General features: G+C 40.7%; 3 protein-coding genes across 13 annotated transcripts; 2 read left to right on the top strand and 1 right to left on the bottom strand.

Moving 5' to 3' along the window:
- Positions 1–1,344: 1,344 nt before the first annotated feature.
- Positions 1,345–51,690, top strand: LOC124178837. Of its 2 annotated transcripts, XM_046562570.1 has the most exons (5): positions 1,345–2,114; positions 35,809–35,917; positions 43,858–44,043; positions 47,101–47,292; positions 48,136–48,201. In XM_046562570.1, the coding sequence occupies exons 2-4, from the start codon at positions 35,833–35,835 to the stop codon at positions 47,244–47,246; spliced, it is 417 nt and encodes a 138-aa protein (XP_046418526.1). In that variant the 5' UTR covers positions 1,345–2,114; positions 35,809–35,832; the 3' UTR covers positions 47,247–47,292; positions 48,136–48,201. The 2 variants fall into 2 exon arrangements, 1 of the variants encoding a protein (XP_046418526.1); XR_006869897.1 differs by lacking the exons at positions 1,345–2,114; positions 35,809–35,917 and having other exon boundaries at positions 43,910–44,043; positions 47,101–47,272; positions 48,136–51,690.
- A 209-nt stretch (positions 51,691–51,899) lies between these two features.
- Positions 51,900–53,702, bottom strand: LOC124178834 (surfeit locus protein 6 homolog). Of its 2 annotated transcripts, XM_046562566.1 has the most exons (4): positions 53,635–53,696; positions 53,064–53,379; positions 52,914–52,964; positions 51,900–52,726 (listed from the first exon to the last, which is right to left on the bottom strand). In XM_046562566.1, the coding sequence occupies exons 2-4, from the start codon at positions 53,197–53,199 to the stop codon at positions 52,005–52,007; spliced, it is 909 nt and encodes a 302-aa protein (XP_046418522.1). In that variant the 5' UTR covers positions 53,200–53,379; positions 53,635–53,696; the 3' UTR covers positions 51,900–52,004. The 2 variants fall into 2 exon arrangements, with proteins under 2 accessions (XP_046418522.1, XP_046418521.1); XM_046562565.1 differs by having other exon boundaries at positions 53,064–53,702.
- Positions 53,703–53,849: 147 nt separating this feature from the next.
- On the top strand, positions 53,850–114,857 carry LOC124178829 (homeobox protein extradenticle). Of its 9 annotated transcripts, none has more exons than XM_046562544.1 (9): positions 53,850–54,008; positions 55,850–56,254; positions 56,633–56,706; positions 92,740–92,993; positions 98,004–98,194; positions 98,433–98,568; positions 99,300–99,396; positions 100,310–100,497; positions 103,870–106,095. In XM_046562544.1, exons 2-9 carry the CDS (start codon positions 56,022–56,024, stop codon positions 103,996–103,998), a joined length of 1,302 nt encoding a protein of 433 aa, XP_046418500.1. In that variant the 5' UTR covers positions 53,850–54,008; positions 55,850–56,021; the 3' UTR covers positions 103,999–106,095. The 9 variants fall into 9 exon arrangements, with proteins under 9 accessions (XP_046418500.1, XP_046418499.1, XP_046418504.1 ...); XM_046562543.1 differs by lacking the exon at positions 53,850–54,008 and adding an exon at positions 54,479–55,050; XM_046562548.1 differs by lacking the exons at positions 53,850–54,008; positions 103,870–106,095 and adding an exon at positions 114,834–114,857 and having other exon boundaries at positions 54,479–56,254.
- The last annotated feature ends 1,070 nt before the right edge of the window (positions 114,858–115,927 follow it).

Raw genomic sequence — 115,927 nt, 5'->3', positions numbered from 1 at the left:
AATTCAGCTTGATATCGATTTGTCAAGAACTTCGGATGAACACTTGGCGGCAACTCTTTGAGAGAAAACTTATCCTCGTGATAGACTTTGAAAGAATCTGTTCTTGGACCCTAACAATAAGGCTAAGGCTCACTGCCGCGAAGCAGACTCAGCGTTCTTATACTTGCGAAATCCGGGAAGTGGGTGAATCGAGATGGACTGAAAAGATGGTATTTCGAAAGGTAAAAATTTTTTATGCGTATTTATTAACATTCAATTATCATTTTTTACCATTTATTTCACGGAGATTGAATTCTAGAGTTGTAACCCAATTTCGGTTGACAAAACGCTGGTATATTTTGAATTGGATAGAGTTGGATTTTCACCCTCCAAATGCGATTGAACGGAATGGTTTTTTTTTTTTTTAGCATTTCCATGTTTACCGGATGGGGAACAAATCCACTATAATGCAAGGGGATCAATCGCACCCTAGTTTTGATCAAAGTGAAAAAATACAGGGTTCGTCAGACTGCTGTGAATTGGATTCATTCGTCCCGTTTTTCAGAAAACGAAAAAGCGCTGAATGCGCATTTCACGTTTTAAATAATAATTTGATTCGGCGACGGAGAAGCAATAGCTTCATAAAATTTGTATCATCCGAAACGATTCCTCTACCATTACGATTCAATCCAAAATTTGAATAAGTTGCTGAAATGTGAAAATTCAATACACCTACAAAACTTTAAAATCGGATTGCTAGATAAAATTCAGTTCAAAAGTGCATAGCACTTTTACAACGCCTTGTACGTATGGAAAAGTTTCGAAAGCACATGTAGAAAAGTTCTGTGGCCACTACGTTTTCTTTTGCGTATTCGAATTGTACTTATGCGGAACTTAAACCGCGGAAGTTATACCGGGTGTATTATTAGGACAGGCGGCCGCATTTCAGAGGCCTTTACTGCAAGCGCAACGTCGCGACAGCGCTTTTTTTTACCACTTTTTTGCGGACGGAAGCAAAGTAAATAAAATAATAATATTTAAGGAAGTTATTAGGCATAAATTTAAGTATATTAAAGAAAATTATTATCAACAAATATTCAAAAATGGTAACACCAGAGCCATTCTGAAATGTTAGTATATCATTACCTTTTCTTCCATCCATAAAAATGGTGCATTTTTTAGGTTTTCACAGTGGTATTACCCCTTAACGTTGCCTACATCGGCAGCTCGTACTTCCGGAAGTACCGACGAATATTTAAGCCCGATAAGACGAACCGAGCTCGAATAGGCTGGACAAATGGCGCGTGCGCTTCGATACCTGGAAGCTCTTGGGCGAAGTTCAGTCGCGGAAACAACGCGGGCGTGCGAACACGTGTCGATGTCGGTCTCTGGACGATAGACACGAGGGCACCCGAAGCCGAGGTGCACGGGATGAATTGAGGGAAGTCGAGCCCGAAAAAACCGCGTCCACTATTAAACAAGTGTAGTAAAAATGGCCAGCTGACCGGAATGTTTTGCATACATTTGTTTAAATGTTAAATTATCACGAAGCTCGCGCTTTCACGAATAACCATTTCATAACTCTTATGTAGGAAACATGTGAATTCGCAGATTTGAAACCGGAAAACTGTTATAATTAATCGTAATAACCGTGATCTGCAGTTCGGTATTGAATTTGAAAAAACTTTAATTACTCAGTGAGAAATAGTGACGTTGTGAATAAAAGAAATAATTTTTATAGAGTCAGAGAAACAGCTGGAATCTTCACCGAAGCTGCACTAAATTCTGCCCCCCCCCCCCCCCTCCTGAAAAAACAGTCTTTTTTTTTGTTGTTCGTTTGTTTCTCGTATTTTATTTGAAGGGACAGGATTTTGTGTTCATGGATTAGTAAGAACCAAGTGATTCTTCGTTTAAAGTTGTACAGGACGAATTAATTACTGCCGATTGAAACTTGTGCCTAGTCCTTGGAAGTGCAGATTGGAAGATGGATGTTTTGAGCCTCAAGAGGAGTTGGATCGAGGACTGAAAGACCGGCTGGAAGTAATCTGTTCCAACGATTTTTTGTTCCTTCATTTTTCTTTCCAACTCTCCAACTTAATTTGTTAAACCACAATGTCAGCTTGATCGCCGTTTAGGTACGTAAATTCAAACCTTTTCACCTTGCGTGTTTATCGTCCCGCTATCTTGACACGTGCATGGGGTATATCAGGGTTAACTCAGCGCTGTACGCACCCACTTCACACTTACAAGTGCATTATTTCATCAACGTTTAATCACTGACTTGATCAGTTCAAGGATTATCATGAAAATCTGTTTAACCTTAAGATACTCGAGCCAAACGATTAAAGGATTAGTTATTATCCCTTGCCCGCGGGGCATTTGACGTTGAATGATTGAGTTCGTTTATCGACCAGGATCTTCCGATCAAGTAATAGTCTTAAATCCGTCTTACCTTTCTTAACTTTCTAGCGGTTTTAAAACCGGAGGTAATTTACCGAGATCATAAATCCTCGTTATTCACTCAAAACTGATTAAGCCTAGGACCCTACATTATCTGTACGAAAAAAATTACCAACACAGGTGTTACCCCAGAACTTTGTTTGTCGTAGAAGGTTTTTTTTTTCATTCAAAAGCTGAGAGACTGAAGAACAGAATAGTATATGAGAGAGAGTACCTAATATTAATTTTTCACCGTGAAAAATTCGATTGAACAAAGTAAGAAAAAATGATTTTAGATTTTAGGTCTTCACGTGTAAAGTCCTAGGGTTAATGCGCCAATGACGAGTGACCGATGTATTTTCACAAATTTTAGTTAATTACCTCGATGTGATTAACGTAGCCTTGAACAAAGAGGATTTATTAAAACAGCTTGCAGTTCTTTAAAATATTCGATTGAGTCAAACTGAGAATCGTGCAGCTGTGTAATAAGTTCTCTTCTATTGACACTTGATCATTTCAATCTGTGTTAACACCGTCATTCTTATCATTTCCACTGTGTCACCCGCCGAAATATCGGTTATTTAAAAAGAGCGTGTTACAGAAAACTTTTCTAATAAAATAACGTTATTAAAAAAATTCTTCGAACCATACGCGACTCCCTTTTAGAAGTTTATCCGTTCCGAAAGAAGTTTCTTTCGAACCAGAAAGGCGCATTCGTTGAAAGAGTTGAACTTTTTACGCCCGTGTCAATATCAGCTATATCAAACGACTGCTGCATGCCATGCCTGAACATGAACGTAATGCAAAAGAGCGATGAGGATCAATGTGCGTGAGCCACAGGGACCCGTAGATCCGTAATACTTGCTCAAATTGCAGACCAGCCGAGTATGTTCGACAATATAACCCGTATCAAACCGAAACAGTTTGCTGATTCATGTTCGCTGACGCGTTTCTCTCGCCGAATAGCCCGCGGTTTGGTGCTGCACACATTGCAGTGCTGGAGAATCCCGACGAGCTTGAATTATAGGTGACGAAGCTGCATTTGCACCTTTAACTTACGACGAACTCTGTTACTGGTTCGGTAGGTGAGGCAAGGGTGCAAAGGTCGAGTGCACTCAATTTTGTAAGTAGAATATGCACCTAGCGTTAGATGATAGTAATTTGGTTGTGCAGATACTGACACATCGTACAGAAGTTAATTATACCGGTGTAAGTCGCTATTTAAACTTTAATTAAGTTGTATACGTTCTCAATCTGGAGGCTCTATACTAATCCAGTCTAAATTCCGGGAATCTCTTGTTTGCGAGGAGTATTAAAATCCTACAGGTAATTCCCCCAGGGCTTAGCGTGTAGACTTTCAACTGGTTTAATTCGTTGAATCAATTTATTCAACGTACACTTATAATCGGTGTATTTTAACAAGATCACAAGGTCTGTTTCGTATCAGCGGGCTTAAGTACTTTCAATTCCTTAGTTCCAGTTCTCACCATAATCCAAACCACCCTCGCCAACTTTCCTGTAGTCGAACAAGTGACACAAGCTTCTAGAATCGAATGTACATTCAATTTTTATTGCTAACGCGAGTAAAAGCGATTATATTTTATTGTTCTCAGTAACTGCAATCAACTCATATAGAGGTAGCATTTTGTAAAGCAGCAATCGATTCTACGGCTACATGCGATCTAAAAGCAAAATAACGGTAATCATTTTCATCCGAAAATTGGCAACGGTCAATAGATGGTTAAATGGATCCTGATTAACATCGTGATTATCCTTGCTTTCGTTTATCAATGCAAATACCTCCGCAATATAATAACATTTACCGAATTTTGAATAAATTGCAGAGATGCCAGCGAATGTTACAGTGATTCACTGTGGTAATTTTTCAATTTTTGTTACATCCCTCACTCTAGTCTTGATTATATCGTCTTTGTCTCTAAGATTTCAGTTTGTTTCCCCCTAACCGCGATACATACTTCAATCCTAAAAGTTATCAACCGTCCGAAACAATTCGAATAATACTCAGCTCTCACTGTCATTCAAATGACATTCGATGATTCGGTTTCCTGATTTGATTATGCCGTCCGAAATGGCGAACTTAATCCAAACTCATCATCATGTTGACCTTCTATCCTCAGAAATTGAAACTATCTAGAAGTACGAGGGATTATTTATAGGCGTGCAGCTTTCGAGCTTGAGTTGAATTCCTTTACCAAGTTGATGCGGGCGCGGCAACAGCGAGCAAGTCTGAGCTCATATTACGAAAAACTTGACCGGTTCCAGACATTTTTTCACCGACAAGATAGAACAGAAAAAAAGGGGAAAACGAAAAAACGAAAAAACACTTTACATTTAAATAAGATGCGTTCCTACATTATACGCGTCCACCGGGCAAGAAATCCTCGGGTAACGCGGTCGATAATAGATCGTAACAAAGGTCCTGTGAAGGATGGATCGGGACGGGTAAAACATGCAGGACGCCGATTATCCGGGTGATGGATTCACGCCCGTGGCAAAGGCGTTGCGCGCTGCGGGCTGGACCAAAAATCCAAAACTCAAAGGGGCCTTGCCTCATTGTCAGTCGAGTGAATGATTGATCGAAGTGCGTGGCGGCGTTGGAAAGGCAAGAAACCGAACGAGTCTAACGCGTTAAATTAGGCGTTGCAAGTTCATTTGGCAAATGGGTATAAGACGGCGAAGAAGCGGATGTAGCGGAATGTCTGCACGGTTTAAAACGATTCGCGACCCTCGGTAGGTACGTATTGAAATTACTTCGCCTCTCTCCGCTGGGTGGAAAGCCTCTTCGCCACCGAATCATTTGGGTAATGAACTTCACTCCCAAGAGTTACACGAGTTGATTGCGGCCGTTTCTTATACCGCTAGAAAGTTTCGGCAGAAACTGTGAGCTTTGCTCATACAGGCCAACGGTTCATCTCCATAGACGGCAAGGATAGTTGCATAAGCTTCTGCGTTCCGAATTCTGTCTCCGTGATTCAGCGCAGTTCAACTTGCCAACGCGCATTAATACGAAATTAATTACGCAGAACTACGCACCGCCCCGAAAGTTTAATCAACCCGGATGATCTGAACTGATTGTCATTTCAAGGGTTGAGCGTTAGCGAACTTACAGGCTTTAGAAATTAGGACTTATTTTTTCATCTCCCTATTTTCATTCACCACTTCGTCAGAGTCTCTGGTTGGGAAAGCTTTTAGAACGTGTCAAAGTGCGATGAATGTTGATGTTTTTTCTCCGTATCCACGATACATAATTCATTTATACACACGTGCTTGCATGACGTCGCTAAATCGAGGTGAACAGATTTTTATACAACTATGATACTTGATGTGTAATCGGGAACCACAGAACTTTAGGAGTACGATCAATTTTTGTGCATTTATTTAGCAGGATACTAGTTGCAGTGTTGTTGATACCGAACGATAATATGACGATACGCGATCGTTTCTATCCGTCAACAAACCTGAACATTGGTGATTAAAAATCCAATTATTTATGGATTCTTGTACGCGAGCCGGAGATTATTTTCTCTATTTACACAATATGTAATATACAAGATTTCGATTACACTGCGAGCTCACAGTGCTGGTTACCTGTAAAGTGGGACTGAACGTTACGTTTACTGTTCAAACAACTAAGTCAACATTGTCGCGCTTATGCGTGGGAATATCGTGAGCTCTTGAAGCTGTTGGAAGGTCTGTACAAAAAAATGTGACCTCGAGGATTCGGGTGAATGGATTTGGAATAGACAATGACCTCGGCACTTCTTCGGATAAAAAGGAACCTGAGAGATAATAATTACTGGACCGTCAAAAAATCCACCAACGATATTCACCTCGCGCTGATAATCACAAGCTTGAAGTCCATTATACGATCACGGGTGCCGATAAATTGCGCCCTGTCGAAAGTTCAAATAAAATTCGCGATCGTCGAAACCGTTGAAAATTCACCCTCCAACGCACCAGGCGACACTTCGAATTCGCAGTGAATGCCTTTGCCTCAATTACATTCTATCAAACTCTGTCGTTAGGGGTTTTTCCTTTTTCTTTCTTCTTCTTCTTCTTCTTCGTCTCTCACCCCAGTCAGATCGGAGGAAGAAGGATTTCGTAATTACATCTTGTAAATCCTTGGCATCGAACTGTCGTAATTAATGAATTTCACGCGCAAAATCGAGGTTTTTAAATTTGATGGTCGAGTATACCGTATGATTTGTATTGAGGAGAGGGTTCGAGTGAGTTCCGGATAAAATCTTGGATTCTATCTGTCTCTCTGATTTGCGTACTTAGGAAGCCTCACGCACAGTCGACTGAAAACGTTCTTCGTTACCCGGCTAACAAATCTCTTTTTTCTATATCGATCTGGCGCAGTACGGTTTATGAAAAGTTGGGCACTCGGGGTTTGAGAGATCGCAGACCGATATAACTAAGCCCCGAGTTCGTGTGAGGTTGAGCCACAGTCAAACTGCGATACCGCCTATTATTTTAACAAAGGAGTTCAAGCTGGGTGACGTAACTTTTGAAAATTGACGAATCGTGGCTGCGCTTGACAGGGTATTTTCGTCTCTGAATACGTATAATGTATAAATGTAAATGAAATGCATGTATTTTTGTTTCGAATTTGAAGTGGATCTACGCCATCCGAGCCACCCGTCTCATCTGCGATACGAAGAGAGAGAAGTAGGTACGGGGATGTTGAAATATTCATGCAGTATGATTCACTTGATTCCCCCAACAAATATCCTGAGATATACATCTCGCATAAAGGTATACAAAATATACTTATGAATAAATAAATAGAATTAATGAAGTATCGTACCTCGGTTACAAATTTAGTGATCTCGCACATTCACGAGGTTTGTCGAGATATCACCTACCGTAAATAGCTGACTATCGTTCCGAAATTAGGGAATAATGTACGCCGACGAACGCGATCGATGGCAATTTGCATTTATCGAGTTTTTTATTTCCGTAAAAGCACGCATATCGCATTCAACTGATTGCGGAGCTTGAAATTGATTCTGGGAACGGTGGGCGTAAATACGTAGCGTTTACTCACATTTGCGTGCATACAGCTCTTTCCAGTCCGCACCCGGAGTGGCAGCAAAACGAAGCGAGTTGAAGAACGAAATATCCGGCGTGGCTGTAGTTTCCGGCAATTCTTTATACGATCAATGATTTACAAGGTAATGAGAGAATCGTAATACGAACCACCGTCATTCGATCTTCTCGACTTTGGACACTCGAGGGATATCTAAGGGGAAAAGTAAATGATAAGAAACGATAGATTTTCATTAAATGAGAGGGAGGTGCAGGATAAAATTTCTTGGAGATACGCCGAGCGGTGCTTCAATCAATTACGTACGTCGCAGTTCGGTATCCGTTAGTTCCACTTGAATGACACTCGCGAATCTAGTTATAAAACGAATCAACAATCGAATTCCGGTGCTGCTTCAATCGCAGGGAGACAAAGGCACGTGTGAATAGACTGGTAAGGGCGTAATTGAAAAACACACGTTACGACAAGTGAAGAAACTAGACCCTCGAAGTTCGCAGTGAATGTATGTGGCGAGTCGACGCCACCTTGTTTCAGCTGAAAGCTGCAGTGCTTATGCATCCCATCTGTGAAATTATCTGCAAGGGAGATACACGAGACGTAAGAAAGCAATCATCGAACTTTCGAGGTTAGGTTAAGTAGAGCGGAACAGGGGCTTTATGCTAAAGTCGAATTTAATAAAAATAGGAACGAGGGAAGAAACTGGGAAATTCTGTTGCCCGTTCCATTCATATAAGCGAAGAACAAGTCACGAAACCGAAAGATATTGAAAACGTTCTTGGACTTTACTACATCCAAACCCATTACGAAGATGCAGGAATCAATGGATACACGTATCTACAACTGGCAGCGGCACAAGTTTCGAGAAGATTATGCGAATGGGAAACGGTTTAGCTCTGAGTGAACAGATTACTTTGTCCTAGGTTCTAGCCGTGCCGTAAAACAACCAGAGAGCCATAATTTCCTAATGATATTAAATCGCACGAGATCATTCATCTTGACGCTTAAGTATGTGTAGCTTTCCGCACACCATTCCAGTGATCGTTCGTTACCGAGAGAAAAGTCAAAGACTCGTATCACGTGTCGTTTGATGTTTAGCTTATACCGTCTTAGAACATTCACGGTTTCAAGGGTTTCCATTGTCAAAAACCAGCACGGAACTTTGCCCCGCGGCAAATCTCAATACACAGACAAATCGTCAAAGCAGGAATTCAATTTAAGAGAATTCGGCGTAATTCAGTTTCCAGAAAGTAAAGACAACCTCTTTAAGATTGCCGGTCGGAATATTGATCACGTTGCTTCAGCCGGAAATTTTCTTTGTTCAACCATCGCAGTTACTCAAATTCAACCTGCTCCATCACACGTGTGCATGAAACATCCCTTTAATTAGGAATTTTGCATTACGGAAGATCGAGATCCTTCGTATTTTATATCTGGCTTTGTCATACCCTGAGGACACTGTTACTTCGTGCACCTTCGGTTAACGATCGTTCACCCACCAGCACGGTATAGTAATAATTTCTATGTAACGCTGTATGTTGTTACTTAAATGTACTCGACGGTTAAATGATAGAGCAAGATGCCACGCTGTTATCGGTTAAGTATACACATATATCCAACGGTAATGCAATATAAAAGACTTTCCTCAGAGTAAAAACCTCGTATTTTATTGTACTTCTATTGTTAAACGAGAGCCACCCTTATCCCCGAATCGAGTGCAAAATACGTACCGTAGTTTGCATAATAACGGAGGTAAAATAATACAGCCTGACTTCATCCACCCTCGAAAGGGATAACGCACGACTGGTAACGGGGTGGTCATTATCAAAGTCCTAACCGAGTTACTGGCCTCTCGGACACAAACCTATTCAGTTAACATTCCTTGTTAGGGCTTTGTTCGTTCCATCCACCCCGAAGTACTCGTAGTGTGTTTCTAAAATCCTTGCATATAATAACCGCGTGAGAATTAGTCTCGTCGGGTTTTCCCAGTAGCGTTTTTTTGATAACACATGCGGACAGCCTTCCAAGTTACACTGTAAAACTTGGCACGACGTCGAAGGTCGATACGTTATCTACGTCAGTTGAAACTTACCGTCTACGTCTCAGTGGTTGGAGAGTAAGACGATTACGATTGCGACAGTGAGTGTACCTTTTTCCTCCTCTAGAACGGTTACCCGCTGTGACAGTAGCACGAGTTGCCGTGTACAGTAAAATCAGACTTGAGAACGTTTACTCGTATAAAAAGAGTATGAATACTGCAAGAGGTAGGGTAAGTTTAAGCGTAGGTAGAGTGTGCCGGTGGCGTGTAGTGGTAGTAGAAGCATTTTGCAAGCGAGGGGTAGTCTACGACGGAGTACAACCTGTTAAGAGAAAGATAAGAGGTAGAAGTAACGTGCTGCCGAGCAAAACCAGTGTAAAATAATTTCCCCTCGCTCGGGAGTCTAACAGATGGTAAATTTCTCCTGACGGCACACGATAGTTATCTCGGCTTAGGATTTTAGCGCGATGAAAATCAAGATCTGTTGCTGTTCTCGTCGGCTACGTGATCGGCGATCGAGTTTGTGAACGTAAAATTTGTTTGACCAAGAACTTGGATTGATTACCGAAAGATCCGCCAATAAGGTGGGCTCAAATAGAAATTGATGCCCCCCTTCCACATTTAAGACACGTGTTCAATCGAGGATGTGTCTATGAGACTCGGTTGATCCTCGTTAATACAATTCACTAGGTAGGTCTGTACTCTTATCGCAATACTGCAGCATTGCTTCTAACGGCACTGTGCTATGAGTGATAAGACGTTGACAATATCGAGAGACAAGTGGATTAAACCGTGCACGAGACGCAGGAAGGTAGTGCAGGATCGAAAGATGGTTAAAGCGGAAGTTGGCTCGGTGGTTGAGAGGATGAAATAAGCTATGGGAACTGTCGTGTACCAGCAATACACCCTCGTCGCGGCAACGTGCTTACGGGGGCTCATTATTGGCGTGGCCGTATTATATTTAACGGTAGAATTTATGATCCAGGTATCCATAAAATTTCAGAACCAACGTCTAATTAGCGTCGCGTTTCGTATCGGAAACCCCGTCGTGTGATTATATACGTCGCGTCATTATATTGCAGTCACACTGCCGTGAATAAATCAAACACTCTTCGGTATCGAGATACAAAATGAAGACGATCAAGGTTAGAAGAAGTTTATTCGTTGTTCTTGAAAAGAAAGCGAATGAGAATATTTCATACCCTCTGCACTTGGCTCGCAAAGCGAAGCGTGAAGGCGTTTCAAAAAATATCTGCCTCTTACTGTTCGATAAAAAAAAAAAAAAAAAGCCTCTGCCAAACCTTATCATATCAAAGAAAGGAGCACTAAATTGAAACACAGTTTTAAAAATATTTTTGCTCGTGTTTCTCGGCGGCGTGTTTTTCTTCTCATATTTTCGTAAAAGTGGGTTTTTCGGTATCTCCGAGACTCGCGTGACCCATTTAATGCCGGTACAGTTCCGGCTGTGCTAAGATTAGGACAAAAGAAAGCAACGTCCAGGAGCTGGCGTAATACCGAAATTCTCCAAGATAATTTATCCCAGCACAACATCCCTAACCTCACTTCGTTACAGTTAGCGGGTCGACCGAATGAGATTGGAACGAAGAAGCATGGCGACGACGAAGCTTTCCTTGAGTACCGAATCCCCGTGGCACAAACAGAAAATTCGTCTACACCGTCGAGATACAATCCTTGCTATCGGCATGCTGGATCAGATCCACGTGAGTTCCGGGTGTATCGGTATTCCATCGAGAATCCATGCTATCTGAAAAACGGATGCCAGGATTCCGCATATCTGATCGTGGGCTATGCTTGATACGGTTACGAAAGAGAATCGCGTAACAGTGAAGCGACCAAGGAGGTGAGAAAAGAGTCCGCGATAAAGAATACCGAGAACGATATTTGGTGGGATTTCATCGTGCGACGTACATGAAACCAAACTGAAATTGAATTGTATATTACCGTTGATATTAGCTGTGAACAAGACTAACTGTAACACAAGTTTAGTCAGTGCGATCAGACTGTTTTAGCTTGCACGGAGCACGCCAATCAACACAGTGCATGTTTATGAAACAGAGGTAAATTTACTTCAGTATTCCCGTGCAGTTCCACCGCTCGGAGGGTAAATTTTAATAAATGGAATCGACGTAACGCGTGATCGAGTTTACGCGGTAAGAGGATCTCTCTAGGGGTGAAAAAGCACCTATCGGAACCGAAAAAAAGTTGTACTTCGTTAATGTTCGCTGGCTGCAAATTTCCAATTAGTCAGATTCGTGTTACCAGCAGTAAGATATCTTGGCTGATCTAATTGTCGCGGCCAATGGAAGCCGTCCTTGGTTTGTAATGTGGTTATTCGCCGCGAGTTTTCAATGCCGAATTATTCGCTGATGGCGCGTGGGGCGTAAATTTTACGATCTTCATTGGCTCGCGTAGCTCCGAAGACGTGGATAAGCTCCTTGTTTCACTCAGTCTCGGGTAGAATCACAGTGTGCGAACTCGAAGGGTGCTTGGACTTGAATTTTTCAAACATTTCGTTTTCCCTCGAGTGCGCGAAATGTCAGAAATATTACTTATGGATAATCCACGCGATTCTCAGTGCGTACGAGTGAGAAAGTGTAGGTACGCGAATGCAGCATGAAAACGAAAAATAACGGCTGTTGTTTGCCGGCATGAATCTGCAGCAGTGCCGAGTGACAGATAAGACAAATCGTTCTCTGATTTAAGAAAAATATTCTTCTAAAATAGCCGTTTCAGCGGGAAGGATGAATCGAAGCTCGATCTATCACCTTCGGCACAGATATCCGATAATCGCTCATACGATGAAATCTTGAAATCCATGCTCTTACAATCTGCTCCAGAAGATATCCATTCGCTTCGCACAGAGAAAAAAAACCTACTACTCGATCAAGATGCGCTACGGAATTTCAAAACAGACATTCTACAACCACATAGAATATTCTAGAAACAAAAATATACGCCCAACGAACATATCCGACTTGGAAATGAATGTCAGGCACCGAATGTAAGACGTCAAACGGTATCGGGATCAAGTAACAGGCTGAGACTCGTGTCAAGACCATGATTTTTCTCATTCATCTCGACGCTGCAATACCCCAATAATATTACATCGCATCCTGATGCAGCCGATAACCTATCGAACCCGATTGGAGCGTGATACAGGAACGAGATGACGTGTTGTGCGATCAAAATTCTGCCCACGGCGTATATTTCCGAAATGAGTTACCTACTCGGAAGATCGTCTACTTTACGGCTTCCCCGACGATCAGCTATTTCGAATGACGTTAGGCTTGAGCGTGACAGGGGAGTGAAAACCCGTTTGATATCCGGTCGCCAATAACACTTGGATAATCTACCGAGAGCATTACGTGCAAGTAAACGCCAATATCTGCTCCCGACATCAAAGGATGTAAACAATTACGCCTATCCCAATTGTAAGTACGAGAGGGAGAATATACCTAATTCCACGTGGAGACCCACGACGAAGTCAGTTATTTTCGCTTCCAGATACGCGCTGTGTAGTTTCAAGGAAAAGATGAAGCACTGCTCAAGAACTTCGCGCAACATTTCAACCCTCGAGGTAATCCCGTCGTCTGTGCAATATTTCCTTCGTTTTTTCTCAGCGCCAATAGTACTTTAAGCTTCCTTTGCTGCGCTTTGTTCCCATTAACCCTTTACGCTGCACACCTCTTGTGTATAAGACTGGAGTCGCTGGTGACCCTAGATCGAAAATCATTGCGTAGAAATGAATATGTGAATTCAAATAACTTGAAAAAATTCCGGGATACTCTTTAAGTACTACATTTCAAAGTGAATTAGTTATCTTTAGCAGAAAGAGATTTTGAACATGAAAAAAAATCCATAAAACAATAAAATGTCGGAAAATGGATCATTCTACTCAAAATATCATAACTCACTGAATTTTCAATACGTTGAACTGAAAATTGATTGAGTAATTCTCAAAACACGGATATTTAAGATAAAACATATAGAGGTAACGCGCCATGACAGAAAGATATTTATTCGAGTGAGTGAACTTGAATTTTTGTAAAAAAAATGAATCAACGATTTCACGATATTTCATTATTTATCTTGGATCAAATCTTATTATTTCGGATGTTTTTCATATAGAATTTACGATGAACATGCTACGGGGTTATTATGACCCAGGTGTGCAGCCTAAGGATTAATCTGATCGAATGAGAAAGAAACCTCAAACCCTGTAGCCCACACCGGCATTCGAAAATTGCACTTTGAATCAATAACGTGTAAACCGCAACAACGACGCACAGAAAACGCGATTTTTTTGCATCTGTACTGGTGGTTGAAAGCCAAGAATATATATATTATATCTTTGTTATCAAAATTCTGACTCTGTGCAGTAACGTATAATTCAATTCATTACTGAGCTCATATAACAAGGCCGAAATCTTTTTACGTACCGTTGTGTTATAACGAATTAATTTAATTCATGCACTATATTTTTCGTTTCTATATGCTGATGTCATTTGTGGCTGAAAAATTTTTCCTTCAATCGGTACTATACGAATGCTTCAATTCGTACTGTGCAGTCGCTAGAATATATACCTGGTACAGGTAATTCGCACAAGATAAAAGAAAAAAAATTATGACAGATTGCACCTTGTTTATATTCACACTTTTTTTCTCCAATCTCGACGTTTGCGATGAAAAATTTACAACTCTACCACCTCATTCCGTGTCAGGATTATCATGAGGTCAAACATACGCAACACGTGCACGGAAAAACCAAGTTGCAAGTCACAGCTCTACAATATTCTACAACCTTCACGCTGTCGGAACCCTCCTTCTGCGGCTTTCTTTTTTTGCCACGTTCTCAGTACCGTTAGGTATAAAAATGAATGGCAGATTCAGCACAGTCTAGAAGTGCCTTTCGACAGGAAGTTTGAGGGTTCGGCGGCTTTGCGGCGGAATAAAAATTATGATGATGATGACGTCGATAGCAATAATGATAATAATAATAATAATAATGATAATAAAAGAATCGTCGAATCGAGGATTTAATTTTTTGAATACGTCAGCACGGAGTCGAGGAGGCATATATACATATTATACTCGCACCGTTTCTCCCTTGATCTTGATGCTCCCCCCTTCAACCGGTCCAGAAATCCTGAATGGAATTTCAAATTCTTTTATTAAACTCTAGACTCGAACCCCTCGCTCGCTGCCCGAGACCGTGACTGCAATCCAGGTTCTCCGTATTGTCCCTTCTAAGCTAAACCTGACGATATCAATCAGCATTTTAGTAATTTTAGTAATCCGACGGAATTTTATCAAAACACCATTATTCACTGGAAATCGATGGCTGAAAGGTGCTTTTATATTATATTACGGACTGCGAATTGATGCGAACTGAAAATTATAGGTACAAAAAAACCCCTCGATTGAGCGCGGAATTAAATTTATTTTTTCAAGTTCAAATCTTACACTACACCGTTGAAGTAAAATAAGAAAATGTCAATATCGCGAAGTTCCGTTTCTGCGCATGGCGGCTGTATCGCCAAATGTGTGCATCGCATGAGAGAGTGAAATAAAGTGAAGCGGGAGGAACGGAGTAAAAAGTATAGAAAGAGGAATGCGAAATTGAAGATCGATCGTTGAAGATCAAGGGTTTGATTTATGCGAGGGAGCCGTAACAATTCGACGAAACGGAAACGATCAAGAATGAATAATTTATGGACCGATGAAAGTTAAACCCGAGCCGGCTTCCGGCAATTACGATATCGCTCGAAGAAGTGACGAATTTACACAAGTTCTTTTTGATCGTACCGACATCGTCCCGGACTCTCAACCCTGGATACGCGAAGCGAGTTGTTACGCGGCGGTTCTCGCAGGCGAAGGGAAAAATATTCAATGCCGATTACGCGGCCTTTGTTGAAAGGATACGTTCGTCGTTCCTTGGTAAGATTGAAATTTTCCATCGTGAACTTAACTTTGAAATCTGAATTGAATTTCGGCTCTAAATACGGGGAAATGCGCGCTGCAGTGCTTTATACACACAATGCGGAGGAGAAAACTAGGCCACCGAGTCCGTATGCCACCTATTTATAGACGTTTCTAGGAGATGTACACGAAACCGAAACTCTTTTACCTCATGCACACACGTCCGAATCGTACCGACGTCTCTGCGATTCTTCACCGCGAACATTTCGGAAATTCCCGTCTCATGAAAAAGCAGTGAAATTTGGTAAAACGTGCGGATTTACATAAGCGTGTAGAGTGATACTCGATGCCAAGTTCGAGGGATGAGATGTCTCTTCTTCATTTTTTCTCCCCCAACCGGCAAGGTTCGGATGATACAGGATCAAATTGTCTGCACGTACTTGCCGAAAAAACGCGACCGGAAAGCAAATTCAAGACCTTTTTTCTCTTGGGTGTTGATTCAGCAGTTTCGCTACGTGATATTTATTCCTCGATCTTGACACGATCAATCCGCGTTCCGAAGTCAGTGGAACGGAAATGTGTTCAAATCGGGTAGAGCCTACGTAATCGAATCGAGCTTTTCAAACTCGAACGAAAATTGTGTAACCACGGTGTACGAGACATCGGAAGCGTGAAATTTAACGAGCTCGCGGTAAAATTTCGATCGGGCAAAAAAATGTACGTCAATTCATACTTCGCTTTTGAAACGAGAAAATTTACATTGGCGTAAAAATAAAACTGACGAACAAAAAGAATCAACTTTCAGGTTTAATTTAGCTGCCCTACGCACCGTTGTACTCTCAATTGTAAGCTACACGCCGCGATTGATACTTCACGTGCAGACAAAATCTGAGAGTGAGTTCCTACCTGTTTTGCCATGAGTAGGTCAAGGGGCGGTCGATGACCATGTTCGGTATTCGTGCAAAGCTGCAGCGGCGAGCGCGCCGCATTGATTTCGACGCAACTTGCGATGATTTGACGAGAAAGTACAACAGACAAGGCTTTCACTCCGGGTCCTCGGTCTCTCCGGCATTGATCATTATCGCATTTTCCGAACGCTAACTTCCCTCGGCAGGTTCAAACGTAGCATTGAGTATTGTAGCACGAGAGTTCACCATTTCCTAACTCGTTAAGTGGGAGTGAAATTTCAAGCGTCGTTTGTCATTAAGGATTCGCAAGTGCGAAGCCCACATTCAACGCACTCGCATGCGTATCTCAGGCACAGATTTTGCGGATTAAATTTGCAGAGACAATGATTTTACCCTGGTGTTTATAGTGAGAGTCGATACCCTGCAGCGGGTCGTTTATACACACAACTGGTGTTTCGGGCCAAAATAAACTCATGAATTTCACTAAGAAAATGATATTTGCAAAGCCCTGTAGGACAACGAACCTGCAACCTTACAAACCCGCCTCAGTTACGCACTTTGCGACGAAAATTCTGAGGTGTTTAACATGCGCGTGTTAAAAATTCGCTGGCAGACGCAGGAGAAGAATTGAAAGTAAAAATATTCTCTTTCCCTACGCTGCAGCGATTCGAAAATTTGACGAACGAGTTTGTTAGCTGCGAAAACTAAGGTACACGCGGTGTGCAATGCAGCTGAAAAAGACTGACGGTACGAAAATCGCGATAAAAGATAAAGTTGTCAAACAAGACACGGTGGTGAAAGACTTAAGGTGACTGACCGCAGGTGAAGAAACGAAGACTGCGGTACGGAAAAAAAAGTGTACTGTCACAGCGAGTGCAGGTATCGATCGTAAGAAGCCGATAATCGTGACTAGATATCGCATTCTATTCATTGTCAGCAAGAGTGAAAGTCGAGGTAAGAGACGTCACGCAGCTCCAAGTCGACGGTGTTCCTGCACCCCCGGCGTCATATTCTCAAGGGGATGGCGAGGGTTTGTCAGCGTTTTCACCTCATGCTTGGATTCAAAATATACCGAGGTACACCGAGCGCCGTTGTTAGGCGTGCGACCCGAGCCCTTCAGATGTATAAACACGTCAAGGAGTCGGTGTGGGTGCAACGTAGGAAAGGCGGAAGGCGGTTCGCATCGTGTGACAAAGATAGACCGAAATAGGCCAACGTCCGATTACACGCTTGCACATCGAGCCTACCCCCGATGGCGACCCGGTTGACGTCCTGTCCCGTCGTCGTTACGGTCGATAGGAGTTGAAAATACAGGGCTGAAAAGTCTGGAGATGGGACTGCGAGGAAGGGAGGCGGAACGAAGGGAAAGTGGATGAAAGCTCCAAAGCACACGAACACACGAAGCACACGGGAGGCAGACGCCGTACCTTGAACCACGTTAGACCCCGTAAATTATGGTGGTAAGGAGCCAGCGGGCTAGCTTGAATTAATCATTCATTCGATCCCCTGGAGCAACGGCACCGCGGCAATATAAGTTATTAAAAACGGTGAAAAGTATGTATATGTCCCATATTTTCCCCCAGGCACGAAGCCCTCAGGCTGCTGGTTGTATCCCGCGTTGACAAATGGATGTATCGTGTATCTGTGAGGATAAAACACACGCTGGTTATATTGGAAAGGAAACAATCTTGTGCTCCATGTTTCGTGTCTCTCTCTCTCTCTCTCCTTTTGCCATTTCGGTTTTCATTTCTGATTTCATTTTCTCTTTTCCCAGCCCTCGACCTTACTCTGCCCACTCCAGACTACGTGTAGTAACCGTTCAAGTTGTCTTCCGGCGGTGGTCCGAGTTGTTCTTCCGTCGCAAGATTCGGCTGGCTCCGTTTTTCTTTCTTCTTCGAGGAAATTCTGTGCCCTGGTAACTCGTGACGATATTCCACCACTACGCAGCTACGTAGGTACGATACGGATCGCGAGATATCTCCAGATCCAGGCTAAAGGACGTTCTGAGGTCTCCCACAGATTTGTGGGTTCGACCTTTCCGCAAGCCGCGCGATCAACGAAGACTGTTCTTAATTGTCATTTCGCCGGCGCGGCGGCGGCAGCCGAACCATTCGAAAAGACGATTAACTATGGCGTTCTATTTTCTCCCCGGGTCGTTAAATGCAGCCGAGGTCCTAATTCCTTCGCGTCGCGTCGTAAGAATGACATCTGCAGTTTCCCGTTCCGCCAAGAACTGCAACCGCATTTTTTTCTTGGTGTACAACTTCCTGAGACTTTCTTGTACAATGTGTAAAATATACACGGAGATTAACGGCGAAACGAAGATTATAAATACTTGGAAGCGTTCACATCGAGGCGAATTTTGGTGACGCCATTTCGCGAGGCATTGCACGAGCTGGAATCAGATCAGTCCGAGTTTCACGATCCTCAATTTATACTGCGGAATAAAACTTTACTGTCTTCAACGTGATCTGTCGTCTCTTAAGGTTTAAGTATCACGACTGTAATCCTTGAATTCGCAATTGTAATCCGCGCGTATAATTTCGATTGGAAAAGGACTTGTTATACGGAAGACTGGTTGGTGGTCAGGTTCATCAGATTCTTCGAATCGTCGAAAGCCTCGAAGCGAAATTTTTTTGTAACAAAATTGCAGACAAAGTTCTTTTACATTCTCTGCGTAACATCGATCCCCGTTTATCCAGCCGAGGCCCCACTAGTTCTATCAAGAAATAGTACAAGTTTCATTACACGTACGTACGAGACCTCTCAAGAGAAAATTGAAACTCCCACGTACAGCATTGTGGGTCTTCGGAGCACCGCGAAACGTCGCGATGCGAGTTTCGACCTTCTGCATCAGCGGCAGACGGTTCCTCAAAGTAGAATCGCCGTCACGGCGTTGGTTTCCGGTCTCAGAGCTTAGACTTTAACCGGAAGTGTTTAGCCGCCTGATGGGCGAACAGCCGTAGCATTCAGCTTCTAATTTCCGACTGAACACAACGCGAAGGCTTATAGAAGGCTCACGTGTTTCTGGATAAAAGCTTTTTCAGCTCCGCAGTCGAGTGATTTTTATTTCTCGGGTTTTCGCTACGTCTTGATTCGGATTGGGCGGAATTTCGACGAAGGAGAAAAAAAATTATTTCAAGACCAGGGTATATGTATAGTGGGTTTAGTTCTTACGGCGGGAAGGAGCAGAACACTTGCATGTAATACAGTGGCGAGAAAGCTCGAAGTATGCGAGTTCGCATATGAGCCAGAGAAATACTGCGAGGGTGTTAAGAGCGTCGTAAAAATTCCTTTTACTACTTTGCAGATGCAAAATTTACTCCGCAGTATCTCAAACTTCTTAATGTACCTACATGCCTTGTAAAAGGTAGTAATTTGTAGTTCCGGTAGTCCGCGTTTCCGGTTTTGCGTTTAGTAATTTGATCTGCTGGCTGTAAACGTGCTTTTTAGGTATGATATCCATTTTCAACACCACTGCAAAGAGTCAGGTGCGTGAATATTCAACAGATTACGGGTAAAATTTTGATTACACGTCATGAACCGATCGGTATTCCACTCCATACCAACTGAACGCTGTGAATTTCTATAAAATGCACTGCCGCATGAAGTGTTTTGGAATTTCGATAAATTCGTCGATGAATCAAGTCTTCCATCCGAATTACGAAATCGTTAATTTGCCAATATATATAATTCGCAAATATCAGAGACGTTCATAGAATATTTGCGAAATAATTACTCGTAAACAGCTGCTTGGGAACGAACGAGAATTTGTAATGTATACTTTCCACCCAGCTTGCCCTTTGAACGACGTAATTTTCAGAGCCACCCTTGTACCATCATTATAAAATCACTAAGAAATAGACAGAAATAGACAACCGTTTCATAGAGGATCTGTCGGAAAATTACCAGAGTGTCTCATTTCGCTATGAGATCCCGGTAAATCTGTAGTGAGCCAGGATTACGCCAAACCAATACTCGTACAAGATTTTTACAACTCCGATCGCGTCACGTATTTCATGCATTATACGAAATCTAAATTCAGCCAAGGAACTAAAGGACTTACACGTAATTTCATCGAGACTACAATGGAAATCCATCAACGGTACTAAGATTCAAACAACGGTACGATCTAAAATGTCAAACGCGCCAGCTTGTTATACTTGAAAGAAAATTGATAAATTTCGGGAGATTCATAATTTTCACCCGAATGTCAGCTGAATGCGATGATTGTTACGAAGAGCGGTTAAAATAAAAAGAAGTAAAGAAAAATTGGCAGCGAAAGATTGCGAAAGGAATTCTAGGATATGCAGGTTACCGCAAAAGTTCACGGACCTAATTCCTTTCGCTTGATTCAGGTGTATAAAATTTTATCGCCAATTTATAACCAAAAGTACTCGGAGTTGGAAAAGTTTCACGGCATATATCTCGGCCAAATCGGCCGAGTGCATAAGCCTGCAAGTATCATCTAACGCGGTCAAGTGATTTCACCGGAATTCTGGAGGATATACGGACAATTGATTTCATATTATATATATAGGTCAGTTCTTGGCCCCGCGAGATGGGGAGGGAAAAAACAGGGAGCGAGGAATATAAAATTTCAACCCGCCAACCGGAAGACAAATCGTTAACCTAAGCTTGTAAAGAGAGCTGACTGTGTATCGTGATTCATAACCGAGGCGAAGCTCTTTCCACGACCCTGGATCCAGATATAGATTTTCACAAATCAATGGCCGATGGAGTAGAATTTATTTTTTACTCTTTCCCCGACTTTTACGGCTATCGAGTCAAATACGTGGATTATTTGAGCCGTGGGTTCACTGCGTGATGCACATGCATGTGAAACAATTGAAATTGAGCTTTAACCATTCGTGGACGCATTATGTGTGCACCGAATATGCTAATTACGTTTAGACAGGATCGTAAAATGAAGTACTCGATAAGAATGCGGCACATATAAGAAAGTGACATGGCTTCAGAGGCGTGGAGGAAAGAAGAAAAAAAAATTTCGTCGAATTTTAATAAGTTTTGCAAAAGTTATAAAGTATGCAGGGCGGTAAATGCTTGAAACTTCTTGGTGTCCTAAAGACCAGATTTAAAAAGTCATATTTATTTTCTGTTACATTAAATCACGTGGTCTGAACTTGCGGAGATTTATAATACAAGAGAAAAATTTTGTGTAAAGTGAATTATGCTTGCTTGGCTGGGCAAGAAATGTTGAATAAATTCTACGGTCATTTTGCTGCTCCCGAACTGACTTTTAGGGGGTGACGAAGATTCGCCAATGGTGACGTTTCCGGAAAATTGCATGCACATATTCACGCAACTGAGCAGATCATGCAATGTGACTATTTTTTCTCTATATCCCGTGAAGTCCCATGAAATCACATCAAGTCCCGTGAATTCTTTTTCCTCCATTTTTTTCTTCATGTCCTGTGAAGTCCCGTAAAGTCCCATGAACTCTTTTTTCTCCAATTTTTTCCAAAGGGAAAAATGGGAAGTTTTGAACTGAAAAAGGCAATGAATCGAAGGAGACGAACCAGACGGAAATTCTGAACCCTTTTTGCTACGGGTAAAATTGTTGCCCACAACCTTGAATTTGTTGCAACAATTCTTCTCGCGAGCAATTGACGTAATCATATTTATCGAAACAAAAACTTTCCGTTTGTATTGATTTATCACAGTCAGAACGATGCTTGCACCATTCCTCCTTTAGAAAAATCAATCAGCCCAGTTAGGTATAATTTTGGCGTTGGCCATCTCGCTGATGATTTCAGAGTTCGTTGTTCGAGTCGAAGAAAAAGTTTCAGCGGCACGTTTTCGACGCTGGCTACCAGCTAATTGTGAGTCCAGCTCGGTGAAAGCTTTTCTGTGTAACTGTACGAGGATAAACAGCTGGAAAGTCAAGACAAAGCTAATGAAATTATTCTTACCGGTTAGTAGTATTTCAAAGGCTTTTCTCGAGATCATTTTTTGTCGTCAACGTGCTTTTTCTGATATAATGGATATTCACGGGCTTTGTTTTCAATCCCCTCTCTTCTTTACCCGTTGATTGAGGTAATATATTGCATGATTTATATGCTAAAGTTTAAGTCACGCAATCGGCGCGAATTGGATAAATTCAATTTTCAACCACGAACTCAAATTTAGCGCTTCAATTGTGACAAAAAATTTCAGCAATATCAGCAGGGCATCGAAAGATGAAAGCGAAACTTTACCCTCGAATTTCGAACTCAATTACACATTGTGATATCACGACGCCGATTCTTTATTAGAAATTTTATTACAAAAAAGTTGATACAGACTCGATCCGTCGCTAAAACCCAATAAATCATTGAACCAAAGTGGAAACTTCAGTTCTATAAGAAGCCGAAAATTCTTTCGCCTCGTGATGGACGTGGAATTTGAATAAAGCCACCCCTCTAGCTGAATCAATTCCTGAGGCTGAAAACCGTGGGCGATACGTTGGTCATTTTCAAACATTTTTTTTCCTTTTCCCCCGAAAATGTCCCTTTCAGACGAACGGCAAGAAACGAAACTTTTGGTATAATGCTCCACCGACAAAAACATCTGCTCAGCGATCGAAGCACAAAATCGCGTAAAATATAACCCGAAGAGAAATATCGTTCAAGTTTCTGCAGTTCATCTTACAATCAGATATAAATAATGAACCCCAAAGGAAGCTTAAAATTCAGATTGTCTTCGATTTCTTTTCTTTTTTTTTCTTTTTTTTTGCTGATGCAGCTATCCCAAATTGCTCAAATTCGAAACAGGAACACCGACAATTTTTAGCCACTGGCTTGATGCGCTTTATTCCGAGCTCAAACGATAAGCCGCTTGTACTGATGAGGTTTCGCTTGATCTTCCTCCAAATTAAAATCAATACTAATAATACGAGGTTCGTCAATTCCCTCCAGATTGAAAGGTGAATTGAATAGGAAGAATTTGATCAATTTCGTCATGTCGGTCATACGGAGAGCTCGTTACAGCGGCTGATGAGTCCTGTCGATGGGGAAAACCGCCCGACTCTATAGGCACACAGTCACGTGTGAAAGGGCCTTTTGTCGCCGCACCCTTGCCTCGCATGTTGCGAATGCGATGTACGTTCCTCCGCTGAATTTCGGGGCAGGTTTTCACGAGCATACAACTTTCTCATTCATGGCTTATAACAATATATCAATCCTGGTATTTTTGTTATTCATATATTTTGGCGAGCGTACGTGTTACAAGCGTCGCTTGTAATCAAATTTAACCTCAGGGGAGGAATTTTGGAAAAATTTATTCCCGTGTAAATGAAACCCTGAATTTTTCCTCGCGGAAAGGGATTCGAGAGGACCGATCGCTCGCTAATAATTAATGAAACCGCCAGGCCGATGACACGTACCCTGTACAGGTAAATTTTGACAGGATGATTTTACCTCAAGCGAAACATGAGCTAACTTTACACGTGTACGCCCTGTTAGGTAAAGTATATTGATTTTAATATTTTTCAAATTTCGTTGACACGTATGTACCTAATGTGAGATTTTGTCGAATAAAACGTGTTGGGATATAAGCAGAGATTAACATTTCCTTTACACACCTCAAAATAAATCAACACGATATACACGAGGTGGATGCCACCCCAGCATTGAAACTGCTTCTATATTAAATACTTTTTCATGTGCTGCTTCATAGAAAATTGACAACGTTTTTTGTAATTTCATATTTTGAAAGGTTCAAAAAAAAAAAAATAAAAAATTGTCGATTTTCTATGGAGGAGGTTTTGCCTATAAAGAGTTTTAATGCCGGGGTGGAATCCACTCCGTGTGTATCGTGTTGTATTATTTTGAGGTGTGTGCAACAAATTAGCATATTTCGTTATTACTTTTATTTAATAGAATCCTTTTCTGAGTATTGGGAAAAAGTCATTATTGTTTTACCGGAGAACAATTAGGGTGAATCGCACCCCAAAGGTACGGTGAAGGTTAATTACTTCGTCTTTATTATTTAAAAGTTAAAAGGAACGAGTTTATGAATTGGAAATAGTAACATCGACACTCGATTGTGAATTTAAGAAAGTTTCAACGGCGTTACGCAGCAAGTAAAAATTCGATTGCGTTGCGTGTCTGACTAGCGTATTGGGTTTTTCTGAATTTGGCAACGTCGCGTCACGTTATTGTGAAAGCTTTTTATATTCACTTTATATACTTCCAAGATCTGTCATGCATAAAATCCATTTTTTTTAAATTTACAACCGAAAAATAACTCCAATACAGCAATTTCACGTTTTACGAATGCGATACGCTGTTGCCACGTCACAACGTGTTATGGCTTGCACAGACGTGTATAAATTTTTTTAAATAATTTTTTCCAATATCATGGAAGTGGCGAATAATTTTGAAATATCTTAATCAATTATTATTAGATTTGCTGCTACGGCCAAAAAAAAAATTGTAAAGAAATTTCAATGTCACTTCATTACAAATTCAATTGATAACTTCAATTTCTCAGCCATTCTTCGATAAGAATACGTGTAAAACGAGCGAAGAAATATTTGCTTATATCTCACAAACAATCCCATGAAACGATACAAAATTTTATTCTGGTGAATGAATGACATAAATATATCGAATTGCCAAATATTACCGAAAACTGAACGTCAAATTTTCGTATCGTCAGAACTCCCTTGAAACAAAAATCTGTACGCGGTATATGATAAAATTTTACCCCCACGCGTTAATTTATGTACACACAAGCTTTCAGGCGAGAAGTATCAAAATTTCCGCATGACGCTACTGAACGCAACGCACAGAAGCGAAATTGCCTCCGCAGAGGAGTACTAATTGCAAATAAGGCTCGAAAGCTGGGGTTCGTGCTTTCCCGGTTACGAGAGTCGGTAAATACGTACAAACCCTGTGAGTGAAAATTCAGGTACGTGCGTAAACATACACGCATGCGCTCGTGTTACATTATAGGAGATAACAAACGCGTAGGCAATTTGGACGTGCGTTCCTTACGCGATACGTGCACAAGTTGAGGTTGAGCGAGGCGCCGATCGTGTCCCGTAGTATTATGGCTTTATTGGCTCCTGAGAGTTGTTATACCAAGGAGATCGCCGTCAAGTTATTGAGCATTTTGTACGAACTGACCGAGATTTGACGTTCGATCTCAGGCGCCGTGCTTTTTCGATTTCAAAATACGTCTGAACATCGTTTCAACCCAGTTGTCGAAAATCTTTGGAGGTGGTTACTGCCGACTTTATAAATTCGAACTGGGGAAAATAATACGGGAAAGCCTGGAGCAGATATTGATTTGAAAATTTTCAACCAGTCTCGCCACGTTTTGGCATCGTATGTATTAGACATGAAAAGTTTAATACCGTCGATGAAATACCACGTGTTTAACGAAATATTATTATATTTCAGAAAGCGTGTAATAGATTTACGGATAAAACGTGCGTAAGTACGACGTCTCTCAAAGCCCGAAAAAGCCCGAAAAAGCCCGCGTTATTTAATTTTGTGTCCATCAAGATCACGTTATCCAATTTATTTTTATGAAACACGTCGCAAGAACCGTAACGAAATTTTTGCTTAAAAATATTTTCCGACGGTATCGAACCAACGTAACTCTCTTGCCTGAAGTCGACGATATATTAAATCGGTCGTTTTGCGATTCATAATTCCAACCAAACTCTGCAACAAAGTTTGAAATTGTGGAGGAATTTTTCTTCTATTTTTCTTGTATAATTCCAACACCGGAGCTCCTCTTGACCCGTATCCCAAACTAAGCCGTCAAAGTAAGAAGTAAGAAGGGTTCCCGAGGCGTAACTTCACGTCATTTAGGGTACCCGCAATCCTGTGAGAATGTTCTTGTACGTGTGTAGTGCAGTGGTGTTCTCTCTGCGTTAAAGCCAATGTTAGAACTCTCACGGTGTGGGTATATTCTCGGGAGAATTCCGAATGAAATTTATTTCGTCGGGTTACCATTCGCTAGCCACAAACTCTTGTCTCGGCGCCTGAAGGGTCTTCTCGTCGTAGTGAGATCGTTGATAAAGACACCCTTCACCACGTCAGCAGATATTTAAAACATGACGCTGATACACTTTTCTCGTAAAACGAAAAGGACATGGTGTACACCGAAAATTACAATCTATACCTTATTTTGCAAAGCTTTCTAAAACCCCTTTCACGATCCGATATTAGAGATGAATTTAAGAGGAGGCGTTACGAAAACGCCTTGCGAAGGCCGATCTTTATTGTATTACCAGGAAATTCATACATGCTGAAAATAGGGCGATAAATCCCGGGCCAAAGTTCATTCACCTGGCTAATTGATTTTAGAACAGCTTTCCATTAGGCGTATAGGGTGGCTAATGAACGACGCTCGGCGAATGGAAGAAGAAGGCTTTAAAAGAAGCTTACCATGCGAGATTGTTGAACAAATTGTTTGATTGGCGAAGGTGCTTCGGTTTTATAGGTACATCCAATTTGTTGAGATCATAGAGATCGTGCAGTGCTCGTTATGGGTATGAATCTGCCCTGGGTTGCGAATCAAAGGACAGAATGTAGGCGGTAAGATAATCTCAAACCAGGTCAACAGCGCTTTGTCATACCGAAATTAATCCACCGTTTCGCAAAGCTTTGATCCTTTTGCAATATTCCAGTCATATATTAAAAAAAAAACACGCGAAGACTTGTCGACCCAACTTCCGACGCAACTTTCCACAACCATTTCCCTTATCAAGGCATATTTGTTACATCGATTTACTTGAAAGAGATTCATGGCTCACAAAGATAAAACACATATTCCTTGTTTTATTGAATAAAATGCTGGCTCGTAAGTTACAGTGTGTAAGTGATTACCGGTAATTAGACAACATGAGGAAGAAGTCAATTTCTTCCTATCTTCGTCAAACGTCACAGAGACGTGGAACGAAACGTTGTAAACTGGCCAAACGGAAGAAAATCTTTGCATGAATTTAACCCTAAATACCTGCTATGAAGCTATGAACAAAATCAGTTCGAAGCATTTATCCCCTTACTACCTCTCATTCCGCGGCTTCGAACTTTACTTTTGCCACTTTGCACACCCGGAAAAAACCGCGCTAAACATTTTTCCGTGAATACTTTTGAACCTCTCAAAGAATCCAAGCAGTATTGATTACTACATCGGAACTCTTTAGAAAACGAAGACAATCATAGGAATAATAGTAAAGATGGTGACAAGAAAAGAAAATAGTACACTCGGATTGAGTAAAGAAGAACTTGCAAAGCAAGGGTGAAAAATAACAGCCAAACTTTAAAAAACTTTTTAAACTTTTTAAAAGACTCATTCTTACGGAAAATCGAATCAGTGACATTTTCATTGATTCTTATCGGCGTAAACTGAACACAGTTTTGGTTTATTTTTGAACACTGAAAAAAGTTTAAGCGAAGCAAAAAACTTAGTTCCAAAAATTCCCCCGCGTGTTCTTTCGTCTTAGTTCCCAATAGTTGTTATGTATTGTTTTTTATTTTATGGGATTCGAAGTCTGAGAATTAAAGTTTCGGGAAAGTTAGCACACCGATTTGACAAGAGCGACAGAACTGGCATTCCTGATAAACCTAATGAAAAAAGAAATATCTGGCAGGCGTTGACTAGGACTCAAAATTTTTTGTGCGAACACGTTAACGAAACAGCTTCCGCTGCAAAGGATCAAACGCCAGGATGTCAGAATGCATGCTCGTGAGCATCGGCTCCTGCTTCGAGGTCGCCTACCCCGGATCGAAACCCTTCGGTTCTGCAGAAGTGCTCGAGTTACGACGCGTGGAAACAAGGCAGTCTTGATTTTCAAGCCTTTATATTTCGCGCCAAGATCTCGAACGGAATGCTCTCAGAGCTTGGACGTTGTCGTTAACGGGACTGAAAATTGCGTCGACAGGAAACAAGGCTGCTGTGGCTGCGATAAAAAGCTCAAGTTGACTCCCCTCTTCGGATGGCACCGTTGGTCGAGCACCATTATCGTTGAGTGGCTCATTTTCACTTTTTTCCTTCTATTTATCGGACCGTCGGTGTCACCCGGTATAAACAGCTGCGATTCTTCGCTTTCGCAAAAGCAAGGCAAGAATAGAATAAGAAATAATTAAGCAATACTGGTCCGCGGCACTAGCTCACAAAGCGCAGAAATCTTTGGTCTAAACTCCGGAAGAATATCCTCTGAAATGTACTTCTATGTATCAACGTCACCTACTGTAAACTGGCCGTAGAAAAGCTTTAACTATTTGGCCCACAATGCCAGAGCCCGTTAATTATCACACTTAGTTTCGTAGTGTTTCGCGGTATATTCTCAACAATGGATAAATACGTATATACGTACAACGTCCATGCATAGCGAATGTATAACGTCGGGCGGAATTAATGTAAGCTCATATCCCACGTCATTTTCGTGCGAGCTGTTTAGCAAAGAAATAAATTGTTGTGCTTCGCTCAGACGATTAATAATGCAGACGATAATATAAAAGAAAAACGCATCGAACAAGAAGTGAAAAAAATGTAAATGCTGAGGGAAAATTTTGAAATCCTTGTAAAATGGTTTTGTTCCGAATTTTGGCTGCACACCATTGGAAAAATGTCAAACTAAAACGCCGCCGAGGAGATTATTTGGCGGCAGATTCTGCGCTCGCTGTGTATTCATATAGGGTGGTTAGGTGGTACGTACCTATCTGAAATACGTAAGGGTTAACGGTACTCCGCAAACACACGGCAGCTACCACCGTTAGTATAATACTGCACAGGCAACAATCCCCAATCTCTAGTCCGCACGCAGACCTTAATATGCTTAACCAGCTTTGCAAAAAAAGCTTTCCCAGATTGTGTAACACAGGAAAAATCCGTCCGGATATTTACCAGAAAATATAGGTTCGAGGGTGCATTGAAAAACTGGTGTTAAAATCCTCAGCTCTGCACTACGTCATTCGGTATCAGCTTCCTTCCGTTTCGTCGGACGTAACCTGGTGATTTGTGAAATTTTCTGCAAGCCTCCCTGATTCATCAAGAAAACTGTGAATTGAACTGAACCGAACGAGTTGATCCTATGATAAAGACGGTTTCTTCTTCTCGTCCCTCAGAATCGAATTTATCCCCGTAGATCAATTTAATACGCTAAAAGTTTAATACATTGGTTTTCGCGGTGAACGGCAGGATTCTCGAGGTTTTCTTCGTGTTACTTCAAGTCCATTGTACGGGTATTTGTGAACGTTCTCGATCTCCGCGGAAAAGCATCACCTTTGTTACATATAGTTTGATATACGATATAACAATCGCTGGACTATTGGATCCGAATTGATAAAGGCTTCGTCTCTGATGAAACTAAATTCTATTGGTAGGTAGTTGGTCATACGGCGTACGGTAACAACGAAGTTTCGCAGTCGCAATCAACGCGGTTTAATGAGATTTTCATCAATTGTCACACGTTCACCTGCTGAAAACGACATGTCACATGGAACCTCGAAATATCGCTGGCTTGAAGCCGCTTTTCGCAAATATGAATGGTAGTATGAGTTTCACTTTGACATATCGAATATCGAATTTGATCTATGAAAGACGTTTCGGTTCTGTTTCATAAATCCTAGATAATAAACGAAAATGGATGCAAAGAAAACTGCCTTAAAACAGTACGAAATTGAAAAAAAAAAATCATAGGTAACATATTTTTTTGGGAAGTTTTTAACCTTCGCTCATAGAATTTAAGCATGATTAATAATTCTATCTATGATCAGTTGAGTTGAAGAGCTAATATTTTACAAATCATCAACTGTGATAAAGTAAAATGAGGTTTGAGAAGATAATAAAAATCAATTCTCCGATGCCCGAAATAGTTCACATGAATCGATTATAAAGTCGATAACTGTATTTCGAGTCATGTCATTTTGAAAAGTGTAATCAACGTCTGTCAGAGACCACTAGATACTGCGATAACGGCGCGTGTCACTCACGTTGAAAACTCGAAGTGTTGTTCAATCGACGTGAATCCACTGGACGAGTAGCACGCAATTCTTTTTCGGTAACGTACGTATGACGACTCAACCACCGCTAGGGTCATAAGAACACATATCAGACCTGCACGTTGAATGCCTTGCATTTAAAGTAAGAAGAAGAAGAGTTCGGATGTTCATTTTACGGATACTAGTGAATCTGTTTTCGAAAAGGATCATTCGATTAAGCAGCTTTCAATTTTAATTCCATTTTCCGGACTACTAATATTGATCTTGCCTCATTGCGTATATTACAAATATTTGTGTAGTGTGATTCACGTGCCCCTTACACGTCTCGAGTATTGTAAACCTCGAGTTTCAATTACGTCTCACAGTGGCATATTTGTATATTCTCGTTTTGGCAGGCATTACGTTGCCGCAAAAAGTGTAATAATGCAGATGCAACCTCTCTCCGAGCATCATTATAAAACGGTGAATAAAGACTCGAAAAAATGTACGATATTTTGATCGTCGTATACAAGCCACGTTGACACAAGCGAGAGCAGCCGTCGATAACAGACTCGTGGAAAAGCGATCCGTTCACCCACTCATGAAAGTACCATCTCCGTTTGAGAAACAATATGAATTTGAAATTTTCCACGATGCAGCAGAGTTGATATTTCCAGAATACCCGGTGCGTGTATGCATACAGTTGTACTCCTGCATACGCAGACACCCTCTGTAGGCATTTCGACCCGTACTGTAGTAGCAAATACGTGGTAACTATGAACAGCCTGAGCATAGGGACGAGTTCCACACCGATAATTGAGCATGTATGCGGATAATCCAAAGCTAAAGACATATCACATATACCGGTGGGTTTCATGAATATTCGCTATAATAGATATGCTAGTAGATATACCATCGTGCCAAGTTTAATCATGTTAGCTAACGGGTGAGTCGCTGATGTATGATCACTCTGAAACGTCTGCACGGAAAGAAAAATAATGTAGACTTTACATCTCTCACGGTGAACATATGTGCATGGATAGCACTTTTTTGGAGTTAAATCTACAGCAATTTTGTCAACATTTACAAATCCGATAATAAGAGTTACAAAATCAATAGTAAGAGTTACGATATGCTCAGGTAGATCCATCACAATTGATGTAGATTTGACTCCAAAAAAGGAGTATCCATATATTTACGACACGGATGTAAAATCTATGTTACGTTTATTTCCCTGTGTAGGCGACGTGCGTTGATCGATAGCTAGACAGACGTCGGGGCGCCAAGCTGATTCTAAGCCATAGAAGCCGAGCCGACATTACTTCCGAAAAGTAACACTCAGCTGGTTTCCCACCATCTGCAGAACCCACCTAAAGTTGGAAAAGTCCGTGAGAAGTAAGAGAAAGGTGTGACCAACTCGGACAGAAAAGTCCCTCGGAGTTGTTTCTTCGTCACTCTTAGTTACGCCTTCGGAATAAGATCGATACCTAAGCCTTATGCCAAATACATGCTTGTTTCTTCCACGGTGCGAGGAACGCCGCATGAAACAAAATATTTGTATAAAACATTGAAATAACATCCACGAGTGCCACCGTATTCCAAAGTCGAACGAAAAGTCTCCTTGCTTGGTTCGATACCCCCGACAACGCTTGCGTTTTCATGTCGTTAATATATTCAGTTCCTGTCAAAGCTTCACCGAAAGATCAACAGAGGCGCAGGCCATCCTGCAAGGCTGACTTTGAGATTTTAAGCAAACTTTTGGGCTTAAGATACCCGTTGTTATAATATCCTAACTCCGTATCAGCGGGTGGACTCAGCGATGGGAATAGGCTGAACGATAAGAAGACAGTCCATCGCGAGAACAATGGAACTCGGTGCTTAAATCACTATTACTCAGTCCCATCATGAAACAATATGCCTACATTACGCGGTTAGGCTGTAGCTACACTCGAAACGGCGTACGAACCCAGCATCGCCAATGCCAAGGGCATGTATGACGTTCTCATCCAAGGCAAGAACCGTCCAAGTTTCGGAAAGTGTAATTACACGGCGTTCAACTTGCGGAGTTTGGTATTAACTGCAACGCAAAATTAACTGTGCAGTTACTGTCAAGTTTGGTTCAACACAACTTAGGAAAAATACACTTTTTCAAGAGAAGTTTGCCGACAGGCGTTGCATCATCGATGATATCAATCACCGATAACTTGTGGATAATTGGAATACCTCGGTGCTATCAGGCAATTAAATTATTCCATCAGGCATGGAATCTGTTCGAGAATGGTCGACCTCAATGTGGGTACCTTATCTGGCGGTGAGCGATCCTCTACTTTGTCCTGGTTCAATCAGGTGACCCCAAACCTATCTACTTTACGACTCGATTCACCCGAATCGAGTGGATCCTCCTTAGAGAAATAAGGTAATCGCTATCTTGCCAAACAATTTTCCTACTCCTGTATTTCTGATATACTCGGCAACTGAGAGAGCACGTGCACCTGTCAAAACAGTGACGCCAGTCATCTAGCCGCTTGACAGAGCAAGGGGATAAGTTGAACAAATAGACGCAATATCCTTGCTCTCATAAACGGGGAACAAGGTCACGAAAGTTTCATCTAATTCTGAACAGTAAGTTTCTATTTCTTCTTGAAGGTGGGCATATCTCCTCGTATAGTTTTGGAAAGGGAATCCTGGCCGATGTAAGGCGGCATCTCCGCGATCTGTCTGCAATATTTTTTCCCTCAACTTTTCACTCGTCCAGACCAGTCCGTGTCTTCTTCTCTCGTTAGTCATGCCATATCATGCATTTGATTGAGGCTCGGATCGAAGGGACTCACCCGCCTCTTCCCAACGTCAAATCCAAGGTTCCGTTCGTTTCTCTTGATCCTTGCGCCTATCACAAAGCTTCCCCCGAGGGAGTTCTCGTGCACGGCAAACGGCTCCTTCGGTTCTTGCATCATCCGGAAGAAAGGGTCTCGAGCCGGGGTTGGAAGGTCAAGTTTGTGAACGGCCTCCTGCCGCACCCTAGATTAATCCCGTCGACGCCAGACACGAAACGTACCGCAAACTAATGTCAGCGATATACAGACTGAACAAACGAAAGACTTAGTCGGTACCATTTGCACTGCCGTAAGAGCACTCAATTTCTGCCAGTTAAGCTTCTCATAATTAGAGCAAACTATACGGGGTAAAGATTCCTTGAAAAAGTAACGGCATTACAGGGATCACGAGGTACGCGGCTAATGACAAGAACCCGAATTTGCTTATTTTTTCTTCGCCTTCAGTTTTCTCAGTGTTTTATCACCGATTAAATAAGGGAGGGTTCGCGGGTAAGTGCTAATCGATGTTTTCGTTTCGACGTCTGTATCGCAGGCATAGCTGTTAGATTAAATTACTTTCCGAACACACCTGATTGTGAAAGGGGTCGGGTAAACCCACGCACCGGGATTCCTCCTCATACACCTGGTACACCGTACAGCATTCATTGCATAGCCGAAGTTGATTTTAATTAAACTTCGTCTTCGTTCAGAAGTTTATCGTGGCGCTAATTTTCAATTACAAAGCTGCGTCGAGTCATTCATTCCGCAATCGAAGGTGCTTATTTTTCTTATTGCTGGTAAAGAACCACGGCTGATATGCTTATCGTTAGTCAGAAATACTTAATCTTCGCACCGATACTCACAATTAGAGATCAAATATATTTACTTGGCATTGAAATTATCTTCGTATGCACGCCGCGGATGACCTGCAGTTAAGAAATTGTTATAAAGGCTGATAAGAAAAAAATAATTATTTCACATTTGCGGTATCACGGGGATCTCGCATGTGGCGAAGAAGATTGAAAAAAAATTCTCTCATGGCCCGCCGAAGAATCAAATAGAATATTTTCACAGGACTGGTACGTCTGGAGAGAATTTTTTAATAATACGCTCTTATTGCATCAGCTGCTAAACAGTCTTTCGAAGGACAGTCACGTAGAAGTTAGGACCTGTGAAACGACACCCCTTCTAGCTGGAGGCAGTTAAGTAAAGGCGTTATCGTTAGATGAAGGGAAAAGGCGCTACTGGCCTCGACGTAGGTGGAATAAATATGTGCCGTTCGCACAGAATCGTACAAAAATTTGGTCAAAGTTTCGACTGCTGGCACACTCACGTTGTGACTACATAAAAATGAAGCGGAGGTAAAAATTGCCAGTTCAAAACTGTGTAAGTTGCATTCTTAAAGCATAAGCACAGAAGTGTAGGCTCCATTTTACACGTCAGTCTCTCAGCGATGTAGCCGTGTAACTAAGTTTCTTCCTATTAGCAACAATTCGTAACAATGTGTTCATGCGATATGCTGAGAGACTTTATCTTCGTGAAAGTTTAGTAACGTCAGGGAAAGAAAACTCGAGGAACAAAAACATCAGCCAAGTTTTCCATCGTGTAATTGGGGCTCCGTTAATCGAGTCGTCATCTCGTATTCAATTCACCTGACACTTTGACGTATCCCCGTGACCTTAATCGAAGGAAGAAAAAGTTAGCCAAAAAATAATCTGTAGAGTTGTTATCAATTCGACATGTATCATTAACCATGGTGGCCTTGGGGGATGTCGTATCGTTCCTCCTTTCAGTTTTTCCATAAACCGTTTGACCCTCTTCCATACTTCCTTTCGCCATTTTATCCCTTCGTCTGACAGAAGGGCAAGCCATCGCTGATATGTGGCGAAAAATTCCATATTCATCATTCTGAATGGAAGGGAAAAAGTAGGCCTACCAGTCAACGGAGTGACAAAACACTTGAAGTTGAAATTATATATTCATGAACACGAGTAAAGTGATCGATGATCGAGATGAAATGTTTCCTGCAGAAGCCTACCTTAGTGATTCGTTACATTAATAATCTTCTATATTAATACTTTGTTGCTAAAGGCTGCAGTGACCACGTGATACAAGCCGTGTGCAGTTTTAGATTTGACAGACGTTGCTTTGAAATAGTTCAAAGTTAAATCAACCTGCATTTATCGCGTTTCGAAAGTATTATCAAGTTCGATGCGCATACAATCGACAAATCATTAAACTTTGACAGAAGTGAACTACCGTATTCAAATGTGAGCATTTGAGAACACGCGCCAGTGAGAGCGCCCCGTGTTATTGATTAATCGAAGGTACAGAGTGAGGAGCGTAAGGGTAACAAACAGGGTGGTAATTTGGCTACGTCACATGCGCAAAATTAAATATAAACTTTGAACCAGTTCGTTTCACCGCCGAAACATTGCCCACATGGTTCATGCTTCATGCAAGAGCCAATTATTGTCCCTAAAAAAATAATCACTGCCCGCGTGATTCGCGCCTCACAAGTTCGGCCATAGGCAGAGAAAATGTAAGGCCAAGTGGGCCAGCCGGAAATAGAAATCTTCTATATCACGTAGCTGACAATGCGAGCTAATGGGCGACGTTGAAACGTAGTCGTTGGAAATAATTTGTAATTCATGGTGTGTTTTCACGCGATCTGTTCCAGACGTGCTCAACGAGGATCGGAAAAATGTCGGTCGAGGTGAGAGCGGGACGTCCCACAGTGCCATCGGCCCCTCAATCGAAGAGACCCACCATCCTGGTGTATCCAACGGGTAAGTTGATTGCCAGGCATTCTTCGTCCAACAATAAGGACCTAATCCAGAGGCTCAAGTGTCGAAGTTCTCATCGGCGCGGCGTCGAGAAGTCGCAGCTAGTCTTACAATTAGAGCATATGCTACCGGAGGAAGCTCAGTCCATGCCGTCAACCTCGCGAAAACTGCAACCCGAGTGACGAGAGAGCGAGATATATTATACACTGGATACTCTGGCTTTCTCACTCTACATTTGATTGGCCGATCCTGTTTCCTACCGAAAAAACGTGAATAATCAACAGCTATGTATTTTCATTTCAACTATACCATCATAGTCGCTTGTTTCCAGTAATTATGATTTGATCCGAATCTATGTTTTCACACTTAACAATTTACTGCGAAAAATTTTAACCAACTGCGTAAAAATCATTCATGCTCATTGACCTCCTCGTGACTACAATGTTTAGTCTTGAATTTCTAGTTTCCTATATATTTTCAACACATGTTTCAACATCGTAGATGGTAAAATTTACTAAGTTGCAGCTGGGTTTCTTTTTAAATTTGTCGAAACGAGCGCGTTAAAAGTGGGAAAACGTATCGGCGAACCAGGTGTAGAGGGAGGGAGACGGGTTATATCTGGCATAACTTCTCCATCTCTATCTATGCAGCCAAAGTAAAAAATGTAAAATTGTACGATAAGGTTTTACCGCTACATTTCAGTCTCGCTGACGAAGAAATCGAGGGACCGAAACGCACTTGGCGCAATGGGAGAAACATGCATAATTCTCGCGCGATTGCACTTAACTTCTGTTATCTGAACAAACGTGGCAATCGCTAATCCAGTTTAGTCGCCGATAACACAACCCTTGGCTTCTCGGAGTGAGCGAGGTTATTAAGAGCGGGTACTAAGTCCTTCAAAGTCCTAATCACCCATTCGCGGATCGCGTTGCGTCTAGGACGCGGCACATTGCGGCTTTCGGGTCCAGCTACGCCATCATCCGATTTGGAATATACCCTTTCGATGATCGAGATACGCCACGCCTTCGCAGTGGGAATTCCTCCCTCCCCGGGACTGATGTGTTCGATTATCATTTCTACAAGCTGAACAGCACTTGACGTTAATTAACCTAAAATTAATTCGGACAAGGCCGCGACCCGCCTGTTAGAATTAGAGTTAGAAACCCCGTATTGTGGGACAATTATAAGGAATCCAAATCGAGAAAGAGGATTCAAGTCAGATTACACAGGTCAACAAAAAAAAAAATTTGTTTTTTGTGTGTATATACGAATGAAGAAATTTTGATTTTATACGTCGATTATTAATCAAAATTTTCATTTATTAGTTACGGAGTTTGTTTTTGTCTCATTTACGTTGATAAATAAGTCTTGAAGTTTTTGATTGGCAGTATAAGCATCAGGTAGCAGTACGTTATATTTATAAAATTATATCGAGTAAAACGTTTTTTCTTTTATAAGTTACATGGAAGAAATCAAAATTTGATGTCGAGAACCCGCACTCAAAATTCGTGTTGACCGGTGATATTTCTGTTATATTTCCAGATATAAAGTGAGGGACAAAAGTATTCGTTCCGTGGATGAATTTAAATAAAATAAGGAATAATTCTTTAAATTAACTTATTTATTCAAAAGTATGCCGTTTTATTTCTTGTCACAAGTAGCCGTTATGGCAAGTATTTCACTGTATTTCTGTCTTCGATTCTTCTCGACGCATAAGAAATCAAAAAATTTCGTATTCAGCTGGTACATCGCACTATACGTATTATGCGAGTGCGGCTTGCAGTCCGATATGGAAATACATATAAAGTATGAGCTTTTGTGCTTTTATGCACATACAGCCGCGTTACACGCGTGGCGATTGCACAACGGGGGCCTCTTTCACGGTTCTTAACTTATCATCTGCAAATAGGGACTTTCGAAATCCTATTATGCTTAATGCGCGTGGGCAACGAGGCGTATAATGAAATCGAGATGAACGATGAGCGAGGGATGTGCGTAATAAAAAATCAAATTTACCCTGCTGAGCCGTGTTGAGTGACGCTTTTTTGTTTTCCCTGTAGCTGCATTAATATTCAAAGCTGACGGATTAATCTTTTATTCCGCCACTTCGATAAGGTATTCAAAAAATGTTCAATGCCAATTCGCGCTATTCGTTCCACAAAATACCATTATAATTGTAAAATGGATAATTGAGTCGACCCGAATGCCTGTCCCAATTGATTAAAGTCAACCGAGCTGACACCTGCCCGCAAGTGTTACAGTCTAATCTAATCACGCAGCGATTCCGGGCAATTAATCCCGTTCATCGATGAATTGCTTTCGGAACAATATCGCCTTTTATTTATCACCATTTTTGCAGGGAAACAGAAAATCGCGCAAACCCAGTTCGAAGGCGAACTAATATGGATCGCGAACAACTAGTCCACGGTATTTCGAAACCTCTTCAAACCTTCGTGTCTTATATGACCGTCGGACTTGCACATCGCTTTTCGAATCCGAGACGGGTGTAAATTCCTCAGAGATCCGGTATTGGATCTCGAGTCCGTCAGGCTTCCATCTGAAAGGTGCGTCCATATAATGCCACGATTTTACAGAACTATACTTTGTGCTCCTGAATCTTTTGCAATAGAAACAGAACTGAAAAGCAAATTTCCCGACTGTCGGTTTGCCTTGGTTCGCTATGCGATGCGAAAAGTTGCCAATCCTCGGGACTGAATGCTGGGAGAATTCTCATTACATTTTCTATTAAAAATTCTGTGTATTTGCGAGGCTGGGTCGTATTTCGTGCCGTAGATTATTGCACAGTTTACATTGAATGAAATTTCGATTTTAAAAGATTCGCACGGGAGAATTGTGAAATTCGAACGTTCAGCAAGGTGAAAATTCTGAGCGGGTCCTGAGCACTTTAAGCTACTGCAAAAACCACGACGTTTCTGTAGAGGAAATATTTCGGAGGCGAGAAAAATTCTGCCCGCTTTTACGCTTAGCAATCCTTGTAAGTAAGTGGCAAAAAATTAACTTGAATAATCTTATCGATCCTTGAGGCGAGCAAGTAATAAATCAGTCCATTTACTACGGGTTACGAATTTAACGGGAACAAAAGTATCAAACCATTCCACCTCAACGCGTCGTTCGATAACTCAGCCAGAACACTTCTAAAGGATGCACTTAGAATAAAACAGAAGCATGAAATGGAAACTAGATGAAACTGTCTACAATGCATCTCTCGAATGTCTGTCTCGTACAAAGTAGGTGTACTATAATTTAATGTCGAGCTCAAAGTTTGCAATATCGGTTTACACCGAAGAAGAATAAGTCGTGTCACTCTCCTGCCTTGCAGGCTGATGATATACGAGTCTACCTACCCAACCATTCTAGTCTTGTCAGAAGTCTTGGTACACGGTGATGTTACACTCAAGGTTGTGGACGAAGCGTACGGTCGAAATGGATTGCATCATTTATATTGCATTATCTTGCCTGCCGTCTGCATTCTTAGGGAATCGCGCTGTCACTTTCAATTCGTAATACCGACATCTACGAGGAACGAACAAATGTGTGATAGAGTTTCTCCTGAATTTCGGTCTCCTTTAACTGGAACAACGTGTACAGATGATCCGCAACCAACCGTTGGGAAGAAAAATTCACACCGGAACGGAACGCGCACGTTCAGCGGTAATTTCAAACTCTAGCCGGTAAACTTTGGGTTCAAGATCCTCGACCGCGGTAGGCAGAATATTCAACGCCGAAGGGTGAACGGAGTACGCTATTTCCTGTGTAAATAATGTATGACCATGGACGTGTATAAACCATTCTAGTTCGCTAGCGAAGGCCTTTGCCAAAGTGTAATTCGAGTTGAAGGCAGTACTTTGTTTCAATACAATACGTCAGAAAACCGAACGGCGGTGCCTCCAGGCCTGACCCGAAGCTCAAGTTATCATTCAAATTTCAACAACCATGGGCGACGAAACGAATAAGGTTTTCACAACGACGCTATTATCAAAATTCTGGGTTATCAATTCTCAACAATAACGAGAAGCATCGATCTCTTCGAAACTAATTCCTTATGTATAAAGACTAGAAGGTCGAATGTCTGAAACTTTTTTCCAACCAACTTACTCCTTTGTAATTATACATACGACAAGTAATTTTTTGGCACTTGGTTAGTTTTAACTCGTAATAACACGACGACATACCAGTTGTGATGGTGCGTCTTTTTTAATTGCCGCCATCTCTGAAAGCGTGATTAAAACTGCTTGAGGGGACAGTGTGAGTGAAGTTTTGTTCACGTATGTACAAAAGCACGCCTTACACGTGGTAGTCATACCGAGAACACGTGGTTAATTGCATTGTGAGCTTCGCTTGTGTGTCGAGTAGCTCATATAGAGGCAGAGTTCTGAACTTATATCACGAGTAAATAATCTAGAGTCGCTTTTTGGATCTCTCCAAAATGTCCAAGCAGCTAATTAACGTTGCAATCTATAAACTCCGAGGATTCGTGTATCTTATTTTTATTTACTTGTTTCTTTCCTCTGTTTCTTTTTGCCTGAATCAGTAATACATCAGTCAAAAACTCACCGACTGGCTGAAAAGAAACTTCCCTCGCCGCTATTTGTCTTGAAACTATCGATGCTTGACCACGAAAGGTGATAAGAAGCTCTCAGGATTTCGTCTGGAACAAAAGAAAAAAAAACGGTCTTTTATCAGGCTGTTGAGAAAGTTAAACGATTCAGGGTTTCTTCGTCATGGAAATTGGAAAGAAAATTTTTAAATGGTTTAGCGATTAAAGGGAACCGATTAGACGGGCTCGGAAAAGTGAAGGTAATTTAGCGGAATTGTTCGAGGTCTGGAAGAGACAAATAAGCAATTTGCTCGACAAATTCTTGCCAGTAATTAATTCTCGCTTCGAATACGTATTTATTATTTACGACTAAGTAGCCGGGTGAATGTTCGGCGAACTAAAAACCCAATTACAAGTTCGTTTTACTTAGAAAAGTACGTACATATTTTATGCCATGTATCGTTGGAATAAACTATGTTCGTTATTTCGAAACAGATAAACTTCGCGTCGACACGTTTACGTCCGACCAACAACCGAGCTCTACTACTTACCAATTTTATAATTCACCGGCTGGCATAATACCGAAGATTTAATTTCACGCTCTGCAAACAAGAGTGAATATTTATATAAGATGAATTTTATTACATCTTAAATTCTTCAATCCCTCTCCGCGGTATTTTTCGGGAAATTTTTCCGTCCGGTCCGAACAAATAAATGAGATTTTTTTCACGTCTGCGCTCATCAATCCGCAGCAAAATATCGTACCGATTGTTTGAAAAACTATATCGTCCTCCCGTGTTTTAATATTAATTAACCCGGTGTGTTGTTATATTTCAATTATTATCTTTACACTTAGAATAATTCCTGCAAGGCACGAGAATTAAACAATGGGAGAACTCTGTGCCGTCGTCACAAGAATTCATTCCTTTTGTCGCAGTCATCGCGTGACGACGTGCCCACATTACGAAGATTCATAACTCCAGCAGTGCGTGCAGTCAGTTTATACTTACTGTTAGCTGTCATATGTATAAGAGAACTGAAAAAAGCGGATCACTCAAAATCACCCTATCAACAATGGTAGCTCTTTACAAATGGAAAATCGAAAAAGAAAAAAAAAAGAAAAAATCGTCTCTTTCAAATGCGCATGAAAATTTCGGTAAATCATCTCAACTAGAATATCTCAGTCAAATATGAGCTCTTAATACTTATATTAAAAGGTGTCTATTTTTTTTTACCACTTTCTATTTAAATTACACGTAAAAAAAAAATCTGAAAATTGTTGAACTTTTTTTTTCTCGTAAACAGCTTGACTTATAAAGTATCCGAATACAGGTTATTATGGAAAATTTAACGCTCTATAAAAAAGTACCATGATAGAATTTTCCTAACTCTTACAGATTAAGAGATATTATTCAAGATGGCTCAATGTTTATAGGTGGATATCTGTTAATCGGTTAGAGTTGGGAAAATTCTATTTATAATTCAAGAGTTTGCGAGAAAAGAAAATTCAAATTCTCCGATTTTTTTTGTACATATTATTCGAATGGAAAATCAAAGAAATAAAATAGGCACCTCCAAATATCAATATTAAGAGCCCATACATGACTGAGATATTCCAGTTGAGATGCTCTACCGAAATTTTCATGCGTGTTTGAAAGAAAAAATTTGTTTTTTTTTTGGCACACCCTAATGTAGGCACAGGGTATACGAGACGAGCACAGTTGCGTTATAATTTCATCGGTTCCGGCAAGGAGGGAGAGCCGGGAATGGCCTGCCTGTCTGTGTACATTCAGCGCCCCAGCCATTCCGTCATTATGAGGAATATTCAAATCCTGCTGCAGGGAAAAACATCATATGAAAAATATTTCATAATTTTCGTCTCGATTCCAGACGCGTCACGCAACGTAGACGGTGAATTGGCGCTGCAGGCTCGCGTCCCCTTTTTCAGTCCTTGCAGCTCCTCGGGTGTTCGTAAAATTACAATACCCCCATTGGAGCCAGTCCTCGTCATCTCGCGTCGTCGTATCTTCGCATTTTGCCGGTGATGATGAAAATTTATAACGTCGTATCTCTGTCTCGCGGTTACCCTCATTTCGGATGTACTATTCATGACATCTACGCCGAAAAACTGCGCGATAGTAACGTCTGGTTCATTATATACTCGATCAAACGTGCGTCTGTTGTATAAGTCGGTTGATGAAATATCTACCTCTGTTCACCGCCTTTAATCCTTACATGCACGTTATAATGAGAAACGAGGGGGGAGTTTTTCAACAGAGATATCAGGTATCATTCACTGCTCATTAAAAAATTGAAAAAAAAACTTTTGATCATCCCTTTGTCTCCGCTGCAGAGTTGAAATAACTAGTTCATTTTCAACACGTTATGGAAGTTAGCGAAACAGTCATCGGTGATAAGCGTAAAGCAATGGCTTCAAATCTCGAAAAGCGATACATTACGAATTATTTTTACACAAATTCATGGAAAAGAGTGAAAATCTAACAGTAAAAACATTCGTAATCCTAAGCAAATGTCAAGACGAAAGCAAAAATTTATCTCATGCAAGGATTTTGGGACTGATTTATAATATTTAGGATGGATAAAAAAACGCTACTCCCACCTTTCGTGATATTTCCTAAACATCCCTGATCCGTACAATGAGTAAACTTTTTTCAAAGAACTCCGATTTCACAGATACGCACACGAGGCTGCGTGTATATCAGTGATGTTCTTACGCACGTGACGTACAATCAATATATTACAATGTGCGTTACCTGAAGGCACGTAAACACGACTGGAATCACGAGGCTGCACTTAACTCTTGCTTCGAGTAACGGGCAGAATATACTCGATTACGATTAAACACTTTACGTTGAATCACCCACTGATCGCGAGCACTTAAAACAGTGCCAACAAGGATTTATAGCACCAAAGTAAACGCGCGTTGTTAAATTTCTGTTCCGACCGCGGCGAACGCTGAAACAGAAGTGACCGAGTCAAGCTTATGTTTACAATTGCCGTGTCAACATTCGAGCAGTATCGACCGTACAGGTTTTCACCGTTGGAAATCATTTCGACTAATCGCGGTCTATTCGTACACGCTTGATCAGACTTTGCGGAAAAATCAACAGCTGTATATTTTAATTAGATTAAAATGAGTTTCAGTTTGGAAAAAGCTGTCAGCTGATACAAAGCTCGCTCGGAACATTTTCAAGGTTCCTCCGTAGTCTCCCTGCCGCGAATAAATTTGAAAACATACGTGTTCGCGATTATCCGGGGATCTGGAATGGTGATTTATGTTTTAAAAAATTGCAAGCCCGCAGGAACTGAAAGAACACTGTTCTCGCGAGAATCTGAGCTTTGATGATACTTTCTCATTTCGCAGTTTCCCCGGAGAGCATTATAGTGCCTATTGTTTCCTGTATACTTGGATTCCCTCTACTCGCTCTTCTGGTCATCTGCTGCCTGAGGAGGCGTGCGAAACTAGCGAGAGAACGAGCCAGGAGGAGAAATTGTGACATGGACCACGGCGCGCTGAGTCTTGTCAGGTTCAGCCCCATCCATCGACTCGGTAAGCCAACCCTCGCTCTCCTTGTCACTCACCTTTTTCTCCCTCTCATTTAAACTACAAGAACATCCCCCATTGTGTGTGGTAAAAATGCAACGTTGTTCGTTAACGTGTGTAATAATCTGGTTGAAATTTTGCTAATCGTGAAATATTCGCAATAGAGTAACTTCGCCGTTTAAAATCGTGTCGCGTTGAGTACCTAATACGATTTCGGAACTCCGTTTGCTGGATTTTGGCCGGAGTAGAATGCATAATATCCCTCGGTCGGCTATTTTAAGCATCCGAAATTGAAGCGACGGGGACATTCGACCCTTATTCGGATCTCCGTCTTTCTCCCATCGCCGGGACGACAGAGTTTATATATAGAAACGTTAACTCGGGTACAATTTGGGATAATGTGAGCCGATCTATTGTTATCTCTCCCGATAGCTGTTCATTGACTTCGTTGAAAAGGTAAAGAGAAGGCTGATTTTTTTCACCGTTTATATACTATGTAAATCTATACCTCGATGTGGCTGTTTATCGAGTAGTCTCGGGGAAAGTACACTTAAATCCCGGGGGCCGACTCGAGCGTCAACCTTCATAAAAGTTGGAAGGATTTCTATACGACGGGTGGCTGCAGGCAAGCGCTGAAAACCTCCCCTAAGAACGTATCTCGGTACGCTAAACGTCGGACGTTGACGTCGTTACGTTCCCACGTTCCCGTCATCGTGCTCAAGACAGATAACCAAAGTGACTGTCAACGAGTTTAACATCTCGTAAATATTCCGTTGATGGTACTTCGAAAAATATTCTTTTACGCGGCTTTAATGGGCTCCCAACCCTCGCGAATAGCCGTTCTATCGTCTCCAGAGAAAGTCCCGCGCTATTCACCGTTTCACCGGCTTTGCAGATACGGTTGCGTGGGTGGAAAATTACCTTCGTCTTCTCGATGGTGAACAAAAACACGTATTACATTAAACATGACGTCGTACTGTAGCCGCGCGTTTGTTATTTCGTCGAAATTAGATTCTGTTTGATCAACGGAAAGGTGCGTCGGGATTTTCAAAGTTTAATCCACTGCGGATGTAGGATTAAACGAATGATGTGAATATGAAAATTAAATCTAATATTTGAAATTATTTTCTCCACCTGGATGACAATATTCGAGAGTAACGACATCGACAATTGTTTGGAGATCTGCCTCAAAGTTTCTCAGCGACATTTGCTTCTGGGATCATTTAGAATCCTTTCCATTTAGACTTGATCCACTTCACTTCTGAATCAATTAAAACTTTACATATTACGATTTTATCATCCCAGTTTTAAGCTCAACAATGTAAGGATAGTCACGGAGTTTATATTGATGATTCCGTACAGTTCATACGTATCCCCCCCCCCCATTTTTTTTTTGGGTAAAAAATGTCGGCTGAGATGTTTCCCTGAGAGATGTATTGAATTTTGAAGCCGTAAATGGCAGAAATTGTATACATATTGACGGCGAGATGGTTTAAAAGTTTTTTCATGGTTTTCCACCCTTTCATGTTCCGCACATATGCGGTGAATTCTCCGCCGCAATGTTACGATAGAATACGTAAGAGGGTTGTAATAAGGCATGAAAAAAAAATAACAAGATAAGCCTGAATTCGATTCGTCGTTAATATTATCGCAAAAAGTATCTTACAAATTCATAATCGAAATAACGGAGAATTATTGGATATGCAGGTCGACGAATGAATGAAAAACGAAGTAATTTTTGTTTTCAATGCGTCGGCCTCGATTGTAGACCCTGCACAGGAAATGATTTATTCTGACAACAGGTGATAGAACATATTTTTTTATCAAGTGCAACATACCATAAAACTGACAAATTTTTCAAATGAAAGATGAAAAAAAAATGCGATGTCTGGTTTAAAATATCCCTTTTTTGCACCAATGCTCGACGAAGGATCCGAGTATGGACTATAGACGTCGGTTGTTTGTATATATTAGTTAGTAATTTTTTCTTTATCGTTTTGAAAAAAATTGTTAGTTTTATGGTATTTTGAACTTGATGAAAAAATAAGTTCTTTCACTTGTTTTCAAAATAAACTATTCCCCGAGAAAGGCCTACAATCGAGTAGTAATCGTGATTAAAGTAACATTTCCGGTAGACATCTCTGGTTTATTTGTTCCTTCTTCTTTCGCCCAACCTCCGACTACACCTTTAATTCGAACTCTTTACTCCTGCACGCAGCATCAAAAGAAGACATGGGTGAAATAAATTTACAGAGTACGCAATATACGTGTGTCGTGGTAGCTGCTGCTTCTGCCGCCGTTGTTAATGCTCTCTCTTTCTGTGCAAGCGGGATTCATGCATTCGTTGCAATTATAGAGCAAGGATGTCGGATGTTAGACCTTCTATTACATTACAGCAAATTCTCTGACTCTGGATTTAGATGCATAATGCAACATACCGTAAAGTTGAGCAGCATAAGATTGGGTTCGATTCAAAGCGAAACGAGATAACTCGATAATTAACGTAGCTGCTGCTGTTGCATTAGCAATATTATTGTGAAACCGTTTGTGTTCCATATCCACCGAGAAACTAACCGATTAGCTTAGGTATATCCGATATTGCTTTGGCAGTTAATAGTGTTACTTCCTATTATTCGCTCCGTCGCTGTTATACTGGAACTGTTCATTAGTGGGTCGAAACAGCAAGTTTACGCTATTAGATGGGGTCGTCGTAGCAATTAATTCTTCAATGGTAGTAACTCGTTTCTCATGGCAAAACAACCACTTGTTGCATCTACTTGAAAACTGCAATTAATCCAACAAGAAACGACGATTTTCCTTCCCCCGAATTTTAATTGCCGCGGTGAATCTTCTATCGGCATTTGAAATTTTCTGTTTCTACCGATGGTACAAAAAAAAAAAAAAATACTAAAGAAGCAACAAAATGACAAGATTCGTTGCATTACTTCGCATTTGACGGCAGAATAACACGTGTGTATGTATATCGTATATGCGAGAAGAATTAATTGAGGTAAATGTATTTGGCGACCGGTTAATTCGATGATTTTCCGACACTGCAAACAGCTGGAGTCGGGAGAACCAACAGGGCTGTATCTCTGAGGAGCGAAAGGGGCTCTCGGGCATTTCCAACCCTGGAACTGGACACAGTCGTCGAGGAGCGATCGGACCCGGAACAAAGTACGGCCCTGGAACTGAGTAGTCCTGACTAGCATACGGCTCTCGCGGCACCGCCAAGGTGGGACCATTAAAAACCAAGTAAACTACCTTTCGTCCATTTACGCGTAATGTACTGCTGATATGTGTCTGCATCGTATTTTGAGTGGGCATATGACCGAGGATGTTTCTAAAAGAGAAATTTGCTTGAATTAGTGATCTGGCTGAAGAAACTATGATTGTTGTAGCTTTGTCTCCCCGCAGGAAGAAAAGCAGCGTGACTTTCGCGTAGAAGGAAAATCACTCTGGAGATTGATATAGTACACGGGTTTTGATTTTAATCTTCGTTAAGATCCGCGTACCAACCATCTTTTCCGCTATGAGTTTAATTTGAGTAAAATTCATTCCACCGCGTCAGGTTCATTATTATCAACCATCAAGGTTGGGAGTAGGTACTTTCTCAGTGCCGTTAGGCTTCCCTCGTTTTATCCTCCCGACCCATGTTATTAAGTCCCTTCGCGCATAGGGATGAGACATGAAATTAGAAACAGCTGCGGTGTTATGGATGTTCGACTGATGGCGTCGACTGCAGAAATTGAATTTTCAATATCATTACGAAGACTGCCTGGTATTCTCTAACAATAAGCCCGCATCTTTCCATTGTCGTTATCGCCGTAGTTACGTTACGTTATATAATTGTTGTTGGTATTAAAATAGTTCCACGTTGCAAGGTGTTGATAACGTCCATTTTATTTTATTTTTTTTCACGTAGGTAATACTTGAATGCAAATTACTTTGACGTGATTGATTGTCTCTCCTTTAAAAATTAATGATTATGACCGACTGCACGGATTCACCCTGTTTCGTTCAATATCGATAAACGACACGGCTTGGCCTGCTGTCACAGGGGAAATACACTGAAATCTTGTATTACACGTATTTCAGATCGCCGAGGGGATCGACGGTTCTGGTCGTGCCACCCCCAGTGGATCGCAGCCCCCTTTGGACGGCCCTGACACACGCGAACAGCGTGACAACGGTGCTGGGAGACACCTAGCAGGAAATTGAAGACAGCGGCTTCGTCGAAGCGCTGGTCCTTGAGCTCCCGATCATTTACTGACAACGGAGTCTCAACGACGTCGGCATCGGCTGCACCGCTGTCTTCGAATCATCGAATACCCTGCGCCAAGATTAATTAAGTTGACCCACCGACGTTATAGTGAACATTTCACGTCGTGTGATTGTCGCGATGCTACATTGTATAAAGCGATAACGTTAAGGGGGTCAAAGTGGTGAAATCTCCTATCGCACAATCGGAAATCTAGACGACGAATTATACAGCTATTGCGAACGCGCAAAACGCGATAAATTAAACAAATAAGTCTCGAGCGAATATGCACAACTTGTACAAAATAGAAACAGCTGTTAATTATTATATTATCAATTGCTATACAGCGCAGTAGATGTATGTGTAATATGTTACGCGGGGAAGTAGAATAACGTATGTAATATGTGTATATAATTGGAATTACGAGTTTTAAATTGTAAGAGGTCTGCAGTTAATTTGAAATGCGTAATTGTTCCGGTACCTCTGAAGTATCGGTGTCGATATTACCTTTTATACAACTGTAGAATTGAAATCAAATTAAAATATACACGACACCGTACAGTGATTGCTTTATTTTGTTGTGTCTAAACATTACCAATCATAAATTTCATTAATGGAATATGGTGATAATTACGTACAATTACCTTTCAATACTTTTTCAAAACACACCCGCATATTCTGATTCCGAATATTGATCTTCACCGTACATAGAATACACTGCAACTGTGGTTCAACCGGGGCACACCAGTTACCACTCTCGAATTAAAATAACTGAGGCAAGACTTTTCAATTGAATAACTTTTGCGACATACGGCGTAAAATAATCGATACCTCGAATGATTATGATAGCACGCAAAAAACTCGCTAAAGAATTGCATGTACGCCTATATGGGTATAGTTAGTGTATCCAGTGACAGAGTATAACGTAATTATTTTTAACGGCTATTGGTCACGCAATTATTCAAAAGTGTCACAGGCCAATATCAGATTATGGGTATATAAATGTATAATAACTACTCTAGATTATAGGTAGGTACACGTGTATAATATTAGCAAGTCTAGGTAAAAAATCCAACCGAAAGAGCAATCAATTCCCATGTTGAGTCATTTTCAAAATTTTTGATAAAAGGAAAAAAAAAATGATCACCCACTTGAGCGATGCCTCATGTTCGAATCTACCGACATGGCTTTGCTCGTACTACACACGTTTATAGGGTAGTCGCTAATTTGCATTCTTACGTATGTAATGATCATATTGATCGTACATCCTTGCGCAGAACGCGGATCACTTTGGCATATTAAAAATTATCTGTTTTGCAGGGAGCTCTGCGAGACTTGCACAACAATCGTTACGCAAATGAAAAGGTCTGATCTACGGCAGCCTATCTTTCTTGTGCTAAAGTAACGGTTACCGTAACATCATTTTCTTCCAATCGACAACGTCGAACAACTGTCTCGTAAAAAATCATAATTCAAGCGCGATTGATAAGACATCATCTGTAAATGGATGAAATTATAAAGAATTGTAGGAAAGTACGAAGGAATGTTGACGGGCTGCGAATAATCATATAATATTGAAGTTAATAACGTTATCGTAACGAATCATGATGAGGAAAACGGGTATTTTTCGATTTTGGAATCGTCTGAAATTCAGTGAACCGAAATAAAACGAAACAATCTGATATTTCGAAATTTTAGTTCCATAAAAATAGTTGTAACATTATGAAAACAGTGATTTTTTGCCCTAATGTTTCGTTACGATAACGTAACTAACTTCAACCTCGTTGCCAATCAAAAATGCTAAACTAATACTTATAAATTGAGAAATTTGTGGTCGCTCGTGAAATGTGAAAAATAGTTGTAATGTAGGTGTTTGAAAAAGAATAGCAGCAAATGGACCAACGCATCAGAAGAATTGTATAATGGATATGTAACAAACATTAATCAGATATTGTAGAGCAAAATTAGAGTAATATGCCGAATAGTCGAGTAAATATTTTTATCCTCACGCCTCGGTAAGAAGTGAGTAAGTAGTAAGTATCTTATATCTATAATTAGTTAGGCGAAAATGGTAGAGAAGGAAAAGATGCCAACCTTATTGATATACTGATAAGTGTTGTAAGTTACAAACTCGAAACATGTTCTAGACATAATGAAATGCCCAATTATGCCTTCCAGGAGTACTTTCAAGGCACAAATTTCATCCGGAGATAAAATTAAGTCGCGTGTAAATATATCGTTCAACTTTATTCCAATTATATTACGTGCAAATATTTGTTCAGTCTAGGTACGTAACTTGTCTGTTTACGGTTCAATTGCGTCACACGTTACAGATTTTCAAGTCTAATAAAATATTCGTCTGCCAAATTCTGCCGATTAGACGGCACGAGTACATTTTATATCCCGTTAAATAAGTCCACTCGAATACATTTTTTAATTACAAAGAACACTAATGCATTAGTCATGGTATTCATCATTTCAAACATTCCAAAACGCATGATAATTACGACTGGCCTATTGCAACGATCACAGCAGGAAATGGTAATTGTTGCATACAGCTAAACTATAATCGAAATCAAGTGAATATGTTAAATTTTTTAGGCAACACCCGCGAAGCGTAATAACAAAATATAGTTTTAAGAATGATGTATGTGTAATTGTGAAAATTGTTTGTGTCTATTGTCAAGTTTATCATGATGCACTTATTATGTTGTAAATGTTGCTATGTTGGTGGACATACCAAGATAATTGGATCAGAGTCCCATTAATTTCATAATGCCTGGAGGATTGGAGGAATTTTAATTTCTAAAACAATTTCTGAAATTAAAATCTACTTGAAGGCAGTACAAAAATTGAGAACAAAATGTCATCGCTACGAACATCACGTTGCAATATCTGGAGAATGGGCCCCTTGAATTCGATTTTCAGATTCAAACTCAATTATACAAGTGCGTTGAAAACGTAGTGCTGAGTACAGAAGTTCACAATTGGTTAGCGGAGAATAGCAGTGCAACACTGAAACTGCGTAAATACCATATCAAAGTAGTAGACTTTGCATGAATATGTACGTTAAAGTTACGGCTCAATTTATATATTGACCAACAATATGCTGACATTAGAATTAGAAGCACAAATACAAGAATCAGATAACAGTAGTCACAATCACGCGAAGCAGAACTTGTCGAATGTTTTAGATATTCGACAGTGATAAAACTTTTGTACGTATGGTGGTACAAGCTTGAGGCTAGGCGTAGAGTAGTACTAATTCAACGAAGTTCAATTTAAAAAAAAAAAACTTTGAAGTTTTAAGTTCAAGAGCATAACAGGATCTTGAGAAAAAATGTTGGCGTACCATATTTATAGAGTGTAATAAGATGAATTAATTTTACTAGCATCGTTTCCCAAAAATACTGTATGTACTAAAGATATTCGCTGAATAAACTATATATTTTAATAACAAAATCAGCCCACAATTGCAGCACCGCTGTCTGAGTTTTTCCTATTTGTGAATAACACTGTCTTCGTTTGACTTTGCAACAAGTCACGATGAAAATAATCTGTTTGAATGCCATGGAAACTGTGTTGCAAATAACATCACAACTTGCGAACATGATAATATATTTGAACCACGTTACTTGATCTCATAACGCTTTTGTTACATACAGTGACAATTCTTGTGCTAAGTTGATGATTCAAAGAAAGTTATTCAAAATCCAGGTATGATTCGACCCTTCTTAGAAGCTCTCTTCAGGTTGTTTATTTTGTTTTCCCTTTTTCGTTTGTTAATGTTTTCTTGTCTTTTTTGTTGTTTCTCTTCCAGCGATTTCTGAACCTTTTCTTTTCGAGCCTCCCATTTTTTAGCGCTGTGTTTCCTTTTTTGCTCTTCTTTTTTGACTGATTTTTTCAATAACTCTGGATTATCCTTGACTTTTTCCCCACTTGCCTTGGCTAGAACAGTTTTCCAAGCTTGTCTCTCCTGAAGTTCATCGGCCGCATCTTTTTTTCCAGCTTGCTGTAGTTCGTTTATCTTCAACTTCTGTTTTTCCAACTTTTGCAGAATCTTTTTGGGATCCTTGTCTACTTTGGGCTGTACTTTTTTAGCACCGATTTCTGAGAAGTCGAATTTACTGAAGACCATTTTACCTTCCGAATTGAAAATTGGTTTCGGTCTTGTGAACTTGGGCACATCTCCGTTCTCGTGCTTCGCTTTAGCACCCCCAGCTGCAGCCAACTCTGTCTTGGCCAGTTTTTTCTGCATCAATCTCTCTTCTTTTTTACTTTTTTTTTTCAGTCTATTTTTCAGGCCCTTTTTCAAAAGTTTCGCTTTATAATCCAATCGCTTTCCTTTCAACTGTTCCAATTTTTCATGCAACTCTATTAACGTATTCGCTCTCGACGTGCCTGATCCCAGAGTCGAAAACATCTTTTCTATAACCCAAAACGAGAGTATTTGGTAATTAACAGTAATGGATGAACTTTTCATCAATCTTTAATGGAAATCCTTGGAAATATCAATTATGTAGTCTTTCCGCACGCAAGCGTTCCGCTGATAACCAAGAACTTTAAATATTCTACAATTGTTATCTCTAGCAGACTTATTGCAAAAAACTAATACCTCTGTCATCGGTTTGTTGCTCGTCGTCGGCATCATCGTCTTGGAATTCATCTGCAATAAAAAAAGCGTTAAATTATATCTCGTTGTCAACCAGACGAGTCTATACAACGTAAGAATTATCAAATTTTCAGGTTATATTTGAGTTCGAACCGTTTTTGTGCAGGGCAGAGTATGGTATAGGCATACGGGAGAACAAATCTGTTATGTACTTATTTTCCCTTATCAATATCTGCTTCGCCAACTTCACGTCGAATGATTTAGCCTTACGCGTCTCTGTTAACTGCATCTTGTCTTTCCTTTTAACCACAAAATTTCACGTGCACCTCCTGCAGCTTGTAAATATAATGACGATGACGAACAGCAGTCGCCGCGGCGTGGTCAAATCGCGAAACGTACGAGAGAGAAGCAGACAGAAGCCTGAGAGAGCCCACGCTTGCACTTCTCGTGTCTCCGGTGTATTAGCGCCCTTTGACACCATACAGGTATTCGGAACTAGTTTTAGAGATATTTGAACGGTAAAGGCATGACGGTAACTGAACTGCACTCTGCACTATCTTCAGTGATCGGCCGTATTCGGCATCACGAAAACAGTGGATGTTTGTAATTTGTTCATATTTGACTACTGATCTCCGTAAATGTGTTCCGCATTGTTCACTGTTTTCGCGACGCTTAGTACGGCAGAGTATTGGTCGGTTACGCCACGCGTTTACCGACCAAATACCTCGAAAATTAGTGTCAAAAACCTATATCACGAAAAGACGAGCGTGAGCTCTCTCAGGCCCGTAGACTTACTGAGTCTGTGTCTGGTACTACGAAATGAAGCGCAGATGGCGCTACTATCAATTAGGAAACGTCGTTCCAGGCAAGGAGGGAGTGATAAAGAAGGTGCAACGTTGAGGTTGAATATTCTTGTACCGTTATCAGCAGCAGACATTCTTACCGGCGAAAAGTAGCGTGCAAAACTTTGCAAGGAAACGTGGGTAGACGTCAAGCTTCGTTGTCACTTGGATTAGATTAGGTTAAGTTAAGGTTATTTTGGGTTATGTTAGAATTTTATCCGTGAATCCTGACGAATCTGACGTTTCCGTAAGCCAGGTATGAAACCATTATTTATTTTGATTTATCCCAGCTGACGGACATAATTATACGCACTATTGCACGCATGCATTCATTAATTTATTGTTTATTGTAGTAAACAGCAACGACAGTCTGAAAAGTTGAGCTCAAATTTTTTCGTTACAGCGGTGATAAATTCAACACTTGATAACAGCGGCTAATTTTTATTCCAAATTTTTTCAACATATAAGTTTCCCAGATACCAAATATTACCACGTAATCGCAAAAGAAATCCTGCAACATCGGTTCCAGTTCCAATCAACAACTGCATTCAAACATGGCCGCCATGGAAGCCATGTTTATTTGCCGCGCATGCTCACGGGTTTGTTTGGCAAATTAAAGCTCCGTTTAGACGCTTGAGAGTTGATATTTTGCCGGTAAAACACGAGTAAAAATATTATTTTTCACCAATAAGTAAACAGTGGGACAAATACGTATCAACATGCCGCCTAATCGGGTACATAAATAAAAACTGTAGAATAAAAAGTGCAATGTGGGCGGAGTCTGCGTCGCAACTGCTGTCAGGAATGAGCGTCGGATGCGCGACGTGCGAGACTAAACCTGCCTTACGTGAATACAATCAGCATTAATGTGAAAAACTTTTATACAATGATCAGACGTTAGTGAATATCGGAGTGTTGGCGACAGTGCGTGTAAACCGTGAACGACATCGAATCGGTGATAGTTTGACGCTCGGAGGTTAAATAAACAAGCGTCAACGAAGAGTCGCGCATGGGGCAGCAAACAAGTGAGAGAGAGACGTCTCGTGTCGGAGGACGGAGCGCGAATGCGGTCCTCTGATTGGCGGGAACGGGTATGGCTGGCGCACGCACACTCGGCACCGAGGGAAGCTAGTTTCACACTAACCAAAGTCAGATCGCTAGAGACAGAACGCACACGGGCCGCGCGCTGCCTTGTAAAGGCACAGAGTAATGCCATACGAATGGCAAGAGTTTTCCAAATCGGCCTAGGCTTACCGTGAAACACCGTCGAAAACAACAATACCGAGGATTCGAAAACGGTAACGAGGATGACGTAAATTAATAGTTATTAAAAAGTAATAAATAAAACAAATAGATACATAAAATAATAACTGTAATAAAACGAACCGTGTATACGTAACACTTTGACAATCCGTCAACTAGACACTACTCTACATCATACCGACTACGAACCTAAAACATAAGAGATATATATATATACACATATATATATCATAAAGGATAAAAGAGAATACAATAATACAATAAAATATAAGAATAAACGTAAGTGTGAACGTTCGAAATTCGAGACAAAGGAAATTAATACCAGAAGACACTGTTGTATATATATATATATATATATATTTATATATGTATACACATATATATATACACACACATATAAATACATATACGATGCTGATAGTGTCTACGAATTATTTTCAATCGCGTTTTAATGTAACAAATCGATAATAATAACCACAGTGATTATTATTGTTATTGTTATTATTATTGCCGTAGTTGCGAGTATATACATATATATATTTCCAAATAATCCCGAAGAGAACGACGAAGGTAGCAGAGTTTGCCGTATTTACACACGGAGAAACATATGTACGCGATATAAGATTCGTTGTTAGTTACGGATAAAGTGGAACACGTGTTGAAAAATTAATACAACGACGAAAGTTTGTGCGCGAGATGGGAGTATTTTAATAATCATCATCATCATCATCGTCCAATAATAATCGCAAAATAGAAGAGAAATGAAAAAGTGAAACGCGTCGGTTGGCGATTGTTTGATTGTTTGTTTACTGTTGTGTGTTTCTTTGTTTTTAGTTCTTGTAAATCTTGTAAAGAAAACCATTCGGGATCAGTCATTCGTCGCTCCGAAGTCCTGACAAAATCGCGAGAGGCATCGTAAAAAAAAAAACTAAAAACAAAAACAGAGCAAAGAGAACATCGGTGCTCCAGCGAGCCGCCAGACGTAAACGGAGCTGGTACTCAGTTGATGGATGAAACTGGAAGGATGCTGCAACACGGTGGTTCAGGTGTGAGTCTGATGGGGGGCAACCAGGGTCAAGGGGCCCAAAACACGGGGGGCTACGGCAGCATGGGGCCCGTCGATGCGAGCGCGGCTCAAGGCCCCGACCAGAGCGTCGAGGCGAGGAAACAGGACATCGGCGAAATATTACAGCAGATTATGAACATAACGGACCAAAGTTTGGACGAGGCACAGGCTAGGTAATTAAATTCCCAATTCAATCATTTCGCGAATATACTTTAGGGAAAATATGAATATCGCGCGGACGAAAATCCGTCGGGAACTTGATTCTGTCGATGATTCAGGGATCGATACTCTGTAATTTAGAATGGAAAGAGGTGACGATTACGGTAACAAGTGCCTGTTCATAGAGTTACTAACGCGTTGAGTGTAATTCGTTTTCATAACCGAAATAAAGGAGGCGCAAAATACGACAAGCGATCGGTTTGATAGTTGTTTAACACTTGAATATACCGGCCTTATTGCGGGTTATTGTTGTTTTTAATTTATATCGAATATGTGTACGCTGTCTGTTTAAACAATAGTTAAACGTCTTTTCTGTTTGTTATTGTCCACAGAAAACACACGCTAAATTGCCACAGAATGAAACCAGCCCTATTCTCCGTCTTGTGCGAAATCAAAGAAAAAACTGGTAAGCTAAGACATCAGATACCTGCATTATCGAATTCGAATTTCACACGTTGTTCAAATGCTGTACGATACATTCCGACCTACGTTTTCGCGATTATTCAACGACTGTCGCCGTCCGTGCAGAGAATCGAAAAAGAAGGTCACACGGCTACATGCAGATATTCGTGCACACGTCCGTTTGTTTATACTTCGCCTCAAGCCGGAGGAACATTTTAGTTTTAAAAGAATTTCGAAGGGTTTTAAGCAGCGGCGACGCTGTCACACCGTATCAATGTCACCCGCAATGATGGATGATCGGCCACGATTTTATCGCACCTTATCTCGCGATGCTATCAGTGTGACAATACGTTACATAAAATGTGCCAGGGGATAAAGAGTAACTAAAAACGACCAATCAGACCAAAGAAAGAAGATTTAAAAAAAAGGAAATAAAAATAACAGATACGAGAAAAGTACCTGCAGAAGCAACGGGAGTCCGTAAATCACACCTCCCTCATTCGTTCATTCATTCATTCGTTCAATCACCGACAGGGAAAACAATTCAACTTTCTTCCATCGTCTCTCTTCTCTTCCTCACCTCCCATCTTCCGCGGCATGCATTGATTGTCATGCTCGTCGTTGATCCGAGCGCGTGGGTAGCGGAGAACTCGATTTAAACGACGTGTTCCGCAATTGGCGGGATTTGATTTCGGTCCTTCCCTGCATCTTGGATCGAATGCCTCTCCTCGCGGTTCGCTGGGCTCGGAAGAAGACAGACAGGCAGACATACGGACAGACGTTTCTGTTGACGGTGAACGACCCTTGATATGCTGCTGCAGGCGCGTCATCCCCCCTTCCCATCCCATTTTTTCCGATCAGGGGAGTCGGCACAGAAAAGCTGAAGAGCCGTCAGCGACGGAAAAGGGGGCCTGAAAACAGGGGAGCCCCAAAATAATTGCGCACTTCGTGGTCTCTCTATCCACGCGTAAAGTAATCCAAACATCACATAAAAATTATGTTTACGAGTTTCGAATTGGTATTGGGGGGCCCGCTGTATTCCCAACCGAGAGAGCGACGCGGCGCTCCGTGTGCATACGTATACGTACGCATGTGTGCACATGTATGTACTTACGTATATGAACGTGCGCGGGACGTCGCGTCGTGGTGTGTATCACGCTCGGCGCGATGCAGAGCTACTCATGCATGTGGGACGAATGCCGGTGTGTAAATCTGTACACGCCTACACAGAAACCGGGGATAGAACTGAACTGCGCCGCTCCACCACAGAGTTTATGGGCAATGGCTGACGAGGCAGTGAAAAAGCACTAAAATGGAGAAGAGCAGATAAACGCTATGTTAAGCAGACCGTTTTCCCGCGTACTTAATATAATCAGGGTTCTCATGGGGCGAGGATAGATTCGAATTAGGGATCCGTGAACCCCGTATAACCGATCATCGTTCGCCGTCGGCGATGGATTTTTTTCGATTACGATAAACTCGTCCACGCCGATAATGAGCGGAGACGATACGAAGAGAGAAAGCAAATGCAGACCATTCCGAAACCGTACCTCTTGCGTTAGTTGAGCCATTGATCCGTTTCGCAATATTTTAAAATACGATAAATAAGCGTATTACAAGAGGTTCGTTTTTTTTTTTTTTTTTTTTTAAATTCTTTTTTTGATAATTTTTCCGAGATTTTTCGATGAACTCTGTAATCTGCGAAGATACGATTTAGATGCGGAGTTTAGAGCGTCCGTGAGCTCGGACGAACGCACCGACACTTGATTTACTCGAAGATAAACAAAACCCTTTTTCTTCCCCCGTTCCGCCGAAGAGCTCCGCGGTTCTTTGGTTGGTTGGGTTGGTTCGTCGGCAGCCGTCTGTCTGACCGCGTCCTTTCCGCTTCTGGCTCGGTGAAGAATGTGAGAAAAACACCTTGCGCGCTTTGCGCACGCTGCCAGCCAAGGGAAATACAGCCCCTAAATTTCCACCATTGTCACGGCGTTTAGGGTCCTATTCATTTTCGGGCCCTGGATACCTCGCCCTTACCTTTTCTACATTCTACTCTCCTGACAGCGGGCGGTGCCGAAATTCACGTGAAAAAGGAGGCCTCGTTCGGTCATGTACTACTTCGAGTCTCTCCTCTTCTCTCCTCTTCTCTCATCTTCTCTTCTCTTCTCTTTTCTTCTCCGCGCCGCGCCGACGTTGCCACGGTTTCTGGTCTAAAAATATATATATTTTCACGCCACGGGTCGCGCGTTCAACCATCGCCAACACTGTAATACTTTTGTGTATAATATCACGGTATTCGAGGGACGAGTCAGGAGGCGATGATTTCTGGTCCAGTCCGGAACCCGTAGTTATAATTTAATTGTAAGGGGATGTCGGAGTGCCGACGGAGTGACCGAATCGTATTTTAACTACAAGTCCTTTCTCTCCGGAGTAACTAAATCGTTTCAAACTTTGGGAAATTATACGCTTACAACTGTTTCCAATTGTGCTTGTGGGTTGACTCGAAAAATTTATGTAAAAATACGAAAAACGTGGGATTCAAGAATCCCGCAACCGCCTCAAAGTGAGCGAGAATCTGTTGCAAGCACATGTTCGGTGATTTCGTTGATTCCTTGTACTCTTTCGAGCCAAATGATTTGCCAAAATTTGAAGGGATTTTCTCGTTCAGAAAAAGTGAGAACTGTAAAAATACGATCCGCGGTATTTTACGGAAATTCGACGTCCTCTTAAAAACCATGGATTATAAAACAGATTAAGAAAGAGCGCTGAGATTGCAGGAAACAATCTAAACTGAATTTCAAACCTGATTCACTCTAATCCCATACCTGCTGCTCGACGTTGACCCGTTTGTCAATTAGACGTTGACGATGAGCAATGAACTTATAAAGATATCCGTGGCGGTGTTAGTTACTGTACCTAATTGAAGAGTAATTAATTTGAAACAACACCGCGAGCTGAAGTGCCGTTTATTGGGTACGCCTCTCGCCTTCCTCAACTAAAATTTGTCTAGAAAACGAGTCATTAATCTTGCTCGGTTCAACAACCAGTCGAATTGACCTGTTCTCAAATCATATAATCCGTATCGAGTATTATTATTTATAAACGTTGCAAAGGCCACAAATATTTGAGACCGCGAGGCGAAACTATTATTACTGAAAAAACACCGTCGGTTTGCATATTGGCTGTTGTTTACATGGTCAGTTTCGTATTTTCTTTTTCTTTGTTGCTCTTTGTTACGTTACCATTATCACTATCGCGCCTGTTGTTCAGTTTTGTTTATTACAGTCTCGTGCCGTCGCATTGTTACACAATCAAGGACAACGACGGATCGTGGCTTCCTTTAACGCGTCTATTATGCATTACGTATAGCTCTATCATCAACGACCGGTAATCAATTCAAATAGAATTTATTACCCCGTTAACGCGATCCAAATTGCGACAGCGTCGATCATGCTGATGCATATTTAAATTCAATAGGACGGTTGCAGCATCGGTGCTGATAATCGAAGGGTATGGAAAAAATATAACTATTTGCCAAATTATACATGGCTTTAGAGTCGCAACAATTGACTCTTGACGTCGGTATGTATCAATTTAGATAACCACTCTACTACCTGAAAATTAACCTGTAAAATTTGAAATAGCCGAGGATCTTTTATTCGCCTAAAAAATTCATAGACTTTTGAAGAGTTTTGACAAACCTAAAATTTACAACTAACTCGTGAAATTTATCAATTCAAATCAGGGGTAACCTTGTTAAATTCAGTCGTCTGCTAAATGGAATTCACGCGGTGCCCTCTAAAGTATCGAAAAGTGGGAAGAGTCGGCGGCAGCCTGCGTAAGAATGATAATTTATCGCGAAGAGAAAGGGTACGAAATCGCGTTTTACGCGGTGTATTGTTGAAGCGAGAGAAACCCTCGGCCGACGGATGCCATGGCCGACCAGCGACTCGAACTCGGAGCGTCGCGGGAATGCCAACTATGCGCAGCAAATTCTCTCGGCGTACATTTCGCCTCGTCTGCCGTCGAAGGTTGGGACCCAGGGTCGTATCGACGGGACGCGCGTCTCAGAAATCAAGTCCCAAAACCAACGATCTTCGGAGAAAAGTCAGGGACGGCGGGTCGGAAAGTAGAATTTTCGGAGTCGAGAGAATCTAACTAGTCGAATTTCAAATTATGGAAATCGAAGTGAAGTGTGTGGAAAAGACAAACTGTAGAAAAGTTGAAAGTATAACACAGAGAGCCAAAATACAGAATCCGAAAAACGTGAGTTTCGATCTTATTGTTAGGTATACAATATATATTTCTACTGTCTGCACATCTTGTTGAAATTTTACGAATTAGATTTTCAAGTCTGAAAATTGGATATTGTGACCCTTGAATAGCCTTGTGTGGCCGTTATACTTTTTTACCCCCATCCAACCGATTTCATTGGCTCCATTGCCCGTAAGATTCCGACCTCTTCTCGCTTTGGTATGATCATCGCGAACGAGCACATCGAAATATCTCGGCGAATTACTATTTTCTATATCAGATCCTGCGCTATTCTCGTATTCTTGGATTCTTGGATTTTTGCCAGATCTCGTACGCGGTGGGTGTATAGATTTTTAATTGCGATACCGCACGTTCCTTTCTGCCAAGACTGCATATATACATGTTATATATTATACTGTAACGATTTTGCGTTACGGAATAAAATAACGGGTTCGTTGAGCGTAAGGAAATTATCCAACAGGCACAAATAAATTGAGCAATGAAAATGCTTTTACTGGCGAACGTGCCTGTAGATAGAAATCAGAAACTAGACTGTTTTCACAATAATATCGATCGACGCGGCAACCTTACTCTTCCTTTGACACGTGAAAGGTCTTTTATCAGTGACGACTATTAGATCAGAAAGGGGGGCAAAACGGGTAATTTCACTCTTTGTAACGATCCTATATTAAATTGTTGGCCATCTTTGCCCCACATTTATATCTGGAGGGCGCGAATGCTTAACAACTGTTATTAACAAAACGTATCAGCAGTGCGAACACTGCAGAAAATAGGATTCAACAAATTGCATGAAATTAGTTCTTTTTTTCGACGATGAAATCCGCGTTTTCCGACGTTAACGGGGCGGAGAAATTTCTGAGGATTGATATTGTAATTCAGATACAAAATTCAGGCTGTGTAAGAAAAAAATAATTTGCGATTTTTCTACATGGCACCCCCTAAAAAGATTGTTCAAGTTGAAAAAAATATTCTGTCAACAGATGAGCGTTTCACGTTATGTGGAAGATCGCGATTAGTTGATTTTCCACTTGCGTACTTTTTTCAAATTTATGAAGAAACGTGAGAACGTTTTTTTTTTCTATTGCTCAGATCAATCATTATATCAATTTACGTCACAAAGGAGACCCACACTTGTAATATCAAGTCTTCGGTTGATGCTCGAGAAGTGTATCTGACAACTTTTTCATTAGCAATTCAATCTCATAAAATAGTTATAATTCAGTATGAACTTTTACGATTTACATTGTTGTATTACGGATCGTGATCTTTGGGTAGATTATAAATGTCGGGAAAGAAATAGTAATTGAAGTGCTTCATCGCGTTTCTTCATATATTCGGAAAAATGTGACAAGAAGTGAAAAATCGAAAAATCTTTTCACAGAATCTTTGTTTTAACCCAAACAAGCTTTTCAGCTGGTGTCACGGTGGAAAATTGTAATTTTTTTTTCCGAGACACCCTGTAGTCTGCGTACAAGACAGTTGCGGGCAACGGCACGGAAGCATCCGGTACAGTTTTCTCGATGCGGTACCTCGACGAAATGGATATCACGTTTATTAGAACAAGCCAGCGGCAGCGGAATCAGCAGGAATAATTCTATTAACGTGCCCAGCGGTAAACGTCACGTCAACTTGACAGCACAATACGCGCTCCCTGCAGGCCTTTGTTCTCCTGCGCCCTGTATAACGTATAATATTAGACATCCACCCCGCAGGAACCAGAAACAATCATTCTAAAACATTCGTTCCCTCTCGCGCGGCGACTTTCCAACCGTAGCTCAAAGCTACCCTCCGTTTTCCGTTTTCCATTTCTCTAATTCCGAATTGAAAATCAAACTTTTCCGTCAACGAAGTCGTACTTGACGGGGCCGTGGAGTCCGTAAGAAGGCAGACTTGTTCGAGAAATGATTTTTCACCTCCAACTTGGCCCTGTTGAATTCGCATCTATTGCGAATGAAAAATAACGTTTGCGGAGTTGAATACCTTCGTTAAAAATTCGGCTTACGCCGTGCGTATATTTTGTCAAGAATTTATAGAAGCTACCTGTCGAAAAATATTGGAAGCCCATGACAAACACATATAACACGACCCTATCTTATCTCTTGTCAAACACCTTTTGCAGCCACGTATTACGCATCGAGCGGCATTGTAATAGTTATACAGCAGGTACGTGTAATCGGTGTGTAATAGGTGTGTATACGTATAGTGACGAAGCATCCCACCGTGCAGGAAAAAATATTACAAACACGGGCACGAGTTATATTCTTATCTCGTTCAAACACACTTTGAGGGAAATATCCGTACAGCATAGGTGTATCGTATACCTGATATGCATATACACACACACATATATATATATATATATATATATTCTACCTTATTCGTACTTGCGCATTGCACGACGAGCTTCTTCCACACATTTGGTATCAGAATATTAGGACCCGATTTACGCGTATCGAGAAACGCAGGCGTGTGACAATAATTCCTCGATGCTTTTTCCCTTCGCCTCGGTCAACTCTCGATGTATCAACGGCGCGCGTATTTAAATAGAAATCCCTTGTTAGCTCGGGTCGGAATTATACCAGACTCGATCCGAGCACTCGCGGAAGGCGGTTCACCTTGAATGGACCCCCATCTGCATGCCCAGGGCCGCATTCTCGGAGCAGCGTGTCGGCATAAATCCGTATACGTACCTACCGTGCCTGTAATGTACTCGACGAAGGGGAATTTTCGTCGATTTTTGTCGTGAGAGAATTTTTTTATTCCAAATAATTTGTCTTGTAACCTTTCGGCCCGGCCCAGCCGACCATCGTCAGGCTGCTATTAACAAAAGAAAACGAAAACTTGTTTGACAGGGCAGCTCTTTTCTTGTTAATGCTATCTCTATAATTATAAGATTATACTTGTATTCTTCTTAAATTGTATTTATTCTAAACACGCGTCCGAATCTTGACGTAGGAACGATATAAGTTAATTATAAGACAGCGTAAACAAGAAAAGAAATTTCATGTCGAACAATTTTTGTTTTCTTTTGTTAATAGCAGTCTAATAATGGTCGGCAGGGCTCGGCCGAAACGTCGCAAGACAAATTGTTTTTAATAAAAAATTCTATCCATGCCGAAAATCGGCGAAAATTTTCCTTCGTCAATCCCCCATAATCACGAATTTTGAATTTGTATAATATTCTCCCTGATAAAATTCAAAACAAGAGTTCGCTTTTCGGTTTTTTGCATTTCCCTCCGCTTCTCAATATCTTATGCAACCTATTTTCAATCGCCAGTTTAAACACTAAAAATCTGGACAAATTCTAAAACAACGACCGTGAGTCACTCGTTCGAGTTTACTGCCCGTCCACTTACACGCACCCGCTATAGTCGAATCTCGGCAATGTAGCCGGCAACTCGACGCTCGTTAGGTGCATCGACTGTATAAGGGGCGGCTGTTGCACTGCTGCAGTAGGTAATTGCAGAGGATCGTTGTCCGCCGCCTTCTGGAGATTGCGCCTCGCGTTTCTCTGCCGCACTAGGTATAACGGACTGCAATTATGAGTGAATCAAGGCTCAACGATTTCTCGTTGTTTATATATACCTGTATATGTATATACACTGTAAGAATTTCTCTCCTACGACAAATGATGTATGGATACGAATATTTAAATGGAGGTGAATTACTAACGCTGTGCGATGTATTACGATTTTTCAATTCGAAAGAATTAAATATCAGAACAGAAAATTAAATGCGATTTACCGTCGTGTCGTTTGGCGCGAAATGGAATGAAGAAGCACAAGGAAGAGAAGAAACCATCCGACGCGGTGATTTCTGTGAAAATTTTACCCCGATAGACGCAACAAACTGGGAAACATTTACACATGTAGGTATAAAATATCGCGTTCCGGTGAACGTGAAAGAATCAACTCGGGATGAATGTACGGATAGGGTGGCGTGTGGGTGTATCTACGTAAGGCGGGAATAGAAGGGGACGATTTAACAAACCATACGTTACCTACTACGATAAAATCTCACAAACCTATAAACTCGAGAAACTAGGTATGTTATATCATAAAAATACCGTAAAATAACCTCGTAAAATGAGAGCTCGCTCGCCCCGCACTCGCACGCTTCGCTGCATGACTCGATCTGTGTTCTCCTTTTCTTCTTCTGCTTCTTCGTTTCAATCGAAGCAAAGCGAGGCTGTTCTTAGACGGTTCCTAAGACTCCGATTTGTCCGAATTTCGGACCATCCTCTCGACAACGGCCCTTTTATGTTTTTCGAGGGTCGAGTGATCGTCTTCTAACAACATTTTTCACACTCCTCGCGTCTCTTGAACTCCCTTTAAACGTTCTTGCGGTACAGCTGCACTCTCCAAAGCATAAGAGGAGATATCTCATAATCTGCACGCGCAGACGGCTGAGTCCTGAAACGCTGAAAAGCGTAATTCTCGTCGTTCGCTCTTGCGATATTAAGCGAACATGGCTGTCGTCTTTCTACCCGCAGAGAGCAAAGTTTTTGATATGCAGATGCGAACTTCGCCGAGACGCTGTAGCGGCTTTCCTTCCTTGCGCTCAGGTGATAGAGCCGCGGATATCAGGGAGAAACGCGTGATGCCGAAAAGGGGAAAAAATTTATATATCAACAAGTTAATTATTACCTTGGTATTAGATTTTAGAATCAGAGAATTTTTAGGTATCTGTTTTCTTGTACAGTTGTAACACGATTCTTTCTACTTTCGTCGAAACTTTGGGGACAGGGACAAATAATTCGCTCAAGTTATTTTCGAGCTAACCGATTGCACTAATCGTATGCTAATTGTATGTAAATTGCATGGAGCGCAGAGAACCTCATCTTACAGGTCATTAGGCTTCGCGCGGGAGAACGTTTTACGTTTCGCCTGCTGCAGAGCCCGGAGCGAGCAAGCAAAAACAACGATGACGACAAAGATGACGCTCTTTTCCCAACTTATTCGCCTATCAAATCTACGTACTATTATTTCGGATAGTTCAGTGACTAATTATCTCAAAATCTTTAGAACATCTGCACCGTTCCTGGGTTTGTGATTGTTTTTTACTTTCCAGAGTGTCTAGCTGTCGGGGAAAGTTGGAAAATCGGGAATTGTCAGGGAATTTGCGCGTGTTTGGAGAAACTGGGAAATTGTAGGAAATTCGGGCATGTTTCCTCGAATTTTTGTATTTTCTTACTCACTGGTGTACGATTCTTTGAAATGTAGAAAATTACACTCCGTGAGGCACGACGGATGTTGGTGTGAAAAAAGTATAAGTGACGAGAAATATGGTTTTTGAAAAAATTTAAAGAATTGATAAATTGATGTTGAGCGGATTGATGTTTCTACTTTCACGTTGAGAAAGAATAGCTAATCCTAATCTTTATTGGTATATTTGGTAATGGAGTTTGAGGAAAATTGAGCTGAAAGAAAAATTGGACTATTTTAACTTACGATGGAGATATCTGACGTCTAATTTCGACGATTTTGTTATTAAAGTTAGGTTGAAATGAGTCCTGAGAAAATGTCTATTTTCGTCTAGAATTTTATACGTCATTGACACTAGACATCTTTATCCCGTACAATAAAACCACGTATAATATCGTTGTAGATCTGTATGTGTCAAAATACGTGTTTTGCATACATGCATCTCTCGTGCAACGGAAATTATAAGTAAAAGTTTTTAATGGGTTGAGCTTAAAGAATTTGTAATTGTTGGGTTTTACGGTATCACGATTTTCCGAATATATGAAACGGTTCAAAAGTTCTGTAACAATGATTCTTCCTCCTACGAATTTCAATCTCGCATTCCGTTTGCTCCTCGGGAATATCTGTGCAGATATTATTATACCAACGCGACGTGAACAAGCGCATCTGCGCAACTTTTGTTTCAGAAGTTGAGTCTGGTAGAGGAGCACTATGCTCTCTCCTCTACACAAAGCTAAATACCTGCTGGCTAGGCGTGCGCAAAACTTTCTTCCTTCAAGTTCCGGGCCAAGCAATTAGAACTTCCTCTATATTATTCATATCTTGGCTCGCGCTCGCTCCGCTTCTTCTTCTTCTTCTTCTTCTTGCTAACTTATCCGTTCGTCGTGTATATATATGTATATATAAGGCATGGCTATAGCCGAAGAACGAGGAGAAGAGGCGCCTGGCGTTCGTTCGCTGTTGCCAATGCCTCATGAATTTTAATGAAATTTTGAATTATCAAGGATGCTATGGATATATATATGGATAGGTATATATATACATATATATATACACACACCACCGACGACCATTGCCCACCATATTTCGTTCCTTCATCACCGTCCCTGCCTTCGTGCATGGTCTGTGTCTGCTGCGTTACGAGATTATTATACGATTATATTTTACGCATATCATTATTTTATTTCTATCACGCAGTGTGCAGTTGAATAAATTTACACACTCGTTGTTTCGATAAGTACCTACACGCGATTTTACTTTGTCAACTTTGGCCGGATTCTTTTCAATATTATTTTTAAAGTTGTAAAATTCTCGAAGCCTGTGGACCCTGAGTAAAGTGATCCATTTCCGAACAGTGGGGCAAAACTACACTGGCGCATGCGTTCAGCTGAAATTCTCAACTTTACACACCAGGACGTTCTTGCGCACGCGCACTTGACGATCGACTCATTTTACGCATGGACGTCACCCGCGGCTAGTGACGTCGTTGTGCCGATTGTGAGTTAAATCTAAATTTGCGCGCTTAGGTTAGGTTTCGTGAAGCTGAGACCGTGCCTCTGGACTTCTTGATTACGTTCGATCTATTTCATTTAAATCGTTATACGACATTCGTTTGTTTCTAGAATCAAACTTCCCCTCACGGGTGTTGGAAAAACTAGCTTGTGTCACACCGTTCGGTTTGACGATATCCGACTGCAAACTGCAAATGTTGCAAACTTCACATACACGTCGGAAATCGTCCACTTTCCGCACTCGTGATGCAACATACAATTATTTTCTATCTCTTTCCGACCATCGTTAACCGACCGAATTACTCTGCGTAGAACTTGAAAAATTCGTTATGCCCTCACCTCTGGTATCTGTTACGTGTATATAAATAAAAATTTACGGTAACGCGGTGGCGATGATGTACATACATTTACCGTACGGATAACCGAGCTGATCTTGGCTTCACGTGCATTTGAAATTCAAGCGCAGAGTCACTCGAAGATATAAAACGAAGAGAATTCAAGGACCAGCATCGCTTACCGCGCGGGGTCCGGATACCATATATCGGTAGGAATTACGTGCGTACAAAATAAATGGCTCGAACCTGCGCGCTGTCGTTATAATATTCTAAGGATTAGAATTTTTTATAATACACATATAGCTGTGCACTTCTCTTTTACTCTCACGTTTGAGCGAGTACGTTTAATCTACTGCTCGGTTACAAGGTATGCCACAGCAGTACAATCCCTCCGGGCGATTTCAAGTTTCTCTAACACGCGAGTGAATTCTTGTTTTCTTCATTACTCGTTATCTTTATACAGATATTATATATCATATAGGGTATAAATAAAAAGGTCTTCTTCCCCTATCGATAATATCCAGATGCAGTCTCTCTTGTAAGAAAGATATCGCATATCTGTTCTTAATTCTTTCGCGCCTTATTATTTATACGCACATGCAGGCGGTTAGTAATAACAACGAATTCTGAGAAATTTGGCAACTCCTGAGATCCGTAGGCTACGTATGATATTAACACACCCGTGATTCGAGAAATAAATAGAGATTTGCAAAATGAAATCAACCCCAAGAGACAAAAGTTTCTCGTCTTTTTTTACATTTTAAAAAATGTCGAATTAATGCGCGTTACGTGACATTTACACTCTGCCGATATAGTACAAAAACAAAAAAATTCACACCGTTAAAAATTCGACGATGTCGCGATTCCGCTTTTATGTGATTCTTTCGTAAAGAAACGCGATAATGTATCGTAGGGATAGGTTCGGGAGGTATTTGCATTAGGTTTATACGGTGAGAGTGTGTGCCCACCTTGCGTAGAACCATTCGGCCGGATACCTGCAGCCGCTTGAGAAGACAGATGCGGGACACCGAGACGTTTGTCGCGTCGCGTCGCCTCGCGTCGAGACGGCCGAAAAGTATATAATACAAGCACGCACACACGCAAACAGGTAGAAAACCAGGCAACGATTCCTGTCGGATCAAACTTGATTTAGTGGAAAAAAACGGCACGAGGAACGCGAGGAGAGTGAGAGGCTCTGGTGGGAATTTCGTCTTGCCTTGTCTTTCTACGATCTCTTCTCGCTCCATCCGAGCCGAGCCTGCGAGATATTCGATCTTTGATATTTTTCTTCTTCTTTTCTCTCTCTCTCTCCCTTTTTCTCTCTTTCTCTTTTTTTCTTTTACTTTTTGTTTCTACTCCGAGGCTGTATAAAAACTGAACGGAAATGTATATCTAGGGACTCTATGCATATCTACCTACGTTCACCGGTTTTTTTTTTTTTTTTTGGAGTCGTTTTATCGTTCTGCTTATTGCTTTGGTCCCGCGGTGACAGCGTCTAATTTTTATTCTCCTTCTAGGAATTCATGGGTATATACCTGTGTGTACTTATATATATACATTCTGTTCTTTGATCAATGAGTTTCGTACGTCAATTAAATTGGTATCATGAATATATCTAAACACATACCTGATGCGATCATAATTCATGGACTGTCGATATTAATCGGGAATAATTTTGCAGTGGAAAAAGTTTTTTTTTTTTTTTTTTTATCAAATGTGAATCATTGGATGTTGGTAGTATTTTGGAAAATTTTAAATATTTTGAAAACGTTATTTTATACAAATCGTTGAAATGAAAAACTGTTTCAAAGTATTCGACAAAATTTTCTGCCTTATACCTTGTTCCGGTTTGCGTTGAATAAATTCTTGGTAACCTAAGATCGAAGGTCGTTTTCTCATATAAATATTATGTTTATTTCAATTTTATTCACGTACAAGCGTAGAATAATCCTCCTAATAAAGCAGCTGCGGATGACAAAAAAAAATCTCGATTTAATTCTTCCTCATTATACAAATAATATTAAGTTTCGATTTTATTGATATTTGAAACGATCGTCGTCAATAATTATTCTGTGAGGACAAACGCGATTCGAAGTCCCCAACATTGGCGGATTCAAATTGTATAACCTATCGTCAATTTGTATCCGCGGATTCAAAGGGATAAGCTTTATTATTTTTCGGGTAAAAATGGGGTCGGCGAAGGGTGGGGGGAGAGGGGGGCGGAGGGGGGGGGAGACCGAACCTCCTAGGGGTCACAGTCACCTAGGCTGGCAAACGATAAACGGCTAGATCTAAATTCTACTTAGCGATCAGACGTAACAACATCAAAGTTATCGAAACGATATCACAATTCACGTTTGACGTTAAGCAGGAGTGAGGAATATCCCCAGGGTGGCCCGCCATTCACCTGTCAAACCCCCCCATCCCCCCCCATCCCCCGCACAGAACCAGTCAACCCCCGACGATCCGCCAACTTTGATCAGCTCGCAGACTTGCGAGTCGAGCTCTTGTTGCGTGAGACTCACACGCTTTATACCTGGGCCATTTCTTCGACAACGGCAAATACGAAAGTTGACAGGCGTCAGACGCGACGTAATATTCCTTAGCACTGTCGCGAGTCGTGAAAACTTACACTTTTTCACACCGCGGATCGAGGTTTGCATTCTGTTCTTATAAATCTCTGTAATCGTAATGGGGATATTTTTGAAATTGCCTTTATTGAGAAAAATAGACGACGAATTTGTGTATGTAATGACGAAAATGAAGGGCTGTTGCTTTCTCTCATACCGAGGAAGAAAACTTGATGCTGCTTTTTGGGCGAGGAAACGATTCGTATTATAAAGATAAAATTGACTTGAACAGAAAAATTTTCGCAATTCTCATGTGCTATTTATAGCAAATGTCATCGTGATTACTTACGGTAGGTAAAATAAGAAAACAATAAAAAAATAAATAAAAAATACCGCATATTTCGGAACTTTATGATATATGGAATAACGTTGAAGTTGCAATTGAGTTTGGAAAATATCATTAGTATCACGGCTTAAAGAATTACAGACGGTAACAAAATTGCGAAACAACTATTTTTTTTATGAAAATTCATCGTCGCATTAACATTCTCGTCATAAAACTCAAGCTATCAGTAACGGGCTTAAAATCGCTTTCGACCGTGTGAGATTAAATTAGTGCCTAACGGCATAACGCATGTGTGTAACGATTTCACCGTTACAAGTCGTCGACGTTACGAATGTGACGAGATTGTAGTTTGTAACGTTATCGTAACGAAACATTGGAAAAACATGCACCATTTTCTTATTTTTACAATTACTGAAGGAACCAAGATTTCAAAATATGAGTACGTCTTGTTTTATCACGGTTCACTAAATTACTTCAAGCAATTCCAAAGTCGCGAAATAACGATTTTTCCTTATCATAAATCTTTGTTACGACAACGTTACTATACTTCCAACACGATCATGTGTATGGAAAACAAAACACAGCAACATGCGATAATATCAGCAGTTACGAAATATTCAATAGGAATATTAATTGGACAAGAATTCAACCAGAGCCTTTACAACCATGCATGTAGCGGTTAGATGCAAATGCATGTACATAAACATTGAACTCAATTTGTACAGACACATTAAATAAACCCAAACCAATCGTCTGCCGGTACGTGGATTTTTTTCCTACTCTCACACGGATCGTGATGGTGTAAAGAATAACGGAGACTTCAGTCGTCGTTCACAAACAATTGCAAAAAAAAAGGTGGTGGTAAATAACTAGAATGGCCGAATGATAGGAGAACTGAAATATCGAATATTCAAAGACGCGAAAATCTAATCCGTTGCCATGGGTTATCAAAGTGTATAAAGTCCAAGTATATAAAACCGAAAATGCAGAAAACCATGATCTAGAATTTGTATACGATTCTGTGTTGTCGAGACGAATTATAATATCGACGATTTTGCATTTTCGCGTTCTATACTCTGACCTTTGTATCTATTCACTTTCGCACTTCGACCTTTGACGTTTGTTAAATTCTATAACGAATAAAAACTCAGCTTCTTTGAAAGTTCGATATTGTGTCCCGTCTATTTAGGTATTAATATTTTTACATCTTTGCCCCTATCCGCGAAAAACGATTTTTGGAATTGGGGGGCACAAGATCGGACCTCCCGATCTCAACGCAGGCCAATTCCAAATCGGGCCGAGTATTAAACAGCAACAGCGTCGCTCGACTAACCGGGGCCCCGCTCTCGGACGAATATGATATTTGAGGGGGTCGCCAGTCTGCGGCAGCCAGCCACGAGACCTGTTGCTGTCGAGTTTACGGTGTTTTTACGAGCGGCGTTACAGCCGGGGGTTACAGCCCCCTTTCCTGCAGCCCCGGCATCACGCCGGCTTCGGGACAGCCGCCTCCCCGCGAACGATATCTTCCTCCACCCACCGAAGGAGCGAGGCGGCCTCTTTATCTTTAACCTATGCGAATTCACGCGAGGAAGAGGCTGGAAGGAGATGAAAAAAGACTCGGCAAATCATTTCAATCATTCACTGCTGCTCCCGCCGTACAGCGAGCAGAGAGAGAGAGAGAGAGATAGAGAGTAGAAGTGGGAGGAAGGGAGGGAGGGAGGGAGAAATGGACCATGGAACAAGTGGTTATATTATCCACGTGCCTGAAACGCGCCGGGGGATCGCGGCTCGTCAAACTGTTGTATGTGCGTCTATTCCTGAGGAGGAATGAGACTGAACCCGCTGATATTTATCATGCAGCGGGGGTGTTTTAACTTTACGATGTATATCTGGTGGAAAAATCAACGTTTTTATTCTCACCGGCATTGCGGAACTTGACGGTAAGGATTTTCCTTGAAGTTCGTCGTAACGTTTAACGTGACGGAATATTTGGAGAGGAAAAATTTTACGGTCTTTGCCAGCTTGATAATTATTATTTTATTTTTACGACGCGTCGTGTCGCGTATATCGCTTTTAAAATAAGTTGTCACAATGTCTCGCTTCGCGTGAACATTTATCGTTGACGGTGTAACTCTGAATTGCAATAGCCTTCAACGATTCGTTATATACGTATAATAGTTGACGTTACGAATTTTAATTCTGTCCCAGTACCTCAGGATCAATTAATCCATGTTACATCTCAATAAATCGTTGACAACTATTTTGTCGCATTTACATCATTTCGTGCTGGTTATAAAACACGGAATGGGTGATCGAGTGTAAACAATTTATCGTTCAGCGAAACTGTCGCGAGCAAGTTTATAATTATAAAAAGAAAAAAAAAAATATGCTCAAATAAAACAACACATTCTGATCCTCGGATTTTATTGTAGCAACATTCCGATGATAATTATGCTGAATAAATTATTTTTTAATCGTCTTTTCCATCTCATTGTCCAATTTAAAGATAGAACCCAATTTCATGATTTCGGGCATTCTTAATGAAATTCAATTAAATACCACACAGATACTACGATATCAAACGCTATAGATTACAACGATGAAACTTTTAAGAGCCTCGCCCAATTTGAAAAAATCTGCTATCTTTTCAACCGGTATATCAACACGCACGGCGCATGTAAAATAAATGATACGATAATACAGATCGGGTGAAAATATTTTCGAAATTCTTCGGGAATATGTAAGAAACATGGCAGCAGCGAACGAAACCGTCTCGTCTATGCCTCTCGGCTTGCCTCGATATGTTACATGCATAATGTATATCCAGACGCGTCGAGGAGCAGAGAGAGCGATTCGAGCAGAACGGATATAAGCAGCAGATATCGGCTCTCCTCCTCCGTAAACGAAATATGAATTCTCGAAGGGGACAGATTTGTGCACAATGCCGAAAAGTACGACTTTGCCGTGCGAGGAAAAGGATCGAGCGAAACGACTCGTCGCCTATTTTAACTGCACGTTAAAGGTCATTTTTGAATTTCGACGCATGTTCTCTCCCCTCCAAACTTTACCAGATAATTCAAAAATAATTCCATAATTTTGTCAGATATTTATCTCAACTCTAACCCGTGACCCAAGAGGGTGGATTTCCCCGTTTAAAACACGTGTTTCGAACATTCGGTCTTGGCATATATTTTATTGCAAGAGTGATATTGTTTTATAAAATCGGTAACTGCGAAGTTATAGTGAGAATTAGTGCTACTATCTGAGAAAAAATACGTATCATCGTATCAGACGATCTGGACGAATTTACATACCTTTGAAATCTGACTTTTCTTTCCATTCAGAAGAAGTCCAGTTCGTATAAATTGTGCGATATGGTGATGTGAATTTTTTCTCAAATAGTAACGCGCTAAAGTCCACTAAGACCTCGTAGTTACAGATTTTACCGAACATTATTACTCTTACGTTAAAACATACGCTAAAAAAGAATATCCGAAACACACGAATGTATTTCAAATGAAAAAATCCACCCTCTCTGTGGCACGGGCTAGAGTTGAGATAAAAATCTGAAAAAATTTGGAAATTATTTTTGAATTATTCGGAGCCGATTTCGAGGGTGGGTCGATCGCAATTCAAAAACGACCTTTTTAAGGACCACCCTAATGTATTATGCATGTGTGAACATTCATACGCCAATGCGCTTGAGGAACAAAACCTGAGGGAACATTTTCTTATCGGACACGCGTGAGGCGGGCGTGTTTTCTCAGCTACCTGACCACTCGACGCTTTCGTGTATTTCGCGACTCGCGCTACAGCTACACAAACACACGCACATCTATACATATATATGTATATATGTACACAGTGGCATATACGTATGCGTATAAAAAAAAAATAAGCATTCGCGGAAAACGAGCGGGGTGCCCTCTTGTATTTTTAGCGACTCGTACGCCTTCCTTCTTCTCTTCGAGGCTGCCTGCCGCCTGGCCGTCGTCGTATGTACGCGTTTATATACATATACATATGTATTATGCTTCGAGGGGCGGAGGCGGGGGTGGAGGGTTGAGGCGGGACCCTCGCGTTCCGCCGTCGGCGAAGGGCGTCCGGGTCGCCGGTGCGTTTCGCTCGCTTCACCCTCGACGGCAACCGCTCGATATCAAATTCTCGAAAAACGAGAAAGCAGTGTAACACCGACTGAATTTCACCCCCACGTTGCTCCGCACGATGCTCTCGAATCTTCCGACCATGTAAACGGAACGCCGTTCTGATTATTTGGTATTATTATTGTTTTTTTTTTTTTTTTTCGTTTTTTTATTCCATAATTACAGAACCATATTCATTACCATATGTTTTTCTTTCTTTATATCTACTAATTGTATGTTCGTTAAAATCTTTTTTTATTATCCATTGCGAACCGCCGTCCAATATTTCTACGTATGCTTCGAAATATAGCTACTCATTATTTTAAGTTATATCGTATCGGTATTATTACACACGTCAATTTCATTACTTTATCCAAACGATTTCACAGATGAAAATGTATCGTTTCTGTTCCACGTGACAGTTGTGAAAATTACAAGGTAATTTTATTCCTAGTGGAAAAAAAATTGCGATTTAGGTATATGTAGCAGCATACAATTACATTTCTGCAAAACTATAAAGCAGCTATCGGATTGGTTTGTAAAAAAAAAAACATACTCGTAAAGATTTTTTGTAATCAACGTCTTTTTTAGACTGCACCAATTTCTTTTTTGCAAGTATACAGATCATAAAATTCTTTACGAATCGTTTGCGTTAGATGAATATTTTCCATTTTGAATACACAAATAATTAATTAGCTCGTGATAACTCGCTTATAAAATTTCAACTGGGTATTTTGAGGTGTTAAGGTAAATATAAGTTTCTAAGGTTTCGAGATAACCACTTGAATAATTGTTCTCCCTTTCGAATTCGCAGCACTTTAGAAGCTTATCGCCGTGTCAGGGAGAAAGAAATTGGAGAGAATTGCTAGCGATGTGCGAAGTTATGAGAAAATGAGTCACAATTTGTGGGAAAAACAAGAAATGCACCTCGTAAAGCGCACAATAACGAGGTGCGAAAATTTCATTCTCTTCACGCGACGCGACGTCGGTATAATATTACAGCACGTATGACTCTTGATTCATTACCGCGACGCGAACTCGCTACTGCATATGTATCAAAGTAGTAACGGTAGCGGTGCAGGCGTGAAGACGAGTAAGAAGAGGATGGTGGTGAAGAAAAACGCGGAGGTTTATAAAAGATCCTCTTCAGGTCGTCAGAGCCGCAACTTCCATCGGACTCGTATACCTAGAGCTCGGTTTCCTTCCCTCCTCGCGTCTCGTCTTCTTTTTCTTCTTTCTCCTCTCTCCTCTTACTCTTCTCCTTCGTATCCCCGCTGGAAAGAAGAAGAATAAGAAGAAGGAGAATGGTCTCGAAAATAATCTGACTACAAGACAAAGCCATTAGCGCGGAGTTATCGTAAGTTTTGGAAGGTTCTCTATGCCTCGCCTCGCCTTTTCCGCCGTTGGAAAGATCTTTCCCGTAACACCGTCGCGCGGCGTTCTCCGGGAAAAAGACCGTAGATTATCCTGCAAGGGTAGCCGAGTAGCCCGGCGCGTGGTAACGGCTCCCTGGGGTCGGGAATAGAGGGAGGAGGAGGTGGGTGAGGGTGGGGGTGGGGGTGCTGCGAGGGCGAGATGGAGGGCTAGGAAATGAAACGGAGTAGACCTCCGGTGGTCCAGGTTACGTCCACCCTTCAGGACTATCGCTCTCTTCCTCTCTCTCTCTCTCTCTCTCTTTCTCTCTCTCATATCCAGTTGCCCAAGGGCGAAGCGATTGACGACGTGAAGAAAATTCTTCCCGCCTTGTCCGCGCTACCGGTTACATCCAGATGCCAAGTGCGAATTTTCCTCGTCCCTTTTTTATTCGCGCGATGATGGTTCGACCTCAGGAATAGCTAACTTAAATTATCATCGACGTTAGAGTCAACGACGCTTGCAAACCCAGATTCATTCACGTTTCGAAACTTGGATACCGTTATTCGGAATTATACGTTAAACGAGGGTTGATGTATATGCCATTCGCAGTGGAATTGCATTCTCACCCTACCGCCCCTAGACCGATCTCACAACGGAAGCAGGGCTGTAATTCATTCGAGGATTATTCAATCCCCCAGAATCTAACCTTTATTACATAGCCACGTACTTTTTTTTTTTATCGTACAATTACGACGAACTTCATCTTAAAATTAGCCTCGCGAACACGCTAATTATACGCGTACAGTGTACACGTATAAGCAGAGTGAAAATTAACCTGCAAGAAAAATACCAGAATTGTCACTTGTGATTTCAAACTTCGCGGATATTGTACCGTGTATACCTATATAATTTCATGAATTCGTCACATAGTTACGCGATTCTAGATTCACCCTCCCTTGATTCTCGCTTCGAAGTATCGCGTGAGTGGTTAAACGAAGAATGGAATTTACATAGTGTCGACACACACAGATGTCTATATATATATGTATAAATATCTATACGTAGAAATTGCAGGGGTTCCAGAGCTGGACAACCCTTTCGACCGTATAACGGTTAAAGTTTGAAACGCGGTGAAAATTTTGTACGAAAAGAAAATGTCAGCGTCACATCGCGCAGTATCGTGATATATATATATATATATATATATATGTATATATGAGTTTATTTCTTTTGTGGCAAGTTCAGATTCATTCGTTCTCCGACGTCACGCGGATAATAAAGCTGCGTAATAAAATAGACAGTTTTAAACTAGGTGTAAAACCGCATTCTTGCAGCTGTAATATACAGCGAGTTCAATAGGTCACAGGTAAGCAAGTATTTGCAACGATGAGAAAATCATGTTGAAAATAACGAAAGTTCGAAAATTCTCTCGCCATTATCCGCACTCGTTATTACACGATAACTAACCGCAACTAATAAGCACAATACACAAGAATGGTTACCGTATATAATACTCGTCCATCTTCCTCCCTTCATTCGTCCAATTATTCGGTTGATCATCCAACGGTCTTATCAATCGCTTATGCCTCGAGACTCTGCAGCAGGGTGAGAAAAATAAAACCTAATTTTTCATCTCCCTTCATTGAAGAAGAAGAAGAAGAAGAAGAAGAAGAAGAAGAAGAAGAAGAAGAAGAAGAAGAAGAAGAAGAAGAGGAGGAGATGTCTGCCCGTGTAGTGCAGTCTTCTCCGTTGATCCCCTTCCCGCGGGGGCGGCGGAGCCGAGGGTGGTGGTGGATTCCGGGGGTTGGGGCAGCAGGAGGCTACGTGGTGTATTGATCGAGTGGCTCTCCGACGAACCGACACACACACACAACTGCGCGACTTTTCTCTCCGGTATTAGAGAGAGAGGACGGCATGCATGCGCGGCGATATATATACATATATATATATATATATATGTGCATGTACACTCATATACACACACATACATACGTACCTATGTATGCACCGTGTGAGTCTCTTTTCGCTGCAGTACACACATGTGTAATCGCGTATCGCTTATGTGTCCCTGTGGGTGTGTGTGTGTGTATAATATATATTATACATATAGAACAGGACGAAACGGAGGTACGAACATGCGATACGCTCGGAGAAAATAAACTCGCTTCGCTCGCCTCGCCTGCGTTTCTCGTACCTGCAGTGACGACGAAATAGGTATACGTCTCTTACGAGACATCCATCGGATGTATAGTCATACGGACGAATGATACCCGATGAAATTAAACGAAGAAAGTAATTAAGATTGAATTAAAATTAAACTCGAGAGAAATAAAATAGGGTGATAAGAAAGAGCGGGAATTGACAAGTTTTCGGAAAAGGTGGGTGTGGGTATGTTTTCGAGTATTCGCAACGGCGTGCCCGTGCCGTGACGCGATGACGGTTTTCTGTCGTTCTATGCTTGGATGTGTCTGTAATAATGCGTAGATATACCTGCTTGTAATGTAACTACGCGGAACGGCGAGGAAGGAAGTTGGCGCGTTTTATCGTTTACGACGTTGTCTTAACGAGGTTAAAAATTTACCCTACATACGGTATAATTAAAGTGCTTCTATGTACTAATTCGAAACGGTTTATCAAGCGCGCATGCCGGTTTTACGATATCCTTTCTAAATGTATCCCCGTTATACGACGGCGATCAACCGTTGGTGTTGTTGTTGTTATTACTTACCTTTGCGGCGATCATCGTTACAGTGAAACTTCTCTTAACGGACAACTATCAACAACGGATAGTCGAAAAATCTCGAGAAGCACAATTTACACGTTAATATTGTTCTTAATGCCGGATATTCCTCAACGACGGACAATATTTTTATACAAACGTAATATTACGTGTACAGATCGCTTACTCGCTGTTACTAATTATTCGTCGACGCATTAATTATATTCAGGCACACATGTGAGAAAAGTTATTTTTAAAATGAACCAATCGAATCTCCAGGAAATTTCTTTCACCTCTGAATCTAAATTTTTTTGCACATCGAACAACCAACTGAAAATCTTTCCCCGCTGCTTTCGCCTACTTTCTTCCGTCGTTCGCACTTCCTTGGCCGACCCCTGCCTCGAGGGAGGGGGGCGTAATTGAATCGGCAAAAATAAATCACGTTATACGTACAAGATCGCATTCGCGGATAAGTGTTGGACTTTTTCTGCGTATCAAGTGTATTTATCAGTTATACTCCACGAACGGGTGATCCGTGTTTCGTTAAAATATGCTTGAAATTGAAGTTTCAAATGATTTGAAGACATGTCTGGCACATAATGACACGTTTTGATTTTTATCGAATATATTATACGGAAATAATTATCCGTTCCGTCTGCCTAAATAATTAAATAAACGAAAGATTTGAGAGTACATATTTCCGAAAAGAATATTCGAGCCGTAAGGTTGAGAAAGTAATTTTCTAAAGTTACGCCGACCACGTCATCGCAAGAACCGTCGATGGTACATCCTCGCACACACAGACGCATAACCTAAGAACCGGGTCGGCACGAAGAGACATTGGATACACCTGGTGTGTGTATATTGCGGAAACACTGGACTTACCAAGCAATAAGAATCCCCTCTCTTACTCTGTCTTCCAAGATTTTATTAAGCCTCCCCCGTTCATTTTATGACATCATTTTTATAGACCAGACCGCAGTTCTTTAATATAACGTTCGAGAGATAGTCACCTTTGCTCTTCTCCAGCGGGTTATCTCTTTCTTGGATATGCTTACAACTTATTCTAATATACCGCGCAAGCCTTTTCTATCGTCTGTTTCGTAATCACCTTGCAGGCGTATCACCGGTCAAGTATACAGATTATATTCGTATGCATCGATGATGCAATTGGTGTAAAGGTGGAAAGGTGTGACACTTGAGCGATTGCTACAAAATAGTGAATGTGTGAATTGCGGGTTAACGAATCATTCGGTACAATTTAAATAATCCAGATTTAGTTCTGCTCTTTCGTCAGACTTTGTTTGTCTACTTTTATGACGCGTTTCAACATTGGCCTTGTTATAAATACCGTATAATAGTGAGTTCCTATTGCCCGATTGCTCGGTAAAACAAAAATCACCAATTATGGCGAAAGAAATGTTTTTTTTTCTTTATATGCAAAGAAACGTCAGCTGATTGAACAGAAAAGTGTTAGGTCGGAACAGAAATTTGTATCATAAAGTTTTATTTGCATGGATAAAAATATTTCTCAACTCCTATACGTGTTTGGTAAATTCAACAATTCAACAAGATTTATCTGCGTTTGTCGATTTCGAATTTGGGACTGACATCGTCGTTTGTCGTTTCTGCAATTTCCGTGAAATGGTCGATTATTTCCTAGTGTGAAATTGCGATAACACCGTTGCAAAAAGAAAGAAAAAAAAAAGTACATTCCGTGTATGACGGGGATAAGTGGGTATATTATTATCATTTAAAATTGTAATTGGGATCAGATGGCGCGAAGCAAATTTGCGGGATGTTCGTTCATACCCTCCTCGAGATGCGGCAGGCCAGGACGAGCCTTACAGCCGACCCCTTGACTTGCGAAGCAGAGGGCGACGGCGAATTTTACTGCCGCGAAATCGCCCAATAATTGTTACGGCTCGCCTTTGATCGCGTAAAACACGTCGTAAAACCCCGCGTCTCCGCGGGGCCAGGGAATCATCAGCCAGAAGGAGGAGAAGGAGGAGGACGAAGGTAAACACACCGGTGGAGGAAAGGTGGTGATGAAAATGAAGAAAGATCGGAAGAAATAGAAGGATCCGCGCCGTGTGAAATACTCAAAAACGTGAAAATCTGTTCCATACGCCGATAAAACAGAAGACGTACCTTTCAAGAAATAATAATTGCAATTTAGATTTACTTGGTTTCGTAAAATTCTTACAGAACTCTTCTCAATGGTGGAGACATTTTTGCTTCTTTTTATTTTTATTTCTTTTCATTCAACCGACCGGCGATCGATCAAAATAATAATTTGTTTCGCGAGTCGAAGCGTTTCTTTCGCTGTACCTGTTTGATAAATTAATTTCTCCGTTTGCGGAGTAATATAATGAGAAACGCGCAGGGAGAACTATAATTATTCATTTTCTTAGCAATCGTTGTTTTGCTAGTAACCGCGCGATGAAAAGAAATGCGACAATAACGGGCCTGGTATGCGTAAATCAACGTAAACCAAGCCGACCGACCAGCTATTTCAAGCTCTATCTCGACCAACCCTAAACCCAAAAGGCGGATGAAATGCGGCAGAAAAATAAGTTGAGCGGTCGGTTGGCGCGTAGGTATACATATATATCAAATTAATATTCATGAGTTTCTCGGCTATGTTAAAGGGGGCCCTTTGTGTTTTCGGGCCCTCAGCCTCAGCGGGAGATATTCTTCTCTCGTTCCGCGATGGGTTTCTCAGCGGGGGTTTCGTCTCCCTTAGCAGGGCCCCGCAGACACGCGTTACAAATTTGATTGCCGGATTACATTTATAGAAATTGATTATCGAGCTCTGCCTCAAACGCAATACATGGCTTACCGTAATCTTTGATTCGAGGAGCTTTACCGCCCTTCGAGATAAACCCCCTCGTGTATTGTGTGTAACGCGTACACGATGCGTTGCATAAATATCAGATACCTGTATCCAGGTGAATTAGCAATGTAGATCGTAATAGATAACATTGTACACATTGTAGATGTTTGCACAAGTATTACACGACATACATGTATAACGTACGTTAGACTGTAACGAAAAAATTGACTTTTTTCTAAATTGAAGTTGAAAATATGTTCGTTCCAGATGACGAAACAAAGGTGTTCAAGTTTCAGCTCTTGGAATTAATGTTTAGAGGTGCCTCGTCGCGATATTCTATTTCTCATTTAAATAATAAGGGAAGTTTTTTTTCTTTTAAGTTTTGGGATTTTGTAACTCGTCAAAACGTTAGTGTACTGATAAGAGAAGAACGTGTTTTTGTAGGCAATTGAACGCTCTGCGAAAACGGCCTCTTGTCATTTTATGATGAATCTACTCTTTCAAAAGTTATTTGATTTCGAAAATTATTTAAAGACTTTAAATAACTTTTGAAGAAGTAGATTTATCATAAAATGGTAACAGATCTTTTCTGTACAGCGTTCAATTCCCTTCAAAAATACGTTCTGCTCTTATCGGTACAGTAATGCGTTGACGAGTTATAAAATTCCAAGGTGTAAAGAAAAAGTCCCATGTTATTTAAATTGGAAATAGAAAATCGCGATGAGGCACCGCTGAATATTAGTATTAAGAGCTGAAACTTGAACAGCATCTTTTTTTCGTCATTTGGAACAATATTTTCTTCTTGAATTTTGAAAATATATATACGTATAATATATTTATAGTTGAAAACTGAACGGTTTCACGCTGCATTTTCCCAACAGATGTTTGTGTAAAGAAAAAGTTGTGGAAAAAATTTTCTCTACTCGGTACTCGTATACATATAGAGATGTATGGGTATTATGGGGTATTTTTTTCTTGCGTCACTTTTTCAGGGCTCATCGTCGACCGCTTAGAGTTTTTACGTTATACTTTGAATGTACGCGTTCCCTGTTTTAAGCTTCTATTTTCTCGCTGTTTTCAGTGTCAAAAACAGTTTGTAAATTGATGTATATGATCGAAGTGTATAAGTTGGTAACGTTATTACAACGATCGCGTACGTTTATGAAAAATTATAACACATTTGTTCCGCAACTTTGAGATGGTAAAAAATTTTAGTAAACCTCAGCAAGGCAAAATATACTCATATATTTTGTTAACTTGTAAATTCTTTCAAAGGCCAACAGTATTATATATGTATACAACTGCCAAATAGTGATTTTTTATTTCAATATTTCGTTATTTATATGTATATTAAAACTTTAACCTCGTGTTGAAATTTAGTAAGTTTCCATGTAATTTCAGAATTTAAAATTTCCAATCCTTTGACTGAATTATGCGTTTCCGAACTCGTATTTTTTTTATTTCTAATCGGGAAGTCTGGAGAATAATACCATAGCTGATTTTACGTATCTACATAAATTCTGCGCATTATTATACACGCGTGTCAGCCGATCGCGATTCGCGTTTACTTACCGTCGGCAAACCTGCGAGGCTGACGCTCGTCATTGGCAGGAAGAAACGCGAGGAGAGGGTCTTTTAATGAAACTGAGACGAGGCGCGACAGGAACGCGCCAAATGGTTCAGGGGGTTGCTTATTTGACGACGTGTTGAGTCTCCGGCAAATTAAGTGCAAATCATCCGAATTCCACCGACTCGCTAACCCTCCCATCCTCCTGTCTCTCCGCATGTCTGTTATCAAATCGTTAAAACTACTCGCGTCTTACAGCTCGCTGAAACGTCGTCTTTTGCCAAAACTCGAAGCTTAAGGAGGTTCTACGGGAACTGCGCTAGTCGAATCAACTCGAATAAAATTTCAGTCTTTCACTAATTTGACTCGCGTGTTATACGTCGAGATTTGGCAACGCTGTACGGATTATCCGACAGAAGCAGAAACCGAAAGCTTGTCAACACAACGTGACGAGCCAAAAGCTGTCCACATGTGCGATGCTGCCAAATCTCACAGCTGCTGTTTGGGACCGTAAAAATTTCACCCCTTCTCGATTCAAAATTATCAATATCTCTTTTAATAAATAATTAGTGAAAATAAAACCCAACTCGATAATAATTTTTATGTTACGTGAACATGTTTTACGCATTTTTCCATGTGTGTTTTGAAAATACTCTTTTCTACACTGCGCGCATGCGGTGTCGCGATTCTAACCTCAATTTCGTGCTCTGTGAAAGAACGCGTAACACACTCTTGTTGCATAAAGATTCGTGTGCAACGAGGAGGCAACAGTTTTTTCATCTCCGACATTTGCGATATTCGTCCTCGGCTCACCTTCGACTCGTATTACAAACTTACACTCGGTCCGAAAAGACCGAGTTCGCCTTCTTGTTACACATATACCACTAGCTTTAAAACCCTCGCCCGCCAAAGCTCGCTCGGGGTCGGATGCCTAGTGTAGCTGGTTTTTGTGCTCGTGCGCTTGCTACGCTCGCTTACTCGTTGTCAGTGTTTTACCAGATCTACTCGAAATCTGCGGAGCGCGATTTTCACCCGTCCGTTCTACTGCGCGGTGGTTTCCAGACTGAGGAATTTCCGTCGTCGACGATTACTATAGATCGATGACGTAAAGAGAAAAAAATTTTTGGGTGACGTCGCTTTCTGAACATCCGAACATCGAAAATTTGGTTTCGAACTTTAATACTATCTATGATGTATGACGTATGATGTACGATTTCTAGACACGGAGTATATATCGGCGGTGCCTTTTGTTCCTCATTCACTCTGCACTACCGGGTTTGCATGCGAGAAAAAGGTGGGCTGCCATGGTCGGGTGAAAAGAGGAGAGCTGGGCAGGTTTTGCAGGCGGTGAAAACTGGAAAAGATCCGTTCCCTCTCCCTTCTATGGCACTGACTCTTGAGGCCCTTCCCCCTCCCTTCCCTCTCACTCCCTCACACTTTTCCCCGCATCGCGCAAACTGAAGTCGTTCGAAGCACCCGTTGCCTTTTATACCGCGTTATATTGTAATGTACATTCGCAGGGACTCGGCGCGATAGCTACGCACCCTTTGATTTATGAAAAACAAATAACGCCAAGTTCACCGTCCGTGCTGATGCAGCCACCAACTCGATCTATTTTTCAACGATATTTTAACCGGCAACTGTAACCACAGACTATTTATACATACACACACACACACACACACACACACATTATAAATAGTATATAGATATAGAAAAAGGTCATTACACCCCGAACAAGACCATCTTTTATCGTGTTATTATTGTTTTGATTGTCACTTCTACTTCTCCATCCTCCGCTCGTCCTGCTTTGCGAAGCTCGGAGTGCAAACTTTTTGCGATTGGTGAAGCGTCACATACGGTATAAGTGCATGCTTTATTATGTTGGTTCAATTTCTCACAAACGTTTCTGATAAGCTTTCACTCCCATTTTCAGACGTTTAACACACAGGTTCTTTATAGGCCGTACGTATTACGCCTATCATTCTAGATATGCAGTTTTTCAGGGCAAAACTTGGTCATTTTTGGCGAGAAAGCCCGGCGGCCTGCACAGCTTGAATTTCTCAATGTGAAAGATGGAGAGAATGCGAGGAGGGGATGAAAAGGAAGGAAGGGGCAGCCGCTTGGGGAGAGAGTGATATTGACACCAAGGGTGCAAGATGGGATATTCTATCCTTTTTTTGATTTACGAAGGAATTAGGATTAGGTTGCAGGACTTGGCGCGGAATCCACCTAAATTGAGTTTTTCTCTTTTTTTTTTCTTCTCCTTTCTTTCTTTCTTTTTCCTCTTTTCCTCGTGATTTTTTTTTTCCTTTCTTTTCCCCGTATCTTCTTCGCCGGAGTTAATTAAGAACAGGTCTCGAAGCTCGCTCGTTCGGCGACTGCTCTGCAGGATTCAGAGATTTCAGCCGGAGGCAGTTTAAAATGAGGGAAACTGAAGAGGGGTGAAGAAACGCTGCCGGGTGGTAGAGACGAATTTAAATATATATCCCTACGATCATTACGAGGTCAAATCTTTTTGTAATTAAAGTTTTCACTCCTTAATGTCGGCTCGGGGGAGAGGGATTAGCACTTTCGATCGTCTCGAGACTAAAACAAAGCCGGTATAATACGTATATAACTCTTATCTGTACGATTTTTATCCGCGCTTCTTTCCCTGTATTATACATCCACCGTTTTCAAAGGCTACTAAAAATAAACTTTCATCGCTCGAAAGATTTACGAATTTTATTACACACTTTGGCGTGTGAATATCACTTTGGATATAAAACTCAATCGATTATTATTTCATAACATTCATTATATTTTTACCCCTATTATCGAATTCCCTTGCAGTCGTATTTATATGAGAAAAAGATTCGCTATTCAGGTTTGTTGTTGAACGGAAATTTGATATTTATTCTCTTTCTTTTCTCAAATTTACACTAGTTGAAATAGACTATTATTTTATAAACAATTGTTCGATAACTACGTATTTTTTAAATATTTTTTTATTCAGATACACGTAATTGACATGTGCGTAAACAGGAAACTAATTTATACATGACGCATATCATCAACTTAAATTAAATTTCATTGTTCGCCGTGACTTGTCAATGCAGAGAATATTGTGTAAGCTATAGGTCCTTAATCTCGGACGACTGTATAACAGGTATAATAGGTGTGTCCGTCTGTTCTACGAATTTATATGCTTCTGTACGTATGGCGACATTCGGATTCAAGGGAGACAATGCGCAATTTCGAGACACAGGTAACACCGTGCACGTTATTGTTGGTTACGTATCCATTGAAATTGCCCAATTTCTAATACAACAAAACGGCGAAAGCCTCTTTGATTAATGTACACGAATTTTCCACCCCTGCTCTTTCTCCCTTTTTCTCTTTCTCTCTTTCTCCCTTTCTCCCTTTCTCCCTCCGTCGCTTAGATATCTCCGCACAGGCAGGCAGACCGGCGACGGGCGCGCACCCAACCCTTTGCAACGCCCCTTATCTTAATTGCTTTCATGCTCGCCATTTAGATCAATACCACGAGCTTGCACTGTTACACAAATTCATATTGTATTACGGAACCACGCCGAATGTGTAGGGTTGGTTCGCGCAAAGTTTCAGCGAACGCATTGCAAGACCAAACCATGAACAACACGATTCATCCCTTTCAATATACCCCCCATGCATTGTTCTTCATTTTTAATCGTACTCTTGGAATTGAACGCGACCGGCAATTGTTGTAGATATACTCGTATTTAATTGTAACGACGAAATTGAGATTCTCAGCTGGACCAAGCGATCGGCTTTCATTCTCTCCCTGCCGGTGCTGTAATCTTATTCACGCATTGTACGCCAATTGATCTTGTACACGTGAAAAGCAGTATTACGAAACGTGTAACCGAGTCTCCGCAGTTCTCTTTTACCATATCCGTAAATCTGGGTTATCGGTACTCGACACGCTTATGAAATTTGAACCAATTCAATTCAAATACTCTAGTTACAATACACGATTTTCTCAAGTCGCAGGACTCCACTGGCATACAATATCTGACTATGATACATTATCTCAACTGTTTGACCTTCAGTTCTTTGAGTAACAACGTGTAACGTGTATAATAATTCTGATTATCCTCACGGTGACGTCACGTCGCGACGACGAATTTCGGGTGTCATCCATATATCCTTTCTCGGAAAGATGAATAACAAGGATGGAAAAAGGAGCAAAAGAAAAGAAAATATATGAAAATTGCTGCTGGCAAGGAATTCCCCTGGCGTCAAACGGGCCGGTAAATTAGCGTAGTTGACACGGAATCGCGAAACCTTATTCACCGTCGGATATGCAGGACGAATGAATGGCGGGGGAGGAGGGGGGCTTCCTGCATTCAGCAAGGATCAACATCGTCCCCTTCACCCTTGCATCGTGCAAGTCGCTCCCGCGTCGTATAGGTGGCACCTACCGTGATGCCGCTATGTACACGCGGGGCAGACCGTCTCTGTCGTAAAATGTTTAACTGCCAGTAAAACCAAGTTTACGTGCTTGTAAGGACCTCCGACCCCGAAACACCCCGGACCCCGGAGAACCCCTCGCCAACCGCCGGCAGCCAGCAGCCAGGAGCATAAGGACCTGCCTAACACCCTAATGGCCAGATTATTGGGTGAAAGGAGTACTCTCTTACTCTCTCTCTCTCTCTCTCTTTCCCTCTCTTTCTCTTTCTCTCGTATATTGTAAACTAAGGAGAGCCTAGTTTTAAGATATTCAATTGCTAGTAATTTATGTTATTTATTTATTTACGATATGTTCAATCAATCTCTCTCTCCCTCTCCCCCTCTCTCGCCGATTAATATCAACAAACGTGTTCTTCGCAGTTTAGTTTTTGCTCGTTACGTTCGTCGTCGCTTCGTCTTTCATAGTTTGTCCCTCCCGATATCGTTCCAGCGCTTGTCAAAATTATTGCACGACCATTTCGTGCGTTTATACGACCGAACGGTTAATTGCGGCCGCTTGCAGTTACAGTGCCGCTTACGATGGGTTAACTCGTTGAGAGTGCAGCCGTATTGGTATTGTCATCTCTGACCTGCCATGTACTCGTACATCTTGAATCTGTCGCCATGAATTTCAATTACCTGCAGGCCCTGGACGATTCGCTTTTTACGTTTATTTTTTTTTCTTCTTTGAATAACACGTCACTTGAATTCAGTTTGTTGCAATAACTATTATCGCTTTGCTTTATAGTTCGCGACTCTGAATACTTCACGAACAACGAACGTACGGAGAGTGTAATTGGCGAACTTCGCAGCAGTAACGTGAATTGAAAATTGATACACCGTTGATCTTTCTTTTTTCAAAAAAATTGAATTCAACATTCCTTTCCGGATTACGTTTATAATATAGCGCCAGAGTTATAGGTTTAAAAAATAAATCAGAGGTTTAACATCTATGCCGAATCTGCAGTACACACATATATATATGAGATTTATGATTACGCCAATTTTATCGCGTTCACTCTGTCACTGTAACGAAACTACTGATCTAATTTTCGCTGCATCGGTGTCAAAATTGCGTGAAATCAAAATTGAATAAATACCGTATCTTCTTCTCTTGTCCTACGAATTATCCCGGTGTATAAATTACGCATAACAATCTGCGCGCGGACACATAAATTGCAGCTAATATATCGAGTATAATGTAATATGTATATATCCATAATATCCGCGGCACTCCGAGGGGTGAGATTAGCCAAAGTTTAGTTACTACAGAATCGGCAAACGTGGCTGCCTGTAGGCAGCGAAGCCTGGAACATAATTTCGAAATTTTTACACCTCGGGTCCTGCGGGAGTCGCTTTAGAAGTTAATCGCCTTAGTTGGGAAGAGACAGGGTTACACTTCGTATAAATGCATTACCCTCTTGCATTCATTTCACGGTCGCCCGCCTGCAGAGCTGAGGATTCCTCCTGCAGCCGTGGACGCTTACACAAATGTACGGGAGTCTCTTTTCGCTCGAGATTCACTAAAACTTCGAATGGAAGCAGAGCTGATCAGGCGAGTGTATGTATATTAGTGATGTGACGAATGTAAATTTTTAAGTTTGGCGTATGCGAATGTACATTTTTTAATCTAGCGCCATTTCTCTGAGGCTAAAAGTTGTGACAATTGTTATCGACTGACAGGTACACCATTTCAGAAATTGCGGAGCTGATTCGAACCAAGCTGATTGTTTGCTTGATTATTTAACGACAAATTGGTGACAGAAATAAATTAATTTTCAGACTAGGGTGTGATTCGAACGGTGAAGAAAAACCTTTTACGAGAAAAATTCATTGTCAAATTAATGTTTTTTTTTTTTACTATCTTATTTTATATTATTTTCACAATTTTCATCTAAGCAAAATATGAAGAATTTGCGACAGTTACATTCGCAAAATATCCGCACGATTTTCGCGAATGCGGATGCGAATGCGAGTATTCGTTACATCACTAGTGTATATATTACAAAGGTTATACGTTCGGCGAGTAATTTTCATAAATTTTCATTCTCACAACCGGGGAAATCGACACTTTATTTTATTACTTTAGAATGCGGGGGGAGACGGTCGGAGTTCGATAAAGGGGAACAAGTTACCCATTTCGCTTTATCGGTAGCGGGTGAAATTAGCAACAATTAATGTTTAATAAAATCGTAAATCGAGATCAATTCCGATTTATCTCATTGACCGCGCACTGCCATCTCGGTTTTTTCTTTTTCTTTTTTTTTTCTTTGTTTTTACGTCTGTACTTTTACCGGTTCTAAGTGCGTGATTAAAAGCAAAACGATCTCCAACTCGAATCTGCCGGTTAGCTACGAACGATCTCTTCGAAACGAATGAAATAAACCTGTTTACTGGATACCTAAACCGTTTAACAACGCGCTAAACCCGCAACAGTCGCCGCTACTCGGGTCCAGAGATCTTACCGCTGAACCCTCTTTCTTTACTGTGCTCTGCAGCTTACTACTTTGACGAGGATTTTATATCGTTTATATCCGTTCACCGCAGAAGAATAAAAAATGTTATCGCGATGTCAACTTCCATATCGTTCGATAAAATGCAAGTTTGCACCTTGACGACCGTTTTGATAAAAAAAATACGTATCATCCTTGAATGCAGTTCAATTGTATGCAACGAATTTATTTGACCGACTTAAATATTTTTATCAACATCTTATCACTTTTCCTTTTTTCAATCTCTGCACGCTTTCTACAATCTTTTTCAATGCAATCCTTATTCGTACGCCTTTTTATTCATCTTTTCTTACGCGCATTGTCTTCCTGCCTCCTATGGGATTTGTCCCGTTGTGAATAGCCATATATCAGTTGCTTATCCATCCGTCGGTCTGTCCAATTCTGCAGTGACTCGGTCTCATCCTTTCCCCTCCGTCGTGCAGTCATCAATCTCGATGAAAAAAAAATAAAAATTTAATAAATACTTGCCGTCGTATGTACGGAAGAAAAATGAATCAAATGTCGATACAAATACGTCGACATGGAACTCGGAATCAACGATCGGGAAATTCCATGGCTATATATGTTTATTTTCTTTCGTGGGTGAGAATCAAACTGTAGGATTAAGTGGAATTTTCAGCCATGCGAAAATCTGGTGAATATAATTTTAACACGCATTAAAAGAAAATCTCGACGATTCTCGCGGATTTTCGCTTTCGACATTTTTACTTTTTGAATTTCTATATTTTGAAATACTACGAATTGTATTTTCATGTCTTGGAAAATTCTATATTCTTCTATTGTGTGTATATTCCATTATGGTGAAAAAGTAGACTAACCGATTTATAGAAGCACAAAAATGTAATTCGTGGAATTATCAAAAATGTAAAAACTCCAAGTATAGAAAATTGAAAATTACAGAAATTCGAAATGCAAAAGGACAAATGTAGGAAAGTCAAAACATAGAACGGTAAAATATATAATCCTTACACACTTCTGTAATATCGAGTGGAATTCCGAAGATTCGAAAAAGTTTAGCATTCTGTATTCCGACCTTTCTATGGTTTTCGTTATTTATACTTTGACTTCTAAATTTTTGAGTTCTATAAATTAAATTTCCGCTTCTTTGAAAATTGGATATTCACTGCCCATCTACTTTTTAATCTTTCAACATTTTTACCCGATCCTTTCTTCGCTTCATCGACGAGGTTGCCTTTCCCTCGTATAATTATTACACTCCGTGCAGGTATCGCAAAAATTTACTCACGCGAGTCGAGAATTTTGTCCGGTGTTTTAAAGTAGAACGTACCGCTTGGTAATGTTCAAAATTCATGATAGAACAGAATAAAAGGGCAAAGAGCTGTGCCTATAAAACGGGGTAGAGCGTCTATCGCCGAGGAAGTATTAATTTGCCATTCGCCACTCCTATCTCCTATCCGCAAAGTTTACGGCCGGTCAAAGTGCGCGACATTCACTTGAAAGAGCTCTTTGACACCGTCGTGAAGGCGGGGGTAGTGCCGCGAAGATGGGCTTGTATCTCTCGGCGAAGAGGAGCAGTGAAGGTTCCAGGTTTTATGGCTCGTCCAGGTCCATCATGCGCCGTAAAAATACAATAAAACTGCTGTTACTGGCGAGAGCGCCCCCCGCATTGTACTAAAACCGGCTAAACCACTGCGCGTTACGTTCCTGCGGGAGCTGGGGGGATGCGAAACATCCAAAATCGTCGTCCCGTCATCCTCTCGATAGGCAACGAAAATTGATACGTTTATTACGAGCGAACGACTCGAACTCCGAAGTACAAACGGCGAACGGAACGCTCCAACAGACCGATAAAAGATAATTTCCTTCAATGCTCGACTAATGAGCAAAGTGTTTTCTCTTATTTTTATTCGAGTACGGGGCATTTTCACGGATCTGCAAGGAACGCCTTACGACTGATTACATACAAGACGGAAAAAAGAAAATCCATTCGTCTCCGCAACACGTATACGGTACGAAGGGAGTAGATCAATATTTTTACCGCAGTGCCGTTTATCTCGCGTCTGTAATCGCCGTCGATACAACGCGCGTGTATCGAGTGCCGTTGATCACGATCACTTCCAAGCACATCTTCACTTGGAACGACAGCTTCACACACCGTATATTTCGTCGCGCATGACGCGTAAAACTACCTCTCGACGAAACGTTTAACGAGCTCGACTTCTTTTATGCTTCCAGTTCTTTCCCTCCGCAACACACAGGAAGAAGAACCTCCCGACCCTCAGCTGATGCGCTTGGACAACATGCTGATTGCCGAGGGCGTTGCTGGACCCGAAAAAGGAGGCGGTGCTGGTTCCGCGGTGTCCGCGTCTGCGGCTGCGGCCGCTGGTCCACCCGGACAACCGGACAACGCCATCGAGCACTCGGATTACAGAGCGAAGCTGGCCCAAATCAGACAAATCTACCACCAAGAGCTCGAGAAGTACGAACAGGTAAGGGAGTAACGATCGGGTCTTTATCCGAGGTACGCTTTGTGTGTGAGCTTGTGCGATCCGGATTTACTGCGGTAAGAATCGAAGATGCGTATTCGCTGTTTGTGTATTCACGCGGGTGAATCCTGATGTGACGTCACGACTCCCGCAGACTCGTACCAGTCTATATGCTACAGTCGAGTTGAAAGATCGATTCGTTTTCAAGCATTTTCACCTTTACTCCGCTGCGTCGTCGTGACATTCGGACGTTACGATTCGCCTGGATTTGGTGGCCCTTTTACTTATCGGTGTTTTGCGGTTTGGCAAACATTCCATCGAATGTAATCTTGAAACCTAGTAGGAGATAGTGTAATATATATAACAATATACAGTGACCCGCAAAGTGCGGTAATTTAACGAGGTCGTATTAATTAAGTTTGTCTTAATTGAAGGAATAATTTGTACGTCGTATCGATGAAACTTTGAATTCACCCCGCGTGTTAAAAGAGGAACTTAGCCCCTATATACCCGTATATATAGGTGTAAGATAAGAAACGTAATTTTGAGTAAAATGCCGGGTGGCACGAGCTGCTGCTTTTCTCGTCGGCCTCGCTTCGACGAGCCAGTGCTAGCCGGGATATACGCCGAACGAACGAACGAAAAGACAATTTGCGTGCAAATGAACCGGCCTGCCTCGCTAAGTAAAATCTTGCATGTCAAGTGTGTACCTCGATACTGCGAGTACGCGTGCCGTTGTATAATGCGACATGGCATAATGTCGTGTGTGCCGTGCATTCGCGCCAACTCTCGTTACTACACGCGATAGGAGGCATGCCAGCAGAATTGTGCCGTTCGCTGTTCGTTCGCACTCTAAACTGCTGCGCCTAAAAACGTAAAAATGTAAAAACTCATTATCATTTTCTACGTTAATTTACAGTCTTGTTTGAATATAATATGTGTATAGGAGATAAGGGTTTTAGGAACACGGTTCGTTTTCATTACAGTAGCATTTCGGTACTAGCGTTATGGGTATCATGTGTAATGGTGTAACTCTGAGGGCATTCGGAGTCTGTGCGGATAGTGAAGTTGGCGTGACACTTACCTAATTTCAATTCGGTATTATTGATTCGTGATTTCTGAAATGCATGAATATACCTTACACCCGTGAATGAAAGGAAATAAGGTATGTTAGCACTGGAGACTGAGATCGATTTTTCGCTCGGTCTGTGCATATCCAAGACGAAGTCACAGAAATCACGCGAATATAGGTTACTTATTTATTTCCGTATATTGTGTTTGCTGAAAATGCCAGTTTGTGTAGTCCAAAGTTGCAAAATTAATAATATTTATAAACACTAAAGAACAAAATGTCAAATTTGTACCACGTTACCTTGGATATTTTTTCTAACAGATTCAACTTATAAAACGTATGCGAATTGTTTCACCGTACTTCCTTACATCACGCTTACGCCCGTAGTTGTTAGCCGTTGAATCGAGGAGCCTAGGAGCAGTTGTGCTATTGAGTTTGAAAAATCCGCGACAGTTGTATTCAGAAAGGAAGGAATTAACGTTCCCGACAGAACGCGATCGGGTTTCTTCAGCCTCTCAATTCGTGTGATCGAGGCGTTAATTTCGGCGATGCCGCAGCATCGGCGTCAGCGTTTCCCTTGTTTTTGTAAACGTTCGCTTCTCAACGGCTTGCATTCCTCCCTCCGTATAAGTTATAAGGTAAAACTCGCGGGTATTTTTAGCCAGCATCATCGCGTTGGCCCCCGTTTGCTTCCATGAACGCCACACGGTAGCTGTACAGAGCCTACGTCAGAGTTCTCGACGAGTATAATATAACGAGGTACGGAACCGCGTTGTTTGTCGGACACACGCACACCTTTGCAATACCTGTCTCGAAAATTTCCCGCCTCGCGGTATCTTGTACGCCTGCGTCTGCTGTAGCGTGCTGCTTCGACCAGTTATCAGATAAATTTGGTCATTAACATACTTCAAAGCCGAGGCGGCTGTCGCCGTTTTCGAGTAAATTTAACAGGGTGTCCTGAGCTAGCTGGCGTCTTGCACCAGCTTTCAGGAATTCACACTGAGAGAAATTTTTAGTTCCGTTTACCGCTCAGTCCGTAACTGTCTTCATTTTTTACCACTGTCGAAAAATATTGTTCTAGGTAGAAAATGAGAACTAGTTTTCTAGCTGTTACCGGAAAGTCTAGTATCCGTTACTATTCTTTCTCATTACGATCACTGTTACTATATTTTCTTGCAACTGTTGCGAAAATTTAATGCTTGTGCAACGATAAATTGACGTTGAAGCTTTGTTTAATTAAAAAAGTAGAGTAAACCGAACACACTGCTTTTGCGTTGCGATTACCAAAAAAGGATCGACGATAGCGCAAAATGGTTAAGCGTACCCCGTTTTTCGTAATTCCAAAAATATTAAAACAGTTTTCTTAATGATACCTGTTTTGCTGAATTTTTCTAGTTACTATACATATGAAATTTTTGCTCAGTGCACCATCTTAGGGACCGTTTGCTTCGCTCATAGCGGCTCTTCGCTAATTGTGAATCTTTTCCAACTAATTACGCACGTCTGCAGGCTAAAGTGGTTCAAAAGCGTTCGAAAAAGTTCGATCGAGTTCGAAAAAGAAAGAAACTATGTACTCTTGTCGTATCCCCATATCATGTTTTGGGGCAATTCGTTCGGTGTTGTTGACATGGCTGATCGTTTTCACTTCCTGTCTATTTTTTTTTTTTTTTTTCCTAAACTCGAACGCTGCGGGAACTCTCGGCATTTCAATTCCTCCGCGAGGTTCGTTGGCGGATCTAAAATGGCGTTTCAAGCGAGAGATTCGAACGTCAGGCACCGTCACGGTGTAACGTTACCTTGCTCTCCGTCTTTTCGAGCCTGTCCTACCATCTTCCCGTATCTCTCTCTCTCTCCCTCTCCCCCCCCCCTCGTTTTGCCTTTTTTGTCTGCAGCGACGCTAAGTGAACACGACCGGAGCTCTTTTGTTCAGATTACCCGAGATTTTCGATTGAAAGACAAAACAGTGCGTTCCGGTATCTGAGGCTGGCTGTCTGGTCGTTGCTTTGCTCCGAATCGCATTTCTCCGCCTCAACCTGCGGCAACCCTTGCCGCATTTAAACGAAAATTTCAATTAATCTTAATCTTGATTTCGGCCGTGTTTTAATTAACCATATCTAGTTAACTCACTTGACCCTTTATACCTCACTGCAAGCTTCTGCCCGTATCATATCGAAGCGTTATCTTTATTCGACTCGCTAGCAATCAAGTCAAACTATTATTATTACACAGACTCTAGGCGTACGGACCGAGTTTGATGTAGCTCATGCAATGTTTGAATCTCCATTCCGATGTTTCATCGAAATTGGGAATTTTGTAATAATAATGACAACGCTGAATCAGGTATGCGGTAAAAAATGCCCGGCTCATTTCCCTCCATCTCTTCCATCGTCAAGGGGCTGTTACTTTATTCAATGATATATCGCTACGGTGCGAGATAAATTAGGTGTCGTTACACGACCGTATCACTGTGTCGAGTTTTAAACCGTAATCATGCTGTCATCAAAGTAAACGATACGCAATGAAATTGAAAACAATTGCTGTGAGGTATGAAAACCGAACCGTTGATCCGAACTTCGTAGTATTTTGTAATTTTTGGTAAAAAAAAATGCAGATTGTGCACGAAACGCATCGGTTATTATCGGTAATTTGACGCTTGCGTACAAAAACGATCACACGCACACGTGGTTGTATTTTCTTACGAATGGCAAGCAGTTATGCACTTGGGTAAAATTTATACATATAACACACGTATGCAAACGGACGGGTAAACTAGCTCGTTTTTAATTGTATGTCAGCGTTTCTCTTACGTGCGGATGATACCACCGCACACATTATACCATATCCCGTACCCATCCACACGCATACAGATACCAGTCCTATACCCGAAGCCGATGGAATCGAGGAGAGCTGGCGGTGAGATACGCGAGGCGAGAGCTTCAGGTTTTCCATCCAATCTATCCGTTCCCCCTTCCCTCTCGCCCCGTATCCCCGCATCTCCGCATCCCTGCCGAGGCTGCGGAGGCTGCCGTCGGGATGTGTTCACCGCTCGCCTTTTCTCGTCCGCTCGCCCCGAAAGGAGCGGAGAGAGGAGAGGAGAGGAGAGGAGAAGAAAGGAGAGGAGAGGAGAGGAGAGGAGAGGAGAGGAGAGGAGAGGAGAGGAGAGGAGAGGAGAGGAGAGGAGAGGAGAGGAGAGGAGAGGAGAGGGGGGTAGAGGAGAGGAGAGGAAAGGAAAGGAGGGGGGTGGAGGAGAGGAGAGGCGGTCGCGGAATCCATTCCGAAATTGCAAACCCGCCCGACCCCCGAACCAACTCTCCCGACTATCGTACCTTCCGCGCCTCCCCCAGGAAAAGCCAGCGTCGTCGCGTGCCTGTCCCGAATACTGATACCGTCGTCTCCGTCGCGACGCTCGCCCGCCTTCTACGCCGCTATCTAGGCCTACAGCAGAGCCGAGCCCCACCGTTTTTGTCATTTCATATTTTTCAGGACATTTTTGTCGCTTGTTTCGCACGCGATTACACCGCACTTATGTACTTCCCTTGCGAGTTTCAAATAAGAAGTCCTCGAGTTATTCGAGACGATTGCTATTCCAATTCTCGTTTTCGACTTTCAATACTTTCAAACTTTCGATATTCATAATTCAACGAATTATGCAGTTGTTATCGGTGCTGTGGGTAATGATATATGCGAACATTGTACGCGACTTCACGTACCGATGAATTTTAGAAATTGATGCTTGTGCTCACGTCGATTGGCTCCAGGTCGTAACCAGCTTACGGAATAAAGTTAGATAATGAATTAGTTTGGTCATTTTTTTTTTTATTCTACTGATGATTTTCTGGTATATAAGTATTGACATGGTTCCAGGATCGATAAAGTAACTATATTATTTTATTGGTCAGAGCTTTCGGTGAAAAAATTGACGTAATTATGTTGCTTTTCAGGCATGCAACGAATTCACGACACACGTTATGAACCTCCTGAGGGAACAAAGTCGTACCAGGCCCATCACGCCGAAGGAAATCGAGAGAATGGTGCAAATCATACACAAGAAGTTTTCCAGCATTCAGATGCAGTTAAAACAGTCAACGTGCGAGGCAGTTATGATCTTGAGAAGTCGATTTCTCGACGCAAGGTAATTTTCGGCTCATCTCAATCCTAGGTATTTAAATATGTGTATATAATTAGTCGCCAAGATTAGCCGGAGCAAATCTATTATATATCTTGCGTCAACGACGTGAAAATTTGTAAAATCGTATTTCGCTGTCTGTCGGTCGAAAAGTTCAACAGCTTGATCTGCCAAGCGGAGAATTACGACGTTCGTATAAATCTTTCGACGAATAATCTTATTTACGTTCGTTCCAATTGACCAGACGCAAGCGGCGGAACTTCAGCAAACAAGCCTCCGAGATTCTGAACGAATACTTTTACTCACACCTGAGCAATCCTTATCCCAGCGAAGAAGCCAAGGAAGAATTGGCGCGAAAGTGTGGCATTACGGTTAGTCAGGTGAGTGACTGTCGAACAATTTTTCACTTCAAAAGTCTTGATGCATTTACGAAGTACACATTCGCGCAGGCTTCAAGATATTTTCATTTCGCCGGACAGCGTGTTATATTGCAAATTTTTTAACCATCTAACGAACAATTACTGACACATCGCATTGCGAAATGATGAATTATCTTACATATTGTTGCATTCGGTTCAATCGTTTAGACCAGTATATTGAAGTGAAGCCAGAGAATTGCATTTTTGTAGTTACGTGTCGCATTAAATAAACAAAATGTACAGATATTACGTACATGAGAACAAATATTATTACGACCAAGAAAATAGTGAAGTAACGGTTCCTCGATTGGCGTCGTTCCTCGGTGTATATTAACCATCTGAAGAAGAAAAAATCCACCGAAATGTGAATCTATGAAAAGTGGAAATCTCTGAATTTCGCAAGGCAAAGACGTTTCACGAGATAAGACATTTTCATCAAGGCACCGCCTGACAACCGCTCTCGAGACTTTTGTTTTATCTCTTGTTACGATCAAGGAATAGGGCCGCTGACGCGACGATAAAATTATATACTGTACATACGAATTACGCAATGCCTGTATCGTCTTTTCGGGTTTACTCCACCGCTCAGTGTTTGTTCGGAACATTTCATTAAATACAAGTTTACGTATCATAAACCCAATTCTATATAATCGCTTGTCGGACTTGAATCATGTATTGTTTTCGTATCTCAGGTGTCTAATTGGTTCGGCAACAAAAGGATACGATACAAGAAGAATATTGGCAAGGCGCAAGAGGAAGCGAACCTTTACGCTGCCAAAAAAGCCGCTGGTAAGTCGATTTGAATATTCGTTAATCAGTATACTTTGGGAAAAGTGTCGAATCAAAGGTTAGTAATACAATCGTTGCGACATATACCGATCGTTAACTGTGGTTCGGTAAAAAAAAAAGTTGCGATCATAGATGGCAGTTCTGAATTTTCAAGCCAAGTATACATTGATTTTTATTTCTCCGATTTTATATCGATCGGCAGAATTGTTAGGAACCAATGTCTTGTTATTTTAAAGATCTATACAATATTTCTAGTGTGTAGTAAACGTATCGCGAACCTTGGCGTGTATGTATAATCCATTTAATCCATGCGTGGTAAATTCCGACGAGATTTCGGTGTACTCGTGACAAGAGAGCCGAAGTTATAAACGATCCCGAGAAAGTTTCTAGAAGACTCGGTAAAGTTTCGTTGAAACAAGTTTTGATCGCACCACGGCGTTCGAACTCTATGTGTTTGAAAATTTATGGAGTTTTTTTTAACGCAATCCCGGTAGTTCCAGTTACCCTCTGGGCAATAAAGAAGTAAATTCTGAATAACATTTGCGCTTGTTCGCTTCCTTTGAAACGCCGCTACATCCATTTCTCACTCTATCAATTTTCGAGTACAAGGTTCCCAACAAATCGGCCTGATCAATATTTTTTAACGAATATTATACAACTAAGGGAAAATTATAAATGAATTCTGAAAAAGAAAATAAACTATTGGAGGTGACAGGCATGTTACAATGTGCAAGATTGATTCAAGGACAAATACGATTTTAAAACGGCAAAAATAATGTTGATACGATTCCCTGTCGGTATATCTGAAGGGTGAACCATACCTGCTAGCCATTTATATTATTACCTCCAATTGTTTTATTTTCTCGATAGATTAAACCATCGAATCCTCTATGCACCGCGATTGTTTCTACAGCAGCTTTTGCAGGAGCATCGCCGTACAGCATGGGTGGAGCCAGCCAAGGTACACCGACACCAATGATGTCACCTGCACCACCCGGAGGTCCACAAGATATGGCTGGATATGGCATGGGCATTAACGGTAGCGACTACGGCTCTCAACCGTACAACGACGGATCGATGGGCTATGATCCCATGCACCAGGTATGGAAGAACTGATACGTTCGTATATCTATGCCTATAAAGTATGACTTGGCAAGAATTAAACTCTTGTACTTAATAACAATACGTAATAGCTTGGTTAATCACGCCGTTTGCACGCTATTCGCACTCCTAGAATCAACGGGGCTTTTGCTTGTTCGATTTACTTTGTTGGCTTTTCACATTTCCGAAAAATTAATATCTTGATACCTTTTAAAATATGGAGAAGAAATATGGAATATTGACATGGGTAAAAAAATTTACTATATTTAGATAGAGTTTTTACTATTTTGATCTCCCCCAAGTCTTATATTACGTGTTTCTTCTTTTTTGAAATTGATCATACGAAAATCTAGATTTTGACGTACTTTTTTTAAAAGTGTTTGTAATCCTCAAAATTGCGGAAATGGAAAAACACATTTGACGCAGCTATCATAAACTACTCAAACTTTTTGTCCGGTCTCTAGTTAGTGTTTCGAGTCAAGTTTCAAGCCAAAATAACGCTTTCGTAAAGTCCCTTAATTGTATGTGCATGATGTAGTTTTGCAGTATTTATAACCTGGTGGAGTACATTGTCTTGTAATTACGATAAATTTGACTAGAGGAAGGTTGCCTTAAAAACTGTAAAATTTTCGTTATTAGTTAGCGATTCTGTTATTAACAACGAGTTAGCATTTGAATCGAATTATGCTCTTGTCTAAAGGGGCTGAGGGGTTGAAATGAAGGTACTAAAATGCATGCCATAAACTTGGTCTTGGAACAGGAATTAAAATTGTTTGCATTTCGGTTCGCAGCTGTTTTAAACCAAACGAAAAATAATAACTTGGATTCACACCAGTAAGATTTTATTTTTAATGATTAATTTTATTAAATTCTTCAATTTCGAAGCTTTTGTGTGTGTCTGCAAATAAGAAATAGCATCGTGTCTATTTTTTGATCTTGACAGCCTTGGTTTCTCGTCAATACGCCATTGACTTAAAAACCAGAGCAAGTCTCTGTATTTTGTTTTTTCTCTTAAACTACTACTTTTATTTGTATATTAAAAAAAGCAACTTATAATACGATAAAAATACTGGCCGATTGATCCAAAACAACTAAAAATATATTCTTATTTTGCGCGCGCAATAAGAAATTGACTCACCTCAGAATCAGACTTTTGATTGTTGAGTGCTATGGCAAATAATAAGTATGATTCGCAATATAAAAAAAAAAAAAAAAATGGTCGTACTTAATGTCGAAAATGGCCGATTCAATAGAGAATATCTTGCCATGGTTATTTCGGTATTTCCATTGATTCTTTTTCAATTATACGCATTATTTGAAGACGCAAAATTCAATACTAACTTCTTCTTTAACATTGCTTGCATCTGGCCACTTGCCTTAACGAATATAACACGATCTAATATTATTTTATTATTTATATATTTATAAGTATAAATTGCTTCGGGTAAAATCCTTTCATGAAGAATAATGAACTGTGGTTGTTGCAACGAGGTTGTATTGATAAATTCGAAAAGAGTGACTCACATTTATCATTTAAATAAAGTATGGTCAAAACACATTCCTCTGTACAGCCACTTTGAGTTTATTTCAGTAACAGAATTTTCACTCTGTTTTTTCAAGTGTTCTCAGAATTACATTCTTACTTGCGTAATATTTACCTTTTGACAACCTTGGTATTACTTTTTCTTCTGTGTTGTATCTGCCAAATCCTCAACACTCATTCACTGTCACTCGGTTCACATACCAGTCAGCACAAGGAAGCAGAGATTAATATTATTTGTCACAAGCACAGTTCATAGCCTAGCATATATCCAACTTTACTAGATTAGTACTAAAAATTTGTATAATTAAATGAATAGAGAGAGACTGATGTCTCGTCAATTGTTTTGCAGTGATGCGACGCAGCTTAAATAATCAACGGTAGATGCGCCAAGAGGATCTCCTCTGTTGCAACAAGCACATGTTTGAATTAAATATAGTCAGCTTTAGATAACTTAATGAGTATGAATTATAGAAATTTTAGGTGGCAAGTTTAAGCCTTCGATTGAATCAATTAACTGAAGCCTATTCGACTAAGTTCTACATTTTACACATATAATACACGTATGTGCATTTTAAAGTGCAATATGTTGGCGATATTATTTTATGGCGGCTAGAGAAGCCTGATAATATTCACGAATACTTTACATGGCGAGTATCGTTGTAACGAATTAGTCTAAATATTTAGTTACAATTTTTCGGTTGCCTTTCCACTAAGTGTTCATTGAAGAGAAAAAAATCACTTCCAATATTTTGTGAAATGTACAGGCCTTGAACAGATTTCAATCGTCCTATCACATCCATCATATGTGAAAGTATAACTTGGAAAACTTACGAAGATGGCCTTTTAAGATAAATTATACTTTCAAAGTGCAATAAGAATTTAATATTGGGTTTTAAATTTAGAATATTAGGTTAAGATTAAAAATAGGATTAGGCAGCTATTTAGCGGCAGCTATATAAGCAGGTTTTGTACATATCAGCTAATGGCTTTGATACTTAACCAGTGGATATGATTAGAATATTTTAGATAAATGTTTATTAGATATTATGTATCGAGTGTCTGTAAGCATGCATGGTTGCATGTAGAAGTATAATATTGGTTATAAGTTTATGTTTTATTTTGAGGACTCGTTTTGTTAACTGGGATCGCTGTTTGCATCTCGGGCAATTAGGATTCTATAGATGAGAACAATAAATCTGCATATATACGAATTATTATGGGAAATTGACTCAGAGCCAAGACTAATCGATGGTCTCATCTGAAAAAGCAATGTCAAAAAGTAGGACTTGATTCTTTCTTTCGAACCCGACGCGTTGTCAAAATTTGTGATACTAGTCTCTTTGATCAGAAATTTGAAATAATGAGCACCCGAAATTTATTCGATCACGCAACAATTATAGATGATTTAAGTTTCGTGTTATTTTTGGGGAGATGTTTCACAAAGCTTATATATAAATTACGCCTCTCAAATTATGAAAATTTGAAATGTGTCATTCTTACTTTACACTTAAAACAGCATTATCAAGATAAATGCATACTGTCTACTCGCAGTATTTTGTTATCTGGTTCTATAATTTTATGGAGTCAATGACCCAAAGCGCTTTCACTGAATAACGAAATTGAAGGATCGAGACAATGATGCTATTTCTTTCCAATTTTTGCAAAACTTGTAGATTGATTGCGTACTGTAGTTAAAATAGTGTTATTGTAGAGATTTTGGGACTGATTCGGCAATAAATTTTGACAAAATGGCATTTGTTACTAGAAGAAAAAAATTAATATCGGGGCAGTTGTAACTAAGGGATAAATGAATGAATCGAATCACGCAGGGCAAGGCAATGGCTGGGGGCGGAGCAGGTTGGATGCCACAGCGCGAGGCTGTTCCAGAATTTCCACCACTCCACGATTCGGCGGACTCTGATTCCGACCGGGAAAATGAAAAACGCCCCAGAGTGTAATCGGTCCAGAGAATAAACCGTCTCTCGATTTCACACAATAAAAGCTAATGAATTTCAATAAGCCTACAAAAAAACTGAATAATTCGGTGAAATTTGTATCCATATTTATAATGAAAAATTGGGTGTTTATTATTTTGAAGAATTCAAACGGAATGGAACCTTGTTTAAAGTACGATTGACCGGCTGTAGCTTATGGTATAGTAGAACAGTAACAAATTTGATGCAGAAAGTTGACTATGCAAGAATCACGTGGTGAACACGAATTGTATCATTCATTGTTTAGTGTCGAATATTGTAATACTCTGTTATTTAAACGGAGTAATGCACTAAACAATATCTTTCATGTTTCATTTCCGTTCCGTACCTGTTCCTAAAAACGCTCTTTTGCGAACGATTAAATCTGTATACATTTTTGCGAATCACTGGAAACTTGAAGAGTCCTGTATTATCATTGAATTGTTTCTCGGCTCTTAGTGAAGTTGAATTTTGCCACTTTGTAAGTGCAATGACGTTGTCTTCTATAATACTGCCTTTCCGACGCTGCGTTTTGCCTAAGATTCTTCAAAATAAAAATTAGATAAAATGACATCGTATGTTCTCTCGGTATTCCTAGATGAAGAATATGTGAAAAAATAGCTGACAAAGGAAAAGTTCCTTTCATGATCTTTTTACTACAATTTTTGCAGTTTTAGATCAAGCAGAAGTTTATTTTGTGAAAATGGCTTCAAAAGAATTAACACCTATGACAATTCCATACCATATGATAACTTTAACTTACCCTTTGCACTACATCTTGCCTTAATGCATATGATATACTGAACAAATACAAGAAAATACAATAGAATCGTCTTTAGGAAGATAGCATAAATCGATTTGTCCAATAATGAAGAGCATCACGTATGAATTAGTTACTACTATGTTAGATACTAGGGGATATGAATTTATTACGAAATAATTGTTTCTAATTCGTATTATTATACACCGTATTTCGTATGCTAGCGAATGGTTATGTCACCTATACGAACTATGTTTTAAGCTTAATTTGTTTGATTATTATGAGTCATCGTTTCAATTTTACTTATCATTACTTTACCCTGCAATATCCAAATGCACCATAAGAAGACCTCTTTTCCTTCTCTGCCCTGAAATATAAATACATTTCTGGAGTCTTCTTATCGTTCATGCGACTGAGATTTGAACACCCTTTAAATTATGTTGGAAAATTGTGTGCATGGTTGTATAAACAAATTCGTTATGTAATTCAGCAATGAATATTTTATTATATTAAGATTTCTTTTTCGAAATTTCATTTTGATTGCGCTTGCCTATCATTAGTTAGCTGTCGTATAAAACCCCTTGTCTCTTTCTACAGTCGTTATCGGTATAATAATTTGAATACTTAAGTTATTTCGGAAATAAATAATTATTGATATTATTTATTATAAGATAACACACGGGGTACATGGGCCAACTGATGTTTGATTTCAGGAGCTGTCGCCCTGAAATCCTTAGAAGATACAGGAAAATAAAATTGAAAAACTATCGAAATTTGATCACCTCACTATCTGTGATCCAAGGCTTGCCCCAGTGCGAGTATACGAACGATAAAATATAATAAACTAAAGTTATGTAACCACAATTCGGAGAATATAGCTTAAAGATAAATGCTGGGTATCGGGAAGATGGACGAACGTTCTTCCTGCCACCTAGCAATGTTCTTATTTATCTATATCCCTTGCCCAAATGAAGCAATGCCCTGCAAAACACTGATGTATACGATTTTTCAACATGAAAATTATATATTATTATTAAACATAAACTTAGTCCTTAGGCATCTATATAGTTAAGGTCATCATTATATATATTATAATTATGAATTTTTGCATTATTGATTAGTTGAGATCATTACGATATTGATTATTATTAATTGATTATAATTATTGAATATGATATATTTAGATTATAGTAAAATATCTCTTCAATTGTATAAAACTTGAAAGAAAAATGGCAAAAAAAAAAAAAAAAAAAAAAGAAACTACGAACGATTAGGTATAACACTGTTATAACACGTCGCTGGAAGTACTATCGGCTAAATAGTTCATTAAACGAAATATTTTAATTTTTTCACTGTTTGTATATTTAACAAAAATATATCTGTTTTGGCGTTTATAGTTTCCTTTATATCGGTTAGCCTTATTCTTTATAACCCGCGAGCCTGGCACTACATTTTACAAATGAATATAATGTCCTGAGTTATACCGTTACATGATTCTTATATTAATATGCCCGGAATAAAATACACGCACTATTTTTAATTGCTGTTCTGTTTTTTTCATATTTAACAAGTAGTCGACTTTAGCCGATTTTTCTGCCGTTTGCGACCAGTACAAGTGCGCTCCGCACAGCTAGTATACGACAAAAAAGAGCCAACCGCGCACTTGAAGTGCACTTTTGGGACTACGCACTACCTAACATTTAAAAAGATTAAATTAAACAAAAAAAAAAATAACCTTTACGAATTGACGTATAAAACATTATATTCATATTTCTCATCAGAATCGCATAATAAACAATAAAAAATTTGTGCTGTAATGCATTTAGGAATTTACATTATACTATACGATTTAAAACCATTCCAATGTCGGAGTGCAAAATGACAAGTTAGTCGGTTATTTTTTTGATTCAATCGTGTTAATGACGTAAAGAATTATGATTGTATTGAAATACGAAGTGATACTATGACTTATTGAAGATTGACACCATAACGAAATCTGTGTTGAATGTACATAAATACTGGTGGAATTTACTAATGTGATATAGCGCACGGACAATATAAGTTAAGGTGTTGGAAATTTGTTTTTGAATGAAAGTACCTACGTACAGAGAATCTTATTTTGCTAATTCTTAACTCTGGACTTTGGAATGGTAGCAAACAACACAACGGTATACCAGAAAAACATTGTATCAATTAAAATCATTACGATAAATCTAAATAAAAACATTCACAAAATAACCGTTGTTTCTACGCATGTAGCAATATCTGATTGCAGGGTGTAAGTTCAGTTGATATAACCGTTGACTGAAGAATATAAAGGCAGTTTTGCCGTAATGGGCTTTGAAGTGACAACCGAAAATCGTGCGCTTGCGCTCCATGAGATATTCCAACGGTAGAGTTGGGAACTTATTGCAGAACATCAGAGAGTTACCGATTTCGACATGATGCTGGTTGCATTCACCTTCCCGGTAACACAATCTTCGCAATGGGTAGTCCAAGCCAGTACTTAGCCTACGTGTACTTACGGATTTGTCGGCGGTGCAAGAAATTGATATTGAGAATAAATTTCTTCCAAAATTCGTAGCAGAACAGTGATTTAATTAAAGTATAGGTACCCAAGAGAAGAATGTATGCATAGATCATGAATGATAGATAATAGATCAATTATGATCATGATGCAGAGACCAAAAAGTATATATGTATATGCGGTCCATGTACGACATTAATATATATGATCCATTTACGATTAATACGTGATGAATACTACAAATTTTATAACCTTCCGAGAGACAAACTAGATTATCTACAATAATTGGCTATAATATAAAAATAGAAGAATTATTCATTTCGAAATGGGATTCTATTGGACGCGCGCTCGATGTATTCCATAACATCAGTATTCATAATCATTCCAACAACTTTTCATTTGCTCTCTCGATCTTGAATTTTCATAGGCATAGAATCGAAACGCTGTTTTAGCTGGTCGCAAGTGAAGCATCTGCGTTGGGTGGAGGAGCGGAATTGTTTTCGAAAAGTATTCGGATGGAAAAAAATTCAGAGTAACTGCAATACATAACGGATGCGCTAATTCTGAACGAGATGAAATGGATGCTTCGTATATGAGACAGTATTTAACACTGCGTAGTGATTTAAAGACCTAGAAAGGTGATAGGGAGAGAAAGAACGACGCTTCTCAACACTTCGAGTGTATTTTAACACACATTTGAAAGATACGAGCGAAATTTTTCATCATCCAACTGTCGCAGAACGGCAGCGTTATTAGCCGACCCGTTCACTGAGGAATATATCTTCAGTCAACGGCTGACCATCGAAGGGCCTGGCCGCTTAAGTCTGGAATCGGCAGGAGAGATAAAGTGTGTATTTCTTGTATGAAATGTGAAAGCTAAAATCATTATACATCATATCATATCATCATACATCATACATCGTACATCATACATCGTACATCATACATCATCATACATAGTATTAAAGGTCGAAACCAAAGTTTGGATGTCGGATGTTCAGAAAGTGACGTCACCAATTCAAAATCAGCTAGCCGAATTCCTCAGTCTGGAAACAACCGCGCAGTAGAGCGGACGGATGAGAGTCGCGCTCCGCAAATTTCGAGTACCGGGTTCTCAACCTCCCGGATCCCGCGCTTCGGGTCCGCTACGTATTTCGAGTACGGGGTTCTCAACCTCCCAGATCTACAATAAATTATTTAAATTCGTTTTTCGCGCAAGCCGAAATTCAGTAGCTGTCAGTCCGCTAATAAAATTTCTCGACTTCCAGGATAAGCGCTCCGTGATTCCCGGTTCATGTTTACAATAAATTATTTCAATTCGTTTTTCGCGCAACCCCAAATTCGGTACCTGTCAGTCCGCTAATAAAATTTCTCGACTTCCAAGATAAGCGCTCCGTGGTTCCTCGTTCATGTTTACAATAAATTATTTCAATTCGTTTTTCGCGCAACCCCAAATTCGGTACCTGTCAGTCCGCTAATAAAATTTCTCGACTTCCAAGATAAGCGCTCCGTGGTTCCCGGTTCATGTTTACAATAAATTATTTCAATTCGTTTTTCGCGCAACCCCAAATTCGGTACCTGTCAGTCCGCTAATAAAATTTCTCGACTTCCAGGATAAGCGCTCCGTGGTTCCTGGTTCATGTTTATAATAAATTATTTCAAGCGCTCCGTGGTTCCCGGTTCATGTTTACAATAAATTATTTCAATTCGTTTTTCGCGCAACCCCAAATTCGGTACCTGTCAGTCCGCTAATAAAATTTCTCGACTTCCAAGATAAGCGCTCCGTGGTTCCTCGTTCATGTTTACAATAAATTATTTCAATTCGTTTTTCGCGCAACCCCAAATTCGGTACCTGTCAGTCCGCTAATAAAATTTCTCGACTTCCAGGATAAGCGCTCCGTGGTTCCCGGTTCATGTTTATAATAAATTATTTCAATTCGTTTTTCGCGCAACCCCAAATTCGGTACCTGTCAGTCCGCTAATAAAATTTCTCGACTTCCAAGATAAGCGCTCCGTGGTTCCCGGTTCATGTTTACAATAAATTATTTCAATTCGTTTTTCGCGCAACCCCAAATTCGGTAGCTGTCAGTCCGCTAATAAAATTTCTCGACTTCCAGGATAAGCGCTCCGTGGTTCCTGGTTCATGTTTACAATAAATTATTTCAATTCGTTTTTCGCGCAACCCCAAATTCAGTAGCTGTCAGTACGCTAATAAAATTTCTATAACTTTATAATCTTCTCATAATCTTTCTGGTAGATTAAATCGATAAAAAAATTATATCAAACCTTACACATTATTTTTGATTTGTTCTCATGCTGAAAATATTTATTAGTATTCGGGGTATAACTCGAGGTGGTTGAAGGTGGTCGGAGGTGGACGAGGAGGAGGACGAGGAGGACGAGGATTTGTGCTGGGTGAGTAAAACACTTTTATAATATTTGATGGCAATTGTAATTATATTTCATCTGAAATATTACAAACTTGTCACGTTTACAATAAATTATTTCAATTCATTTTTCGTGCAAGCACATATTCAGTAGCTATGAATAATCTTATACAATTTATTACATTATTAATTAATTGATTAATTACATTAATCCTTACACAATATTTTTGATGTGTTCCTATACTAAAAATATTCATTACTATTCCAGGTATTACCCGAGGTGGTCGGAGGTGGACGAGGAGGAGGACGAGCTGGACCAGGAGGAGGACGAGCTGGACGAGAAGGAGGACCAGGTGGACGAGGAGGAGGCGGGGTGGGTCGTGGGAGAGGACCTCTCCTCTCCTCAGAGGAGGGGAGGGGGAGGGGCAGGGAAGGGGGAGTGGTGGGCGGGGAGGGGGAAGGGAAGGGAAGGGGCGGGAAGGGGTTGGGAGGGGAGCGGAGGGGTGGGTGGCGGGAGGGAGGGAGGGAGGGAGGGAGGGCGGGAGGGAGGGCGGCGGGGGGGGGGGGGGGAGTGTAGAGGATGGATGTCAGTGCGAAACGTTAAAATTGATAGAGCAGAACACCACCCGCCCGCCCTCCAGCCCTCCCTCCCTCCCTCCCGCCCCCCCCTCCCTCCCTCCCGCCCTCCCTCCCTCCCGCCCTACCTCCCTCCCTCCCTCTCTCGCGCCGCCCACCCCTCCCCTCCCCCCCCCAACCCCTTCCCCTCCCTTCCCTTCCCCCTCCCCGCCCACCTCTTCCCCTTCCCTGCCCCTCCCCCTCCCCTCCTCTGAGGAGAGGAGCGGTCCTCCTCCTCGTCCACCTGGTCCTCCTTCTCGTCCAGCTCGTCCTCCTCCTCGTCCACCTCCGACCACCTCGGGTAATACCTGGAATAGTAATGAATATTTTTAGTATAGGAACACATCAAAAATATTGTATAAGGATTGATGTAATTAATCAATTAATTAATAATGTAATAAATTGTATAAGATTATTCATAGCTACTGAATATGTGCTTGCACGAAAAATGAATTGAAATAATTTATTGTAAACGAAATGAATTGAAATAATTTATTGTAAACGTGACAAGTTTGTAATATTTCAGATGAAATGTAATTACAATTGCCATCAAATATTATAAAAGTGTTTTACTCACCCAGCACAAATCCTCGTCCTCCTCGTCCTCCTTCTCGTCCACCTCCGACCACCTTCAACCACCTCGAGTTATACCCCGAATACTAATAAATATTTTCAGCATGAGAACAAATCAAAAATAATGTGTAAGGTTTGATATAATTTTTTTATCGATTTAATCTACCAGAAAGATTATGAGAAGATTATAAAGTTATAGAAATTTTATTAGCGTACTGACAGCTACTGAATTTGGGGTTGCGCGAAAAACGAATTGAAATAATTTATTGTAAACATGAACCGGGAACCACGGAGCGCTTATCTTGGAAGTCGAGAAATTTTATTAGCGGACTGACAGGTACCGAATTTGGGGTTGCGCGAAAAACGAATTGAAATAATTTATTATAAACATGAACCGGGAACCACGGAGCGCTTATCTTGGAAGTCGAGAAATTTTATTAGCGGACTGACAGGTACCGAATTTGGGGTTGCGCGAAAAACGAATTGAAATAATTTATTGTAAACGTGAACCAGGAACCACGGAGCGCTTATCCTGGAAGTCGAGAAATTTTATTAGCGGACTGACAGGTACCGAATTTGGGGTTGCGCGAAAAACGAATTGAAATAATTTATTGTAAACATGAACGAGGAACCACGGAGCGCTTATCTTGGAAGTCGAGAAATTTTATTAGCGGACTGACAGGTACCGAATTTGGGGTTGCGCGAAAAACGAATTGAAATAATTTATTGTAAACATGAACCGGGAACCACGGAGCGCTTGAAATAATTTATTATAAACATGAACCAGGAACCACGGAGCGCTTATCCTGGAAGTCGAGAAATTTTATTAGCGGACTGACAGGTACCGAATTTGGGGTTGCGCGAAAAACGAATTGAAATAATTTATTGTAAACATGAACCGGGAACCACGGAGCGCTTATCTTGGAAGTCGAGAAATTTTATTAGCGGACTGACAGGTACCGAATTTGGGGTTGCGCGAAAAACGAATTGAAATAATTTATTGTAAACATGAACGAGGAACCACGGAGCGCTTATCTTGGAAGTCGAGAAATTTTATTAGCGGACTGACAGGTACCGAATTTGGGGTTGCGCGAAAAACGAATTGAAATAATTTATTGTAAACATGAACCGGGAATCACGGAGCGCTTATCCTGGAAGTCGAGAAATTTTATTAGCGGACTGACAGCTACTGAATTTCGGCTTGCGCGAAAAACGAATTTAAATAATTTATTGTAGATCTGGGAGGTTGAGAACCCCGTACTCGAAATACGTAGCGGACCCGAAGCGCGGGATCCGGGAGGTTGAGAACCCGGTACTCGAAATTTGCGGAGCGCGACTCTCATCCGTCCGCTCTACTGCGCGGTTGTTTCCAGACTGAGGAATTCGGCTAGCTGATTTTGAATTGGTGACGTCACTTTCTGAACATCCGACATCCAAACTTTGGTTTCGACCTTTAATACTATGTATGATGATGTATGATGTACGATGTATGATGTACGATGTATGATGTATGATGATATGATATGATGTATAATGATTTTAGCTTTCACATTTCATACAAGAAATACACACTTTATCTCTCCTGCCGATTCCAGACTTAAGCGGCCAGGCCCTTCGATGGTCAGCCGTTGACTGAAGATATATTCCTCAGTGAACGGGTCGGCTAATAACGCTGCCGTTCTGCGACAGTTGGATGATGAAAAATTTCGCTCGTATCTTTCAAATGTGTGTTAAAATACACTCGAAGTGTTGAGAAGCGTCGTTCTTTCTCTCCCTATCACCTTTCTAGGTCTTTAAATCACTACGCAGTGTTAAATACTGTCTCATATACGAAGCATCCATTTCATCTCGTTCAGAATTAGCGCATCCGTTATGTATTGCAGTTACTCTGAATTTTTTTCCATCCGAATACTTTTCGAAAACAATTCCGCTCCTCCACCCAACGCAGATGCTTCACTTGCGACCAGCTAAAACAGCGTTTCGATTCTATGCCTATGAAAATTCAAGATCGAGAGAGCAAATGAAAAGTTGTTGGAATGATTATGAATACTGATGTTATGGAATACATCGAGCGCGCGTCCAATAAAATCCCATTTCGAAATGAATAATTCTTCTCTTTTCATGTCATAGCTAATCTAGTAATATAGGTAAACAGGATGGTTGGAGGTATTCGGAAATGGTAGGACATTTCAAAAGTTAAAGTCGACGATGATCCGGTGCATCAATTCAATCGTTACAGATTTTCGTTTCCCATGAGCCATAGAGTATTTAACAACGATAACGCAGTCCTAAAAATTTATCATTCATCTCTGCCTGGAAAGCTAATTCGCAAGGCGTGGTATTCTATTCTATTTTCATTATTAGAAAAATACCCGTACTCTACATACACTGTTTCTAATCTTTTGCTACATCTGGTTGAATCCCCATGCTTCCACAGCACGAATAGTCGGAAATGTTTTTGATTATCCATAATAAAATAAAAGAAGTAACAAAGCTTAAATTTATTGTTAAAGCTCTAATGAATACATCAAACTGCGGTCGAATCAATTCATTTATTATTTGCACATGACCTCTGTATATTTGATAAATTATTCCTAAATACATTGAAACATACGTATTTATAATGAAATATCATGCAATGGGCTGTGTAAACTATAAACTGTAATTTCTATCGAATAGCTGCTTTTATGTCAACAGGGCTTTGAGGCTCAGTTCCGTTCGTCCTCCTCCTCGTCCACCTCCGACCACCTCCAACAATCGCCAACCACCTCGAACAACCACCGATAACCACCTCGGGTTGTACCTGGAATAGCAATAAATATTTTCAATAAAGTATTGGAACTGCGCCCATTCGATTTCTCTCGCAAAATTACGTCGGAATAGTGCATGAAAGAATCTATTCCGGCACTTTTCAAAATCGCGGAAATTTTCGCCAAAAATACAGAGGGGTCAGCCTTACCATTGGACGAAAACTATAGGTACAGTTGCCCTCGTTGGCTTAGATGTGACAACCGAAAATTGCTCCGTGAGATATTCCAACGGTAGAGATGAGAACTTATCGCAGAACATCAGAGAGTTTCCGATTTTGACATGATGCTGGCTGCATTCACCTTCCGAGTAACACAGTCATCGCAATGGTAATTCCAAGCCAGTACTTGGCCTGAGTGTACTTACCGACTTGTCGGCGATACAATAAACTAGTGATGAGAATAAATATCTTTTAAAAGTCGTAGCAAAACAGTGATTTAATTAAAGTATAGGTACCTGAGAGAAGAATGTATACATAGATCATGAACACAAATAGACCAGATTTAATAATGATGCAGAGACCAAAAAGTACAAATGTACATGCGGTCCATGTACGACATTGATATATATGATTCATTTATGATTAATACGTGATGCAAACTATAAATTTTATAATTTTCCAGGAAACATACTAGATTATCTACTATAATCGGCTATAATATGACAATAAAAGAATTGTTTGTTTCCATATAGGATTCAGTTCGACACGCAGTCTATACATCCTATAACATTAATATTCAGAAATAGGAGTAGGAGTTGGATTAGAAGTAGGATCAGGAGTAGGTTCAAGAGTGAGAGTAGGAATAGGAGTAGGATCAGGAGTTGGAGTAAGATCGTAGTAGAAGTAGTAGTAAGATTGACGTAGAAGTACGAGCATTGGAGGAGGGTAGGGGCGGGAATGGAAGGGTAGGGTAGGCTAGGGTAGGGTAGGGTAAGCCACACCACTTCAACACCCCGCCTCCCCAATACCCCACCACCCCAACACCCCACTACCCCATCATCCCAGACTGCCTCACCACCGCCAACCACCTCCAACGACCATCGCGAACCACCTTGGATTATTCCCCGAATACTGATAAACATATTCAGTAAAAATATAGAACACATCAAAAATATTGTGTAAAAATTAATATAACTTTTCTGTTGACAGATTTGACCAAGAAGACTTCGAGAAAATTATAAAAAATTTCATTAGCGCATTGATAGCTACCGAATTTGGGCTTGCGCGGTGAATGAATTGAAATAATTTATTGTAAACATGACAAGTTCAAAAAATTTAAAATAAAATAATTACAATTGCCATTAAATATTATAAAAATGTTTTACTCACCGTGCACAAATCCTCGTTCTCCTCGTCATCCTCGTCCTACTCCTCGACGTCCTCCTCCTCGTCCACCTCGATCACCTGCAACCACCCCTAACCACCTCCGACCACCACCAACCATCTCTAATGACCACCGCTAACCACCTCGGGTGATACCTTGAATACCAATAAATATTTTCAGTGTTAGAACACATCAAAAATATTGTGTAAGGATTAAGATAATTTTTTTGTTGACACATTTTACCAAGAAGATTATGAGAAAATTACAGAAATTTTATTAGCGTATTGAAAACTACTGAATTTGAATTTGCACGAAAAATGAATTGAAATAATTTATTGTAACCATGACAAGTTTAACCAGAACTACGGAAAATTAGTCCTGAAGGTCAAAAGTCACCAGGTCAAGGACCTGGACAGCCAGAACCACGGAGCACTTGTCCTGGAAGTCATTGTCAAATTTCACCAGGTAGCGGACCTGGAGCGCAGAAACTACGGAGCGCTCCTCCTGGAACTCGAGTTGCACCAGGAATCGCACGATATGGGAGGTAGAGAATCCGGTACTCGAAATTTGCGGAGCGCGATTCTCACCCGTCCGCTCTACTGCGCGGTTGTTTCCAAACTAAGGAATTCGGCTATCTGATTTTCGTCTACTAGTACTATAGATCAATGACGTCAAGAGAAAAAAAATTTTTGGTGACGTCATTTTCTGAACATCCGTACATCCAACCTTTGGTTTCGAACTTTATTACTATGTACGATGTATGATGTATGATGATACGATATGATGTATAATGATTTTAGTTTTCACATTTCAAACAAGAAATACGTACTTTATCTTTCCTGCCGATTCCAGACTCAAGCGGCTAGGCCCTCCGATGGTCAGCCTTTGACTAAGGACATATTCTTCAGTTAATGGGTCA

Source organism: Neodiprion fabricii, chromosome 3 (genome assembly GCF_021155785.1).
Source record: "Neodiprion fabricii isolate iyNeoFabr1 chromosome 3, iyNeoFabr1.1, whole genome shotgun sequence".
Taxonomy (NCBI): domain Eukaryota; kingdom Metazoa; phylum Arthropoda; class Insecta; order Hymenoptera; family Diprionidae; genus Neodiprion; species Neodiprion fabricii.
The sequence above is the reverse complement of the archived record's forward strand: the minus strand, read 5'-3'. Positions and strand labels throughout refer to the sequence as shown.

Bases quoted from the DNA above. Each gene is read 5' to 3' on its own strand.
- LOC124178837 (XM_046562570.1), top strand. From the start codon at position 35,833: ATGTCGGTCGAGGTGAGAGCGGGACGTCCCACAGTGCCATCGGCCCCT. The intron at 35,918-43,857 runs GTAAGTTGATTG...CTCATTTCGCAG, and splicing joins CATCCTGGTGTATCCAACGG to TTTCCCCGGAGAGCATTATA. The intron at 44,044-47,100 runs GTAAGCCAACCC...CACTGCAAACAG, and splicing joins CAGCCCCATCCATCGACTCG to CTGGAGTCGGGAGAACCAAC.
- LOC124178829 (XM_046562544.1), top strand. From the start codon at position 56,022: ATGGATGAAACTGGAAGGATGCTGCAACACGGTGGTTCAGGTGTGAGT. The intron at 92,994-98,003 runs GTAAGGGAGTAA...GTTGCTTTTCAG, and splicing joins AGCTCGAGAAGTACGAACAG to GCATGCAACGAATTCACGAC. The intron at 98,195-98,432 runs GTAATTTTCGGC...CCAATTGACCAG, and splicing joins AGTCGATTTCTCGACGCAAG to ACGCAAGCGGCGGAACTTCA.
- LOC124178834 (XM_046562565.1), bottom strand. From the start codon at position 53,199: ATGCAGTTAACAGAGACGCGTAAGGCTAAATCATTCGACGTGAAGTTG. The intron at 52,965-53,063 runs GTTCGAACTCAA...TTTTTATTGCAG, and splicing joins CTCTGCCCTGCACAAAAACG to ATGAATTCCAAGACGATGAT. The intron at 52,727-52,913 runs GTATTAGTTTTT...TTTGGGTTATAG, and splicing joins GCAACAAACCGATGACAGAG to AAAAGATGTTTTCGACTCTG.